This window comes from Phalacrocorax aristotelis, chromosome 5, assembly GCF_949628215.1.
Source record: "Phalacrocorax aristotelis chromosome 5, bGulAri2.1, whole genome shotgun sequence".
NCBI classification, from domain to species: Eukaryota; Metazoa; Chordata; class Aves; order Suliformes; family Phalacrocoracidae; genus Phalacrocorax; species Phalacrocorax aristotelis.
The window spans coordinates 49,691,540-49,835,718 of record NC_134280.1 but is presented as its reverse complement, the minus strand read 5'-3'; the positions used below and the strand labels follow the sequence as shown (position 1 = coordinate 49,835,718).

At 38.2% G+C, this 144,179-nt stretch overlaps 2 protein-coding genes across 3 annotated transcripts; one reads left to right on the top strand and one right to left on the bottom strand.

Annotated features, from left to right (window-relative positions):
• Positions 1-24,717: 24,717 nt before the first annotated feature.
• On the bottom strand, positions 24,718-44,995 carry APIP (APAF1 interacting protein). The gene is made up of 8 exons (XM_075094375.1): positions 44,857-44,995; positions 38,018-38,118; positions 34,929-34,977; positions 33,494-33,611; positions 32,273-32,408; positions 29,521-29,688; positions 28,860-28,982; positions 24,718-27,639 (listed from the first exon to the last, which is right to left on the bottom strand). Exons 1-7 carry the CDS (start codon positions 44,890-44,892, stop codon positions 28,883-28,885), a joined length of 708 nt encoding a protein of 235 aa, XP_074950476.1. The 5' UTR covers positions 44,893-44,995; the 3' UTR covers positions 24,718-27,639; positions 28,860-28,882.
• Positions 44,810-94,319, top strand: PDHX (pyruvate dehydrogenase complex component X). Of its 2 annotated transcripts, none has more exons than XM_075094374.1 (11): positions 44,810-44,893; positions 52,562-52,645; positions 57,022-57,122; positions 60,625-60,830; positions 62,916-63,014; positions 68,072-68,255; positions 69,814-69,961; positions 77,371-77,429; positions 81,933-82,091; positions 85,458-85,522; positions 90,668-94,319. In XM_075094374.1, the coding sequence occupies exons 2-11, from the start codon at positions 52,585-52,587 to the stop codon at positions 90,930-90,932; spliced, it is 1,347 nt and encodes a 448-aa protein (XP_074950475.1). In that variant the 5' UTR covers positions 44,810-44,893; positions 52,562-52,584; the 3' UTR covers positions 90,933-94,319. The 2 variants fall into 2 exon arrangements, with proteins under 2 accessions (XP_074950475.1, XP_074950474.1); XM_075094373.1 differs by lacking the exon at positions 44,810-44,893 and adding an exon at positions 45,234-45,439.
• The last annotated feature ends 49,860 nt before the right edge of the window (positions 94,320-144,179 follow it).

Below are 144,179 nucleotides of genomic sequence, written 5' to 3'. Positions count from 1 at the left end.
AGCAACATGTTAAATTGTTCCAACATAACAAAAGCTGTGTGAAAGATTGGGCTTGGTACAGTGTGAGTTTTATCTCTCAAGCCTTTTTGTTAAAGAATACTCCTCTGTTAGAGTAGGGTTTGCATAAAAGAAAATACACAGTTCTGCTAGTCCTCTTTAAATAAGAAAAGACCATTTTATAACACAAGGACTATATTTTCATACAAACCTCCTTAGTCATACTATGACTGTTTCCTTGCTACAGGAATACTTGAAATTCAGGTTAAAAAATATATTAACTGGATTTACTCCCTGCGCTCACTCAGTGGTCCCTGCTTAAATTTTGGGGTTGTCTTCACAATTTCTTTACTTCTTCCAGCTGAGTTAGGTGGAATTTGGATCAGACATTTTATAGTAGTGTTAGTTATGTAGGCAGTGTCTTCTGAATAGAGAAGATGAGTCATTTGTGAGGAGTGCAGGAATGTTAGATATAAAAGGTTGACAAACACCAGGTTTTCATTCAAAGGAGCTCTGATCCGCTCACCCCCTCCCTTTTCTATGCTTTTCATTAACCTATCCATTCTGCAGAGACGGTGTTGTTTGCTCCCACACTCCTGTGTCTGTGTGCAGCTTTTGTTGTTTTCCCCATAAACAAGTATTAAAATATTTGAAGCACTGCTTCCATTCACTCAGTACCTGTAAAAGAGCCTCTTCTGTGAGATATATCACATGTACACATACTAGTTAACTATCATTCTGGAGTTACAATCAGAGTTTTGCTGTTTGGTACCCCTTCCCTTGGGAAGACAGTTTTGGGTTTTTTTGGTTTTTCTTTTGGGGGTGTGTGCTCTTATTACTGAAAACATGTCAACGCTAAATAAAAATTTCCAGACCACCTCAAGTCCAAAAACTCTAGCAGTTTCCCTGTTTGTTTCACCATGGTTGTTCTTGGCTTTGTTTAGCCTCAGTCTGAGGTGAGGGAGTAGGAGAATGAGGAGGGGAAAATATATTCCCTTGGTGTTTGCCAAAGAAGCCACCACCCTACATCTTCGGTGCTTCTTACTTGTTCCCAGAACACATGAAAATGGCCAAACATATAGTAAACATAAATATTTTACCATATACCAGATCTGCGTCCCCCTTGTTTCCTTCACTCCTTGTGCCTTCAAATACTTAGTCTGCAAGATCTCTAGGTGAGGACTGTCCTCCTGCTCCGTGGGTTATACCCAGCCCAGCATGGCCCTCAGCCCTAGCTGTAGTCTCTAGATCAACACCCTACCAGTAGATGGTGGATGAGTTTGTGAAGGCTGCATGAAAAGCCTACAGGCAAAATGAGGAGCAGGTAGTATTGCAGATGGGAGAGGTGAGAAGAGATGCAAAAGAAGAAGGGGCACACAGGAGAACAGAGGCAATAAATTGAAAAATATAAGGAAAAGAGAGAGATACATTGGGCTTCCAATTCAACTAGGTTCTTTGTATCTCAATACTTCTCCCAAAAGCTGGGAAGCAGAAGCACCATGTTTGCAAGGAGTGAACAGTAAGGAGAGAGATAAAGGAGGAGAGAAACAGAACAAAGAAAAGTGTGTTGGAAATGGGGCAGACAAAAACCTGGTATGTGTCACAAGACACCCGAGCATTTTATCTTTGCTGTCACTTGCCAAATGACCATCTGAAATAGTCAGAGGGTATTAATTAGATTAGCAACAAGAATTCAGTGGGTGGAAAAGTGGGACAATCTGCTTATATTATGCATGTCAGCACGTATGACTTCTGTACTAATTCAAGGCGTCTGTTTTGCCAGTCCTTGGTGTTCCTTCAAGCTGACAGAAAAGTACTCTGGGTGGAAACAGATGTACTTAATTAGGAGCAACACCAATCTTTGTTTTACTACTTACAAATCTTAATTAGAAGAGGGTTAAAAATGTGCTAGACCCTGTACTAATAGGTCCTGTATGAACAGGGCATCATGCCTGCAGAACCTCCCCTCTGGGAGGATGAAGAGTGAAACACAGGGAGGTGTCTCTATTTATTTGGTGTTTCGTGTCCTCAAGTAAGACTGTCAATTATCAAAGTTACTCTTATGCTTTGATCTTTTTTTTTTTTGGTGTAGGGGCTGTCTCTTTGTTATGTACACAAATCCTTTAAAAAACTAAGGCCCTACCTCATTGGTACTACTATAATTCAAATTTTTTTAATAGTAGCTTTTTGTGCACAGGTTACTTTTATATATAGATAATGTTTCTGAAAATGGACTGAGTTCATGCAGTAGTGGAGGAGGAGAAAGCAAGCCTCTGCTGATGAATTTGAATGAGCAGGCCTCTCTAGGACGCATGTTGCACAAGCTTAGAACTGTTTTATAGGGTCTTACTGGCCTTTCTGTCTGCACTTGTGGACATGCCTTCAGCAATTGTTCTTCCCAATTCCCCTCTGTGGAATAGCATTCCTTAAGGATGTGCCTTGCCATCAACAGAGGACGGTTTCAATATATTTGTTGTTTTTCCATACAGTAATTACAGAGGGTACAGGTGCAGGACCCTACACCTCTATGCCCACATGGCATGGGGAAGAAGAAGAGATTTTCTTCTTGTCAGACAGGGTGATGCAGAAGCAGAAGGACTTTCCTAGATATGGGCTAAATATTGGAACAGGCACTGATAACTGTATTGGGGAATGCCTCACTGATATGTCTTTTTGTCCAATGAGGGGAAAAAATATTGAATGAATTGGTAATTGACTTCTATTAGGAACTGTTGAGGGAGGTGTTATTTGTTTAACTTATCCCAGTAAAAGAGTTTACTGTGGACCTGGACAATTTTATTTCTGAGTGCTCACGATCATTCTGTACTGATGTGGTGAGTTTTTTGTTTCTTTGGGGTTTTTTAGTCTCAAGTAGTCATCTCTAAGTATCAAGTCTTTAAAATATCTCAGTGCATGTACTTAGATCACAGCGCTTCAAAGTTCCCTGGTTTTCCTTAGTTTTCTTTGGTTCCTGAATGTTGTGGTTTGATGGATCAAAATCAACCCTCAGGTTTTCTTAAAGGCTATCCTCCACCACCTCAGTTAAATTTTAACCAAATGTGCCGTTCACTGCAGTTCTAGTGATCAGCTAAGAACCACTCCCAGACTTCAGTTAGAAGCTACTGTTCTAAAATATTAAAGAAAAATATTGTTAGAAAATCACAAGATACCAGCAATGTAAACATTATTTTCTTCAGTAGGCATTGAAGCTAAGGAAGATAAATGAAACTTTTGTGAATGAATTAATTTTTTTTAATTTATGCTTTTTCTTCATGCTGTATCTCAAAAACAGAATAGATAAGAGGAGCTTATCAGCTTTCCAAGGGAATCAACACTTGGGAATGGATGGCTCCTACATTTAAGCAAGTTGTTCTTTGCCCATTGTTGATATATCACAGAAAGACTGGAAGGAATAGGTCTGTGCAGGTAGAACTGGGAGCAGAGTTTGGCTGCAAAGCCTTGATGACTGGTGCGGGTACATAGAAGGGCAAGGGCCTGTGTTGTATTTGCATAACTGACAGTTGAAAAAAACAGCACTTTCAATTATAAACTAAAAAGTGCACAAGAAACACTGAGATAGCAATTCCTTTAATCCTACACTTTCAGTCACATGATGGGACAGGACCACACTTTGAGGCAATCTGATTTTCTCCCATAGATTTAGGATTCTGCCGCAATTCCCTAATTGCTGTGGAATGTTGGTAATAACAAGCAAGGCATTATCACTCCATCTGGATTGTAGAGTACTAGAATAGTTTGCATTTCTTTAGTCTCATTTACCATGGGGAATTTAGATGTAACTTGACTGGTGAACCTGCATCGCTAATATTCCCTTTACAGGAGTGCAGAAATTGAGATGAACAGTGCTAGTATTTTTTTTCCTCCATGCTGTACAGACTAGGAAAGCCTGAGTTTGGAACAGGATCTTCAAATCCTTAAAGGGTTAATTGCTTTAACCCCTAAACTGTACGTACAGCTTGCACAAAAACCTTCATTCTCACCTTCAGTGTCTTGGGCATACTCAGAAGAAATTTCTAGTAGAAACTTCTTCAATGGTGTAACACAGAACAAGTTTTCCCCGGCTTTCAAAATATATTACATTTTTAAGAAATAGGTAAGAATTTGTGTGAATACTGAGAACATACATAATGTCTTATTCCTGAGACCTGCTTTGTGGATACTCTTATGGCTAGCATAGTTATCTGAATGGTCAGTTCATAGTTCTACCATACCTTCTAGAGTCTACTTCTGTAACAAAGAGGATTCACATGCTTCTTAGCTGATGGTTTTGACTACACTGTAAGGCAGCAAAAGATTTTAACCAAGCCTTATTTGAACCAAGTCAAACTTCTAATGCTATAAAATCCACACAGATTGTTGCTAAATACCACTTTTTTTTTTTTTTTTGAGCAAAATATAGTAGGATCTTTACCAAAAAATGCAGGATTTCAATTTCTCAGAATTAAGATTTGAAAAGGTGTTGGCCTTTCCACTCCTCTGGCAGGTGGGATTACAATTTAAGTGAAAGTGTGCCATGCTGACTACTTTTAAATACTTTATTATTTATACCTCCTTTTTTTTTCCACTCACAATGCAGAAATATATGTAATACAACAGAGTGGTCTGGATCGTGATTACCAGATAGTGGCAGAGAAAGCACTGAATATACTAAAGACAAGAGGGCCATGTGTGTGGCTTGAACTCTCTCTGTGAAATGGTTTTAACATGTTGAGTGAGGTGCAAGGCATGAGAAATAAAATGACAGTCTCTCCCTTGCATGCAAGTGTGCAAACTACATATCCTGTGTTTAGGAGAAGGAGAAAATGTCAACATTGCATGAGTTTTCTGTTTCTCAGTAGCAGTTACCACTGTTTCCAGTAGCGCATTATACATTATGACACTAAAAGTGTAAAATCAGACTCACAAAGAAGTAGCTGTTTATCTGAGTTAGTGGTGAGAGCTCAGGACTCTGGATGTGCCTATATTTTGTATTCCGCTCTCCCCTCCTTGCTGTTCTGAAGGATGTCTACTGAAATGACCACCTCATTTCCCACAGTCTATTAGCCATCTAATGACTGCTACTGTCCTTGACTGGAATGATTATTTAGCTGTGGGAGATAACGTTAGTCCAAGTTCTTGGTCATACTTCATCAGTTTCCAGGCTAGTGCATGCAGGCATGATGAACCTATCACACCTGTGGTTTAAAGGATATAAACAATTAAGTAATTATAAATCAATGAGCTCTGTAACTCTGGTATTATAATAATTACATTTTAAAAGGCACTACTTAGTTACAACTCAGGGATTATTTACAGTCAATAATTAAGGTCAAACTGACTTCCTCCTGTTACACGAGTATTTGTATGAGCAGCATGTCAAACAATAATTAATTTAAGGCAAACCTAATTGCCTAGTGTACTGAAGTGTGTCATTATCCCAGAGAATATCACTGGTTATATTTTAAAAAGAAAAGATGTCTTTTTTTAAATAAAAATGCAAACTGTCTTAATATGTTACTTCTCATTTAGAATGGTATCATTTCCTTCAGGTTTTTTTTTTACTCAGCCCACAGGAAAGGGAATAAAGTAACAGGAAAAAGAGTATGGCACATTCCATATATGAAGCAATCCTATGAAGAAAGAATAGATGGGAAAAATTAGTGCAATCATTTTAGAGGATTATTCCCCACAGTATATTTCCCAGTGCTTTGTCTGGTCTAGTTTGCAAAGATGCAAATGATGTCATTTTTACTGCTTCCCTTAGGGGAGATTATTCCAGTCTAATAACACAGTCAGGAAATTTTACTGATGTTCAAACTGTTTTTCTTTACCTGACTTTACCCCATTGCTCCCAGTTGTAAACTCCCACAGGCAATTTGGAATAGTTCCTCTCCTTCCTGGGTGTTCTGAGCCAAGCAATACACAAGTATTTCTTCTAAACTTTCATCGAAGTCTATCTAAATGATGGATGTTTGGGCCTTGGAGAGCCTCCAAGTTTGAACACAGCCTCTGATCGCTGCCCTGTGGCCACGTGTATGTCTGTGCATGGACACTCGTGTGCAGAGGCGTGTACTCATGAAATGCTTACACCAGACAATGCCCCCATGCTACCCACTGACCAATGAAGCATTCTTTTGCAAATGGATTTCTTTCCCAGTTAGAAGGAAAAAGTCACCTCCAACTCTGGTAGCCTTGAGGAAAAGTGAATTCATAGGGTCAGGACAGAATCATAAAGGTGGGAAGGGACCCCAGGAGGTCTCTGGTGTGACACCTATTGCAGAGAAGGGTGAACTAGGAAGGCACACCATGTTGTAAAGAGCTTTGCCCAGTGGATCTCAAAAGCCCTCAAGGACACACATTCCCCAACCTTTCTTGGTGAAGTGTTCAAACTCTCAATTTTCTCACGGAAATATTTTTTCCTTTATACCCAGGCAGAGACTAATCTTGGTTTTGGTAGTCTTCTGGAATTCATTTTACATTTGATTTACACTTTTCAGCAGAAACAGCAGCTGTGAAAAGTGGCAGCATGAAAAGTGTCTCATGAGCTTTGAAAGGCAGCAGAGACTTCTCCGGTTTCGAACACTGTCAAGTTACTTCCCTCTCTTGGTTTTGGTTTCCTGTCTATTAATTTGTTTAAATGAAAATCTGAAAACATATCTTTGGAGTAACAGCTTGAGAAGGCATGCTTAAAATGCTAAAGTGTTAAAACACTTTAGAAAGTCATATTATGAGAGCCATTTAATAAAATGTTGAAAAGTTTCTGCAGTTTGATGAAATACCTAACATTACATGACCATTGGTAGTCACACTGTGCAGTCTTCCTGCATTATCCATACGAAAAGTGGAATCTTCCACAGGAAATACCCTTCTTCCTGGTCATGGTGCCTACATCAGATCACCTTCACTTTCAGACCATGGTGGTACACCTAATTCTGTTGCCACGACCCTATGCTTTATTCCTGCTCAGTGCTCCTGTTTCCCCTGCACTTCTACTGCTGAACAAGCACCGAGCCGTCCCCAGCTCCATCTCACTAGTGCACACCTTCTTCTCTTTTTCATCTCCATTGGCACTGGATAATTCAGTCACTTACTGGTGCCCCTCCCTGAAACATATCAATATATCTCACAGTTCTGGCAGAGTTGATTATCACCTTGGAATTGCACTCCTCCCAGCTGGAGGTGTCACTGATAAAAGAGATAATACCTATCCTCCTATCCTTTTTGCAACAGTAAGTGTAATTAACGTTTTTTTTATTTTTAGCTAACAAGCTCTAGTCCTCTAGTCCTTGCAGTCTTTTGAAGACCCCTCTCTCTTGCTTTCCTCTATGCCAATTCCAGATACCACATTTGTTGGAGTGGGATTCCCAGTCCTAGGCTCAGTATTCCAGCTAAAGTCTTACCAACACTGACAACAGATATTTCATGTGTCTATCAGGCTGTGCTCTTCTTTACACATCTGAGGGTAACGTTGGCCTCTCTCACTTTTTTCTTTGTTGTGGCAGCATAATACTTACTTAAGTGCAGCCTGTGCTCAGATAGATCCCCTGCCTCCATGTACTCAAAATTATTTTATGGACAATCATTCCGCATTCTGTTTTTGTACAGTTGAACACACCTGTGTAAGTGTAGCATTTTTCACTTGACCCTATTATTAAATTGTATTCCATTTTTTTCAGTTTCCTGAATTTTCTTATTGATAACTACAACAGTTAGCACTGTTTTCTAAGGCTGTTCTCTGTATTTTATTCAGAAATAAGGTTTTAGTAAAATGTAGTTGCAGTACTCCAACAACCAACAGAAAAATTTGATTCACGTGTCAGATGTAATTCTGTTTGCAAAAGTCACAATATTTGTAGTGGGGAAAATCGGCATTAATTTATGAAGAGATATATGTGAAAAGGAAACAAAATCGAATGTCTGCTTTATAAATAGGTGCAATGGAAAAATGACATGTCCTTATGATATAAAATTTCCGAAAAACAAGGATGAAGTATTTCATACAAAGCTGCTTAGGAGGCCATTCAAAAATTACAAAATGCAAGAGGTATGTTCCAAAGCGACTGCATTTTAATTTCATTTAACAAAAAAAATCGTGTTTGCAATAAGATTATTTTGTAGAGATCTACAGACACATATAGAACCCAAAATAATAACTGAGGGATATTGTAATATCCTTTAGCAGAAATATTTCAAAGGGGACAGGCTTTCCAAAAAGCTTGGCTTCTTTTTAAGAACCAAAACAACTAGCAGCATTCTTAGAGACTTTTAGCACGCATGGCTTTGAGCACTTCTGAAGATTTGCCTATGGAGGTGGATGCTGAGCACCTGAAAAAAATTATCCTTGAGCTCTTTGGAAATTCTGGCTACATTTTAGACAAATGCCTGTTCTATGATCTCTTGCCCTTTGATATACCAAAGCTTCACATCGCTATTTGATGAACTGCTTGTTGACAGATATTTATCAGTTTTTTGCTGGCTTTAAAAAAATAAGGGGGGAGGGGAATCTTGGATTTTGTAGAGGTGTAGGTAAACTTTATATTTAGAGGGAAAGTCAAACAGCCAGCCAAGAAATCAATCAAATTTCTCAGTCCCTTGAGAGGACCTGGAGCATACAGTCCAAGTGCAGGCCCGGACATTCTTTCTCACACACCAGTCCTTAGTTACATCAAGGCTTCGTAGTTTTACTAATGTTACTCAGAAATGTTTGCACATATTTTTCCACCACAAATGGGGAGAAAATACAGCAACCTTTTATGCTGATGCAGGGAATGATTAGCCAGTTTGGAAAGTACGTTACAGGTAAGTACCATAACTAATCCCACTGTAGAACAAATTGTTACTAATAAAAGAAATAGTAAGAGTATGTATACTTGGGTGTATCCAATACATCACAAAGAGCTGATTTTTAAATATCACAGACAATTACTATATTAATCTAAGTTTAGTGTAGCACTCATTTACTAAGGTTTCTGGATTGCATTCGTGTTTTTCAGGTATATATTTTGACACAATACTTCATTCCTATTTTCAGTCCTGCTAGTGCTAATGTTAACCTGGGAGTTCTTTTCCAGCTTCCCGCCCTCTGAAGAGCATCTGAAATGAATATACAGAATACGTGCTCCTGGAAAATTCCTTGTGTATTTAATTGACAGTGAAAATCTTGCTGTGGCTTTCCTGCGTTTCTGAACATATTACAGCCAAAATGCCATCTGATGCAAACCCAGTTTGGATCAGCAAAAATGTCTTGACTGGCTGGAAAGTGTCCTAGGTGAAACTGTAAGGCTACCTATTGACTTATACCCGCAACTGTTATGTGGGTGGTAGCCAATGCCTGACAGACTGCCTGGAAGAACACTGTTGCATCCTTTTTCGTCCATGTACATAAAAATGGCCCTTTTTTTGAACATATGCCTCTCTTGCTGTACTCATGGATGTTAAATTTACAAGAGCAGTAATTATTTACAGCACTAGGTGGTTAACTTGATCTTGTATCAACTACCAGTCCTATCCTGATTAATCAGTATTTAGTGCTGCATTCCACATCTCTATTGACCTTTAAAAATATTTTTTGCTACCTGTCAGATAACTGTATATAGTAGGAATTATTTTAGATCTTATTTGGCTGATTAATTCTTTGTTTTTCATCTTGGTGGGAAGGGTAGACTTCTTCAATGCATTTCTCAAATTTACACGCAAGTAGTTTCTGAGCCACGGAAGTGGCAGAACTGTGTCATAGGTGCAGTAATCTGGGCTTCATGGTAGAAGACTACATTAATGTTTCTTTTTAGAAGTTATTTGTTTACTTATTCCCCATAGATGCTGCTTAGCTATAGCAGCAAGGTAAAGATGTGATTGCATAATAGATATGGTTTAGGATGAGTTTTAATCTTTACTGAATCTTCTTATTAAATAGTGAATGATATGTAGCTGATGGAAGAGATACAGGAGAGAAAGAGCAGCTGGTGTTTTGACTGATTCTATGATACTGTAATTAAGTTTCTAAACCTGTGCCAGGTTCTTTAACAACTCTAGCTAGGTTTTATTTTATGTGGATGTAAATAAATAAAGATTGTGGTTAATTCTTCTGTTTCCTGAAACAAGACTTTATTGGTGTCAGTGAGAACAATGTAATTGAGGCCTAGAAAAAAATATGAGACTTTATTATTGGAACTGTGCAACTGAAGTAATGCAGTGCTTGAGAGGCTGACTGGGTAGCTAGGTGAGGAGGTGATTTAGCAGGCTATTGGTAGTCTATCAAAGGGTCTGTATTGGTCTTTTAATAAGGACATGAAAGTCAGGAAATGACCAAATAAGCCTTCAAATACTTATGGCAGGAACACATGGTGCAGACAATGATTGGAGCTAGCATGGGCTCATATTGTATGGATAAGTCATTCATCAGCTGAAAAATGTGTTGCACACTGATGACAGAAGCTAAGCAGTAGGAAATGCATGGCAAAATGAAAAAGGAACAGATTAGTTGTAAATAAAGGCAGAGGGAGAAGAGATTTGCATACAGATTTTTTGACTCAGCTGCTTGAAAGGCTGACCAGCATCATGCCTCATTATTTACTGTGCTACATCAGTAAAGGGAGCCTGAGCAACAACTCTGGTCTTGATTTAAATATGTGGTTAAAGGTGATTAGGTGAGTGCAAGTTCCTGACTGGTGGAAGAGGGAGGCTTCTTCCAGGGATGTGGGGCTAACAGATGAAGAGTCAAACCTGGAATAGCATCCAGGGACCCCGGAGAGTCAGTGAGAGTGGGGCATGGAGGGGAAGAAAGGATTTGCAGCTGACAATGGCACACATAACAATTTTAGGAGAGCTTAATTATTATATTCTTAAGAGTCTAACTTGATTTAAATGTAGATGTTTATTTTAGTGGAACATAAATCAGAGAACATTAATAATAATAGGGTATTATCAGCTCCCAAATAACTGTATTTAACACGGTCTGCAATTGTCTCCACTGAAAGCATAAAAGTAAGTGGGAAAGGCTTGAGATTTTTGTGAAATGTGGTCATATTTTCTATTTCACAAAATACTTTTTGTCCTGTAAAGCCATATGAGATTATAACAAATCTCATAATTTTCCCTTTAAGTCTCTGTGATGATGGTTATTGTGCAATTTGCATTCAACATAAAGTTATGCTTTCTGGACTCCAGCCCTACTGGAGCACGATCAACTTCAAGATAAACAACAACAAAGAGAGGATATAATTACATGTAGTCACAGGAGATGAAAATTAAAACTGTTTTCCAGGTTAGAGATGTTAAATGGGCTTGAGTCAATTAGAAAAATAATCTTTCACCATAGGTTATAGTAATTAATTTATTAAAGCGAGGGGTGGTCAACTAGTGTAACTTCTTAAGCACTTGTGCTTCTTTCAGTGTTAGGCAGAAGTCTTAAATCTTTTCTCTGCTGCAGCATCAGGCAGTGGAAACTGGTCCTTGCCGAAATTCATAAAGTTGATGCCTTATCCTCCTCTATATCCCTCCTCAAAACCATTTTCTGCTGTGATGCTTGCGAACCACTCCCATCAGTTAGGCAAGTGAGCTGTAGTGAAGTCTGTTTGCTTACAGTTATTCAGTCTTTCCAATCCACACCCACCTTGTGTTTTATCTGTTCCATCCATCACTTTTATCCCAGCCGACAAGAACACTGTTAGATCTCTGATGCAGGAACTCTTTCTTATTATTGTTTGCAAAACACCTAGTTAAATTAAATCCTTTCATTTGGGGTTTCTAGGAGCAACTATAGTATAAATAGTAAATAATAACTTTGTAAGATTAGCATTATCTCTAACCCTAAAACCAAAAGCAAGACTTCAGTGGTAGGTGATTTGCAGTGTGCTGGGAGGAACTAAGCAATGGAGAAGGCACTGGGGTGCCACAACAGAATCTTATCACCAGACAAGTTCCGCCCAGTAATACAGAAGAGTGCTAATAGATTTGGAGAACTCTACATGTGTAAGCCTACACAGCTTGCTCTCAAAACACCATCCAGACTAGGAACTTAGAACAAAAAGAATTTCCATTGTAAGATGTTTTTTAGTACATAGCAAATTAATTTCTCTGTACTTAGGTCTAATTTATTGGTTGTTACTAACCTCTGGTTGACCACCTGCGCAAAAAAACCCTTAGGAATAAAATGTAACCTGGGACTCCTCATGTTTGAACCACAGTAACATATCTTGTCCTGCATTGAAAAGTGTTTCATCACTTAGTTAAACCTTACAGGAGAGGTTACAGGTGAAAGTCCTGGGTCATAACCTCAGTGGGACTTGGCTTTTAGCGTGTCACCTTGGCTGTGATATGGATAATTGGGTCAAAGCCAGCAATAAAAATGAATACACAGTGCATCACTAAGCCAGAAGGAGAACACTATGTCTTTTGAGACCTCTGTGTAACTGGTCATACCTGTTCTAAAATGAGTACATTCTTTGAGAAGTATTAAGAAAACTGCCCTTAACTTAGCGTCTAATCATAATAAATGACAGGCTGGGTTAATTATTACTTGGTAATTCTTTATTTAAACTTTGTACTAAGATTCATTTGCAGTATATTCTTTCATGCAGAACATAAAAGATGTAATTGTGTGCAGAGTGGGTGTGGTGTTTCCCTAGGTCAAGTAAGAAATAATTTGTTTGTATACTTCCCTGAATGAAAAACTTATGCATGCTATACATGAATATCCCAGTTTATAGGACTGCTTCTATTAGTTGGTCGCACAAATTGAGGACAGTCACTTTCTTAATGCTTGGGGGTCACTTTTATTTCTAGCCTGATGTAAGGGAGCAAGATACAGATGTGTTTGCACAGCGCAGCAGTAACTTAATAAAACCTTCCAGACCCAGTCTAGATCTTCATCCTTCCCCACTCCATAGATAAGGATTTCGAAGTTATCTGGCCTGATTACTCCACCTTGTAGTCCTGTAGGACTTGTTAAAAAGTCAGGGCCCAGACTTTGCTTCCAGGCTGTTGATTAGAAAGCCCCAGGGATGAAACAAAGTAATTTGTACTGAATCTTTTTTACTCAGCTGACTGAAGCTGGTGTTCTGCCTTCAACAAATCTGTAATAGACAGTACCTCATTGGATCACTTTTTTGAACCAAAACATATGTGTAGTTTTTGTATATGCTTCATAAATATACTTGTTGCACGAAGGAATTTGGGTGAATTAACAGAGACACTGAATGTGTAGAATAAGACATGGGCAAATAAAAGTAGAAGTCACATTGGAAAATGCCAATGTAATTTTTACAGAATAATGCGGTATCCTGAGAAAGGGGGAATCCTAGCTAATCTTTAAGGGTTTTGCTTATTATTCTGCAAAATAGGATTCTTCTTATTTAATCACCCCCTCCAGGGTTCACAGGCACCTACTCTGCTCTTTGGGATTCTCTGCACTGTGGAGCTCTTCTTACCTCAGGAGGGTCCAGGATGTTTGGCTACGCCACAGAGAAATGCAAGTAATTACAGAGGAAAGAAACTTGTTCTTCCAGAGCAGGGAAAATGGATGGTCTGCCACAAGGTACTCATTGTTTCATGACACAGCCACTTTCTTTTTCTGTTATCAGCCATATTTAGAAAATAAATGTTTTCCTAAGCTCTGCTATTTTTCTGCCCTTTAGATGCTCTTGTTCCAAGTCCTTCATCCTATATTTTTTCTAATGTTTTCTTTTTTTGTGTGTGTGTTAATGTCCCCTTGAAATCTCTAAGTCATTGTCATGTTTGACTTTTTCAATAGGTTTGCTTTTTTCTTTTTCCTTTCCTTTCTTTCCTTTATTCTCTCCTGCATATTCCTCCCCCTCTTCCCCAGTACTATATTTATTTATTAACTACACTTAAGCAGTCTCAATTGAGCATGAGGTCCTGTTATGTTGGTCACAATCTACAAAGCATAGCAGAAAGGAATTTTATCCTGCTTTCATGGATAAGGAAAATGTGTCCCTGGCCAGTCAGTGTCTTGACCTAACGCATGTAAGGAATCCAGATGCTTTCAGGCTTGAGATCATTTAGGATAGAATAGAATAGAATAGAATAGAATAGAATAGAATAGAATAGAATAGAATAGAATAGAATAATTTCAGTTGGAAGGGGCCTACAGTGATCATCTAGTCCAACTTCCTGGCCACTTCAGGGCTCACCAAAAGTTAAAGTATGTTATTTAAGGGCATTGTCTAAATGCCTCTTAAACACTGACAAGCATGGGGGCATTGATCACCTCTCTAGGAAGTCTGTTCCAGTATTGGACCACCCTCTCTGTAAAGAAATGCTTCCTAATGTCAGGTCAGGGTTTATTTCCCCTGACGCAGCTTTGAACCATTCCCACATGACCTATCACTGGATGCTGGGGAGAAGTGATCAGCACCTCCCTCTCCACTTCCCTTCCTCAGGAAGCTGTAGAAAGCAATGAGGTCACCCCTCAGCCTTCTTTTCGCCAAAGTAGACAAAGCTAAAGTCCTTAGCCACTCCTCATACAGCATTCCTTCCAGCCCTTCAACCAGCTTTGTTGCCCTCCTCTAAATGCATTTGAGTACCTTAACATCGTTCTTAAATTGTGGGGCCCAGAACTGCACACAGTACTCAAGGTGAGGCAGCATCAGTGCTAAATACAGCTGGATAATCACCTCTTTTGACTGGCTGGTTATGTGTTTGATGCACCCCAGAATGTGGTTTGCCCTGTTGGCTGCCAGGGCACACTGCTGACTTACACTGAGCCTGCGGTCAACCAGCACCCCCAGATCCCTTTCTGCAGGGCAGCTCTCCAGCCACTCCTCGCTCAGTTTATACCTGTGCCTGGGGCTACTCCATCCTAGGTGCAGAATCTGGCATTTGGACTTATTAAATTTAATGCCTAGCACAGCTGCCCAGCACAGTTTTCACGAGTCCCACTAACACAAAGCTATCAGCCATATCTCCTTTATTTTTTTTTAACCACACTTTTCCCCTCTGTGTGCTCTCTCTTTTCTCTTTTCTTTTGTAATTTTCCAGAGAGAACGGTTTATTCTCTATGGTTACTAACCCTTGGCCACTTTGCTGAGTGGATATCTCTCCACCGAAATCAGTGGCAATGATCTCAGGTTACAGGATGTTTCAGCGACTACAGAACGCCTGTATTGCATAACTCAAGTAAGTTGAACAGTACACCCATCTTGAAATAACACTAGGCACACAAGTTAATTGCATAGTTACTGTGTAAAAAAAACCCAAATTAATTATTTGGTCGTAACTATTCAGTGACTCTATCAGCAATGGCAGTAACTTGCTTGTTTAACTTAACATTTTCAGTGCTTGCTATTTTCCAGTAATCATGTAACTGACTAGTGTGCAAACAAAACGACATTTTGCAAAAATGCTTGCATCTAAAATCCCAAGCTAACACAGCAAAAAAAGGTTACTCCTACTACCTCCATAAACATTACTGACAACAGTTGTAATACTTTATTAAAAAATAAATGCGGAAAAATAGAATAACTGCCTTCATTGAATTCCACCCATGTTCTCCTGCAGGGCAATGGGGAAGCATGCGCAACTGGGAGAGAAGGAGGAAGAAAAGAGATGCTTGACTGACATGTATAAATGAAGGTAAGATAGTCGTTTTGGGTTTGTTGTCCTCCTCTGTGGTGAATGATTTGGGTGAGGGAAGGTTGTTTGAGTTACATGGTGAAACATATGCTTAGCTCTATCTCATTTACAGAGCAAAAGGACTACTGTTCTGTCACTCTGAGTTATTACTACCTCTAACTCTCCAAACCTAAACTGCTGAGAGCAAGATAGAATCAACTTCTGTTAGTGGGAGTGGAAATTAAATAACCAATGCATCTAATACCTAGATTCCAAGGATACTTGCTTGATAAAAGAGAAAACTGACCTTTAGACTTTCTAAAATTTAAAGGAAGAACCATTTGGGGGTTTTTTGGTCAATTTTGTTGAAAGCAGTTTTGAATCAATAGGTTTTCCCAATGGATTTTAGCACCCCTGCTTGCATGTGGACAGAAAGAACCACAGTCAATCTACATAAGGTTCAACATCAAAATAAAGTAGGGCATGAATAAGAGGTTGTTTGTGCAAGTCCTAAAGTGGATACTCCTATTCCAAGATAAAAACTTCTCAGTGTTAATTCACTTCTTTAGACTAGAAGGCTTCACCAGTTACAATGACACTGTTACATGGGTACAAAAAAATTCCTGTGATATGACACACTCAAAGGGGCTTTTTCTGTTTTTATCTCAGCTGAGCTTAACCCCTTTCTAGTCAGAACAATGTAGTATTTAATGCAGTAACATTACCATATTCACAAAGGCATATATATATATGTGTTACTGCATTTTCTTGAAATTACATTTACTCACTTGTATGCATGTCAGCATTTGAATTGGGCCTGTTACTGTTTTTCCTGGGTGTCTGGAAGATTGGGATGCAGTGTCTTTAGTGCTAATGTAATACAGAGTTCTTGCAGAAATAGTATCTACTAGAAGTTCACAGCCGTTGTTGTTCTGTCTGTATTTCATTAAGGTGCTTCATTATTAATGGAAATTCTATGGGAGTTGTTATCCCATACAAAAGCATAACAAGAGATTTCAATCTATTATTGAGTCATAATAGCTACTGGCATGGTGCTTTTTTCAGTGGTAACTGGTTGGAGAGCAACCTTTGGACATGTCCCTGCAGCAACACCCACTCTTCTAGGGAAAAGGATTATCAATGCAAATTACAGCGGTGCGTTTATTAAAGGTTACTAATTTGAAAACTGAAAAATTTGCTGAGATGAATGATTGGTAAAAGCATCTGTCATCCATTTCAGGACCAAAAGACTGTAAGAATCATGGAAAGCAAAAGGCTTTTGTTAAAAGAGACGCCTGGAAGCTGTAATTGCTTATTTCTTTAGAATTGTTCTAAAGTGCTTATTCAAACCTCCATTTCAAGCATCAAGGACTATTCCTAAGCACCTTAAGTATTTCTATGAGAGGTATCTAATCCGTAGGTTTTCCCTTGTCATCTAAAATTCTCCTAGAATTGTGTACAGTAACCAAGCACCTACATCAAACCTAAGCCCTTTCAGGGGTGACTCTTGATACGTCTTTGGTGGGCGTGAGCACAACTGGGTCAGGCTCTGAATAAAATATTTCTCACAACTCAGTGACACAGAAAAGTAGCTTTTTATATCCTATGTTATATAAAGGACACTCATTTAAAAATCTCCAATGCACCTTAATTCCTTCTTCTGCTGGAGGGTTTTCATATCTGCTTCTACCATGATAAAAGCTTTGCTGAGTGACAGTACTTTAACTGCCTTCTCCTGACTCATCTTTCTCTAGTTCAAGCTAAAAATAAGGTGGGACACAGATTCCAGTATCTATCTATAAATTAAACTGAGATTGGAATTCAAGACTCCCCTTCCCTATGTAAATGATCTATTGGTTGCTTGAGGTGCCTGCTGCTGTCTCTTTCTGAGTCAGTGAATTGTTTCACAGAATCTTCAGCAAGAAGGAATGAGAGTAGTCCCTCCAAATTTAGAATAACTGAAGTTTTAGCTCTCTTTATGGAGATGGGAGAAACTTGGTTGCACCTCCTCGTTACAAAAAGGTACTAGGTTTTCATCGTTCTGAATAAGACCATGAACTGCCTGGGTATAATCTGAAGGAGCTGGTACTTCCCTCTCTTCAGGAATAAACTAGTAATCCCTGGTTACATTTTTTCCCGAGGCAGTACTTAGGCATTCGTCTTCTAGGCTGAGATTTCTCAAATCGGAGAGGAGGCTCCTCTATACTGTTTTCAGTCTAACACCCAGATATGGCTTCAGATTAAAGGCCTACTGTTGCTCATGTTGTTTGCTACTGGTTGCTTATTCTACTACACATATAGCTTGTATCTTCTCATACCTTTGAATACAAAGTTTTTATATGAAAGCCCATTACAAGTATCAGAAACCTATCTCCTTTTCTGTGGATAGCACTTTCAAGCTGTAAGTGCTTGAAAGTTGCATAAGGATGCATAATAAAACCTTTACAGAGTTTAGGTGGCTCAAAGATGAGTCAAAGACCTGATATTACTCTCTGGTTAGGAATTGGTTTTTACCCAACTGGCAAATACGACCTTTATCCTCAAAGAACTCAAGCATGGAAGTCATAGTTTGGGGGAGGATGTTGTGATTTTATACTGCTGTTGTGCTCACTTGAAGTTGAAATGACCAAACAAGATATTTTAGATAGTCCCAAAAGACATCTACAAATCCTGAGGAAGTGTTGTACCCTCTGCTCCTGAAATCAGTCTTCTCTCAGCCCCTAATGGAGAGCTTGCAAGAGTTCTGCAAGGAGGGCTTCAGTTGCTTATGTTATTCTCCACCCTGGTAAAATGATCTCTGGCCTGATCTTAGCCTTTTTGGCATTTTAGTCTTTCCACCCAATGTAAAGAGCATAGAAGACAGTGACAATTTCCTCTGTAGACATTAGCAATATTAGTAAGTACAATTTCAGTGCACAGTTGGCAAGGTGTGAAAATACAACTCATGAAAATATCCTGACTTTAACCTCTCTTGGCTAGCAGCATTTCAGTGATGCCTGCTGCACTTCAGCTGTCTGTCTTTTGCTTGTTTGAAAACAAGTTTCTTCTCTTATTTGTGGAATTTGAGCATTGTCATTTCCACTGGAATGATACTTCAGGATGAAGTAGGATGAAAGCTCGCTCTGAAAAAAAACCATACAGAAAAATAAAAATTGATCTATCTCAGTCAACTACAATTCAAAATAGTAGCTTAAGGATTTTAACAAAATACACAAATGAGAAATATCCTGAATCAATTATTTGTATAGTTTTTTAAAGGAGAGGATAAGTACAACTGTAACTAAGCTGATGTTAGTGGGATGAACCATGAAGTTCTTCATCTCTGTATTAGCTTCTGAACACATTAAATTTGCAAGTCTTACAGCTTATTGTGTGATAAACTTAATCCTGAAACGGGAATTCTTCTTTTGACCTAGCTGACATCTGTAGCACAAGGCTAAGTCTGGCCACTTAGGTCCGGCCACTTTAACTTTGTCACCTTCATGACACCTCCTGAGCTCTTCATGGCTGCTTTTCTCTAAAGTGTGTTTTCTCTTTTTTTTCATGTGCAAGACTACTTTTATGTTATGTTCCCTGGTGTATTACTTTGAATTTCTGGGATTTTAACATCCATTCCCTATGGCTTTTAGCTTTCTCCTTCCTGTTCACCTGCACCATATTCCCCCATTCAGGAATGCTGTGCTCCTTCCAGGTGCTCACGATGGAAGTATTTTACTGCATATGAGTATTCTGTATTCCTTCTTTCATCCCGAATAAAGTTGTCAAGTGGGGACACTTCTTCCTTGGAGAAATTTTTGGCAAAATATCCCCTGTGTTGTTAGGATCAATTCTGAAGATGATATGAGGAAAAATAATTAGAGAACTGTAAAGATAGGTAAGGCAGATAGGAATGTTGCAGAGATTTACAGAGCTTTGGAGAATTTCTGGAAGTGAAGCTGTGAATGGCCTATCATTAATAATAAAGGAAGTAAGCAAAGTAGTTTTGGGATTTTTTGTATTTCCCCCAGAGGTTAAGCCTTCTGACAAATTTCTTCATACAGATTTCTGCGTAGATTTCCACATACACAGAAACATAATTAGGGAAAGCTCATGACTTGTGTAATGCTGTTATATGCATAATGTCACAATTTTGGTCCCAGTGTTGCAGCCTGGGAACCTTTATCAAGTTAGAGTTAAACATAGACTATATAATATGGAGAGACATTTAACTTAAATATAGCTGGGATGACTGTCCCCACCCTTTGTCTCCCTACGGGAACAGGTTGCATGTACTGTAGTTTCATTTTATTTAGTAATTAATTTTGTGCAATGTGAGTTCAGGGTTACACTAAGTTATCGAGTGTTGTCTACTGGACTGGCCATTGTTCTCTTCCGGTCTAATTTAAATTACTTCCTCATCTTCAGCATGTGATAGTTTTGTTTTAAGTATATCCAATATTTAGGAGGAACCTATCTTGTATTAACCACTTAAAATGTCTAGATCTCCTCTTTCAAATATAGCAGTCTTCCTTACTGAGGACCAGAAATTTCAAACAGGACAATACCTCTTAACGTATGTCAGTATATGACTTTTTATTAATAATATTGGACTAACTATTCATGCTACTAGGATTGTACTGTTTTCATCATAGTTAAAGTATAGTAAAGCATGGCACTATTTGCTAATACAGTGAAAGTGTTTTATTAGTGCTTCAATTGCAATAGACAGTAGTCATGGCTGTATTCGTTTAACTGTGCTTATCTACTAATGTTGCTACCATTGCTACTAAATGCTTTCTTATTTAGGTGTCTGAGACCTTAATTGTGTTCTCTCTTCTTGCCTTTACTACAATTAAATAATTTGTTATCATAATGTTTGCCCTTCCCTCACTTGAACTATTATTCCCTTCTTATGCTATGACTTGAGGCTTGATAGACTGGGCTGTCACTGAAATGCTATTGAATGGGTTCTCCTCCCTGTATAGCTTTTCAGAAACAGCAGCTGCCCTCTTCCTACCCCAACACATCACTTTGTAGCCCATTCGTTTTAACCATGTCAAGCAAGCATGACAGTAGCCTTGGTTTTGGTGTTGTTTTTTTTTTTTTTTCTGGCAGCTGGACTTTTGGGTTCAAATAACTTACTCATCCAAGTTGAGTAAAAAATAAATAACCTTTCAGACACCTCTATAGCACCCCAGCCATAAGCCTCTAAGCATGTTTACTTATCTGGTGGCAAGTGTGACAAATTCTTTGCTTTGGCAATAGGATTGTCCAAATAAAAATTTAAAGCATGCAACTGGATTTAGAATGGAAGTCATGGACCTCCAGCCCTGACTAAGTATTAATCTGTTCAGAGCATTTAAGTGCCTTGATTTTTAATAGCTAATGTACTTTCTTTTGAGGGCCTGCTGCTAAACTCCTGTGTGGACACTCCTTTATTTATATACAAGTTGAAAAAATTACCTGCATTATGAAATCTCATTGGTTTTGGCTATGTTTTTCGTAGGTGTAGTCCTGAACCCTTGTTTTTGTGGTGCATGCGATATTTCAGAAGTTACCATAACCTGAAGGGGAGGGCATTAAATAAAACTATGACCAAGAAGATGTGGTAGCTTGATTCTGAACATGTGACACAAGTCATAAAAGGAATAATTTTTTAATTGTATGAATTAAGTTGCAGGGACTGTTAAGTTAAACTTAAAATAACCCTTTTCAAAGTTGTTGAGGATAATGAATTAGGCAGGAGGAGTTAGAGCCTGCTGCTGCCAACTAAAGTGCTTGGGGACTTGAGATAGAAGTGAACGATAAGAAGCAGCTTTCATGCATTCAAATAAATTACATGTTGGGCTTGGCTTAATCCTGGCATCAGAATGATCTCTGGGGTTTTCCCTACATTATCTTAGTCTATGATTATGCAAATATCCTTTTAATGTAGCGACTCCTTAACAGGAAATTAGTCTTATACTTGTTCGTATGCTCTTGCAACCAACAGACATTTTCTTGCAAAATCCTAGTGTGTCTGAGGTACAAAACACACATTAACTCTTTAAGTACCAAAATTTTGTGAACATGCAAATTACAGGGCATGCTTGGATATGTCAGGGATGTAGGAGATGAATCAGGAAAGAGTTGAGTTTCCTAAGACAAAAATATTCCTGGGTTTGAAAGTTCAACCAGAATGCAAATTGTATTAAGTTTATATTTGGTTTCAAATCTAGTAAGGAAAACAGGGAAGGGAGAAAAATCTTACAGAAAACAAGGACTAAAACTGAAGAAAACATGGAAATGAGACAAAAGAAATGTAATCATTAGTGTTAAATGCACAGCAGCCTGCTGAGCCCAGGTAGTCTGCCATCATCATTCGCGCATACGGACGTACTGATATTTATTGCAGTGATGTGTTTTTCAGGAATGGGGATTGTGCCGGTAACCTGCTTTGTCTGGAGAACAGGAACTTAAGAATGGGAATCAGATGTTTTATCTGGAAAGACAGATGGCTAGTATCCTTTGGGAGGGGTGGAACTGAACTCACAAAAATTGTGCTACTTGTGGTAGTATCAGTGTACATCTCTGAGTAAGCAGGAAAGCTCATTTCTTGATTTCTTGTTTTTGTAAATCTCTGGTAGGTGAAATTATTTTAGGTAACTTTTTTTTTTCTTAAACTAAGGGTTTCTAGTATAAGAGGTCATCTTTCTTTTTAGGAAAAAAAAATACCAGTTAAGCATTTGATGTCCATCTGGAATACACCAATGGTAAATTGGCAGCTAGTACTCAAGGTGCCCCCACCACCCTTGTCTTTTTTACCCCTCTGATTGAAACATGGACAGCTAAATCCTTGGAGTTAGAGGAGCCTAATGAAATTAAGCACCTAACTTTCCAATGGGATTATAGGGTAGTGTCTGATTCATTCAAGCTCTTTTGAAACTCCCATCAAAGCGAACGGTTCAAGGCATGACCTTAAGGTAACACTTGAATCAGCCACAAAATCTAGACTTCCAGATCTTTGCCTTAAACGCAGTACCTATTTCTTTCTTCTATATCCAGTGTATTCTGTTTGTAATTACCAGAAATTACCATTAGAGAAATTGGAGCTAATCTGAGGCTCATTAGGGAGCGAGAATTTATGCTTAACTATTTAAATAAATACTTGTTGATCTGGTTTCTAGAGATTAAACTCTATAATTTGATCTGTCACAGATGGAAGAAACTTGCTAGTACAATAGCGCAGTATCCTAGAGTAAAAAAACCCAACACACATACATCAGTACAGCGAGAGTGGGTGTTTGCAAATGCTATTCAGGCAATATGAATTTCCGTGCTTCTCCATCATATCCCACCTAGTCAAACACACTTACTCCATTTTTGGTATTGAGCACTAGCCGGTCACTAGTTTCTCCTGACTGCTCTAGCAAAATCATCTAGCAGATGCTAGATTAAGTCTGAAAATACATAGAACAATTAAAAAATGTACTATTTGGAACTGATTTTTTTTCAATAGATTAAAATCCTAAGAATAGCCAACTGTTGTGGTTCCACTAAAAGTTTCATCTCCAAAATAGTTTTGCAATGGTGCACTCAGTATGCTAAACCACTAGCATGCAAATTTAGCAGAAGCAGGTCCCTGTGGTAATGATGTCAACCAAAAAATAGTAAGATTTTATTTACCATCTGATTTATGTAGTGAACCCTTGGGTAGCACTAGGATAAATACCTGAGAGCTCTATTTCAGACTCAGGGACTTAGAAGCTTTCAACATTAAGCGGACTTAAAATTAAGCCAAACATAAAGATTCACTGACTTCCACGAAAGCTTTGATTAGCTGGTAGCAAAGTAGAATCACAGGCACACTTACAAAAGCCTACCTCAGCTCAGAGGGCTGTCCTTGGGCACAACCTGGGTCTGTAAGGCACAACTTCTAGTTCACCTTACACGAAGGGAAAGAAAACAAAGCCTACAAGGGTTCACCTCCCTTTATAACAAAAGGGAACTACAAATCCAAAGTCGCTTCAAAAACAAAGCATTCTCCTAATTTCTTTATTGCTTATGAATCTGCAGAGTACATGACTGATAACTCCCTTTAGTAGGGATACCTTAACTTATATCAGCTCTGAGGTTTTTTAACGATTTTGAAATTAAGAAGCATTAATATTGAACTATATATTTTCTTCTGTTCCTTGATACAGAAGTAAGCCATCTAAAGTGTGCCAGGTTTTTTTTTGCCAATTTGCCATCTTCTGTAAAATGGCAAAAAATTGTTACAGACATATTTGCCAAAAAGCATGGCAAAAAAGGATTTAGAGGAAGGCTACTGATTTCTTTGTATTTTTAGATGTTAATTTTCAAATTTTGATTTCAGAGTTAGAGCAAATAGGGTGCCTGTCGTTCAGGCATTACAGCATTCACTAGATGACATATATTGGCATCATAACTGCTTGCTGCAAGTCAGAGCTCTATCTCTTAATGTTTCCAGATGCTATATTCTGCAGTTTTATTTCCTTCTTGGAAAGCAAGTAGGATGTTTGCTAGGAAATTAGTTTTACTGGGAAATACTGGAACTTAATTAGCATTTTGGATGACCCACTTGACATGGAAATTATGTCATTTTTATATAAGCCTATCTGGTGATACTAAATCTAGATAATCGGCTTCAGTAAAGATCGAGTCTTTGCTGCAAACGTATAAAAATATCTAGCTGGCTTATTAGCCTACAGTTCACATCAGAAAATGATCTAGACATAAAAATGATGGGAGTTTAGAAGCTTAAATCATATGGGAAATTTTCATAATTTTGTTCTACATAATTGGAGCTGAACTCCAAGAGCTTTCTGAACACTTTGGGAAACAGTAATCATTTCACCAGTTTATGAAGCCACCAAAGATGTGAAGTCACTGATTTCTTTGCTGAGAGTTCACACACAAACAGATGTGAGAAGACTATTTAGCTGTTTTCCCTACTACTGAATGGAACTCTGAGCGTCTCAGAATCCTGTATGAAAGAATTTTAGAAATTTGATATTTCTCACAGATTTTAGAAAGGCTAATTCTAGCTGGATGAGGAAGTGAATATTTGTAATTAACATGACCCCAGAGGAATATATTTGGCAAAAAATACGTTTCCTTGTGAGTGCTCTTTTGTAGTTTGTCATTTTATACATGCAGAACAAAACAACACCAAGTGTAAAATCATCTTTATCATCTTTATCCTTACAAAACATCAGCATTATGGAATGATACAATTATGTCCTATTCCGACAGCATCATCAGAATACCACAGGAATTTACATTTTGCAGAAATCTAGCAGTTACATAAAGAGTCAAAGCTCACAATCAATCAGTGGCAACTAGATTTCAAGACTAAGTGGATTGTTACATCAAAAGTATTTTTGTTAGCATGCCCATAGGGAAGAAAAGCTAACAGAAATACAATCTGCTTTCCCTTCATATCAGTCACAACTCTGAAGTCTTGAAAATAGAGCTGTTTTGTGCTTAAGTGGAGCAGAGTAGTATGCAGCCTGTCCAAAGTCACTCTCTGATCTAAAAAGTAACATTTTTCACCCAAGATCTTACTGCAATCCACATACACTCACAGGACGCGGAGCCACTACAAAATATTTGCCACTGGCAAACAAGTGTCTAGCAATGAAAAAAATGTATCAATAAACATACAGTCAACAACCGGCAGTAACTTAGCGATACCCGCTCTTTCACAATAATTAAGGTCACCCTCCCCCCTAAGGTTTAAAGGTTGCACACTGCAGGTACAGCACTACGTACGGCAGGGACATGCCTAACGGTCACAAGACACTGATCTTAGGGAAACCTGCCAGTTTGGCAGCACAGCACCACTACTCTTTCTGAATGTTAAGAATCGGGTAGCACAAGCCTTTGGGAAGGGAGTTCAGAAATAAAGTCAGTGGCATAAACCATAAAACAGTCAGTGGTATTCTTGTGTTCCTAAAATGTGTAAGGAAATCCCAAAAAGAACTAAATGTCATTATTCCTTTAAGAATAGAATGGCAAAGATTTTGTTCACTTAAATTCACTGTAATCGATGCTGGTGAGTCTTGCAGTCCAGTCATCAGGGGAAAAAAGAGGCCTGTCTGAACTATATGGTAATTCCTTTTAACATTTAGTTGATAGCTGACTGACGGGGACATGAAAATTTTAGAGCAAAGCGTAGGTATTTCCTGTTGAGAAAATTTGAAGCTTCCCAGAGAGGTGAGGGTATGCTATCTTGGTAGATGAGTACTCAGCAAGTTTCTGATGGCAGATTGTTCTATAATGAATCATTCCTGTGGAACAGTAACTTCATCAGTCAAGGTCTTGTTGTCATCTTTGACAGTGGCCATTGGTCCCGTAGCAGCAGATGCTGAACACGCTCTCTTGTGCAGCACAGAAAGACTGTAGCTGCTACAAGGATGCAGAGATCAGAGGGATCCGTTTGCTGACAAATTGGCAGCGTGGCAGCAGCAATTCTGCTGGATACACCAAGCTGTCACGGTACAGGTGACCACATCTTACTGCTTAGGAACAGCTGGTACCCAGCAGGCTAGATCAGGTCAGCAGGCACTTGACTTATACCATAACGCCTTACTGCAAATGTTTTGTCGGAGCCCAGTGACAAACCGTCACATGGGGACACATATACCCACCAAGCCAAAGCAGGATTTTTTTTTGTGTAAGTAAGTTCAGCACAATGCAATTACCAGTGACTAAAGTGACCAACAGCATGTGTTGTGCTATAATCAGTAGTCTGTCATACAAAAATACAAGAAGTTTCTTCCTGGCTTCTTCATTTAGCAGAATACTTTCCACATATTTCAGTTCAGTTCTTTCTGAATTCTTCAGAGCATCCACAGCAAACGCCTGTCCAAAAGTAGCTGAGTAAGTCTGAATCATCATCCCCATGGAATGGGGGGAGTGCTGTTTGCCATCCCTGGCTTCAGCCACCTCGCCTTTTGCCCCAGCTCTGCTTCTCTTTGGACCCACCTCTGAGTTGATTCAATATTTTACCAGTAGCTTATTAAGAAACAATATAATAATTTTCTTCCCCCACTCCTGTAGTAGTTTTTTTCTTAGGTTGAAGAGTAAATTAATCTCATGGAAGCTCAAGAAAGTGCCAGAGATGATGCAAGGGGAAGTGTTGGGAATGCATGGCCCCTAGCAGAAAGCAAGGTCAACAGGCACCTACCCTGTCTCAGTTCACTCTTAGGACTACAGTCTCAATACTCAGTCAGAAAGTTGGTCAGTCAAGGCTTAGACTGAGGCCACTGGGGAGCCATTCCAAGAGATTTTAAAATAAGACACTAAGATACATAAATATGTGAGACTATATTTTGATGAGTAGTTTGATTAAATCTACTAAGGTAGATTTAGGCTGGCTAATCATAAGTCATAAAAAGCTGTTTTAAAGTTGTAATAAACAAAATCTTATTGAAAGTGAATGAATTTGAAGAGGTAAAAAACAGGGAAGATCCAGAGCAGTCTCTCAGTAACAACTTCCAAAGGCATGCTATAAAATTATGTGTATCCTACTCATTACAATGATAATTAAGAGAATTAAAAAATATATATGCTACAGGCTTAACTAAAAAAAAAAACCAAACCCTATTAACACACCATGAATGAATCAACAGTTCAAACAATGCTTTAAACTTTATACCTAACTTCTAATTAAGGGGTCATCCTCACTTTTTTACCACAAGAATAAAGGCTACTATAACTTTCAGAAATGGACACACAGAACAAGTTAAATGACGTAGCAGTAGAGCAGGATCAACAAATGCAGGTTTTTGAAATATGAATTTTTAAAGCACACAAACAAAATGTCACATTAGTTCTCCACAGCTTTTGTCAATATCTTTTTTTGCATCTGAATTTTCATTCTTCTTACTGTAACATTTGACAGGTTTCATAAATAGCAATGATTGTTCAACATTTTTATTTTTGTTTCAACTCTCCTTTTCTTCTTGGATGTGTGTAATCACGAAAACTGACTGCTAATGTCTGTCAATCAGCCGAGTATAACAGTACCCCCTACTGGTTTTAACAGCGTGAGGTGAAACCGGGAACTCCCATCATCATGTAAGAAACCTGTACAGGAGGAAAAAGATATAAGTGCAAATATTCTAAAACTAGGTATTTAGTAATAAGAAATAGGCAAAGGAATATTAATGCCACTACATTAGCCCAATGTATTCCATTGCAGGGGCTGAGGAGCAATTTTAGAGTGGTTCTTGCAGGCCATGAGGTAGCTCTGTGCAGGTGTGCTAGCCAGGGCGTCTTCATCACTGTATGCAGTGGCAGCACTCCAAATACCTGTTCACACAGAGACTCACCTGACAGCAAGTCTCCTGTGCCACTGCTTCCTCCTCTAGTGTGGGCATAAAGACTAATGATACAAGCACTTGTCTGTTCTGGGCTCATGCTGCCTGAGCAGCCATTTGTCAACTCTTCTGATGCAAACGTGTTGGGTGGAGGGGATTATCTGATGGGCCAACTCTGTGCAAAAAGTTAGCCTATCCTGTTTAATCAGACCACCACTTTGGCCTAGCAACTCCTTTATAAGCTCAGTATTGGTATCTTTAAACTTGCTTAGACTTTCAGGAAAAGTCTAAATGTTCCGGACTCTGAAACGTTACGCTACCACTGTGTTTGCCATACCGACCTGTGTATTGTTTCAGGGATCATTCATGTAAAGTACTGCCTGATTACATAATGTATGTGCTTTTACTTTAAAGTATTTGTTAAGAAAACTTTCAAAACATTGATCATTGCTACATTAGAAAACAAAAGGTCATGGTGATTTGCTGTATGAGGTAAACAGGTGACACTAATCAATGAAACTTAAATTGCAAACAGCCATCTCTGCTGAAGGAAGAAAACCTTAACCCACCATATAAGTAATATCACTGAGATGGACTGAAATCAAACCTGATCCTGCAAGCTGAAGAACAAATGTGGGTGTTCAGGCATCTCTGTACCAATTAGCTTACTAGGCTGAGGTCTTTTTTCTCCATTAGCTTTTCCTGGTAATGCTTGATACAATTTATTGTTAAAAAGCAATTGCACTCCATGCTGTATCTAGGGCTCAAATACGCACAGAACATATTTAACTATTAATACATATCTTTTTGTTGCACTGTGTGTTAAAGGAGAACTATTTCAGGCATAGATACAATTGCAGTGGTAATGAAGCAGAGGGGGGGAGGTGTGCAATACTGAAGTTTCCTGAGTGGGAAAGCAGACCGAAGTGGTGGTGTCACCCGCAGTCTCTCCCCCCAAACAGATCATCTCTACAGATAAATTCACACCTGAATATAAAAGTTGTTGTCATTTACAAGATCCCGTTTTCTCCTGCTGGATGTTTTGAAGGATCTAGCCCATGCTGCTTCATCTGCACTGCGATATCAAACAAGTAATCATAACACTCACACCTGTAATTCAAAGGGAAAAAAAAAAGTGAAATGTAAAGTAAGGCTCAAGTCTTACCATGTTTATGAAAACTAATAGTTTTCTTCCTTGAGCTTTATATCATCAATGCAACAGTCTGACTGGACGGTTCTATTATCGTCTATTTCCGTTACTGCAGTATGGAAAGTGCCCAGCATTTTTGCTACATGATCCTGATTTGCTGCATTTCCATCAGCAAATGAAGAAGTAAATTCCAAAAATGGGACTAGGGAAGACTATATGAGCAGTATGGGCAGGTGTCATATAACAGCAGAGATTGTCTGCAGGTTTCATATGAGGGACTTGTCCGTATGAAAGTAAATGTTGACAACCCTATCAGCCAGCATTGATACGAAAGGAAAACCAGGCCGTAGAATCACCCGTTCCCAAAAGCTCCCTCTACGTTCAGTGAGGCTAGAACAATGAATCATTTTCCATGAATTCGAAATACCTGTGACGTTAAGGTCATTAAGATTTTGAAGTATAATGGCAAAAGATACCATATGCCTAAATTGTACTCACATTGTTTTGGCTTTTTCCCATGTTTCTCCCCATACATAAACGCCGTGACGTCTGACCAATACAGCACAAGCGTCTGGGTATTTTTCCAACGCATGTGCCATTCTTTCCTTGAGATCCTTCTCTTCTGGTGTATTCTCAATAATGGGAACCACTAGTGTATCATCATATCTAAAAGAAAAATGAATGTTCATGTATTTAAAAAACGTTGTGTTTGGATGTATGAAGCTTTTCCCTAAGAAAGAGATTCTCCTTTGACTGTGTAAAAATGTTAACAAATTCTCAACACTAGTGATTTTACACTGTTCTCTTGTTAGTCATGCTGTAACATAAAAACTCTCAGGAACATCCCTCATTCCCAAACGTATGCTATGCTGGCAATACGCTTGAGGCACAAAAAGGAAATAACGCTTTAATGTATTACGTGTAGCTGTTTGTTCACATATCACTTTGTAGTTGAGTCCCTTTACTACTTTTTCAGACTCTCTTCATCCTGTATTGGCATCACCTACAAGCTTTATCTCAGATTAAATTATTTAAAAGAATCACATCATGAAGAAGGAAATGAAGCTGTTTGCTGGAGAGCAGAAAAAAATTAATTTAGGTAGTCCAAAAAGCCCCTGGAAATAAGATTGTCCTGCTAAGGCATATAAATAGAAAGTAGAGTCAACACATGAAAAATAAATTCTCTGTGATGGAGTCATTGGTGGGCTATATGTGATCTTAAGAGAGCCTGAGAACCCCAGTTCCAAAGACAAGATGATGCATGTTACTCAGTGGAACTTGCCTAAGAGTTTCTTCTGAAGGAGGACTGGGATATTTGGCATTGTTTGAACCTTAATTAACACTGGCAGAAACTTGTTTAAATAGTTTTAATAAGTCCCCAGTTCAGGTTCAGATTTATCATTGAGATCACATAGATATTTCATGAGTGGATGCTAGTAGTACTTATTTTTATAAAACACAGAGAGAAAGCAATGGTAAAAATAATGGAGCTTGTATTTCAGATCAGATGTTTAGAAAATTAAAAAGTCTCATCCCTTACAGTTTTCCAAGCTGATGCTTTCCAAGGAAGTCTACAAATATAGTAAATGAAGAAAATTGGTTTTTGTAGGTTTACTTTCACTCTTACATATTCTGATCATTAAAATTAGATTTGGAGTATTTGCTGCCAGGAAGGCCAAATGAGCTAAGGGATTGCTTTCCTAGGCTCTGCTTTCTACTTGGACGTGAGTTTGGAAGCAGGTATAAATACCATACCTGATTCTTAATTATAACAAAAGCTTTTGATCATAAACTAATATCTACAAAACCCCAAGAAGACTCTGAATGAGATAAATATTTGATGTCTCTTTATTTTTACTTAAATATAAGCAGCCTACATTTAGCCAAACCTTCATATAAAATACCTTGGGACAGTCTGAGACTTCCAAAGCTATTTACTACAGATCTAGTTCTCCTTCTGCTGAAGTGAAAGATAAAACTATTCTGGCATCACTGGATCATATTTAGGCTAACAGATACTTCTGATTACCCTATCTGTAGCATTTTCCTGGATAGCTTCCAGAAAAGGTTTATGTAATTAGAAACAATATATTGTCAATCCCTTTTCTGAAAGACCCCATCGCATAGTATCGAATTTCTTTTGAATTCAGTGGGGATCCTCATGTGAGGCAAGACAGTGGAATCAGTCTAGTATGGACGAATATGTACTTAGGAACCATGTAATCTGGAGTTTTGATTTCTTTAGTTTTTCTGGTAGATTAACAGGATGACAACAGGACAACTTGGAGATATGGAACACAATAAATACAATGTCTCCTGACTAACAATTAGGAATGTTTGAGAATTCAAAATGCATATCCAGAAAATAAAATAGTTGTGGATTTTTTTAAAAGCAGTGTTTTCAGACAATTCAATATAAGGGGTGTCTTTTGCCACATTAAAAATACAAATGCTGATGCTGACAAGAAGGTAAAGCTGGCAAGTCAACCAAAACTCAATAAAATATGCCCGGGCGTAAAATCACACACCAGACATATGGCTTGCTCCCTTGCTAGAGGGCAATAGTTGCAAAAATTAACATTAAAAAGTGGAAAGAATTTAGCATTTCAATTTTTCATCTAATTGTCACATATTATATAAATGTTGTTTGCGGATCCCAGTTCAACACTCTGGGTGGAGTCCTCAAAACAAGCCATCACACATAATTTGGAATAACTCAGCACTTACCTCAGACCTCATCCTTGAAAAGTAATAACATTATCTTTAATGAGCTGTTTATTCTGAATTTTCTTTCAAAGTCTGTCAAGTAAAATCTGAAATCCTCTACTCTCTTAACATGCCCTAAACTAGCACAGGCACTGATATGTGAAGTCCACCCAAATGTAGTTTGTACATTACCAATCCAACCTAATGCTGGTTGGCTCCAGTGTCAGTTTAACATTGTATAGATGTGTTAACATCTCTGTTCTTGAGATATTTGTCAGGACGTAGCTCTTTATTTGGTTTGTTTCTGTAGCTCAACAGACCACAGTAGCCTTGACATTAGAAGACTTTATCTCGGATCTCTTCCATAGGCTTGAGACCTTCTCAGAGAAAGCCAATGATTGATTTATTCCAGAGGTCTTTTTACTTCTTATTCATAACGCTTTAACTACACTTTAACACACATAACTCAGACAACTTGTCATCTTTTATATTGCTGAAAAAATGATCGAATAGCAGGCCTCCTTTCTTAAATACAGAGAAGTACCGGTAATAGCCTCCTGAAGTACACTTCTGGATTCCTTTTATCATCTCCTGATGGGTAATACTGAACTCTTTCCCTGGGTAAAGAAGCGTAGCCATAACAGCAGCCTTGGAATGAGTATGGATCACTGCACCTGCTCCTAAGAACAGAAAAAGAAGAAAAAAATAAATTTTTAGAATGAATTTTAAAATGTGTCTATTAAGAAAATTTTATCCACATGCTTGATCCATTTCCTTTGGCTAGGAATCTTAGCAAATGTTGATCTACTGTATTTGAGGAAAAAACATACAGCAACCTAAATAAAGGTATGAGATAGTTACTCATCTATAAAGGATAATTATGGATTGTCTTAGGACACTAGTTTTAATTTTTAGTTAGTGACAAATTCCAGGATACTACTTGCACAAATGCAAGGAGAAACACTACTTGTACATTTCTTTACATACTGCAATGGCTGAAACACTCTGTTAATTTCATCAGAGTTCTGAGATCCTAAGGTATTCCCAAACTTATTTATGAGATGGAAGCTTAAATTTTACTTTTTATGCTAGTACTCTTCTTCTATTATGCACTGACTGTCTGAAAAATATTTCTTGTTATCTTGTTGTGTCATAATGGAAAGATAGGTAGACAATAATTACAATTTACTTACAAAGTTGCAATGTTGCCAAAAATGTGAAATGAGTTTTCCTCAGGTACACATGTAAGCTTTTTGGGCAGGAAGATCAGAAGACAGTCCCTAAATCCTTTCTAAAGTAACAGATGTAAATCTTACATAACGGCAAAAGCTCTCTATTACTGTCCACCTGCAAAAGAAAAGTTTCATACTTTTTTCACCTATCCATAATTTAGAACCGCTGATCAGAGCCAATGGTTGTAAAAGGATCTAAAACATAGTTGCTGAATAGGCAAAACTACTGGTATAAAACTGCTGTAAATCCCCCAGCTCCTCCCGCAACCTACTAATATACTGCACTAAAAATTAGTGCCAAAAAGATGATCACAGGAGAGCTACGTGAGAAGATTAGAATGTAAATGACACTCACAAGACGTTACCATGGATTATCTTCCATTGTACACATTCCTTTGCAAACCAATTTATTTTATAGTTTCATATTTAACTGTAACCTCCATGTATAAAGAATATGGTATTGAATTTCAATTTTGTGGATGTGTGTATACAGTATTTCAGTCATCGCTGAATAAAAAATGTTCGCTACGCACCTCTCATAATGTAGGCATTCATAAAAAGAGGCGTGCACTGGCTTTTCTTTAGTTTCTTATGCAGTGGAGGACCACTGATGTCCTGTTCGTTAATGTCACAAACAAACATATCTTCTGGCTGTAAGGAAGAATAAATTATTTTGACCTCTGATGACGTGAATAGTTCTGTTTTCCTCATAGGGAGACAAATATATACACCATATATTTAATATAGAATGTGATTTTAACTTTGTAAAAGTGCTGTAACACACCACATTTATTCTAGCTTCTCATCCTATTTACTGACATTGTGTAATGTGAATTAATATTAGGTACTCTTTTTATTACTCTTTTTATTCAGACTGCTGCCAAGCAGGTATTTGTAAAACTAAAATTTTCTCAGAAAGGAGACAGCCTGTACCTAAATAACAGACAATAGATCAAAAGGAAAAGTAGCAACCAATTCAAAAAAGAAATGTAGACATACTTTTCCTTCCCCCCTTAAAGAACCAACAAAGGACATAAATTAAACTTACATATATTTAACTTGTAGAACTATTTTTTTAAACCTTGCTTTTAGTAGCTTTACATAAATGTTACCTTTGCATCAATCAGCTACTCATAATAGTACAAAGAATTGTTCGGGGCAATAATAAAACTTTCTTCTTTAATGTTATTTTAAAAATCAGCAGGAAATAGAGTTGCAAGAGATTTCCTTACTCATTGTGCTCAATCCACTGCCACTACTAGGAAAGAACAGACCAACACACATCTTGCCATGTTATGCTTTGCCTGCCTTACTTGCTAACATGCCCAGCCAGCACTGCTGCGAAACCCCAAGTTTCTATCAGCAAAGGGAATCCGTTCACTTGTTTTCAGATGTATAAAACAACAAATCCTTTACACATATTATTCTATTCTGGGGAGTTCCTGCTGTCATAAAATAGTTATCATTTATTATTTTCCCTTCCACTTATATTTTGGGATTTTTTTGTAAAGGAGACAGATAGACAAGGTCACTTTTCATGGAGAGAGCCCATCTATTTACTAAGAATATCAAGACAAAGCCTTGTAATCACTCAAATGAAAATAAACAGAGATGAGGTGTTAATGCTTAATTACTTATGTGCCACAGTAACTTGAAACTGTAGCCAGACAGCTATAAAGCCATTCAAGTCAGATGAAGAATAAAGCTGGACTTGAGTAATGTTTGAATCTCACAGTCTTCTGTGTTAATTTAAAGCAAAATGATCATCAAGACTATTCTACACTGGCCACTGAAACACATCGGCTTGCTATGCTAATGGAGTACTGGGCAAAATCCTCAGTTGTTTCAGTAAGGCAGTCAATAGTGTAAGAAGTTTCCGATTTTACAGAAGTCAAAATGAAACTCTAAACAAAGGTACTCTCATCCTTCTCAAGATGAGCTCTGAGGTAAAAATACAGTTCAACGTACCTGTATTCTTTCCTTTTGGACTCCTGAAGGTGCAATGTAGATTTCATTCCTAAGAAAAGTTACAGACAGGAAAAATCAATAAACACAAGGTTGTTCAGCTGCAAGGACATTAGAGCTCTCAATCCACTGAAAAGGAATAGCAAATCTAGCCCCTCATAATGTAATAACTTCCTTGCTCCTTCTGTAGATTGACATGTAGGTGGTTTTCAAAACAGAACCGAATCATACAAGGGCATATGAAATCTCTGACTTGCAGGGGTACAAAACTGTGCTCTCAACTTTTGTCAAGAGATCTGAAACACACGTAGGAAGTGCAGACTTATTTTTCAGACAAAGAAAACCCCACAGCCTCCCCTGCAATAATTCCAAACACAAATCCCCAGAATTCAGAATAAAAATGGAACATGAGAAATTGCAAGCAGATACTGAGCTATGACAAAAGAGGTGACAAAACTATTACTCAAAAATCCACAGACTACCTATAAGCAATATTAATTATCTTTAGTATTCTACAATGTAAATAATTTTGGGTTTTGTTATAACTGTGTCGTTTAGGTTTTTAATGCATTTATGTATTTATTTGCATTGATAAAATGATAACACTAATTCAATGCAATTAAATAACTGAAATTCAAGTAGAAGTGCATCACTTCTTGTGAGGCTTACATGAAAAAAGACTATAAAAATTGATTTAAATTGAAATTATTTTAAGATGGTATCTGAAATATTTTCACTAATAGCAAAAAAAATCACATCAATTGTAATCACTATTCCCTTTCAACACTAACATACTAAAGTTAGGAGCACAGAGACATCTAGTGAATAATTAGTCAAGTTACAGATACATTTCCTAAGGACCACAAGATGCTTATATTTCTGTACAAGTGCACTTAGAAGAGCAACAAAGCTGCTGGAGGGTCTGGAGCACAAGTCTTACGAGGAGCAGCTGAGGGAGCTGGGGTTGTTTAGCCTGGAGAAGAGGAGGCTGAGGGGAGACCTTATTGTTCTCTACAGCTACCTGAAAGGAGGTTGTAGTGAGGTGGGTGTTGGTCTTTTCTCCCAAGTAGCAAGTGATAGGACAAGACGAAATGGCCTCAAGTTGCGCCAGGGGAGGTTTTTATTGAGGAAAAATCTCTTCACCAAAAGGGCTGTCAAGCATTGGAACAGGCTGCCCACAGAAGTGGTTGAGTCACCATCCCTGGAGGTATCTAAAAGCCATGTAGGTGTGGTGCTTAGGGTGGACTTGGCAGTGTCAGGTTTATGGTTGGATTTGATAATCTTAAGGGTCTTTTCCAACCTAAATGATTATATGATTCTAACTCTTCCAAATATACAATGCTTAAGACAACGTACTTTTCACAGTGGTAAAACGGCTGTGAAGCGCTTCAAAATGCGGTTTTATCATATTTGTAATTTTTAACATTCATGAATTAACACTGTCAAGATTGCATTAATTTAATCTTAATTCTTTTGCATGAACAAGATGATAGAGAGTGCAACATATCAAGAAATCAAGTGGTAATCTGGTTACTAATGAGACATATTTTTTCTTAAAACAAATTTTTTTTCTTATTTAGAAATTAATCACAAAGGGAAAATCTGATGATGAAATACAGCCTTTGAAATACAGGACACCTGACAAAGAATCCTAGATCCATTTTTAATATGCTATTGCAAGTCTGAATTGGCATTTTTATTCTGAGTAGTCGATAGGAACTGAACAGAGAGTAACGCTGATTAGGATTAACTGGTAAGACCAATTTGTTCGAATTTCAATCGAATTTCAATTGTTCTTTCACTATTTCCTATGTAACAATTCTAAGCTAGCCTGATCTCTGCCTCATAGCTACTAATTTTGAAACATAGCTACTGTTACTGTAGGTATAAAACAGTATGGCCATACAGATTACTATTCCTAGATCACGTACAATACTGATTCCAACTCAAATATGTATTTCAGGGTAGTCTGAGCAACTAAGTTATAGAACTGCTGAGCAAAACTGTACCACTATGTTAACATATTCTCTGTTGACACCATTTGTCTTGCCAGAGCCAACATAAATAGCACTGAAATGACAAAGAAAATAGCCTACATTTAGCTACCCATGAGAAATCAGTGCTAAAAAGATATTTCCATAGATGAAGAACTTTAAAAACAAGAATTAACATATCATTCCTCTCATTATTATTATTGCTGTCGCTTTGCTTGCAAAATCAAGCAGGGAAGTGAAATGACCTGCACAAAGCCATTGGAACAGCACAAATACTAGCATTTAGAGCCTTTACTTCAGATACATATACATCTCATATATTTGAACAGCAATGGCTGTTTGTGTCTGCATGCAAGTGGACGTCAGAAAAATGAGAGGTCAGTCACTTTCAAGTTAAGAGTGTCACAACACCCTGTGTCTAGGGACAGAATTTCAGGCACTGTGCAAGGTGTTTGGCAAAACGAGGACTTCTCTTTTTCCAGTGGCCACTGAGAGGAGCTCTGTCTCCATTAAAAGCTTGGAAAGTATGAATAGGGGAAGATGAGCCAATTAAATAGCAAAGTGGTGCTCCTTAGTAGTGGATACACACCAAAATTTATTTTGCTTTTACCTGTCCTGCTTTAATAATATGTTAAGAATATCTCCTTAGAAATTATCTCAGTAGAACAGTAATTTCCTTCTTAAAGGAAATGTCTTGCCTGCAAAATGTCTAGGGTGGGATTAATCTCATCTACCACAGGCATTTGAAAGCTCTGTGCCTGGTGTAACCTACTCTAAATTCCATAGTCAGTGAAATGAGACGGGGAAATGCATTGTTCCTTAGAGATAATTCATCTACCATAAACAAAGATAGGAAAAGGACAGTAAAAAGCCACCCTCTGAAGCTGGCTTTCTCCATTGAAGGGACTGCAATGATTAATTCAGATTAGCCACCTTCTACACGGTTAAATCTGGTGTACTGTTCATTTCTGCCTCTACCTTCTTGCTCACTCTTGACTTTCAAATATTCTTCATGGAACTGAAATGCCCTCACCAACTGCTAAATACAGCCACCCCCCCCGCCCATCGTCATATTCTTTCTCTTCCATCTTTACTTACCCATGTTTCAAGCTGATTCCTCCACCAGTTCCTGTTACCCAGCCTAAACCATAAAACAGTCTACAAAGCTCTGGGATAAGATTTCTTGGATGTAACTTCTCCTAAAAATAAATTAAAGAAATACATTAAAAACATCAGAAGCATCACAAACCTAGAAATTCAAATTTTGAAACTGAGTTTAAAGGTATAGTGTTTTCATACTGCAGTACGACAGTCTAATTTATGCTTACGAACTTCAGTTACAAAATGATGGCGTGTTTGCACAATGCCCTTCACGCTTTGCAGGGGCCAGTCACACCCTGAAACGAACAAGCAAAACCCCCAAATAAAATGCATGTCTGATTATCCTTCACAGGAAAGGTCTCATCTGAAATTTATTCAAGTGGTCCACAGGTATTATACCAGCAAGATTAAGTACAGACTATTGCCATAAAAAAATAAATGCCTCTAACATTATCAATTTTTAAAAGCTCAACTAATAACTTTTCCCATTGAACCAGTTTTCTGTACGTTTATTTTGCTTGATTTACAAATTTCAGTAGAACAGACTTTGTTAGTTCTGTTATATTTTTGCACAGCAGTTAAAGACATCATAGAAAACATTTCAAAATTATTTGATGAACTTCACATTCCTACGTTTCTACAATGTGAGGTTACCTCACATGCAGTTTAGCCAAAAGGTAAATTGCATTATTTTAATATTTATTTCAGAAGGAAAAGAAAGGTCTTAAAATTTTCCATATTCCATTATTACATCAATAAATATACCTATATCTATCTATTAACCAAAGGTACCTGTAGCGTCAGAGATTCATTCATAGTTAATCTAAACCAGAATGGCTTTAGAGTACAAGCCAAAACTATTTATTGGAAATCCTAAACATTACACTAAACATAAAACTAAGAAAGCTGTACCTAACAGGTAGCCGTCTTTGATAAGAGAGTGCTATATTGGAAAATTAAAGATTTTGAATGTTGGAATAATTTACATGAGAAATATAACCACTATACACAGAGAAAACTGAGAGATGCTACTTCAATTCATACTGTGTGCTTGAATTTATGTATCTGCATATTGTCTTGAGTATTTCTTTTAGCTTACCTGAGAGAATAAAAAGCCAAAGTCTTCCCACATTTACCAGTGCAAAAATAAAATTTACATGTGCTTTCACAAAGATCTTGGTAAAACTGAACCCATCAAGTAAGAAATTAAACAGCAGAGAAACAGAGCAGTAATTCTATTTATGTCAGTTTATCTCCCTGGGATGGGGTGACATTTCCATCTACTCTATCACAGTAATACAGCTGGTGGTGTTTCTTATATGGGTGCATGACAGAAATCAGCCATTAAGCACAACAGAGGTGCTCCTTGCATTGTTTTCAATAGAAAAATGGATTAGTTTTAGGAAGGCTAAACCCTTAGGTCACCAATGCAGCCAACTCTCACTTAATTCTTTTTCTATATGCATTGAGCCTGATCAGTACTTCAAAGTTCAACTTAATAGTGTAGCACCATATTCTTCAATGGCATTTGTTTCTGAAGCGATTATCTTCAGAGAACTGGAATTCAGAGAACTGCTATTCCTGCCTGCTCTGATTTTGTTCCCATTATTTACAGTCTCTTTTAATGTCTTAAAAAATCATGTTTATTCATTTCAAGTAATGGAAACAAGACTCTAACCAGCACTCCTAGAAGCTTATGTAAGAAGTTAAGATTTTTAAAGCACTGTGAACCTTCATCAGTTCACATTACCTGAAACAAATGTAACAGCATATACAAGAGTACATGAAGGAAAAAAAACCCCAGGCCAAATAAGCAAATTCTACATTTACACTAAAAAAAAATATGTAATCTTCCCCATTCACACAGCTGAAAATGAAACCACTCCTTTCCTGCTCTTTGCCACTGAAAACAGTACTATATATCAAGTATACTCTGGCTTAATAAACATTCCTCAAATACTAAATGACATACAAATGACTCTGAAATGTACTGTGAATCTGAAAATATTAATCCATGTGTTGTATGTTTACAAATGCAAAACAAGAGCATAGTATGCGTAAATTACTGGTCCCCATTTTGTCGTTCTGATATGCAGAATTAACAGCTGTACATAATTTTTATCTGTTTTATTCACCTCTCACAAAACTGAGTCCCATAGTATCTTGTTTTGACTCTTATTCAAAATGACATCACTGCCTATTTCTAACCTATTTACTACACCGGTATTTTTCATTTCAAAGAAAAAATATCTCTCTTCTACTTTTGATGGAATAAGCTTATATTAAACAGGTTATTTTGCTATTATTTATTGAATGCATACAGTCATAAAACCCCCTAGATTATAACACTTCCACAGTTGTTTCATATTTTCCCTGTTTGATGAATATAGACATTTACTGCAAAATTCATATTAATGGGAGAATGAGTGCTTTTCACCACTTTAAATCTTTAAAAAGAATTTTTAAAACTCATATTAAGAAGCTACTGATAACATAACAAAATAAATATAACCAAGGAATTATTACTATCTTTCTGAAGAATTCCAAGATTATAAATAAATCCTCAGAGTTTAACAGTATTTTCCAGAATCAGTGAATACTGATTACAACCATAAACTATCTAAACAAAAATGTTACTGTACTTCATGTTTTAAACTACTGATAATAAAAATGACAGTTCCTTCCACAACTAAAAAGGGGTAATTGCTGTAATAAGCCTGGGAGTAAACATGTGTGAAAGCAGTAAGTGATTAAAACAGGATTACTCTTTGCCAAATCTCAAAGCAGTACTTTTAAATTTGACATTTAAGTTGAAGTACAGATGCCATTGGTTATTTCTTCCTGCATAGCTCCAGCTCAGGATATGGCCCACTAGTTTTCTGATACAGCTAACGGACAATATAGCTTCTTTGCTGCTATGCTGTTACCTTCTTAGCTTAAATTTCTACATGCTGCTAGGTATGAAGAAAAACTCCAGATTTCCAATAACTAAAAGAAATTACTCATTTTTCAATCCATTAAATTATTCTTTTGAAGACAAATTTGCTGGTAAATTTCTGAACAAAGACTGACTGAAAGTATTCACTGAAAATTTAGACTGTTTCCAGCAGTCAAATCTTTTCAAAAAATTATTATTGTATTCTGTAAGACTGTGGTTGGTCAAGCGAAATTAGCTTTTTTTCTATTTTATTCCATTACTGTACCTAATATGGTTTAAAAAACAAACAAAACGAACCCACCCTCTCAACCCAGAAACCCAGAAAACAATGTGGATCTAATATAATGGAAGTCAAGGTGGACCCAGGCTACTTATGGAACAAACATATTTGTAAAGGTTTTGGGGATAATTTTTAGAAGTTCTAAAACTGAACTACAATATTGATATTTTAAGATACTATAGCAAATAAACAGTGCCTGAAATATGTATCTAAATATGCTTAGAAATCATATATTTTCCTCAGAAATAAGCACAGACTGCATAGATGAAGTCGTACTGTTGATACTTCATACTGATGGGTATTATGATGAGGTTTCTTTGGATAGCCACATAGTGGTAAGTTTGATGTGGTAAACCAGATCTGTGTTGCACTATATAAATAAGGTGAGAAAAGTACCATTAATAAGCACGTAGATTTCTATTTAAAATCTGTCTTTAGCATAGAAATGGATCAAATAAACCAAAGTAGCAAAAATAATGTCATGATCTTTTAAAAAAAGTCTTTCTCCAACACTTTCAGCACCATACTAGGATTCTATAATGCAAAAGGAAGTTTTTTTAGGTGAGGATAATAAACAATTGTAAGCGAGATATAAGCAAGCAATATGGTAAGGGTTCCTACTTTGCTTAAATGCCTCAGACTGTCAATTCTTATAGCAAGTACAGACCTCCAACTGGAACTAATAATTTATGGTGTGCCTTTTTTATGTTTTGAATTTTTTTTATTGCAGCAATTAGAAGCTTTAATAGTTTTTTTAAAATGACAAGTAATTAGCTGCCCTACTGCTCAGCTTAGTCGTTTATGCCCATGAAAGAACGTATCCAATGTTTAGCAGCAGGAACCCACATTATGGGGGGTATTCTGTCAACACCTACAGAATAGAGAGAACAAAAACAAAAACTAAGTAGCACATACCAAACCCGATAGGCCAGTAGTTATTTACTACCAATACCTTTGCTGAAACGTTAAGAAAAATGTGCTGTCATCACTGTTCTCTCCCCCACCCCAATACCACCAGTGACTCTAAAGTTGAAGATTGAGTGATCCTTGATGGTCTAAAGTAAGCCTGTAAGACTTAAGCAGAAGGGAACACGGATTTTGTGAGCCCCTCGAGATTGTCTCCTGGCCCTTAGAATCACAGCAAGCAGCGGCTTTGTTTAATACAGCCCCTCTGAACAGACAGCCCACTTGCATCTTGTTGCAGTTGCTACAGGGGCTGCACACTACAGAAAAATGCTTCCAGTTGGTGTTGGACTGGCAGAACCAGGCATGAGGTGGGGAGGCAGTGGCAGCAGAAGAGGAGAAAAAGGCATGTGTGCAAGACAGTGGCAGTGGTTCTGAGGCAGGAGGCAGGGAAGGTGAAGTGATGGAGACAGCAGCCTGGGGCACGTTTGACATGGTTTGGAAGCTCCTACTTTAGCCTCATCTTTAAAACCTCCAATGACACTGAGCCACAAACTCCTTAGGCAATCTTTTTAACTGTCCCAGGTTAGAAATATTTTCCTAATGCCTAACCTAAACCCTGCTTGCTGAAACTTAAGCTTGTTATCTCTTACCAAACAGTTATGGACATAAAGAAGATGTTCTTACCTTTCATCTCTGTGACAACATTTTACATATTAACACAACTGCATTTGCTCCTCTTTTTTTTTTTTTTTTTTTTTTGACTAAGCAGATTCCTTCCGTCTTTCCTGATAGGCCACATTATCTGGTCTGCTGCTGATTCTCATCTCCCTATTGTCAGTCCAACTATTCATCATGCTTGGGTTGGTCTCTTGACCAGTTTCACATACAAACAGGACAGGTATTTCAAGCCTCATCCAGGTGATGCTCCCATACACTCTAGCATGATGTTTGCTTCATTTGATGAAGTACAGCACTGCTGACTCACATTCAGGTTGTGATGACTTGAAGTAATGAACAGTTACCAAACTACCAAAAAACCCCAAACAATCAAAGACAGAAAAAAACCCCAAAACAAACCTAAAAAACCCCAGAGGTACCATAAATAAATAAATATGGATACAAGTCGTGCGACTGCAGCCAGACTGTCAGCTGGCAACATTTTGCGAAATTTTGTAACATTTCTATACTCTCTGCTATTTACTGAACATATATACACGCTCCTTTTCTGGGTTAAGTATAGGTGGCCTGTCCACCTTGGTGAAGTCCAGCGGTAATTGTCAACTTTGGCAAAAATGATGGCGCATGATATCAAGCCCACGAGTCCCTACTTTTGCCCTCAGTCTCACAAGCTTTAGTTGCCAACAGCTCAAGGGGGTCAGGCTCTTGTCTTAGATAAACAGAAAGGGTCGGTTTATTTACAAATCATTAGATAACAGGATTACAATAAAACATTAAGATTTTACAACAGTTCTTGTTTTGCTAGCAAACAAATGTACATAGTCCACTAAAGAGAATAAAGCTTGATTTGTTAATTGATGAGCTACCTTTTCCTGTTGGGAACTAGAGAGTCCAAATACCTTTAGTAATTTGTAATTGCCCTGATACCATTTCCCACGTACACCTAGCGGAAATCCTATACTCTCTGCTAATTAGTAACTAGGAAGGTTAATAGCTAAATATTAAGGTTGCAAGAGTATGTGACCTGCAAAGTCCTGCACCTGGTTTGGGGCAACCCCCAATATCAATACAGGCTGGGGGATGAAGCCATTGAGAGGAGCCCTAAGGAGAAGGACTTGAGGGTACTGGTGGACAAAAAGCCAGACATATGAGCCAGCAGCGTGCACTCACAGCCCAGAAAACCAGATGTATCCTGGGCTGCATCAGAAGCAGTGTGGCCAGCAGGTCAACGGAGGTGATTCTGCCCTGGTGAGACCCCACCTGGAGTGCTGCATTCAGCTCTCGGGTCCTCCACACAAAAAAGACATGGATCTGTGGGAGCAGGTCCAGAGGAGGGCCATGAAAATGATGCAAGGGCTGGAGCACCTCTCCTACAAGGACAGGCTGAGAGAGTTGGGGTTGTTCAGCCTGGAGAAGAGAGGGCTCCAGGGAGACCTTATTGCGGCTTTCCAGTACCTAAAGGGGGACTATAGGAAGGGTGGGGGCAACCTCTTCAGCAAGGCCTGTTGTGACAGGACAAGGGGTAATGGTTTTAACCTAAAGGAGGTAGATTTAGACTGGATATAAGAAAATTTTTTTTTACAATGAGGGTGGTGAAGTACTGGAACGGTTGCCCAGAAAGGTAGCAGAAGGCCCATCCCTAGAGGCACTCAAGGTCGGACGGGGCTCTGAGCAACCTGATCTAGTTGAAGATGTCCCTGCTCACTGCAGGGGGGCTGGACTAGATGACCTCTAAAGACCCTTTCCAACCCAAACCATTCTACGATAATAGCCTCAGCAGCTGCAATTGCTAACTGCTATCCCGCAGCACCCGCTGACACTAGGCGGAGGGCAGAGTGGGGGCCGGGTCGGGGCCATCTCGCCGCCCCGCCTGGGACCGTCGGCAGTCCCCCCCCTCCCCGGCAGGCGGGGCGACTCTGGGGTACCCCGTCCCTCCTGCAACCCGCTGAAAGAGGAGGCCGCCGCCTTCCCTTTAAAGCCCGGGCGGCCGCAGGGACCGGCGCCGTGTGCGGGGCGGGGGGCGGTCCTCGTTACCTGCGCCGCGTCGCGGTCGTTGGCGGCAGCCGCCATGGTATCGGCCGGCGAGTGCGGGAGGGGGGTCCTTTCGCGGGGGCTTCTTTCGGGGGCGGCGCGCGCAGGAAAGGGCCTGTGGAGGGAGTAGCTGGAGGGGAGATGCGGGAGCGTCCCGGGGGCGGACAGGCAGGGCTTAGACAGGTTTCGGATACGTCTCTGGTAGTTATTTGCTCGCACCCGGGGGGATAGAGGCAGCCGGGCCCGAGCAGGCGAGGGGCTGAGCGCCAACGGCTGGTGCTGCGGGAGGACCCGCCGCTGTGTCGGGGCGGGTTTGGGCCGTGGGTGAGGCCGTTCCTCAGGCGGCTCGGCGCGGGGTGGGCGACGTGTCGATTTTTTTTGTTTGTTTGTTCAGGCAGTGAGAGGGACAGCCCCGACACCGAGGAGGGCAGGGAAGGGAGGAAACGCAAGATGGCGGCTTCCTTCTGGCTGCGGTGGGGTGGGGAGCGGGTGGCGGGGCTGCTGCTGGGGGGGCGGCCGGCTCTGGGGGCGTCTTTCCTCACTCGAGGAGGCCGAAGGCGTCTGCACGGGACCCGAGAGTTGCTGGGTGAGTGATGGGCTGGATCTTACACCCTTCGTTGTTAGCGGGGTGCCAGGGCTTGCTGTAGGCGTGTGTGGAGGAGCTGGAGTAAGGGATGAGGAGGGGCGGTGCTGGGGGCGAGGAAAGGCCGCGCAAGGCGAGTGCCCGGTGTTACCCGGGGCGTGCGTGGGATGGCGAGTCCGAGCGGGGTCGCCGGTGCACCCAGCAGGAGGGACTGAGCAGCAGTGACCGACTAGGGGGTGGAGGAGAGGCTATGGAGGTGGGTCAGTTGGGCAGGAAGGGTATGGGCTGATGGGAGAGAGTTTGGAGGGAGGTGTGAAGGTTATTAAAGGTCTAGAAAATATGATCACTGAGGAAAAACGCCGAAGGAATTGGAGTCTAGAGAGGAAAACAGGTTGATGTTAGGTTAGACCTTCAAACACGTAAATATTCTGTTGCAGATGAGGAAAAAAGTGCTTACAATTGAAAACAGTTGAGAGTTTTCTAGGTGTAAGTATAGTTAAGTACTGAAAGAGGAAGTTTTGGGTCCGTCCGTTCCCCAGTGTTTGGAGATTCCACCACTTCTGTCACTTTTTTATTCTACAAGTAATGTTTCAGGAAGCTGGAGAAGGGCGTGGAAGCTATATTTTATGTAACTTTTTTTTTTAAGGAGTGGAGTTTGAGTGTATTAATTGCATGTCTAGCATACATTGCTATGTAGAAGTCGACCTATCTGCTTATGGTAACAGCCTTTCAAGATACTCTTTCTTTTCTGAGGAGTGTGTGGCTACAGAATTACCAGGCAGATCTCCTACTTATATTCCATAATTTCCTCTGTCTCTAAGAGATGTGGAAAGTGTTTTGGATGCCCAAAGGAAATGTGTTCTTTTCTTTCCCTACTTGATCTGTTAATTACAAATTGTAAAACACTTAAACAATAATGAGATGTATTGTTACTAGGAACTGGTGTGATACTGAGCATAAGATATCTGAACTCTGGCTTTTTAAGTGCGGTTATGAAGTGAGGTCTTGCTAACCTTGTTTAATAAAACTACGTGCATTTTACAGTAAAACTCAGTAGCAGTTTACAGGCTTGTTAATTGTTGTTTTAGATCTCAGTATACCCTTCTTTCCAGCACCAGTTGTCTTTGCTGCTTTGCAGAAAATCTTTTCCTTTGCAAAACCTCCTGAGTATGATATAGGCAAGGCTATCCCTGTTCTTGAAATAAATGTTATTTTAAAATTCTGTTAGAAAAAATTTGCTTCCTTCATAAAATAATACATTTGTCTTTTTGTCCAGTGCAGGATTAGCTACCTCTACATCAGTCTTATTGTCTAACTTCTTAAAGACTTGTTGTCCACAGTCCTCCCAGGCAACCTATTGGAGTACTTTATATCTTTATGGTGAGAAAGGTTTATTAATATATAGAGTTAAGTTATTAATTTTTGATATGGAAATGAATGAAATTTTTCTTCCTTAGAGCAAGATTTGATGTATTAAGGTAGATATATCACACTTTTTAACTTGTTCGGGCTTTCCTCCTTGACTCGTTTCTTTGAACCCTCTTGGTATTCCTTACTGTTTTTGAAGGTGGTGCATACCTAAGTGACACCATTTTTCTTAAATGTTTATTATAGTGTCTAAAATGACAACAAAGAGAAAAGTCATAACTTCTCAGGTAAAATACAGCTCTCTTGGACACAAAACTCACTTTTGGTTCCTAGTTTGAGGATTTAAAGTTAAGTCAGTTTTATTTTAGTGTTAGTTTTATTTCTCTAATTTTCTGTTTCGGAAAATGCTACCATTTGAAGTATTGGTTCATGTGGATCTAGTTTTGTTTTGTCACTTTATTTTTTTGCTTCTCTGTGGTGGTGGTAGAGGAGGGAGAAAGTTGTTTTGCATAGTCAAAACAACTCAGAATTTAATTCCTAGTGTGTTGGTTACAAGGAAGGCAGAAAAATAGAATGAACCTTTGTTACAGGTCTGCCAATTTTCCTGTGTTTTTAATGTTTCTTAATCTTATCATTGGTGTCAGGTCAGGTTGGAGTAAATCTTTCAATTCTCTACTGACTACAGAGTGTGGCTTAGGAAGTTATGAAATACCTCTTCAGTGGGGCACACTAAAGCATTTGTCTTCAGTTCATTGCGTTTTTTTTGGTTTGACAATGCCCAAGCTGTTTCCATATCAAAGGAGCTTAAAAAAAGGCAATGAACCTGTGTTACGCTGAATAAGTACGAAATTCACTGTCAATGGGATTTTCAAACTGTAGTCAGTAGGATATCATAGAGGTCCACTGGTCTGCTCTTCCCTTACAGCCCTGCTCTTCAATCTGTTTGGTACAGAGCCTAAATACACATTGAGTCCCTTCATGGAGAAGGAAGGAGGCAGAAGCGTTGTGCCCAGAATAAACTTGATTCTTAAAATGTGTCACCAAGGACAAATTCTCTTGGATATGCAGAGGGTTTTCTTTAAAATAGCATCTGCTCTTTATGTGAAGTTTTTTATATTTTCCTCCTTTTTTTATTCTGATAATTGATATGTAATAACACAGTTACTGTTGACAGCAGTAAAAGTAATGGATGATGACTGGGAGTTCAGAATTTTCTATGCTCATGGCTTTAAATTCTATTATGCTGATGAGCTCTGTCTTTGAGATTCTGTGTGAATTGCCAAACTTTTTGCTTACCCATAATAAAAGCGCAACAACATTTAGTTCCTGGAGTGCTTGTAAGGACTGTCTGTACTGTGCAACTAACCTTGTGAATGCAATGACAGCTTTTATTAGCATGTTTTTTTAATTTAATAAGGGAAAATATTATTTGATGAAGGGGGTTGTTCATTGTAAGATTGCCTTTTTTTTTTTCTTTTGAGACACATTTAAGCCTGTCTTGCTGATACGTATGGTCACTAACTGAAAAGTGACTAAAATAGCTTTGAAAGGAGACCATTGCAGCTAGCGTGTATCTGTTGCTGAAAAAGGCTCTTAATTGCAACACTATGGAACTTCACTAAATATAGGAATCTCTATGCATGAGCATTAAATGATTGTACAAGGAATGGATAGGTTGGTGGGCTTGGAGGATGAGAAGGAAGTGGAGAAACTGGAGCTGAAGTGTACCTAATTTTTTTCCTCTCCTTTGCATGTGCACTTGGATTCTAGTTCCACAGTTGCCTTAACTCAAATTATCTCCTAGTTCCCACAGCCTATTTTTGGATGTTGATTTTGTTCATAATGCTGTATGACGAGCCAGATCAGGAAGCTAACATGACTGAAACTGTATTTGTTTTCATGATTACAGTAACTTCCAGCAAAATCCATTCCCCAGTCTGGATAACTGGGCAGCAGCATAAGTATTAGTATTACTGCTAGTTTTTATCTAGTGACAAGTGGGCTTGTTCTGTGTGGTTTGGTTTTGTTTTAGCGTGATTGTTAGTAATAGTCGTCAAGTGCCTGAAAAGACCATTAGCCTACTGTGTTGGCTATTAAAGGCATAGTCATATACATTCTAAGGTCAGTTTGAGTGCTGTTCCTCTTGCAGTGAGACACAATAGTATAGGAAATGGCATTTTGTAATTTTCAGACTTGGCATGTGCCTTGGTTTTTGCATTCTTCCTTCTGCTTTGTATCCAGTTTATTTACACTTTTTTTTTTTTACATAATTCATGTATACTTGCTGCTGGATATTCTCTCCTAACTTGATCAAAGGACCAGAGTGGACTGGATGTTTTGTGGTAGTTGCTCGTAACATGAAAGAGAAAATGTTACAGTGGCATAAATTTGTTGATTTTGTATTTATGCCAAAGTATGGAGCACGTTCTGGGAAATGGACCAAGTGACTCTTAGTGAAGTGAAACATGTGAACTGGCATGTTTAAAAATTAATTTTTCCCTCATTAGAAATGTGGAATGCTTTCACTTTTTCAGCGACACATGTCCGCTAGTTCTAGATAGTCCTAGATACTTGTGGGATATGACTTCAAAAATCATGTTGAAGATGACTTGTCAAGTTAGACAAATGAAATGGAGAATGCCTCTTTGCATCCTGTAATGTATTGTTTTCTACTTGCTGTTATCTGTAAATATTTTTTTTTAGTGAACATAATATAGCATACAGAAAATTGTGAACTCATGCTTTAATTTGTAGTATTTGAAAAATGATAATAGACAAAACATGATTTGGTAAAGGAACACAGATAAGCATTCACAGAATAATACACATTCTTAACATAGTTAATTTTTCTGCATATGGTCTAAGCTGAGAGGCTGCAAGAAGAAACTTTTTAAAGAAAAGTCTTGGAGGTAATTCAGATGGGAATTTCCAGTGTTACAAGGAACACTCTCTGGATACATTTTGAGTAATATTAAACTGACAGAGTTGAGTACCATGGAAAGGCTGAGAAAAATGTGTATTTCCTCATGCAGTCTGCTGAGAACATGAATTATGCATACACTGGGCTCAGTTCCAAAGTTCAAGTGTTTTGGGGAGTGTGATCCTGATTGTGTTGGGGGAATGAATAACTCACCTTCTGCTCTTGTTGTAATTTATAATGTCAAGATCATTGATGGCTGCTGAGGTTATTAGAGGTTTGCTACAATGTTTCCATTTCATGTTTAATAAAAAAAGTAGAATCAGAATGAGCCCAGACATCTTCAACTAGGTCAGGTTGCTCAGAGACCCCTCCAGCCTCTGACCTTCAACGTTTCCAGGGATGGGGCATCTACCACCTTTCTGGGCAACCTGTTCCAGTGTTTCACCACGTTCAGTGTAAAAAATTTCTTCCTTATATCTAGTCCAAATCCACCCTCTCTTAGTTTAAAACCATTGCCCCTTCTCTTATTGCAACAGGTGCTGCTAAAAAGTCTATCCCTATCTTTCTTACAAGCCCCCTTTAAGTACTGGAAGGCCACAATGAGGTCTCCCTGGAGCCCTCTCTTCTCCAGGCTGAACAACCCCAACTCTCTCAGCCTGTCCTTGTAGGAGAGGTGCTCCAGCCCTTGCATCATTTTCATGGCCCTCCTCTGGACCTGCTCCTGCAGATCCATGCCTTTTTTGTGTGGAGGACCCCAGAGCTGAATGCAGCACTCCAGGTGGGGTCTCACTAGAGTAGAGGGGCAGAATCACCTCCGTTGACCTGCTGGCCACGCTTCTTCTGATGCAGCCCAAGACACAGTTGCCTTTCTGGGCTGTGAGTGCACACTGCTGGCTCATATGTCTGGCTTTTTGTCCACCAGTACCCTCAAGTCCTTCTCCTTAGGGCTCCTCTCAATGGCTTCATCCCCCAGCCTGTATTGATATTGGGGGTTGCCCCGACTCAACTACAGGACCTTGCACTTGGTCTTGTTGAACCTCACGAGGTTCACATAGGCCCACTTCTTGAGCTTGTCCAGGTCCCTCTGGATGACATACTGTCCCTCAATCACGTCAACTGCACCACTCAGCTTGGTGTCATCTTGCTGAGGGTGTACTCCATCCCACTGTTCATACCAGTGCTGAAGATATTAAACAGCACTGGTCCCAATACAGACTCCTGAGGGACACCACTCATCACCAATCTCCACCTGGACATGGAATCATTGACCACTACTCTCTGGATGCAACCATCCAACCAATTCCTCATCCACTGAACAGTCTACCCATCAAATGAATATCCCTCCAGTTTAGAGAGAAGGGTGTTGTAGGGGACCATGTCAAAGGCCTTAGAGAAGTCCAGATAGATGACATCAGTGGCTCTTTCCTTGTGCACTGATGTATTCACCCCATCATAGAAGGTCACTAGGTTGGTCAGGCAAGACTTGTCCTTGGTGAAGCCATGCTGGCTGTCTCAAATCACCTTCCTGTGCTCCATGTGCATTAGCATAGCTTCTAGGAGGATCTGTTCCATGATCCTCCCAGGCACAGAGGTGAGGCTTACAGGATGGTAGTTCACAGGGCTCTCCCTTCTACCCTTTTTAAAAATGGGTGCAATGTTTCCCTTTTCCCAGTCCCTGGGGACTTCGCCTGACTGCCATGGCTTTTCACATATTGTGGAGAGTGGCTTGGCAACTACATCAGCCAGTTCCCTCAGGACTCTTGGATGCATCTCGTCAGGTCCCATTGACTTATGTATATTCAGGTTCCTCAGGTAGTCTTGAACCTGATCTTCTCTGAAAGGGGGAGGGACTCTCCTCCCCCAGCCCTGCCTTGAGGTCCATCCACTTGAAAGGTGTGGGAAGAGTGATTAAATAATAATGGAAATAATGGAAAAAGCTATGTAATGTCTAGCTCTACCTAACCTCTGAAATATTTATTGTTGAATACATCTATTCTTTTGCAAGTGTAATGATTTATTCTTTCATAATCCTGTGGCAGTCAGAAAGGCAAGGTCAGATTTACTGGATTTATTAACATTAATGAATTACAGAACATGGATGAACACTTTTAATTTTGTTTAATCATTATCTACTAATTGAAGTTTCACTTCTGTCCTTGTCTTCTCTGAGATCTTAACCATGGTAACTCTTAGGACTTGGAAGTAAGGATGAGAAGTATTCTTACTCTAGATGACACATGCTTTTTCATTCTACGCAGGATATCTTCTGTGTAGTTGGAGCTCTAAGCAATTATAGATTTTTTTTCTGTTTACGTGTCTATTGGACAAAAGTTATATATGTTTCACTGGCATCCACTGTAGGATTGTTCAGTAGGTTAGGCTGAACTGAGGAGTACTTGAAATCCTAGTCTGTATATTTTTAGTAACGCACTAAGACTTGGTCGAGGAGAAGTTTCTATTAAAAATTTGTTGAATCAAAGCTGAAGCAGCGTGACTATCTAAATTTGACTTCATCAGATCCGAAGTTTCTATAGAATATTTTTACTTAAACAAATTAAACTCTGTCTTAATACTTTGTATTATTTATTACTTCATACTCAAGTTGGCCAACGTTCTCTGTGTAACATATAGGTTCTATACTTACTGCCTTGTTTTCCTTAGTGCTCTTGGGTGTGTGTGCTTGTATGTAAGCTTAGAAAAAGAGCATTGTAGTGAATTTTTTGTTCGACTGTCTTTCAGATTCATGAACTTTTAGTTTCATTTGTGTTAAGCAGATAACTGAGAAAATAATCATACTGAAAAGGTACTTAGTCTAGATAATCATGCTTGTTTTACAGGTACGCCTGGTATTAAAGTTCTCATGCCTGCGCTTTCTCCTACAATGGAAGAAGGAAACATTGTGAAGTGGTTAAAAAAGGAAGGTAAAATAGCATTTTATATGGCCATGTTTGTTCTAATTCTTCAGGTATATAAATCTATTCTTGTAAGAATAAACTAATTCTTTCTAGTTGTACCTTAGTATTTTGGAGCAAAATGGTTGGTATATGGACTCTGTCTTCTTAAACAGTACCTGCTTTGAAATTGTTGATTCTTGAAACATTTTTCCTTTAGTTGTCTTCCAAAAGATTGCATTGATCGTATTTTTGAAAAATTTCCTTTAGGCTGTTCCAGGGTGTGAGTGAGTGTGTGTTGTTTTTAATTCCCAGTGTTGTCGTGCTGATCAGTAACTTTGGAAATCTGAGAGCTGTTGATTTTGGGGAGGGTCTCTGTTTCATTGTTCCGCTATGTTACAAAATAACATGAAAGATGTGGTATTTTTATAGTTGCTATAAAACTTTACAGTTACTTTTTAAATATCTAAATTACAGTCTATAATTAAAGCCAATAAAATTTAAATTACTTTCATAACCCAAATTCCAAATGGGGAAATATCTTTAAAAAAAACCCCAACCAACCAAACAAAAAAACCCCCAAAACAAAATAACAACCCACCTCAACTGAAAACCAAACTACTCCTCAAAAAAAAAACCCAAACCCTAACAACCAAACAACCTTGGTTATTTTAGGTTCTCTGTGTTTTGACAACTGAAAGTAATGCACTTCTGTTAAAATACGTTGGAGCAGCTAGATAGTCTGGGTGTATGTTTTGTCTTCACATAGGGTGTATGTAAATGAAAAAGATCTGCAGAAGAATTGGCAGTCCCTGTTGTGTCAGGCGACCTTTCTCCTCCTCATCCTATCCTTTCCTCTCTCCAATTTAATATCAAAACTGGATTTTGACTGTAGCTTTGGATTCCAGGTAGCAGTTCTCCATTGGTATAGTATGCATTGAAGAGTTCTAGATAATAATATGTCTGTCTATGTTTGTAAAAAGCAATTGCACCAATGTCCTTGAAACTTGAAGCTTCAGTTAGTCAAGTATCATGTCCAAGATTCTGTAGAGAGAAAGGAACAATCCAAAGTTATTTTTCTATTCATCAGTTGTCAATAACTGTAAGACATTAAAAATCAACAGTAGTCTTACAAGAAATATAGCATTCAAAATTGCAAGAGAAAGCAAAGTAGAGAGCACGATAGGAGTCAAAGTAGATTCCAGCTTACTCCACAACCTGAAAGAGTCAGTTTTCCTCATAAAAACATCTTATGATGCAACAGCTGTGCAGCGTTTTTTCTCGGACTTTCCACTACACTGCTGCTCCAACACAAAAGGGGAGAAAAAAGCTCCACACCTATTTTAATTAAATAAAAATAAAATCTTAACTGATGGTTGGTTGTTGAGAGAAAACTATTCTAGCATATTTATTTCTCTACTTTCTATTTAGAAACAAGACCAAAACTGAATACTGAGTATAGTGTATTGTCTTATTTGACACATCTGTGACCGTAATTAGTTCCTGTGGATTTTTTTTCCTCTGACAGTCTGGAAGATAAACATGACAGCATTAAAAAAGTGAAGAGATATTTTTAAGAAAAAAAGTTAAGTGATTTAATGCTTATATTCTTTCTGCCTGCAAGGGATGCTCATAACTGCATAAAGTCCTCCAGTGAGATGGCCATCTAAATGTAGTGGCATTACTGAGTATAAATGTTTGATAATCTCATATCCAAGAAAATAAATATTTTAAAGCAATTGACAGAATAAAGCTGATGGTGCAAGATGCATCATGAGGCACAATGCAGATGAAATGTTTTTCCCACTGTATAACCAGCAGGGGTCAGTAGAATACTATTTTGATAATTTTTCTGCTCTGTGTAAATATAAAATGTTTTCATTTTATGGTTTCACAGGATGGACAGCTGATTTCAGTACTGCAGATGGAAAAATGCTGAATTTAATTGCCAACTTTACTGTTTTCTTCTCATTGTTAATGCAGTTTTATATTGATTCCTGTGGGTAATAAAGTAGTTTTCACAAAAATAAAACTGTGTTTCTACAAACTTGTATTTATTATGTATGAATTCAGTGTTGATGGAAGACGATAGATTGTCAGCCCAGCAGACTGAAATCCCCTTGTTATTGTGGGCAGGAAACAGAACAGGCAACAGTACTAGCAGTTTCCTCATGCAGCGTAACTGCTGCCTTCAGAGACATCACCTCCAGGGACTTCAGTCTCTATGCTCGGTCAGCTTTGATTTGATCTGCAAAGAGTACATCAAGGAATGCAGTTTGTATCTTGTGATTTGGATACTTATCTGCCAGTAATTGAACCAAGCATGTAGGCTATTGAATGCCGATTGGATGTGATTTCCTAGAGGGAAACTCAGCTTCAGTAGAGATCCTAATCATTCAGCCTTGCTATAAGAACTTAATAATTTTAAAAAAACCAAACAAACCCCACCCAAGATTTGTCAAGGGCATTATATATATATAATCTGAGAGCTGCCGTTCAGGCAACTTCTGTTGCAAATACCGTGCTCTCATTAGAAAGCGTAAGAGCAAAGATATGCTCTGCAAAAGTGTTCTTTCCAATCCTATCAATTGGAAAAGCTGACTTGTAATTGACATCAAAGTGGGCATTGATTAGGACCTATCACAAATTTTGCAATCTCTAATGAAAATAGCTATGATCCTCTCTATTGCACTTGGGTCCTGAAACACACATGAGATTTTTGAATGCTGCTGTGAAACATTCTTCTTAAAATTGCTTTTAATCAATTGCCTTCTAAACCTATGACTGCTTCTTGGCTGCAGCAGTGAAAGGAAAACAAAAGTAGTAGCGCAAAAGTGGTTTGTCCAGTTCTCTGAAGACTTTTCCTCTTACCTTCCCTGTGAAAGGGAATTCTTAGCTTTCTGTGAACAGCCTCACGTAACCGAGTTAAGAGATACATCTGCTTTGGCTAGCTTGAACTGTTGAGTTACTGCTGCAGGTTGCTTAGTGCAGAGATTTCTTTTTAATGATGCAGAACACTTACAGTCTGAGTGCAGGTTGGGAGAAGACAATAATTAAGATACAGAGTTAAGCTCCTTTCTGCTTGCCTGTCTTAGCTCTGTAGGGTACAGAATTTGCCCAACAATTTGATTTCTTAGCATCTGTGAAGTACTTAACTAATGATCTGATATGTGGGCTACTTGAATTAATGATCCAGTAGAATTAAAACACTGGTATAGAGCCTGGAATTTTGACTTCCTGTTACAAACTGTTTATGCTCTAGTTATTGCAAAGTGCAGTGCAGCAATTAGATTATTAAATTAAAAAGATCAGGTGTCGATTTCTGTAATAGGAACATTTAGGATTTGTAAAGCTATGAAAGTGACTGAGCTTTGAGTGTTTCCATTGTTTACTACTGCAGAGATCACAAGGATCATAGAATTCTTTATTTTCTCCTTCTAATTCAGGTAGTCCTGAAACAAGAAATATTATTTGAAAAAAAACCCCAACACCTGTTTATCTCTTGCTTAATTACAGGTGGTAACCTGCACCAGGTTTATTCTGACACTTAAGTACAACAGAGGGTGATATTAGGAATTGACTTAAATGCTTAGAGAATAATACAGTTGCAGCATTTCTGGTAGTGGGAAATATTACTTCATACAAAAATTGTAGTATGTGTTAAGCTTGTATGTATTGTTCCTGTTTTTCAGTTCTCTGTAAGGAAAAGGTTATCATACTTCGGAGGCCAAAGCATTCAACTACCTCTAAGTTTTTCAATTTAATTTCAATTTTAATGTTAGCCATCTAGTCAGTCTTGATCAGTTGAGAGAATCCAGATCCATAATATCTTTATCATGTGCTAGCAGATATACTCTTCAAAAGCAGAGGAAGAGTATACTTCAAAATTAGTCATAGATTTGTGTGTTCTTGCAAAAGCAATTTCTAACACTTGTGCATATTTTTATTTCACAAAGTAAGTGTGCTTCTCAAAGACAATTCTTAACTACGTAGGAGATTGAGGAAACACGGTTGCAGATGTGCTCTCCAGAGAGATTATAGTTCCTGAGGTTTTTATTTGAATATCTTTAATTGTCTAGATATGATTGAGAACTGTGATAGTTCAAGATGATGTTGCCTGTGACCATTGTCTTAAGCTATTCAAAACTAACTTCTTGCTTTGACTTATAGCTAGCAATGTATATTGAAGGCTCGGGCAGTGTTACTGAGCGATGGTGTTGTGGAAATAAATTACCTTGTGTCTGTACTTCCTCTTGGAAAACCTACCGTAAACATCAGTATTTGGAATACGCTAATGTTCTGCTGCAGCAGTTTGTGTCCCTGAACCTTTTTATTTGGAAATGAAAGATAAGTCTTCCATGGTTAAACTTAGGCAAAGTATTCTTAAGTTCTGTTATATTTTGCAGGTGAAACAGTGAATGCTGGAGATGCATTGTGTGAAATAGAAACAGACAAAGCGGTGGTTACCATGGAATCAAGTGACGATGGCGTATTGGCTAAAATACTGGTAGGGATTCTGCCTTTCTGAGTAGGATGATATAACTTCTCTTCAGACTGTTGTTTAGCATATTGCCTCAAAAACTAGTTTAGATAGCTAAACTTCCTTCTGCTCAGCTTTCCGAATGATGCACTTACTTGCATTCCCAGTGAGAATTAATTACTCTATTTATTTTGTGCATGTACCAGACTACTGGTACATGGTACACGGTACATGATTCTATAGATGTTTAATTGATTTTCAGTTAAGGTGATTGTATTATGTTGTTTTGTATGTTTTGCACCTTATGAATTATGTCCATGCAGTATTGCAGTTTATGACATCTCTTACTCTGATTTACAGAAAAACAAGTTACAATCGGTTAGTTGGACTATGGGATTTTGGATGGTACTTTTACCCAGAGTGTGTGATCTCCCTGCTAGATTATCTTGTGCTGGCTGTTGAAGATGGAACGTTATATACAAGATGGGCTGACCCTGAGGACAATTCTTAGAATTCTTAATTTCCTGTATTCTTAAAGTTAGATTGATTAAGCTTATTATATAGAATGAGAACTGAGGTGAATGTGAAGGTCTGTGAACATTATTTTGAAGTATTTGTGTGTATGTGCATATATAACAGAGATAATACTCAGTTTGGTTGGATTCCTTGTTTATGTTTGGGTTTAAGTCCTGTTATGTACCAAGATGGAAGGAATAACAACTGGACTACAGAGATCAGCAAAGTTAGGATCTTTGTGTCTCTTCTCAGCTATGCGTACACACAGCAGTAGAAGTATTGTGAAGCTACTTATTTCACCTCTTTCTACATCTAAGATTCTAGGGTTCATTTAGTTTTATGCACAGAGGTTTTCTGTTATTGTGAATTATGTAAATGTAGAAGTGACTCAAAAATCTAGGGGATTAATACTTAAGCAAAATAATAACAATTTTTGTCTAGTTCTGAACTGCAAAGGTGTGTTTAAAAACGTTTTTTAAAAAATACTTGCATACACCTTTTAAAAGTATAAATTCTGCAGTCATCTGTGCTGGAAACTTGTATTAGAAAATAAGGAATGCTGGAATTTTCACATAACTCTCTTGGAGTGAGGAACATGAGAAAAACCACAATTGGCTTGCTCTGAAGAGTGAGTTGACAGCATTGATGGCTTTGAGTGCTCATATCATGCTGACTTATGAACAGAGCCTAAGTAGTATAAGTGTTGTGTTAGTTTCTGAAGGCTCAACCATGCCTGTTGGATTTCTGCATGTGTTATAGCACCATTCACTCTGACACCAAAATTATGGTAAGAACCTGACACAACAAGCATGTTGCAGTGCTTCTTCATCTATTCAGTTACAATATGTAGACTGCTTATAAAAATAAGTGTTCTCTGTTGTATGTGCAAGCCTTTGTAAAGCAAAGAGAAGACACGCCAGAAAAATTGGTTTCTTCTGATTTTGAAAAAAAATGTAGCTGCTGCCTATTAATACGTTATGGGGAGTATTTTGAACTTGGGGTTCATATCTGTTTTGCATCATCATTGGTATGGATCAAACATCTGAATATTATGCCGACAAACAGTTTTTCTAAACACCTTGTTCAGTGCTAAGTATGATAATGCTGTACAATTATTAGAGTGACTAATTTCAGTATGTTTTTATGTTTATAGCTTTCTTTTCTTTTGTTTTTCCCAGTTTTTGTGGGTCAGTGGCTAGGTTAGGTAGGTACTGGCTTTAAGCTGCTGTTTTCTTTGATTATGAGTGGTAGTAACATTGCAATTATACATAGTTTTACAACTCTGTTTAGCAGTGGGCCTGTGGTAGGATCTTTCAGCCTTAGACAAATCAGTTCAGGACTTTCGGTTGGCATTCTGTTATCCCCAAGTACTTTAAAGTCATATCAATAAAAATAGAATATGATCAAGTCTGGATGGACTCTTCAGACTTTATTCTCTCAAATTAAGCTTTTCAGAATATTAATGGAGAAGAAGGCATCAAGAGATCAGAACAAGAAACACTGAACTAAGTCTTCAATAATTTTTTCATGTAATAAATACACTTAAAAAAGAAGTATTACACTAGAATTTATCTGGTGTTCATGGGGAGAAAAGTGAACTGACAAAACTGTAATGTGAGATGGTTTAATCAGAACATACTGAGAACAAATTGCCTTTGCTGTTTCTTCTTAGGTCTAGTGTTGGTCCTTCTAGCAAGGGAGCTGGGTAATCCTGTGAAATTTGATACATTCTGTCAGTGGAGTTAAGAGTGTGCAGAGAACATCCGTATCTGAGTAATAATGTTCTAGTATTTCCATCTGCCTAGTACAGTCTTTACAGCATTCTGTTTTATTTATGAGCGTCTAGTGCCTAGAAGACCCAATTAAAGTAGTAGGAACAGTGTTGGGAACCTGATACTATGTATATTTTTATTTAGTGTGTCTGTCTTTAGGCTTTTCAGATTAAAATGATTACATTTTCTTGGGTAAAACATCAGCATTGCAGATATATACCAGCTCCATTTGAGGCAAACGTGTGCAATATGGCTTTATGGTGGAAATACAGTGTCCATTTCCTTTGTTAGGAAATCAACTCTGTTTGGGCTGGTACAGTCTAAATTGGTTTTAAAGGGCTATCTTTACATGTGGCCCAATGCCCTGGAAATGTTACTTGAGAACCTGAAGAGTTGTACTTCTGCAACCATTTCAGATACTGTAGGAGGAGCCCTTCAGGAGGTTGTTAACGACTGCCATGCCTTTCAAAGCAATAGAGGTATTTTATCTGTGATATAGGTAACTTCTTGTTTTAAAAGGAACATCTAGAATAGATTGCTTTATCCAATCTGATTAGATTGTATTTAGATTAGATCATCTTTCTGTAAGATTTCTGTTCAGAGATGTTCTTGGAAACAGTGTTTTACACACCATATAAGTGCTATCACTTTCTTGGTGGGCACACTTGTTATTTTGCACCGATTATGTTAAAATCAACAAACTTGGAGGTGGAAGTTAGTGGAAACCAAATAATATCTTTTTCAAAAAGAAGTAGTGGGGCGCTGTTGTTGTTGTGGGGTGTTGGTGTCTTTGTTCCCTTAGCTTCTGAATTTACAACCTTGTGTTTTAAAAAATAACGCTGCTAGAAACAGGGTAGATACCTCAAAGTACACCTCTGTGTCCAGCAAAGTTTTCAGGCTCTGTTTGCAAAGATTAGCCATCCACATTTGTTTTCAGTCCTTTTTTCTGGGACTTTATTCTTGGAGATACTCAGTAGTCTGTAACTTGCTTACTTTGGTTTCTGAATGCTAACTTCAGATGTATGGGATTTGGGGGCATAAGTTACTTTTCCTCACCCTGTAATAGCAACTGTAATTAATTTCAGTCATGAATCATCTTATTAATAGTAGGAATAAAATGGGATATATATTCTTGATGAAGTGACATTAATATGCCTGAAATTTTCACATCTACTATTTTTAGTCATATTAGTCTAGACAGTGCATTATGTAACTTAACGTTCTAATTACCTTAAATTTAGGTGGAAGAAGGAACCAAAAACGTACGCTTGGGCTCACTAATTGGTTTGATGGTACAGGAAGGACAGGACTGGAAGCAAGTTGAAATTCCAGCTGATGGTAGTGCTCCTTCTTCTCTGGCTCCACCAGCACCTGTGCTTATCTCAACTCCTGTAGGTCCTTCAGTTGCTGTCCCTCCTAAACTAGAACATCAACCTGGAAAATTGCAGTAAGTTCCTATGTTTGTTATGAAATGGAACTCTTATTTAGTTAGATTGGTAGAGTGGAACAAGAAGAATCTTTTGTCCTTTTTTATGCAGTATTAAGCTGTTTAAGAGAGTGTTCCAGTATGTGAGAGGTAATAAAGCTTGCCTGCCCAGAATATTTCTTTGTTTGCAAGCCCAATAAGTCGATTCAATCAACGGAGTTTTATTACACCACCTTCTATGGATGTGCTTTTATTCTGGCATACAATTGCTTTATGAAGGATCTAAGCTTAGATTAGGAAGAAGTTGTGTTTATAGATGACAGACGCTAATGGCTATGCATCAGATGCTCAGTTTACCTATAACTTTGTTTTCTATTTCTTTTTTAGGAGAAAAAAAAACAATCAAATGGCACACTCCAAAACCCTTCCAAGCCTTTGCACTTTTGATATTAGAAAAAATTTCTTCTTATTTTCCTAACAATGGAATGCGAAAATCTCAAAACTGTGGATTTACATGCTCTTTGTTAGTTTTGTTTTGTTTTGCGCTGTAAGGGTACTCTAAGCGCTGCAAACATCTTAGAGGGGGAGTAAATTAACCTGAAAGTGTCAGTCAGGTAACAGTAATATATAAATCTCTGGTTTTTGTCATAGGATGTACCTTATTGGGAAGTATCACTCCTTATTTGGCGTGAATTGTGATAACACAAAAGCTGTAAAATTACAGCCTATTAAAGAAAAGAATAGGAAGCTAATTTTGGTAGCACGTGCAACGCAAACTATTTGGTTTTGGTTGTTTTGGGGTTTTCTTGTTTTCTGTTTTTGTTGTTGTTGCTTGTTGTTTGTTTTGTTTTGCCGTTTCCAAACCTCATTATCTTTTCTGTCTGGTTTGCTATATTTACTTTTGCTGTCAGCATTTAGGCTCTTCTCATGCAAGTGGAAGACAACTAATTGAGGTCATTGCCCAAACGTCTGTAGTAGTAGGATGATCCTTGAGAGGATTAACTCTTGGATTTTAATACAAAAAGAACATCAGAAGTGCATCTGTTTCACTGCAACTGTTAATTAGAGATATATCAGCATCTTTGGAATCGAGTGACCATTTATGATGTGGGGTTTTTTGGCAAGGGTTTATGGACAGTGCTTAAAACATAATGTGGTGCAAATATAGTCTCTGTTAGGAAATAATGAATTGCAGATTTTGTGGAAGGACTTGAAACCAAGATTTATTCCTTTATGAAAATGTTGCTGCTTTTGAATTCTGAGACCTCTTCTCTACATGTTGTCTTTTTTCCTCATTTGGGAAAGCAAATCACGCTAAGGTGCACTGGGTGCTCTGTAGCTATGTATTGTGCTTTGTAGTTGATCACTTGTTTCTGTTTCCAGGCAGAAATGTTACTATTGACCATACCCCATCTAGGTCAAGATGGTAGGTACAGGTTTACTAGTACTAGGGTATACCTTAGGTATATGCTGATTAAAATGTTTGAGTGTGGGAGGGCTTAATATTTAGTCTTTGAAAGCGGATGCTGAATTATGCAACTACATCTTTTGCTTTCCTAAAAAGCAGCTATTTCATTAAATCAATCCTATAAACTAAAATTGAAGCTAGGGCAAAGTTAATGCTGTAATTAGAAATAAGCTGCATTGGTGATGCAGTTACAACTAGCCAAACAAATAACAGAGATGAGCAACCCTCTTGTCTGAGCTCCTAAAACTCATTTTTTAATGTTACTATAACAAGCTGGTCTTAAAAAATATATTTGTTTCTTCACTAGTGACCCTTTTCCAGAAAAATTCACGAGTATATTGCATCGCTGCTGTGAGAAGAAATTTTGGAGATGAGTTTTCCACACTCTATTTTAATCTCTTTATGGTCACTATTTTGTTTTTAAATTCAACCCTGCATTAAAGCTTGGTGGAAAGGGACGCAGTCTGACTTCAGTGTTAGGATCACAGCCTTTCTACAGAACTCTTTTCTTCCCCAGCTGTTGCTTCTGAAATAGAGCATATATTGTGTAGTTTCTCTTGAAGTACATTAAATGAAATAAGTTAAATCTTATTGTTTAAATTGGTGTTTTGGGGTTTTTTTTCTCCTCATTTCTTTAGGGTTCGCTTAAGTCCTGCAGCTCGCAACATTCTGGAGACGCATGGATTAGATCCAAGCAATATTACACCTTCTGGGCCTCGAGGAATCTTCACTAAAGAGTATGTAGATATTTCAGTAAAGCTACAGCCTCATATTCCCTTATTTCTCTCTTTGAACCTAGAGCAATCTCCATGAACTTGAAAAGTCCATTTATTTAAAAAGGCAACTTTTTGTTCCATTTTTTTTTCTATTGGAGGAGGGCTTAATTAAATATGAAAAACCCATTGAGAGGATATGGAGAGTAGGTTAGGAAATACTGTAGAAAGCCTTTAATTAAAAAAATAATATTTTTGTTTTTATATCACATGTGAGCTGCATGGTACTGCTGTCACATTTCCTGCAGCTCAGCCTAATAGTGGCTATCAACTCCTAGGCACCACTGTTAGCTACCATTGTGGATCTCAAGAAATTTGCTCTTCAGAGATGTATTCAGAGCCAAAATAAAATACGAGTGGCCTGTTTTCTTCAACTCCTTTTCTTTGGGGAATTCAGATCTTTTGCTTCTTTCACTGAAGTTTGGTTATGAAGTCTGTCACGATTTAATTTTGTTCCCTTTTTTATTCAACTGGGGACAGCAAGGAATTGTAATGGTAAGAAATTCAGAGTTCTGTTTTTCTCCCATCTTTGTTTTTTCCCCATCTTTGATTTAAATAATGTTTGTTTACAAACCTGTGGTTTGCTATGATCAGGCTTCTAGTAGTTTACTTTTTGAGTATTCTGATCTAATGATTGGCACTCAAGCCTTGGAGTGAGGAACTTGTGTATAAAAGCATGTTGTGGTAGATCCAGAGCCCTTAGTCTTGAAATGATGCATTGCCTTCGCATTAGTGTGTGTTATTGGAGATGAGGATTTCGGCAGTAATACTTATTTTTGTTCTGAGTAAAATATTTCCTTTTGACAAATGCCATCATTCATCTACACAGACCTTGTTAGCTGCTGTAATTTTACTTCTGTTCAAAGACAATCAGGTCAGTGTAACTTGGAAGTGAACCCAGAGAAGCAGACAGCAGAAGTCTACTGGTTTTTAAACTCTTTTTCGTTTGGTCTTTGGCTGAGTTGAGGTAAAATAAGGGGTTGAACAGATATAATATTCTAAGTAACAGCAAATGATCAGAGATAGTTTTTTCTTGATTATGTAAGTGTAATAGTAATTTATGGTGTGTTACTAGGCTACGGCAGGTGGAAACCTTCTAGGACCTTAAGCTACCTAATTAACATTCCCTAGTTGTCATGGAGATGTAGCAAAGATTTCCTTCCATAGCTATGAGGATTATCGAACAAAATCTTTTTTTTTTTTTTTTTTTTTCAAAACTGCTTTCTTCCATACAAAATATTTGACTTTGAAATGTCATTTTAAGATACAGAGCATCTGGGGGTTTTTAACCATTCTTTTGAAATTATGTTAATCTTTCAGATACCTACAGGCCCTGCTACTATGCTCAGTTTGAAATTAAATGTTTGCAGATTTTCGCAGAGAGCTGCTACAGATATTATGGGAAATATTTCTTTTGCTAACTTGAGATTACTGTTAAAATACATGCCATGCTTTACAGCTGAGTGACTCATGGTCTCTTTTCCAAATAGAGTAGTGACTGATTCTTTGAGGGAGTGTTGCAAGTTCACTTCTCACTTTTACACTACAAGTTTCCTTGCTGAACAGGGCTCATGCTCACCAGATTACAAGAAACAAAGAAAGATAGTGAGTTATGTAAGCAAGCAAGATTCTTTACCCCCAACTTTCTATCTTTAAATTCAATTAACTGTAATACTTCTAACACCAGTAGGAGCTTTCACTTAACTTTCTCTGTCATGATCTACTCAGTGGGCTGATACTTCATTTCTCTTAGGTATCTGTGCAAGGCTGAATTACTGATGTCTTCCTGCTTGTTTTTGTTTTAGGGAGTGCCAGCTTGTTTTTTTTATTTTTAAGCAATATCCTCTCCTTTCGGAGAAATATAGTAGACATTTGATGTGTCAGTACAAAGTAATTCACAACTTCCATCAAAGATTGCACCATGTTCCTAGTCATCAGCTCAGACACCGTGTTTGGGAGAGCTATGTTAAAATTAGGGGCTAGTTACCAATAACAACTGTGTTCTTCTGAGGCCGTGTTCCTTCCATCTGTACCTTTCTGAGCCCATGCTCCTCCCATCCGTACCTTCCTACCAGCTGTCACTAGGTTAGTGTCATTTGGGATCTCGGAGCTGCTTGGGCATTTGCATTTTCAGTGTGCAAGTAAGGCACAGCGTGCACATGCAGCGCTGGTTTTCCAGAGAGTCATTTCATGTGTATGTATTGAGTGCAGACTTACAGTGGGATCTATGCTGTGTGCAATTCATCAGCTGCCGTTATGGAGGAATTACTTCCTTCTAGAAAGTTGATAGTACAGTAAGTCTGATACCTAGAAGTATCTGATGTGTAACATTCTTTGTGCAGCTTTTTCCTTCTTCCAGGAAATCTTCTATGAATTGAGTGATTGGATGTTCAAATGAAAGGGGATTGGGACAATTTAGTAAGAGTAACTGCCACCAGAGGAAGGTAGTGTCAATCTGTGCATCTCCTGTTGCACCGTTGGATCCTTAGTGATTTTTAGGTGCGTGTATAACCTCTAACTTGCCCATTTCAAACATAGTGTATTTTGAGCACAAAATATCAGTTTACTTTTTTGGATTTTGGCTAATGTGAAGTGGAAAGACTACACACTTCTGTAGGAGTGGTAGAGAAGTGTAACAGAGTTGCCAGGATCTGCATACTTCTAATAATAACAGTTTGGTAAGGCATATTTTTGTTTAATAAATGTTTACCAAATTCTGGTATCTTTTCTGAGGAGCAGACTGCTCTCTCTCATGTTTGTTACCTGTCTCTCATCTTTCTCCATTACTATCCTGTGTTGGTAGAGGTTTATAGAGTAGTTGGAAATATGTGTCCAACCCTTCCTTTTCCAGTTCTAATAAAATTATCTATTTGCCTGACTTGTACTGAAACCTGTTTGGTTTGATTTGGTGCCTCCTCCAACCTACTTATATGCAGGCTTGCACTCTTGCACCCATGACGGTCATAACATTGCTGTATCCATTTTTCTTAATCAGGTAAATCGTGGAATTGGTGGGGGGGAAATGATTTTTATATGTACATATATGTACGTATAACAAATATTTATATAATATAAAAAAATGTATATATCAAATGTTTTATTTATGTATATTTTATATATATTTATATCTCATGCTCATGCAGGAGCTTCAAAAAATCTTGACTGAATCTTCTGTTCTAAAAATAAGCTCAATTTTGACAATGCATTTTTCAGTTAACATACTAAAAGCCACCAAAATTATTAAAGCATTTTGACTTGGCTGTGGTAGGTAGGACCATCTGGTTTTTGTCATTTGCATAATATATGGAAGTAATTTTAAAGCATTTCCTTATCCTTAAAATATATAAGAAGCTATAAAAGCTTTATTTTATGTATTATGGAATATAATGAGCAGATGGTCTGTCTTATGACTGCCAAGTTAAAACCCTGAAGTAATTTTTGGTAGCTTCTAATATGTTAACTAGGAAAGTTGTATTGTGTCATGCAGTTACTTTCTTTGTCTCAAATTGTAATGCTAGGGGATGATTTTCAATGAAATCTGATTTTTTTTCTGATGTAGTAGTTATGTTAAATAGTAAACACTTATTTTTAAAACAAATTGTGGCTAACGTTAATTTGGGAAAAGAAGTAACAAATAATAACAAACTTACATCCTGAGTTCAGTCATTTTTTTATTTTTAATATCATTTGCTCAAGTATGTATTGAAGCTAAAAATAAATTGAAGCAAGTCAGCAATCAGTAAAAGGCATTATATAGAACACACAGAGCTTTTTAGTTTTTGATTCTTGGTTCTGGAGTGCTTCTTTGTTAGGAAGAACAAAGAATGCATGATGTTCTGAGATTTTGTCCTTTCTACAAAAATTTAATAACACATTAACTATTGACTCTCAAGCAGTAATCTAAGGAAAGCTTTGTTGTTTAGTATTTATGGCTTATGTTTAGAAGCCAAGGTGTGGTAGTTAGCTGTCTGATTTTTACATTTATTTTTAGTTTCCTCTGCCTGTGTATATAATAGAACTTTTTGTACCTGCTGTGGTGATGTCTTCATGAAGTGATGGAGATGTATCTAGGGTATATGATGCAGACTTTTGTTATCAGATCTGGAGCACAGGTCTTCTAAGTGGCTCATATAGGTATAGTTACAACTGCAAAACAGAATTTTTACTATAGCTTGTTTCCCTTGCAGTTGGCAGTGGTGGTGTAAATGCAGTCTTTTCTGATTAGCATCGTAGGTGCTAATCTTTAGCATGTTGCTTCATAAATACAATGCACCTAGGGTAGATGTAGTATTATAGCCTAAAGGTGGGAATTTACTTATGTCAGTCATACTGTGCCCACAAGAGGGAAGTTTTTGTGGTGGTAGCTATATCAGTATAAAGACTCTGGGAGCATGCTTATAGAGTAGATGAGGTTCAACCACACCTGGGACTGCTACATGTTACTCAGTTTTTGGCTTTTATTCTTTAGTGTGGTGCTCCCTTTCAAATTGCTTATGAAGTATGGACTTATATACTTTCTACACCTGTTCGTGCATACTTATGCCAGAAGAGTACAGAGAAATGAATGATAAATATACTAAGTTTTCTGTAAGCACTAATTAATGACATTAAATTTGAATGATTACAAATATAACAGATGAAACAGTTTTTATTTGAGAATTTATAGCCTGAGTAAGTGTACTCTGATATCATATTTAGAAGAATTGTTAGTGCAATTCGCAAATTACCTTGTACACTCACCATTAGTGGTAATGAATATTATGCCTCTCTAATACAAGTTTTTTCTGTTACTTCATATTCAAGCCCTCTTATTCACATATGTTAATGAGAGTTTACTAAAAAGATATCATAAAAGAGACACAAAATTCATATGAGTTAAGACTAATCATCTTAATGTTTGGTTTGACAATAAATTTAAATGCACAGAAGTAGCAAATTATTTAAATGATGGAATAGTAATACTTCAGGAATTTTTGAAATAGTTTCTTTGTTGTCAGTATTTCACTGTGTTTAATCACCAGGGATGCTCTCAAACTTCTGCAAGAGAAGCAGAAGGGCAAACCCAGTGAATTGAAACCTGCAGTTTCTCCAGCTCCTCCCCAGCCTGCTGCAGGGCCTTCTGCTTCACAAGCAACAGCTGTGACCTCTGCTTATCCAAGGCCAGCAGTTCCACCAGTTTCCACACCAGGACAACCTGCTGCACTGGTAACATTTCTGTTAAGTCCTCAACACTGCTACAGCTAAATATTGCTGTGGCTACTTAAGTAGCTATATGAGATTTCCAGAACTGGAAAGAAAAAGGAAACTAAGGCCAACCAGATGCCAAGCCCAGTAATGTGCAGTTTTTAGTATGTTTGTGTGATTCTAAAGAAGCGTAATTCAAACTGCAGAGCTCTCAAAATTATGGTCTGCACACTACTTTGTGTGACTTTTAAATTAAGCCATGAAAAAATTGCACTGCAGGCCTTGGGAAGGGCAAAGTCAGAGAGGTAGCAGTTTTATTTCAGTCCCCATACAAGAAGATATTAGTTTGGAAAGCAACAAGACACCCTTTCCCTCAATCCCTGCAGGATCAGTATATCAATGTATATTTGCAAACTTGGAGAAACTTGAATCCTGATTTATTTTTACTGTACTTCATTAGTTTGCTTTCCTGCAATATATGTATGTGTAAATGTCCATTGATGAGTTATCAAGGAGCAAGGAAGGAGAGGGCTTAGTGGTTGTTTTGAGGAGTAATTTTGCAAACTCTAGCACCTAAATAGAGTTTTTATGTTAATTTGAAATGTTAGAAGTACCAGAAATTATATTTTAAAGGATAAATGTCCATGCTGAAATGCACGTGAGTAGAAATTTAAAAGCTTTTGTGAAAAATGGGGGGGGGGGGAACCTTTCTGGCTCTACAACTGAATTTGAAGTATCTTTACAGGCTGAAGTCAACAATGTAGATACAATTAATAATATTCAGAAAAATGTTGCTTTTTTGTACTATACAAAGAATCAAACAAACACAGAAAGCTCAAACTTTGATAGTTTTCCATTACAGAAAAAAAATATTTCTTTGATTGCACCAGAACATACATACTGCTGTTTGTTGTGCGTTGAGTACCACTCTGTGTGTAGTATACTTGCTATAGATTAGGTATACAAAATAATGTTTTAGAGAATCACTTATTTTCTTGCTTTCTGTAGTCAGTGATATTTCAAGAGATTCCTTGCTTCTGTGAAGAAGTTGGGAAAACTTCTTCACTGAAACTGGAAGGAGAGAGAAGAATAACAAAAAAGATATGCAGTAAAGCCTGTCTTAAGGAAACACTCAGGGAACTGAAAAAGCAATATCTTACTGAGGAAATATTCTATTATAATTTGAATGGAACAAAGCATATTCTGAGCAATATGCGAGGTCTGGCAGACGGAACAGTGCTTATATACTCTGGCTGAGAATTAATGCCTGAATATGTGGGATTTTTTTTTAAGTAATCTGCTAGACTAGTGGGATGAATTCTATACTGTAAAGTGAAACTATCTTTAATCTGTAAAACCTGTTGTGTTGATCCGAGTTAAGTGGAATAGACTAGAACACTCAACAGCCTTAATCATATTAATTTCAGTAGTTGGAATGTATCACTTTTTGATATTAGGGGATATTTGAAGTGAGCAGGAGTCACTCATGATAACGCATCAATGCTGGAGTCCTTTTTCAGCAAAGGGGAAGTATGTTTGCTCTCTTGATATTTAATATGCAGCATATGATTTCTTTCAGGGCACATTCACAGAAATCCCAGCTAGCAACATCCGAAGAGTTATTGCTAAGAGATTAACAGAGTCTAAAACTACTATACCTCACGCGTATGCTGCTGCTGACTGTGACATTGATGCTATTTTGAAATTAAGGAAAGAATTGGCCAAAGGTTAGTGATTAAAGTGATTTACTGTAACACGTGGTACTAATGCACAGTTTGCCTTGTTTACATAGTCTTGCCCAGGCAGTGTAGATTTTTGTATAGGCAGAACACTATGCATTCAAATAACCTTTTGGTATGGTGCACTTAAGCTGTAGTTCCCTGTGATTATTGAATTGGACAACTTATCAAGATATAGGAAGACAGAGATGTTACTTTGCCAACTAACACAACACTGTGGAGAGCTGCCGCTTAACACAAGACTATGCATTGTCCGGTAGGTTTTTGTTCCCTTCCAACCAGATGCAGCAATATTTAGCTTCTTTCTGGTTAAAATCTCAAATTATTCATGTGAAAGATAATAGGGGAAGCTTCAAATTAAAATATACTCATGCTCTGTCCTTCTAGGAACAATGTTAAAATTTAGTTTTGCTGGCCTCTCTGTTGAATTTACTGGAAAAGGAAAGTTAATGCAGCCTCTCAAATTCTGGCTGAGAATGGCTTTATCCATGGCGAGGAAAGAACGTGAGTTTTTAGCACATACCAGCCAATGCATGGTAAATTCCTCCTGAAGGCAAAGTGATGGTATTAATGTGAAAGAGGCAGGGTTAGCTCTTCTGCTGAAATTTATATATATGCGTAAAGCTATGTTAAGCTATTGGAATAGAAATTTGTCCCACAGAAAACTGGATAATTTTAAAATATACATTGAGAATTGGATTAAAAGCTGTAAATCTCTCTCTATATGTGTAAATCCCAGTTGTCATAATGTGTTCACTGTGTCTTATACAGGAATATTTAAGTGTAAGTTTAATAAATTAAATATTCTCTTTTTGTCTCAACTTTTATTCACTGAAGTGACTTTTTATAAAAAAGTTCTTGAAGTTTAAGGTCATAATCAAAGATTGCTTTGTTTTTTGCTAAAACTGTTCTTGTTTTTATTAAAATCAGCTGAGTGTACTGTGAAATAGGATGTTTTAGTAGTTTCAAAATTAACTGTGCATACTAGAATCTTCAAATCTCAGTTCAAGAATTATATATGACATGCATTTAAAAAAGCAAGAGGATTTTTCAATAGAACACTTTCAGGCAGGTACTTAATTTTCATGCAAAATCTCACATAACTGTTGTTTGCTTAGTGTCTTTTTGTTTAAGAGCTTCTACTTAGTTGGATAAAAACCCCTGAATTTTCTTTTATTTAGAAATATTTGGTCAATATACTAATTTTAATGTTGTCTACAGGAAGTAGCTCTGATTTCATAGTTAGTGAAGGTTCTACACCAAAACCTGTGGAAACTGTTTAGGGAAGGCATTGTTTTATATTAGGTCAGTTCTTAAAATTGCCTGCAGTTACTAGTATTTTTCCTTTTTTTTTTTTTTTTTTTTAATTTGCTAGCTGGTTTAATATTCTGTAAAAAGGACACCAACACAGTGCAATCTATTTATGAATACCAGTGTCAGAAATACGGAAACAAATGCTTTCATAAAGCTCTGACCTCTGTAAGTTAATTTGTTCAAGCCAAATTTACAGCTGAGTAGGTTAGACTGGATTAATCCAGGGCATCTTGCCCTTCAGTGACTCACCTTAAGTTAGAGGGTTATCTAAAAATTGTATCTTTTGTCTCAGAGATATTTAAGCCTGAGGAAAAATTTATTTTATAATACAATGTTTCTTTTTTCCATCACACTTATAAGGCTGTTTTCCATTAAATACACATCTTGAACAAGAATTTAAAGAACTGTAATGAAATAAGATCAGAGAGAAAATTGTTGAGCAGTTGCACTGTAAGACTATTTTTCTCAGCCAGATCATATCTCTGACACCAATCTGGTAAACTGTGGAAAGAATTAATGAATGAATTCACTGTCCTTTTTCAGTCACATCTTCCATCTTCACTTGTCTCCTAAGGTACTTGCAGAGGTTATACATTTTGGAGATATTTTTCTTCACAGAAAAGCTGGATTAAAAAGTTGAAAACCAGTGCTGCATGTTTCTGCCTCTGTAGTGCCTTCATTCCCTCTGATGCTAAAACTTGAGTTACTTTAAGCTGTCCCGATCCACTGACACATTTTGGCATCAGACCTGTAAAACAGTTATAGAAGTGCAACTGAAGTGATGTTGCAAAGTAGGAAGCAGTAGCGGAGGGGAAGGGAGACAGGCCTGGGTGGGGGCAATGCTTGCTTTCAATTTCCTGCTTGTCCACGGAGCTGTAACTAATTCCCATACATTGAGAAATTAGGTTTGGCTGCAGCTGTCCAGGAAGAGTAGCCTTCTCAGGAAATCTGTCTGGTTTTAAGGCAGAACTTGATAAATCAGTCAAGATCATGAGTATGATTGACCGCAATATCTGTAAGTGATTCTTCTGGTCTTAAGTTTGTATAAAATGTGGAATATTCTTCACAAAGAGTAATACTTCTGGTCCCTGAGGTTGGCAGTATTGTTTATTGAATTGATAATATCTTATCTCTGCCTAAAATGACATGTCATCTGTTGCATTTTATCTGATGGAAATCAGTTGAGATCAGTTGACGTCTTTATCAGTTGCAGCCAAACTTATTAGACATAGCTTTTAAAATTGATTTTCATTCTTTTAGAGGAGAGATCCGTTTTCAAATCAAATTGGGAAACTATCAATTACTTTTGATAGGTTTAGCTAATTATGCTAGTGAAAGAAGCATTTATTTGTTTACAAAACTTGACTTTTCAATACCTACAAAGGTTGGATACTACTCCAGGCATGCAGATTAATCTCTGTCACTTTATAAATTTAATTTTTGTTCACCATTCATTCCATTTTATGAAATCTTATTTTCCACACTGTTCAAGCTGCATAAGCAAGTAGTGAAGTTCTGTTTGCTGAAGGAGGCATGCACACATACGCCTCATAACCTGGTACTAAGTTTGTTACTTGGGTAAAAAATTCTGAAGGCCCATTATTTTCAAATGAGGAGAAACAGTTTGTGGGGTGTTTTTTCTCCTACTATACTTTTTTTTCCCTTTTTTTTTTTTGACAAAAGTTTGTTTCTAGAGACCAGAGACATTCTTGGGAGAATACAGCTGTCTACACAAGAGGGCGGCACATAAACAATCTCATATGGATTCTTTTTGGTGCTGTTAAATGAGTCCTTTTCTCTGGTACCGTTTAAATAATTTGTTTTCAATAGTTCATCTTTTAGATGTGTATCCTCCTTATTACACCAAGTAGTAGAAATAGAATTAATAATGTATGCTGTTATAGACATTACCACAATAGTGAAAATCAAATATTTATAGGTCTAAGGAAGTGACGTGACACTTAAAGTTTTGTTCTGAAGCTTCATCATTGCTATCATGTTTTGAAAGCTTATAGGTTCAGGTTCAAATGATAGGTGTCTGAGGCCGTGTGAACTCTGCATTCAGTATAGCATAGCAGGATAGTTTTAATTTACATTTTTATTGCTGTACTGATTGAGAAACTGAGTGCTTTCTTCTCCCTTTATTGAAGCATTTAGAGAAGAGCATGAAAAGCTGGGGCCACCTATTGCTGGCATTGCTGTGACTTTGTTTAACCTTTAGCATTTCTCAGAACTGGACCTAATTTGTGCATGTTCTAAGGTTTAACTGAAGTCTGTGAAACCTAGAGACTTTTACTCACAGAATCAGACCACAAATATCTTCACACTAGTACAAGCCAGTTAGGGGTCTGAACACTAGCCAAGAAAACTTGACCCCAAATCACGAGGATGGATAGGCTGTAAAAAGAGAAACAGTTAGTCATCAATTTATTGCACATTCATTCAACTTGAGCCATAACGCTTTATTGAACAATTGTTTTTGGAGGCTGCATGTGACAGTAATACTAAAGAAAAATCTGCCATTTAGAATTCTAAATTACCTTCAGCGTTTATGTCAGTTTTGAGACTTTAGTTATCGTAAGTCGGTTACTACTTTCAAAGCAAAATGTAGTAATGACTTTGAAAAGTCATGAAAGAGCAAAAGGACCTTTCTAAGTTAAAGTTTTCTAGGTAGTAAGTAGGGCTGTGTTTAACAAAACTTTTGGAAGGATGAAGAACCTAATCCAAACTGACAAGGAAGAGAACTTGAAAGATTTACAGGGTAGGAAATAGGAGTTGTTACAATGTATTGCTGTACATCTGAAGGCTGCATTTCTTGAAAATAAGAATGAGGAGGAAATAAGACAAAAGAAAGAAAAGATGTCAGCTCGGAGGGCTTTCAGTGTAAGTAGTTCTGGGGCTGGGAGAATGAATTTGATGGGTCCCCAGTCAGTTTTTGAGGGCTGTTCTAGAAGGTGGTCCCACTGAGGTGTGGTTCTGTCAGATTGCAGTAGCTAAGCAATGTCTTAGAGAAACCTTAAATGACAGCCTGGAAAAAATGTGTATCACATTTAATTTTTTTTTTATGTTAACTATATTCTTTTATACGTAATTGGAAACACAATATTTTAATCTAAAATTATTTGTAAAAATAAAGCTTGCTTTTCATTTGATGCTTTACTGGTAATTGAGATTAATTAAAGCAAATCTGAAAGAAAGCATGTTGGTTTCACAGAAATTGAGTCCAAATAGTGTTTCAGGTAATACTGTAGGGTATCTGCAAATTGAAATCTATTTGAGCATCCTAAAGGTAGAAGATTCAGTTTGGACTAATGTCAGATAGGAGAAGAAAGGGAAAGGGTGTGGGTTTTTTGGTGTGGTTTGTTGGTTTTTTTTTTCCTAGCTAACAGTGAGCAGTAATAAACCAGTTTGTGGTTTTGTGAATAGATATCCTGATGTCACATCCCTTTTCAGTTCTTGAAAGAAAAGAACTGGGTACCGAACTTTGGAAAATGGATGATACTATAGCTTTTCTATGAGGCGTCTCTTCCAGCTTTAATCTTTAATAGGGTTCCCCCACTTGGGTCATCTAGATGCTAGTGCTCAACAATAGAAGGATTTTTGATTTACTGAAAGCTTTGCCTCTGAGGCAGGGTTAAAAACCAGCTTTGTTATCACAGCGCAACATCAGAAAGTATCTTCCAAGGTCCAAGTTAAATTTCTTTATGTGAATGGGATATCATGTGGATGTGTAGAAAAGGGTTTTCAAGGTTAACCTAATGAAGTTAGTCTTGAAAGGGTCTGTGTACAGAGGCGCCAGCTAGGTTTTAGACACAGATAAGTGTTCACGTAGTGATATCCTGTCTGACTAAGAAATCGATACTTGGTATTTCTAGCAATTTAGATGGTTTTGTTTTCCCTGGGGGTATCCCAGTGTAGAGATCTTTTGATGTGGCATTATAGCACAAGACATAAGCCCTCCAGGAGTGTTAGTGTAGTTCAGAGTCATTTGCTGTTCCTGAGGCTTTATCTTGTGAGTGAATTTTCTCTCAGCTTAGTGTCACAGAGCTGTACACCCAGGAGCTAGAATGCTGATGTTCGAGGGCTACTGTTTTGTACTGGTGACTAGCCCATGCTTGTTAATCCATTTGTGAGGTCCTAAATTAAATTAAACTGGTATTTTCAGATTTTCTAGATGATACACAAGCTGCTTCTCCTTTCACTGGAGTTTTGAATGACTACTTTTTAATGCAAGAGTACCCATGTCATTCTTCTACCTGATTTTTTTTAATGATATCTTATTCACAAGTTAATGTGAAAGGCAATTTATGGTGTTGATATTTTCTTTAAACAGCAGCAAGTCATAAGAAGTGAAGTAAAAAATTGTCTTAGGAATGCTCACTTAAAATTTCTCATGCTTCTTCTGCTGCTGTGGTTTCATTATGAATATTTTTTTAAAATCTAGGGGTGGGAAACAACCACGTGTCTTTGCATAAAACTGAATTCCAGAGACAGTCATGGTAAATTTTTTTTCTGATGGAAATGGTGATGGTTTCTACTGTACGATGAGATGTAATGTGGAAGTTTTATGCAGCATTCCTTACTGTAAGCTTCTTTGTTTTGGGGGTAAAATATAGCAATTATCCCTACTGTAAACTTCAATGATTGAGGGTAAAATATTATCAGACATACTTCACTTAGCTGTACCCCTATATTTTCACTGTATTCCTGTCCCCCCGGAGAGTGGGCAGTGACATTTTTGCCAAGCATTAGGAATGTAATATATAAATCAAAATATAAAATACCAAAATATGTTCAATGACGAAGATACAGGTTTGTCTGATGTAGAATTCTGTTAATACAACGTAGTACTTGCAAATTCCATTGTGTTCCATTAGAATTCTGGCTCTTTTATACATAGATTGCTAAGCATGACAAATGTTGCAGGTCAGCTGTGTGGTAAGTGGATACTTGGTTCATTCCTCCAAATCTATGATCACTAAAGAATATTTCACTTAATATAATTACCTATAAATAATTTTTCCTTTGCAAAAGCATTTCTAATGATACGTATGTGTATTACATGCTGTAAACCAGACTCAAAAATGAAGTAGTGTTGCTTTTTGATCTGTTTAGCTGACAGCACTGATGATGGTAGTAACATAGCTTTTTTATTGTGAGAGTGATTCATTTAATGTTATGTAAATATCATGTATCTTCAGGATAATCTTGTAGCAACTGTGGCATATTCTGCACTGTATTGATAGTCTTAGCTTCTGCTGCCAGTCCTGATTTTAGTTAGTACTTTCAGTCTCCTACAACTTGGAAAAAAATAATGCAGAGCAAATATAACCATCGTTTCCATCCGTCCTTTCTGCTGAGCTCTTGGAGAAAGGAAGCAAATGTACTAAGTGTTGCACAGTATTTCTTAGGCTCGCATTGAAAAAATCCAGTCCCCTCAAGGTCATTTTATCTGCCTCTGGCAAATGCTGCCTTTTTTTATGGGTAGCTTTGATTTTAATTTAACAACTTTGTCACTCATATTATTTTGCAACCTGCTTTAGAATGGATTGTTAACCCATTCTAAGGATTGACAGTTGCCCTCACCTTGCTAATTCTTACATTATAAGGCCCCAAAGGTCACTGGAGAATAGCATACTTCTGATCTATAGCTGAAGAAAAGCTGGTCTCTGCAATTATTCCAGTTATGTATCACACCACATAAAGAATAGTAGTCTCCAGTTTTATCTCTGTATATTTATATCTCTATGGTAGATTTCTATACAGGCAGTAAATAGGTGAAGCATAAAACACACATTGGCTGCTACTTATGAGTAGTAATACTCAGTTTGCAGCTTTTTTGACCTTCTGGCAACAGCTAGCAAGAATATCTCTGCTAAGGAGACTTTTCCTTGGTGATACTCCTTTTGTCCCAAGGGGGAGAAAAGTTTTCATGCTTTTATGATTGTAGTTTGAAGATGAGTTACTTTCTGACAATGTTTCAAAGAAGCAAATCTGCTGAGTCACTGGAATTTTGTCATCACACACATACTGATAACAATCATTGCTGATAAGATTTGTTTCTTTTTTTTTTCTTTTTGCAGAGGACATTAAAGTATCTGTAAATGATTTTATTATCAAGGCAACTGCAGTTACTCTGAAGGTAAGGGAATAATTGACTTTAAAAAAAATGTCTTATACTAAACTGCCAAGCAGTCAAAAGAAGTCGTTTGTAAGCCTATATGGAGATATGAATGCGATCATAACAAAGCTTGTAATTCTTTATCGCTTATTGTCAGGTTTTTTTAAGCTCTCTAGGTAAAATTCTCTACACTGTTTATACTGTGAACAGTATAAATGAGAACTTCTCAGTAAAAGTCCACTTATTACAGCTATCATCTGCAGATAATGATAGGTGCTTTGTCAGCAGACTAAATCAATTGACAAGATAAGTCTTCCATTCTTTACTGTTGCATCTTATTTTCTATTAAAGTTATGAACAAATATTTATTCAAGTCTTATACCAATCTTGTGTGTTACCTCAGATGTATTCTTATGGCATATTCAGTGACCTCTGCTTCAAATTAAAAATTCTTCAGGCAATCAATCTTTGCTTATTGTTAAGAATTGTCATTTTTCCCTCGTTCCCAAGTTAAATGATTGCAATATATCGTGAAGTTAAGATCTTAAATTCCATTAGGGCCTGCCTATTCCATAACAAACTACAGAGGCTTCACAGACTCTATAAGCTAATTGCGTGTTCACTGGGTAGAAGTGGATACATTGCCTTCCAGTTTGTGTTGATTTGCTCTGCTTGGAAACAGTCCTGGTGCCACTTAGTTTTTTGACACTGGAAGGTTTCAGAGATCCTTCGTTAGGAGAACTCCCATGCTTTGGGCCTGTCTCCTCTTAGTCCAGAGTGTCTCAAATATAATCACTTGGAAAACACAGTGTGGAATTAATCTTATTTCCAAACTTGTGAAAAGAAAGAACTGTGATGGTTTCACTTAGATGTGGAGTGTTTTTGGTTTAAATTCAGTTTGAGCTTAATTTCAAAATAAGTCATGTGTGGGAGCTCTGACCAGCCTGAAGACCAGTGTTTTTAAGGTTCAGGAGGAAATAGTATCTTCTAGTGATCACTAACAGCTGGAAAAGATCTCTGTCATGTAGAAAGATAATTAAGGGGGACACACGCTTGATACTTAAACTATCCTATGGAGTGTGCCCTCATCATCAAGGCAATGTGCTTATGTGTAACAATGAATGAATGCAGATTTTGAAGCAGTTCGGTATTGCCATGCATTTGTTACCTATACCTTCTTGACTGCACAGTGATCGAACCTTCTATCTGTATGGTAAATGCCTAAAAAACATGAACTTTTCTGATATCATTGCATCATTTGAGCAGCGGGTTCTAAAAGCTACAAACAGACGAGATAAAGCAGAACAAGTATCCAGACTAGTTTCGTTACCTCACAACAGAATAAAGACAGGAGAAAGGGAGTGAGATTTTTCTCATTTGTGAGGAATATTTTAACTATTCAAAAGCTGAAGGAGGAAGTTCTTAAATGGGGAACTATTCCCATGGATGTATGGAATTAAGAGAGAAAACTGCACTGGAATGGACTTGAGAAATTTCTAGACAAGCATCATCTAAGTAGTAATGTATAATTGCAGAGCTATAACTTTAATAGAAAATAGACAGGATTCTAGGCATTTTCATAAGTAAGTGCCTGAGAGAGATTCTGAGCATTGGATAGACTGGAAAAAGCTTCCCAAGTTATTCTATACCAGAAACAGAAGGAGGCGCTAAATATGCTTCCATTGTTAGATGTGCACATAGCAAGAAGCTGCTTTTTTTTTTTTTTTTTTTGTGGCCTAATGAGACCTCATGTGAGGAAGTGGTGACATCCAAAAATTACTGTGAACCACTAGCTGTGAATGTAGGGTAACAGATCTCTGCACCAGAGAACAGGTGAAAGGAACAGGAGACAGAGGGAGAGAGGAATGAAAGATTAGGTCTTGTGTTTTGTGTTTTTTCTCTTCTACACAAAAAAGACCAGTCAAGAAAGATAATGGGATGTAGTCCTAGTTTACAATTTGTCTGTACATGAAAGAATCACTTGAATGCAAGAATTCAATATACTTTTTATTATTTCCGCTTGTATAAAAAAAAAATTTTTGATGTTATTTGTGGGCTTTTTAAATTGCTGCCTGAAACTTAAAAAAAGGGTAGTTTCCTGTCCGTTTAACTATTAGGCTGCTTCACTGTACTTTGAAGGAGCATACATGTGGATTATGCATATTGTTCATTGCCATTGTTTAAAACAAGATTTCTTTATCTGCCATCACAAAATGACCTACCCAATGAATTCCCTAAATATGATTTCTCTTTCTGATATGCAAATAAAAATATTTAGTGTTCTTTTTCCTAGTATTTTTAGCTGACACTTATAATACAGAATTTGAATCTTAAACTTAAGGATTAGATAGTTCCATGCTGCAAACATGAGAAAGTCACCTGTAGCCTGTCATTTTTAACTTTATTAAAGGAAATTCAATAGACAAACCTAGTAAATGATAATGCATACAACTTTGTAAAATCTTTGGTTACAAATGGCTTGGTGTTCCAGGTCTGATTCTGAGAAGCTGGAGGTCTTGTGCATTGGTTAGAAGAAATTGAGGTGTTTTGTTTTCTGGGTTTTTGTTTGTTTGTTTTGTGTTGGATATTAACATTGTGTTTATATGGAAGTAATCATTAAACTATTCTGCCCCATTGCTTTGTTACAAATCTATGCAAGCATTTGTTTGACTATTAAAATAATAAATAAACCTCTGCCCCAGAATTAACTCAGCATACCAGGAAATAAGTTCATGATAAGGCTCATGTCTCAACTACTTTCTATCAGTGTTTCAGGAAAATATGTGGACTACTAGTTTAAAAGATAAAACCCACCTCCACCTGTTCCTCTCCACCCCAAAATTCAGTGGTGTGAATACATTTGCAAGCTTAAATTCAAGGCAGTTTTATTAACTCTTGTCTGGGCACTGTTCAAATAATATTTTGTTAATATTTTCTTTCTGAACAATGCAAGACATGCTTTTCAAGCATGAATGAACTGACAGCAGCTGGTTGGACAGTTTGTGATTGGTTGGCAAACACTTCAAGATACTGCTTGTATTGGTTCTTTAACATGGTAAATTTCTCCTTCGCAGTTCTTAGGATTGCAAGTCCAATTGTGAATTCTACTTTTTGGCATGGTCTCACCATTTGACAGCCAGAGGTTTGTAAATGTGCCAGTGGGCTCACCAGACGATAGCCCATTAAAATAATTCTTTCTGGAACAAGGAGGGAGGAAGGAAAGCAAGCTTCCAGGCTGACATCCCCAAGTGGTTCGGCTTAGTAACAACGGCTGATAGCAGCCATCTAAAAATAAACAGTCTTTCATAGCTGAAGTGATGGTAGAAATTATACTGTCTGGTCTACATCAAAATCAAGACTATTCTAATTATATTGAAGTTGATAGGAGGAACTCTTTGTCCCTCCCATCTCTTTTGGATACCTTATATAGAGAGTCTTGAAGGCATCTTATAACTGTATATACTGTGGGACTTTCCTGAAGTTTAACTTGCGAAGAGGAGGACTAGCATCTCCTTTTTTAAATTTTATTTAAACAAAATATACATTCTGGTGTTGAAGAATAGGAACTGAGAGTACTGTTACACCACTACTTCTAGGAGTGGAGTTAGTTTAGATAGAGATAATGTGTTCCCTCCCATACTTGTTTCTGGAATACCTTCTCCACTACGAAGTCAACTTCCTAATTTCATTACGGTCAATAACTACTAATCCTGGATTCATTGGAAACAGTACTTTCACAGTATCTATGATCAGTTAGCTGAGACTTAAACTATATGTTGGGTTTTTTGTTTCCCCTGAGCTGTTTCAGCTTTATATGGTGAACTCAAAACCTCATTGAAATTATCAGTAAACATTCTCTCAATTTTAATTGATTCCATACAAAAGAAAATATTTGATGCATTTTAGGAAAACCTCATCTGAACAGTGGTGAGCATACCTGCAGCATATTCCATTTGTAGCTTCCTTTGTTGAGAGTCATTCTTGAGACATGAGTGGAAAACACCACATGGGTATAGTAGGATGTCCATTTCCATGCTTTTTAAGTCAATATCCTGTGATTTATTTTGGGGGAGAAATGACACTGCTTTGCAGCTTTACATGCTGGGCATCTACAAGGTGGTATCAGTGACTTCTGAAGGAATTTGTAGGCTTTTGTTAATTTGTTTCAGCAGCACAAACAAACCTGGCTGCCCTGCCGTTTTCAGTTCCCGGAGCATACATTCATGCTTTCTGACAAAATAAGTTTAAATAAAATAAATGCAAGCTCATCATGTACATCCATTCTTAGATCCTCACAGTGATTTTTTTCTTTTCCTTTGTCTTGCTCTTGGGGGTCCTGATGACAGTTGTGACCTGTTCTTTTGCATTCACTTACAGACAGCAGTCTGTGATGCACTCATTAATTTGGCAAATGCCTATATGTAGCTATGTATCTTAAAGGATTTTCCTTTTTCTTCGTAATTGATTGCACCATTGTTCTTTTAACAGCTGTCTTTTACACTCTTTCTCTTCTGCCGCCTGCAGCAAATGCCAGATGTGAATGTAACCTGGGATGGAGAAGCCTGCAGGCAGCTGGAGTCCATTGACATTTCTATTGCTGTGGCAACAGACCGAGGTCTCATTACACCAATCATAAAAGACGTTGCTGCCAAGGGAATAAAGGAAATTGCTGCCTCTGCAAAGGTAGGTCTTAAATGTACAGTAGGCCGAGGAATATAGTAACTATATAGTTTTTTGTAGCAGAAAATGTATCATGACCCAGATACACATCAATAATAACAAAGGCAGTTTCAAAATGGATCTAAAGAAATTTCAGCATTTCTTAGACTTCAAAGTTATAATTAATTTTGCAACCCTGTTCATTTTTAATTAACAGTCACTTAGCCATTATGTTGTTTAGTTGAGTGCTGGGTAGACTATTTAAAAAATAAACCTGTACAGAATTCTGCAATGTAATATAATTGTATTTCTTTAATCCTCATGAGAAAGCTAGATAGTGTTAATTTCTTTAGTATTTCCATTCTCTGGGTTTGAGATTTTGTTTATTTGGGAGGGTTTTTTTCCCCTGTGCTTAGAAATTTGCTTGTAGCTGCTTGTGTTATTCTGTGCAGTTTTATTCTGGTACTTATTTCTGTCTGCATTTTTTCAGTAGGCAGTTCAGTTGGGAATGTCACCTGAAAGGTAACATTCAACTCCTCAGACTAATGAGCAATATTTTGCATAAATCAAGTGCCAGTTAGTGACTTGAATCTGTAGCAGTTGCTGCCAGCCACAGATGTATTTTGTGGCAGGCAAAAATACAATGAATGATGAAATGTCCCAACACAAGCCTTTTTTTGTCATTTAGTGAGTGCCAAAGGCAGACACAAGCTGCATTTTGTAAACTTTTGTCTTACCAAAAATGACAGAAATCATAATAGTCTGTGTTGGTGGAGGGGAACAACAAAAAAAGTTGTAGCAGAAAAAGGCGTTAAGAGTCATGCCACAAAACATTCATAACTGGATGTTTTAAAGATTTTTCCAGTCGATATGCTTACTTCATGTTGAATGTGTTGTGAAAGCAAATCATTTCACTATTATAATAACCAGCCAAGGATCAAGGTCAGCTGAGCTTGTTATATTATTCTGTGATTAGTGATGGAATGACAATAAAAGCATTATAAGCAGTATAGGTTGTGCTTTCATTATTATCCCCAATACCTGTGATACTATGATGCAGTTATTACAAAGCTCTCTTACCATAAATTAGTGTCCTGCAGTTCCCATGGTGGGAATGTACGCTTACATTAAGTTTAATAGGGCTATGATAAAGTAAGCATTTTCCTTTCGTTTCAAATGGAATGTGTGTAACATAGGTCACACTACTCAATATAAAAGTCATTGGATCACATCGATTGCAGGTGTCCACACCAACGTAATTTTGCTCTTCAACTTCTTCACTGAACTATTGAAATAAATATGTACCTGACAGGCAAATGTGGGAGGCACAAATTGAAACTGCAGCTGCTTCTTTACCAGTCTCCCTGTAGTTTGGCAGGTGCTTTCTTCATGCAGATTGCTTATATGTCCCCTTCTGCTGTATGTCAATTTTAACTTCCTTCCAGGTCATGTGCATCCTAACACCATATTTTCATTTTTCAACTAATGCAATTGCATGTATGCATTACACTCAAATTAACCCTATTGTGTGAATGCTGTTCCCATGGCTATTCTCTTCTGGTTCACTAATTATTCAGAGATTAATAAAAGCTTAAAATAAAATTCATTGTGTCCTTTTAACTTTTAATTTCATAATAAGGGCGTCAGTTTTGTAAAACTTGGTGTAGGCTTGAATTATTTAGTGGGTGATTCATTGAATGAGATTCTCTTAAACTTCTTGGTGTTTAGTTCTAAGCTGAAGTCACTGCAGTCGTTAAACTACCGTGACCTTTCAGAACCCTTGCCTGAAAGATGTTTAGAAGTGTATACAGGGAAGGTGGCTGTTTACCATGACCAAGATAAAAGGGGATTAAGGCATGTCACAACTACAACTGCTAATCAACTTATTATCTGTGTGAAGTTTCTTGTAATGACTCTACCTCCACCCATGTGCAAACAAAAAGAAGTCAATTCATAGTTTCCACTTATTGACCATGGCCCTTAAAGGCAGGGGTGAGGTTTCATAGAAATTACCTCCTGGTAGGTTGAATCAAGTGTTTGACATGATATTCATAGAACACATGTAGAAATCTGTGGAAAGCAGAACAGGCAATTCCTGGAAAACAGTCTAGAAATTAAAAAAAAACCTTCTCCAAGAAAGTTTTATGAATGTGATTTATCACTCTTTTCATGTTGTGATAAAGTAGATTTTTGGTTTGGTTTTTTTTTATTCACTTCCACTGAAATTTCCTTAACATAATTAAATGATTGGAAACTATCATTAGTTTTATTGTTTTTACCAGAAGAAGGGAAGTATAAAGAGACTGTTGTTTTTACCAGTCTTCCCAGAAGCAGATCTGAGTCTGCTCCCCTGACTGCTTTTGGAAACAGTTACTTTTGTCTTAAAATGTCATAATGCTGCAATTGTCACAATGTGACATTTTTCTATGTGCTTTTCCACCTGTGGAATAAATATGCTACAAGCCAAAACCACTAAATGTATTCTGCATGAATAGGATAGATCATTTGTCCTGCATATATTCCTGCTTCAGTCTCTGCTGTGAGTTGAAGAGCTTCTTGTTTTGAAAAGGTTGGTGCTAATGGAGAGGTCATCCAACACATTTCCACTGGGTATTTACAGGGTGTTAGGGATGGGTTGGTGGCTGAACAACTGGCTCTTGACCCACCAATGAGTGCCATTTCTCCTGAGGTCCACACAGTCCTTTCTTCCTTATGTGACAACTACTGTAAGAATTATTCATCCTGATTCCCTCTGCTACCATCTAAGGAGACCTCTGAACTAGAAACATCCTAGGTGGGGATAAGGTTCTTTTTCTCTGTGATCTTATCTTAGAACACAGTATGAACTTTTTGGGCTGTATCTTGAACAAAATGTGTGTGAACAGTTTCTTCTGTCATTTAGAAGTAGAAAAGTCTCACAAATGAAACGGACGTCACAGGATGGATGGCCTTCAAGGTAGTTGAATGCTTAACTGGAAGAAACAAATTCAATCTGCTAGAAAGTTCTGAAGTGGTACATGGCAGTTTCTTTGAACAAATATGTTAAGGGCAGTGTGAATTTGTCTCATCAGTGTTTAGCTAGATATTTTTATTGTATAAAAACACTAAGGGAGAATGGAGTTTCCATTGTGAAAACTGCAGCAAGATATATGAGAGAACAGCTTTTACTGAACAGCTAATATCATTGGGAAAATGAAATTTTGTGTCCTAGTCTCTTTGCCAAATCATTGTAGTTACAACAACAATGTTGCTGAGGTGCTTCCCTAAATCCAAAAGCAGATGACTTTTTAATGACTGTATGGTACTTAATGTTTTACTGAAGTAAAAAGAATTAGTCTTTTACAACACTAATTTCTTTCTTCTCTACTTTTCTTCTTTCATTTTCCTTAGGCGCTAGCAAAGAAAGCAAGAGATGGAAAACTGTTACCGGAAGAGTACCAGGGGGGATCTTTTAGGTAAAACTCTCTAGCAGCATTTAATACATGTAGTGTGGGTTCAGAACTTGTTTATCATCAGCTATTCTGCTGTGTGTTAATGCACTGCCTTTATAAATCTTGCACCTTTTAGGATGAAACTCCATGGGATGATTCTGAGGGCCAAACCTAAGCCAAGTGTCCTATATCAGGGGGAAACAATTATCTTGGTACAAGCTTATTTCATCTGATCCTGGTGTGAAATTCATGCTTTTCGTACCAAGACTGATCTGACTTTTATTTTTGCACCTAATTTTTCCCAATTGCAGAAGAATGTTGGGTCTTGTGCTTTGGTTGTTGATGGGTTTTTTTGTTTTGTTTTGTTTTTTTTAAAAATTACATTCTGTAGTTAGGAAAACCCATTGATAATAGTTTTAAAATAAATATTTTAAAAGGAGTTGTTTACCAGAGGTGTGGCAGCAGACAGTGACATCCAGCTTGTCCCCAGTTCAATCTTTGGAGGAATCTCTCTAGAGGAGAAAAAAAGTTACAGCAAAGTTGTGGTGTTAAGTCTGAGAGTTTACTTTTAACTGAAATATTTAAAAACAGTATATCGGTTTTAAATAGTAGCCTATATTTAGTAAATTTTTTTTCTATAAAATGTACTCTGCAAAAAGAGCTAGTGAACTCAGTGACGAGAAGTAAATGGCATGTGTAAAACACTAGCGTAAAAGTAGTGACACAGTTACACAGTTAATTTCTTAGATGATTTTTTACAATCCCCAAGTTTCTAAAACTTAATATATTTTATGACACAGTATCATCAAGCAACATTTTTTGTTATATAAACTTTAGTTTAGCTCACTTTTTGTCAATATTTTTAAAAGCTAATTCTGAATCCTTACGTTAGTCATATCTTCCAGAATAGATAATTTTTTTATGAGAGTCATACTACAGACTTCTGCAGAAATATTGCTTTAATGTATATTAATGTACCCCGGTTGCAACCGTCTGGTGTATGTGGCTCTCATGCTGGAGGAGTGGTCAAACAAAAATCTCTAAGCCTTTCAGCAGAAAAAGCATATGGAAATGCATTAGTGGAGGCTTGGATGTCCTCATCAACACAAATGTCCCGAGTGTGAATAACTGTGGGCATTTAACTGGTAACAGATGGAAGCTGTGTGAGGTGTGACCAGGTGGATGACCTGCTCAGCCTGGTGGCAGAGCTACAGGAGGAAGTAGAAAGGTTAAGGAGCATCAGGGAGTCTGAGAAAGAGTGGAACCGTGCTCTGCCCTCCCTGAGACAGAAACAGGAAGAGCCACCAGGTAATACCCAAGATCAAGGGGATCCTATGTCCTCCCCCTGCTGGGCTGAAGGCTGTAGCCTAAAGGAAAGGAGTGAATGGAGGCAAGTCCACACTTGGGGCAGCAGGCAAACCACTGTCTTGCCTACCTCGCCTTTCCAGCTGCCTCTGTACAACAGGTATGGGGCTCTGGATGTGGAAGGCCAGTCCATAGATGATGTGGATGGATGGTACTTTCTTACTTTCCAATCATCGAATTCATTTTCACTGAAAAAGAATCCTATGACTAGAGTGCAGCTATTGATGGCGACAGGCTGTTCAGAAGGGACAGGCAAGGAAGGAGAGGTGGAAGGGTTGCCCTCTACTTTGAGAAATGGATAGAGTGTGAAGAGCTGTCTCTGAAGAATAGCCATAAGTAGGTGAAAGCTTACGAGTAACAGTCAGAGACGGAGGCAACAAAGGGAACCTTGTGGTTGGTGTCTACTACAGGCCACCTGACCAAGGGGAGCATATTGACAAAGCCTCCTTACTCCAGCTAGAGAAGGCATTGTGCTCGCAGGCTTTCATCCTGCTGGGGCACTTCAGCCACCCCAATATCTGCTGGAAAAGTAGCACAGCAACCTGTAAGCAATCCAGGAGATTCCTGGAATGCACTGAGGATACCTTCTTAAGCCAGGTCACAGACAGCCCTACCAGAGGGGATGCGATACTGGACCTGATGGTCACCAATGCAGGTGAGCTAACTGGTGACGTCAAGACTGGAGGCAGCCTGGGCTGCAGGGAACATGCACTGGTGGAGTTTGCAGCCCTGAGAGATATGGGTCAGATGAAGAGTAAAGTCAGGACCCTGAATGCAAACTTCCAGCAGTTCAAGGAGTAGGTCAATAGGACCCCCTGGGAAACTGCCCTCAGGGTCAAGGGAGGAGAACAGAACAGGTAGATCTTTAAGGATGTTTTCCATAGAGCACAAGAGCTCTTGATCCCCAGGTGTAAGAAGTCAGGAAAGGAAAGCAAGAGACCAACATGGGTAAGTTGACCTGCTGGTCAAACTAAAGGACAAGAAGGAAATGCACAGGCAGTGGAAGCAGGGACAGATATCCTGGGAAGAGTATAGGACGCTGCCCAGTTGTGGAGGGATGGGGTCAAGAAGGCCAGGGTGTGGCTGGAGCTGAACTTGGCAAGGGATGCAAAGAATAATAAGAAGGGCTTCTACAGGTATGTCAGCCAGAAAAGAAATATCAGTGTACCGCACATGATGAGAAAGACTGGCAAACTGATAAAAATGGAAAAGGAGAAGGCTGGGGTGCTCAACAACATTATGGCTCAGTCTTCACTGGCAATCTCTCTTCCCACACCTTTCAAGTAGATGGACCTCAAGGCAGGGCTGGGGGAGGAAAGTCCCTCCCACTTTCAGAGAAGATCAGGTTCAAGACTACCTGAGGAACCTGAATATACATAAGTCAATGGGACCTGACGAGATGCATCCAAGAGTCCTGAGGGAACTGGCTGATGTAGTTGCCAAGCCACTCTCCACAGTATGTGAAAAGCCATGGCAGTCAGGTGAAGTCCCCAGGGACTGGGAAAAGGGAAACATTGCACCCATTTTTAAAAAGGGTAGAAGGGAGAGCCCTGTGAACTACCGTCCTGTCAGCCTCACCTCTGTGCCTGGGAGGATCATGGAACAGATCCTCCTAGAAGCTATGCTAATGCACATGGAGCACAGGGAGGTGATTTGAGACAGCCAACATGGCTTCACCAAGGACAAGTCCTGCCTGACCAACCTAGTGACCTTCTGTGATGGGGTAAATACATCAGTGCACAAGGAAAGAGCCACTGATGTAATCTATCTGGACTTCTCTAAGGCCTTTGATATAGTCCCCTACCACATCACGGAATCACAGAATCACAGAATGGTAGGGGTTGGAAGGGACTTCCAGACATCATCTCATCCAACCCCCCTGCTTGAGCAGGCACACCCAGAGCAGGGGGCACAGTAACGCATCCAGGTGGGTTCTGAATGTCTCCAGGGAAGGAGACTCCACAACCTCCCTGGGCAGCCTGTGCCACTGCCCTGTCACCCTCAGAGTAAAGAAGTATTTTGTCATGTTTAGGTGGAACTTCCTGTGTTCGAACTTGGGCCATTGCCCATTGTCCTATCATTGGGCACTATTGAAAAGAGTCTAGTCCTGACACCCACACTTTAGGTATTTATAGGTATTGATGAAATCTCCCCTCAGTCTTCTCCAGGCTGAACAAACCCAAGTCTCTCAGCCTTTCCTTCTCTCTAAACTGGAGGGATATTCATTTGATGGGTGGACTGTTCAGTGGTGCATCTAGAGAGTAGCGGTCAATGATTCCATGTCCAGGTGGAGACTGGTGATGAGTGGTGTCCCTCAGGAGTCTGTATTGGGACCAGTGCTGTTTAATATCTTCATTAGTGGCATAAACAGTGGGATCAAGTACACCCTCAGCAAGTATGCAGGTGATACCAAGCTGAGTGGTGCAGTTGACGTGATTGAGGGACAGTATGTCATCCAGAGGGACCTGGACAAGCTCAAAGAAGTGGGCCTATGTGAACCTCGTGAGGTTCAACAAGACCAAGTGCAAGGTCCTGCAGTTGGGTCGGGGCAACCCCCAATATCAATACAGGCTGGGGGATGAAGCATTGAGAGGAGCCCTGAGGAGAAGGACTTGAGGGTACTGGTGGACAAAAAGCCAGACATGAGCCAGCAGTGTGCACTTACAGCCCAGAAAAGCAACTGTGTCTTGGGCTGCATCAGAAGAAGCGTGGCCAGCAGGTTGAGGGAGGTGATTCTGCCTCTCTACTCTGCTCTGGTGAGACCCCACCTGGAGTGCTGCATTCAGCTCTGGGGCCCTCAGCACAGGACAGACATGGACCTGTTGGAGCGAGTCCAGAGGAGGGCCATGAAAATGATCTGAGGGCTGGAGCACCTCTCCTACAAGGACAGGCTGAGAGAGTTGGGGTTGTTCAGCCAGGAAAAGGGTCTGAGGAGACCTTATTGCAGCCTTTTAGTACTTAACGGGGGCTTGTAAAGAAAGATGGGGCAGAGTTTTTAGCAGGGCCTGTTGCAATAAGAGAAGGGGGTAATGGTTTTAAACTAAGAGAGGGTGGATTTGGACTAGATATAAGGAAGAAATTTTTTACACTGAGCGTGGTGAAACACTGGAACAGGTTGTCCAAAGAGGTGGTAGATTTGGATAGGGCTCAGAGCAACCTGATCTAGTTGAAGATGTCCCTGCTTATTGCAGGGGGGGATTGGAGTAGATGGCCTTTAAAGGTTGTTTCCAACACAAGCTGTTCTATGAATTTGTGGTTCTGTTTTCCCACTCTTTGCAGTTTGTATAACAAAAAGGAGGAGATGGTGGGCCAGCTTTCACTTTAGACAGTCTGTCACAAAAGAGTCCAAGTCTTTCCCACTTTCCCCTTGGTGACACAGAGAAAAATGTTCAAAGGAGAAAGGTATGATGAGGTTTTCCCATGCCTGAGTATTACCTTGATGCCAAAATTGTATCACTTGATTCTCAGCAGCAGTTGTAGCTTAAAGTTTTGAGATCTGGTTTAAAAGGCATTTGGCTTGGAACAGGGATAGGCAAAGTTTATTTGAAGATATCACTTTCTTGTCCTACTTTCCGCTTTTAGTGTGTGCAGTGCAACGGTATGTTACTGTAAAGGATCAGGACTTTTAAAAAGGTGCATTAAGTTGTAATCACAAAAATCCCAAACCCTCGAGAGTCTGAATTCAGATTAATGGGTTGGGCCCTGGGTTGGAATTAGGTCATAGTAGTCAGTGAATATAGATGATTTCTTCTAGGGGATATATAATTTCTGACATTACTGGTAACTCTTTTCTCTTCCATTTAGCATCTCCAATCTAGGCATGTTTGGTGTCAATGATTTCACTGCAGTTATAAACCCTCCGCAGGCCTGTATCCTGGCCGTGGGCCGAGCAAGACCAGAGCTCAAGATTGTGGAAGATGAAGAAGGAAATGAGAAACTTAAGCAGCATCAACTCATGACAGTGACTCTTTCAAGTGATGGTCGGGTGGTAGATGATGAACTGGCTTCAAAGTTTCTGGAGACCTTGAAAGCCAACATAGAGAATCCAGTGCGGCTTGCCTTGTGTTAAATTCAGTGAAGATTGGTGCTTCTTGTTTTGACAACATAGATAACTGTTAAGTACTTGGGTTCTTTGTATAGAGGAGTAAATAGTTACTGTGAGAAGGACATTTAAGATATTTAATTTATTGAATTAACATGAAAAACTATTAATTTTGATGCTTTTAGTCTTTTGCAGTGACCAGGTTTTATACTGTAGAGCTAAAAGACTTGAAAGTTAACATACTACATTTCTTTCAACACTTAGTACTAATGGCACAGAATGTTTGCGTAGAGAAGTCAATCTCCTTTGTAAAGGAAAAGTCAAGAAAACTTCATGAAATTTAAAAGGGAATCATAGAATGGTTTGGGTTGGAAGGGGTCTTTAGAGGTCATCTAGTCCAACCCCCCTGCAGTGAGCAGGGACATCTTCAACTAGATCAGGTTGCTCAGAGACCCATCCAGCCTCACCTTGAATGTTTCCAGGGATGGGGCATCAACCACCTCTCTGGGCAACCTGTGCCTGTGCTTCACCATCTTCATTGTAAAAAAATTTCTTCCTTATATCTAATCCAAATCTACCCTCCTTTAGTTTAAAATTATTACCCCTTGTCCTGTCACTATAGGCCCTGTTAAATAGTATGTCTTAATCTTATCAGCCCCTTTAAGTACTGACAGGCCATAATAAGGTCTTCCTGGAGCCCTCTCTTCTCCAGGCTGAACAACCCCAACTCTCTCAGCCTGTCCTCGTAGAAGAGGTGCCCCAGCCCTCAGATCATTTTCATGGCCTTCCTCTGGACCTGCTCCAACAGGTCCATGTCTGTCCTGTGCTGAGGGCTCCAGAGCTGGATGCAGCACTCCAGGTGGGGTCTTCCCTGTGCTGAGATGGGTTGTTTTATTTAAGGGCTAAATATTTAGCTTTTAGAGTGAGGAAAGCAAGAGTCATAACTGAGCAATGTGCTGCTATGAGTCCTGGTCAATACTGAGATAACTGAGTAGCTAAATTGTATTTCTGCAGTAGAAAGTTTTTCAGTTTTCAGAGGACTTTTCTGGCATGCTGTGACATCCAAATTAGATTGAAATAAGGTTTATAAGATTTTGAGAGATATTTCAATAGCTTACTATGTAAGAGCACAGACATTAGAAACCAAAAAGTTTTTTCGTTTAATTTCATTTACATCACAGATCTTACTGGTTTTTATCTTCTCCTTTACTGTGTTATACTGAAGGAAACAAGCTGACTGTGGAGATGAGTGGGGAAAAGAAATAACAGGAAATTCTGAGAGACTAAATTAGATCACAGATAAAAAAGCAATTTCTCAAAATACTAAGTAATCTGGTGAAATCCACAGCCTCAGTCTCATTAAAACACATTTAAACTGTAGGTGCATCTATTTTTTTCCAGTATTTTAAGATAACTGCATAATCCAATGCCTTGCAGAGGGATAGAAAGGAGAACAAACTTGTGTGAATAAATGAATTCTCCATGAAGGATGGCATCTCAACATCATTGATTTTTAGGTTTTGATGGAACCGACATTTAGTGATAACAACATTTTGTGTTTAAAAAAAAAAGAAAAAAGGTTTTCTTTGACCTAATTTGGAGATAGTTACATTTTTTACATTTAGAAGTTGCCCCAACTCAGATATCTTCTTCAGCACCACAAAATATACAAAAATTTTTTTTTCAGGTGCTCTGTGATATATTGTGGTTAACCTAAAACCCAAGTTAATTGAGCCAGCAGTATTGTGATGAAAAACTAGCTTTGATCTCTCAATCTCGTAGAGGTTCCAGTATGAAAGGTCAAATTTTGCACACAGAATATTTGCTGATTAATGCTGTTCTTTGCGTGAATAGAATAAAGAAGTAGAAAGTGTTTCTGCGTCAGTGTATATTGACTTGTAACTCGAAGGCATAAGTGCAGTCGCGTGAAGTTTAAAGTAACAGAAGTAGAATGTGGTTTTTTTCTTGTGTATAAATATGGAACCACACTGTATGTGTTTGAAATGAAGTAGGTGGATTTACAGGGCCTGATGAGAATATAAATTGTTAGAATTTGGGCTTGTCAGAATTCTGGGAGTTTGTCTTATTCTAGTTTCTGTAAGTGCTTCTTTTAAAGACTGCAAGGACTTGTTTGTTGAGCTGCTGCCATAACTAAAATGCTAATTGCAAGACAAAACCTTTAGTTAATACTGAGTTGAGAGTTTTTGCTAAATGAGTTTGCTTCTTTGACTTGTTCTGATATAATAAATTTCATAAGCTGTTTATTTAACAGTAGGGAGAGATTTTGTTTACCAAATCTAGTTTACTATGCAATAATGGGCATATCCATTCTGTATTTCCAGTTTCTCACTGATAAATTATATTCAAGATTGGGTGCTGAGGATTAATTTGGAATTTTAAATGGTTAACCATGAATTTTTCCAAAGTTTTTTGTCAATCCCATATTACTTCTCGGGGAAAAACCCACCAATTTATATAGTGTCCTTAATAATCTACAAGAAGTTCTCATCGTTTGCATAGCTAAATCTTGCTCTGCCCAAGAGAATTTGCAGACTTATTTAAAATCTGATATACTGTTCTCTATTTTTTTTTACTTGGTGCTCCACAGTGTTGTTCTGTGTTGCCCAGCATTTGTATATGCTACTCTTTAGCTGGCCACAGTTAAAGGCTACATGTCTGAGGCACACAACTACAGTTTTGCATGTATGTGTGTTCATGTAGTTCGTCGATATGTTTTGCTTTTGGAGCCACTGGAAGGTGCTATTGTATGTAAGTATAGAATGTTTATCATTTCTCGTTTGTGTGGGTACTAATATGTCCATTATACTTCTGTTCAACACAAACAAGCTAAGACTATGCAACTTTTTCTCCATGTTAAATAAACCTTTACAACTTCTGAACTAGGCAAATCTCAGTAAGGCTAATACAAGCTCTAATTCCAGTTTTTTTACATCTGCCTGCTTGCCAGCATTGTCAGTTGACATAAAGATGGATGTGATTTGTCAGTCATCAGCCTGTGAAGGAAATCTCTGGAATTCAGACACAAGAGCAGTTACATCTATCTCCTTAATTCAGAGTAATTGTACCATTTGGCAACATCTACCACTTTAGCAGAAGTGAGACAACAAACGGTTGCCTGTACACATTAAATAAAACACTGACTATCTTCCTGAAGAATTTAGGGATTTGGGGATGGGAGCAATAGATAAAATGGCCCAGAAAATGAACCATGTGAAACAGTTATGCTTACAGTTGAAGCAAATTTGCTTTGAAGTAAAAATTTCACAGATTAAAAATATAACTTTCTATGTTTTATTCTTTTCAATGTCTTCTTTTGACATCTTTTTTTATATACCATGAATATGTCTACCTTCTTGAAGAACTAAAAATCCAAAAATAAAAATTAAAGTAGTATGCTAATGTCTGCTGGAAATGTCTGCCTGTAGGATATGCTTGGTGAAAATTACTTTCTTCGTATCCTTTTCCTTTGCAAGAGGCATAGTTAGAAAAAAAAAAAAGGGTGGATATTTTGGACTTTGTGATTGCTGGTAAGTATTGAACTGTGTGTCACACATAAACCTATAATTATGCTGTGAGGATATTTGACTTTTTTGGATCTTTTCCTGCAATGTATTCCTTATGAAATAAATTTTTTGTAATGAATCTTCCTGCATGTAATCCCTGAAAGAACCTCACTCCTGTAAAGTGAGTGCTCAGTGCTATTTTCACCTAATCATTTTGTCCACATGCTCATGCCCATCCATACAAAGTACAGTAGACACTCTTATTTCAATTAATTATTCCCATTGGATACAATAGAATTAGAAAGTTAACAATTATAAATATGACAAATAATCCAAGAAACAAAGTCTGAACGCATGCTTCTATGGGCTGTGTGATACAGAAAGTTGCATATTGATTGCATTAAAGTATATGCAATTGCAGAGTGAGTTAGGGGGAAACTAATTCAGAATTATTGGAACTAAGTGTCATGCTTGATGTGTTTTTTCCATGTGGGAATATGGGCAATAAGGTGACGGAAAATAAAGCAAAAGGTGCCGTTAGGATTGGTCATGTCATAGTCTTGTGGTGGTGACATGTAGGTTTGAAACTGATTTTACTTTTTTATTTTTTGCTTTCTTGGCTGTTCTTACATGACTTCTCAATTTTCCATTGAGTTTTTGTCCTGGATTACTTTTTCCATGCTAAAATCCACTGAAAATGTTGTGCATTATTTTAGTTTCTGTGAAAGTGGTGGAAATAAAGCATATAGTAAATGACGGTGGCACAATGACCAATTGCAGCTGGTCAGATGAGTTGGTCTCTTTCTGTCAGGAGTACTCATTGCAAGCCCCTTCGCTACCACCCAGTTTATCCTGGCAGTTTTAGACAACGGGTTAATTGAAGTAAGGTTAATCTACCTGTATGTTAGCTGAAACTGGGCAAGACCAGGAACAGCCACTGGGAAGCTTAATTTCTATAATCCTTTCTATAAGACTTTTATGGAGAATTTAGTGCTCTCAGCTAGACAATCCAGTATCTTTCACAAGCACTCTGCTTCAAGGGTATGAAAACCTGTATCATAGAATTAAAAACTTTGCATAGGAATAGGCACAGCTGAGATGTAGAAGACATGACAGGATACACATTTACCAGCTTTGGTGACCGAAGAGCTGAAAAGTATCCCAGTGTTGCCTTTTGGCAGAAGAGAGCCGTGTTACAAGGAGTCCTCCTGCCAAGCAGGCAATCAGGTAAAGTGACACTAAAAGATCTATAGGTTACTGAACTGGTAGGTCATATTATGATTTGTTTTTTATTTAACTGGTTTTGTCTTTGTTTTTAACTAGGTCTTTTAGGCCTCCATTGTTGGTAATGATATTTTTCCCCTCCTTTCCTAAAATGTAGAAGTACTGTCTTAAGTATTCGCAAGAATGCACATCATTGACTTGCTTATCAAAGAATGTAATGTCTACGTGGTCAAAATCCTCTTTGATGTGTTTCCAGACCTCTTGCAGTCCATAGAGCTACAGAAGCTAGAAAAGAATGCAGGAGATTAATTGTCATGAGAGACAGGCTCTATTCTGGCATTTAACCAAGCTGCACTTTTCAGTAACACACAAAACTGTTTATTGTGGTAGATCAAGAGCAAATATTCTTTAAATCATGTAGTAGTGTTGGTGGTGTTATTTGCGTGGCCCTCTGCCTCACACAATTGGATGATCCTATATAACTTGAATGCAGGATTGTAAGTTGACATTGAATGTTACTGCAGGTTAGGTGCTCTTTATTCTAAAAAGGTATTCTGACTCTGACCGTGGGGGGAATTTGAATGGAACTGCTGTGACTGCGTCAGAGTGATTTCCAAGATCATAGCATAGCAAGAGACCATCCTTTACAGGGTTAGGACACTTGTCATCTACCTTCTCTATAAATTGGAGAGGTATGGGTTTGATGGATGGACTATTTGATGGATAAGGAATTGGTTGGATGGTCGCATCCCAGAGAGTAGTGGTCAATGGCTCAATGTCCAGATGGAGACCAGTGATGAGTGGTGTCCCTCAGGGGTCTGTACTGGGACAAGTGCTATTTGATATCTTCATCAGTGGCAGAGACAGTGGGATTGAGCACACCTGCTCTTAATATTCTGTGTTTTCCAGATTAGGAAAGATTCTTACCTAGTACTAAAATGCATCATGGATCAGAAATAGATAACTATTATTTCCTTTACCCTGAAGATTGCTAATAAGCATTCAGGCATTATCAATTTGCAAAGTGTCCTAGACCTATGGTTTCCTGTTCCCCAATACCTGTTTGTAGGCTGCGGTTTCCATGTCTATTTTTTTTGTTTAAAGAGGTATTGAATTACACGTGAATAGTCACATAGTACTCTGTAAGTAAGAAAAATGGAAAAATGGTTGTTCAGTGTATGTTCTTGTTTGTATGCTTATGATGATGATGGTTTTTCATTTTCCTTAAAGTTTCCAAGTATTAGCAAAGTAACAGTCCAATAAAATGACATTAATATGGTTTTGATAACCCTTCCAAAGTAATTCAAACATTCTGATCCTTCCCTTTTTGTGTACTACGTTAAGTTTAAGAAACTTCTCATTTTTTCAAATAACAGAGCTTAGTAGAGATGTCTGTGTTGGTTTTAAGAGGCAAGGCCAAACCCTTTGAGAATATGTCATTTAAAATAAAGTCCTAGTAATAATTTTTTAAAATATGCCACTATATACTGTTCTTGCAGAAAGAGTGTATCTAAGATGAGCATGACATTGATCTCAAGGTGCAAGGAAGATGAGCATGTCTGCAGTAGCTTTAAGGTATGTTTGCACAATAGAGAAGTATCTTTAGTGTTTCTCCTCTCAGTTTCCTTCCTGACTATAGTAATGTAGCATGAAAAAGGAAACATTGCTCTACAGGGAAGTGCATGAAGTGTGCTTTTTTCTTTTGCTGTATTTTGTAAATTACTAGAAATGAATGCATATTTATCCAAAATTTGTTTCCAAGAAAGTGTATTCATTGGCCTATTAATCTCTGCACATAGAGCTAGTCACTGAATCATTCTTCAGAAATGAGAATCAAGGTACTGATGTATTCCTCACCAGCCGATTTGCTTGGTATAAGCCTTGATGGTGCCACTGTTTTCAATCGTTTCTGTCAATGAAAGACTTGTTTTAAAGGGAAAACTGAAATACAGAGAGGCCAGCAGAGGGCAGACTGAGCAGCTTAGTTTTCTGACTTTCTGTATCTAAGTGTAAATATAGTCACTGAACTATTTTAGTATGTAGATACTCTTGACTTTAAACTATAGCCTGATGGTTTGGTGTTTGGTTTTGAAGTGTTTCAGAAAGCACCTGACATGAATAAAGAAGGAATAGTAAACACTAACTTGCCTTGATCTATTGGCATTAGGATCAGATGGAAACTTTGGTCATTATATGGCACTTCCTGCAGAACTGGAACATAGAATGATAGAATATGTCAAGTTGGAATGGACCCATAAGGATCACTGAGTCCAACTCCCTGCTTCTCACAGGACTAACTAAAAACAAATCATATGATTGACAGCTTCATCCAGATGCTCCTTGAATTCTGACAGGCTTGGTGCTTCCCTGGGGAGCCTGTTCCAGCATCTCACCGCCCTCTCTATGAAGAACCTTTTCCTAATGTCCAGTCTGAACTTCCCATAATGCAGCTTCACTCCATTTCCTCATGTCCCATTGCTGGTTACCAGAGACAGGAGATCAGCACCTCCCCCTCCACTGTCCCCATTGAGGACGTTGTAGGCTGTGATGAGGTCCCCACTCAGCCTTCACTAAGCTGAACAAACCTAGTGACCTCAGCTGCTTTTGCAGCAGAGGTCTTGCCCTTGAGATCTTTCACCATCCTGGCCACCCTCTAGACATAGTCTCATAGTTTGATGTCCCTCTACTGAGGCGCCCAAACCTGCAGTACTTGTGGTGAGGCTGCACCAGTGCAGTGTGGAGTGGGACAGTCACCTCCCTCGACTGGCTAGCTGTGCTGTGCTTGATGCACCCCAGGACACAGTTGGCCCTTTTGACTGCCAGGGCCCACTGCAGACTCATATTCAATGAGGTATTCCATTTGTCACTAAAATCTTGAAGGCATAGAGAGCAGATTCCTCTAAGTAAGTAGGGCAATTACTCTATAATAGATTAAGCAGAGAAAAAACTTATCAGTTGAAAGTACCTTTCAGTGTGTTCCTAGTTAAGCATATGTTTTAAACTTATAACCTCTTGTGTTTTCTTTCTTTGTAATCAAGCTTGAGTAAAGCAAGAGGACATTCACAGTAGCCTGCAGAGATTTTTAGAATCATGCTGACAGGTAAATGTTCCAAAAGGCACAGAAACTTTGGGTGAAGACCCATGTGTTGATTAAACTTTGGGTGCAAATCATTTACTGGAAGCTTGACTGACTTCTTTGCATGGTTACTTTACAAAATCTGCTTAACCTGTATCAGTGAAAAGCCATCACTGTTTGCTTGAATCCAGTTTGCACTCCCTTCCTTTGACATCAGTTTTGCTTTGACTTGTAAGTGTCACAGTGGATAAATATTTAGATACAATAACCATATTGTTCTTCCCACTCTCCACAATAATTGTCATACCTGGCAAGTTAAATATTTGTGTCATTATGAGAAATAACTAGCTGGAAAATGACAGACTTTTCTGTTTGTTCCTGTACTAAGGAAAATAATTCATGCTATGTTAATGAATACCACTGTTTATCTCCTTAAAGATTAGAGATCAAGAGAAGATTCTCTTTTATGCTTTACAAGTGCTTCTCATGTGGCCTAGACCTAGATAGGAAGAAAGGGCAGCTGTGAAACTTTTTATTTCTGCTCAGTGTTTATTTCTGTTCACCACTGTATGAAGAATTGTTAGTGTAGCACATCATCTCTCTCCTACAATTCCATGATTTTTTGCATTGTCTATGTAACATTCATTACAGCGTATTGTTCACTTCACTTTGCAGGGACTCAAGCAGGCAAACCTTGGAGGGTACTCTTTGTTGACTTAGTCATCAACCAATTCCTGTTTCAGCTGCCTATCTTAAGAAAATATGTGTAATTATTTTTCACTTGCAACTTTGGTGCACTTTTAATTTCTTCACTGCCAAATAACTTATAAGCTTAAATAGCCATGGAAGCTGTTTACTTGTGCAGATGCTTATACTTGCTGTGTCATGTCCCAGTCTCCAAAAGCAGCATGCACTGAGTTTCTCTAGGTTTTAGCAGACAGCATCATGCTGTTTCCTCTTCCTTGCGTGGAAAATCAGAACTATAATGTATCCCTTGGTTGATCAAGAAAGAAACTCTCGCATTTCAGAAGAGTGTAAGAATACTTCTGGCTTATAGTGTAAATTTCAACCAAATGTTCTGAGTGCAATATGTTGCTTACTCGCCTGCTCCTTTTGGAAAGTATTCTAGAGCACCTTTAGTATTCACTTTATAGTACAAGCAATATACAGATTCAAATGAAAATAATATTCACACTACCCCTCCCCCCAAGAGTAGTTAGAGAGACCAGTTATGTACAGGATTATTTTTGAGTCAATTCACAAATGAAATGGTTGTGCCTACAGAAATTTATCAGATGTTATAACATCTGTATTTCCCAGTTGACAAGAATAAGAGTTACATTTTTTCAGGCAGATTAGGTGTCCTTCCTCTATCAATTCCTATTCTGAACCTTATCGAGCTATCGTAGTCTTCAAAGCAGGTGATGTCTTATTCAAATTCATTCATTCATGGGCTAATGATTCTGAGAGACTCCCAGCCTGGAGCAGAAGAGACATTTTGAGATGTGCTGAAAGGCCTAAATGTGCCTAAAGGCACCTTCTTGGCTGCTTTTCCTATATATTTGTATGCTATCTGACAGGTTTGAACCACTCTGACAGCTGCAGGGGAGGGCCACAAACAGAGGGTCTAGGCCCTCTTATTGAAATGGGTAATACTAATAAAGGAGAAGAAATGTGATTATTCACTTCTTTTCACAGATTTTTAATAGTTCCATTCCAATGCCTTTAGCCACAGTGCAGCTAGTTTCATTGAAAGTCGAAAGAAAGGGTGCAGTTTTACCACAACAGAACTACTGTTGTGTTGATACTTCTGTTTTCAAACAAGAGAGCTTTTCCTTGCTGTGTGTTGACATGACTGTTAATCATTAATCTGTGACACCCTTAGCCTGGGTAGTTACAGGGAAGAACGTTGCTTACGAAGGTCAAAACTCACTGTTTACCTGGGGATTAGCAATTGCATTTTTACCGGTAGCGGCGGCGCTGCTACAAACTTATGCAACTAAATTGACCTATCAGCAGTGTCTTAAATATTATTCACATAGCTTAAATATTAAGTGAGATCTGAGCCGAGAGAGTGCATTTTGGCCAAAGACTACATTTCAGCAATTGCAGGAAGACATCATTATTTTGGTAGACAATCCCTATTGTGCAGGGTAGAAAGAAAGTCAAAAGAAAGTAGTGTTTTTCACCTATACTTGAACATCTTTCTTTGTATAGCATTATGTCTATTCTATTGATTATCAAGCAATGCCTTGAGTTGTTATTTTTTTTAAGCCGTAAGGTATAAGCAGATGATCTCTGTCCATGTAACTGTCTTAAGCAAACTCTGAAGGAGATAATACTTCAAAACTTTAATATTCCATAACACATTTAAGAAAAGGAATTTTACTTCTTAGACATCCTTTTAAAACGTGTAAGCATACTTTGCAAGTGTGCCTGTGCACATGTATATCTCTGCATGTGTTGAGATGGACTGGTAAAGAGGGCCAGCTGCTATGTCAACCACGTTTGTTAAAGCCTTTCATATTTGGGCTACAGGATGAACAGAGACAGGCTTCTCAATTCCCCAGCTGAGACTTCAACATTTCTGCTTTAATGTATGTGTGTCAGCGTATATGTGTATAGGTACAACATTGGGGGAGGCCTATGAGAAACTTGCCCTGACTACGTTTGAAGAAAGTAATTGCAACATTGCATCTGTTGCTCAAACACAAGTGATGAGACAGTTGAAATGATAGCTAGGAGCAAATACTCTTGGCTAAGAGAGATACCCTGGAGAATCTATGAAGCAATCTTTGTGTGAGAAGGCAGCTTTTACTTATACGTACTCCATCACAGTATTTTGGGGGGGGATGTGGTGGCACAAAGAGTTGTCTTGTGTGAGAATCATGTGTCTAGTGCTCTTGGAGAGGTTTTAAACATTTATTTTTGTTAAAAAAAAAAGGCAATGAACTAATCAAGCAAAACCGGCAACTGTTGCAGGGTACTTTATTAAGTTTGTTGATAGATCTATGAATCCAGAAAGGGATATTCGAAAAATCACATGGTATTAGGACTGATTTAGGCATAGGCTAAGCCATTATTTTCTTTGCACTTTTCTAAAGATGAGTCCTATTTAATTTTTAAGCTGTTTAATGTGGTGTTATCTGCTTGTGGATGTTCACTACATCCAACTCAGTAGTGTGTGTGTGTATACCGTTCATATCAAAGTAACTAGTTGTGGATGGTAATTACTAATTTACTTTTAATTTCAGAATTAACTAGGCAGGCATCAATGCCACAGGAAATGCCATCTTTAAAAAAAAACAAACAAACTGCTGAATAGGCATATTAGTGGGTAGTGCTTGCACCACTGAGATAAGTTTGCTTAAATAGTGACAGAAAGCAGGAGAGATTAGGACAGGAAAACAGTAACTCTGTAGAGAATTCAGTGGAAAAAGACCTCTGGATTCTTGCATACCTAAAGACTGGGGAGTGGGGGGGTTGTTTTGTTGTTTGAGCTGGGTTTTTTTTTCAGTTTTCAGGTTAATTAAACACAGAAAAATTTAGCTTTGTCTTGTTAAGTGGCAGTTCTTTGCCATACCAACCACAAGTTCTAATTACAAACTCTAGAATATGTTTTTCTGACTGGAAGGTTTATGGGTTTCTTCTGAAGTTTTTGTGATATTAAAAATAAATGTTTTCATGTGGTTTGTTATTATTCTTGTGGTTATTTTGAATGCTTGACTGGAGTTTCATGTGCGAACTGCAGATTAAACAATTAGATTGTGATTTTTTTTTTGCTTAAGTTATACAACTGCTAGGTAAATTTTCTGAAGGAGATCCCCATGTCACCAATGGTAGGAAATGTAAAGATGGCCTTTTTCTAGGCTCTCAACCAGATGAGAACAATATCTAATCTTCTTTTACTCTTTTTTTTTCTTTTTCATTTAAAATTAGTTTAATGTACAGAAAGAATTAGTGGCCTAGTTTACAAAAAACATATATAAATACGATGTTTTCACAAAACTGTGGATGCATATAGTTACATATACCTGTATATAGTCTATCTATATAGTCTATAGTTAAAAAACCTTTTCATTAGAGATGCTCATTTAAATTAACATTTAAAATATGTTAATTTGCAGAAGTTTTTATTTAGATGTATATAAACAACAAAATGTATGCAAAAAGGTTATTTTAGTACTGACCACCACTTTTTAAAATAAGAAGTCACTTATGTGTCAGTTGTTGTTTAAATCCTTTGAAGAATTTCTTATCTGGCAATGCTTAATCAGTTTTTCCAAGAATCCCGGAAAGTCTTGGCTCACCTCACCATGAATAGCTAAGAATTTATGTTATCTCTGAAATCCTTATACAAAAAGACCTTTTTAAGTTTCCTGTAAGTTTGAATAAAATAATTTTAAAACTGTTTTTGATTACAATGAAAGCATATTTGGACTTGAAAGATAAGTTCAACTTTTTTGAAGACTGTGAGGACTAAACTTAATCAGAAAGTTAAATTTTTTAAGAGTTTCTGACTATCCTTTCCTTAGTAACTGTTTTCTTGCTTATATGTAAATAGAATCCAGAGTTGTGAAATGAAAATACTACCTGGACTGTCCACAGAGGTGCCGAGAGACTGAAAAGATTAGGTTGCAGCTCCAACTACATATTAAAAAGCTGCCTTTGGCTTCCAGTGATACTGTGAAATATCAGTGAGGAAGCATATGCCCTTTGTGTTCACACGTCTCCGGTCTTCTGGTACTCAGTCTCATCCTTTCAAGCAATCAAACTGTGAGAAGACAAAGGAAACAACTGACCATACAGCAGAAAGACGAAGCATCGTTCAGTCATTTATCAGCAGTCGTGGCTAACCGGTGGTGTCCCAGTTGGCTGGAGGTTAGCAAATGTGATGCTCATCTACAAGAAAGGCTGGAAAGAGGATCCAGGGAGCTACAGGCCTGCCAGTCCGACCTCAGTCCTGGTGAAAGTTGTGGAGCAACCTTCCTGTATGGCACATACAGGACAACCAGGTGATCAAGCCCAGTTGGTATGGGTTTATGAAAGGCAGGTCCTGCTTGACTAACCTGATCTCCTTCTATAACAAGGTGACCCACTTAGTGGTTTGGATGGATGTACTCTTCACTGGCTAAAAAAGAAAAAAACCAAACTAGCTGGATGGCCAGGCCCAAAGAGTTGTGGTGAATGGAGTTCAATCTAGTGGGTGGCTGGTCACAAGTGGTGTTCCCCAGGGCTCAGTACTGGGGCCCGTTCTGTTTAATATCTTTATCAATGATCTGGATGAGGGGATTGAGTGCACCCGCAGTAAGTTTGCAGACAACACCAAATTGGGTGGGAGTGTCAAAACTGCTGGAGGGTAGGAAGGCTCTGCAGAGGGACCTGAGCAGGCTGTGGATTGATGGGCCGAGGCCAATTGTACAAGGTTCAACAAGGCCAAGTGCCGGGTCCTGCACTTGGGTCACAACAACCTCATGCAATGCTACAGGCTTGGGGAGTGGCTGGAAAGCTGCCCGGCAGAAAAAGACCTGGGGTGTTGGTCAATAGCTGCCTGAACGCAAGGCAGCAGCGTGTCCAGGTGGCCAAGAAGGCCAACAGCAACCTGGCTTGTATCAGGAATAGTGTGGCCAGCAGGAGCAGGGAAGTGATTGTGCCCCTGTACTCGGCACTGGTGAGGCCGCACATCAAATATTCTGTTCCTTTTTAGGCCCCTCGGTACATGAGGGACATTGAGTTGCTGGAGCATATCCAGGGAAGGGCAACAAAGCTGGTGAAGGGTCTGAAAAACAAGTCTTATGAAGAGCAGCTGAGGGACTGGGGTTGTCTAGTCTGGAGAAGAGGAGGCTGAGGGGAGGCCTTATCACTCTCCACAGCGACCTGAATGGAGGTTGTAGTGAGGTCGGGGCCAGTCTCTTCTTTGAAGTAGCAAGTGATAGACGAGAGGAAATGGCCTCAAGTTGTGTCAGGGGAGGTTTAGATTGGATATTAGGTAAAATCTCTTCACCAAAAGGGTTGTCAAGCATTGGAATAAGCTGCCCAGGGAAGTGGTTGAGTCGCCATCCCTGGAGGTATTTAAAAGATATTTAAGCATGTCACTTAGGGACATAGTTTATTGGTGAACTTGGCAGTATTAGGTTTATTGTTGGACATGATCATCTTAAGGGTCTTTTCCAACCTAAATAATTCTATGATGCTATGATCTAGTTTAGCTACTTGGGGACGTTATAAATATTCCAGAGATTAAAGGTGGGAGGAATTCTACCAGAGAATTAGATTTATATTTTTTCTTGTGATGATTTCAACAGTGTCCCTGTACATTTAATTTGTAACTTGTGTTGTAACAGTTTCTCCACCACCGCAAATGTGAAGACTCAGTATTCCTGGTATGGAGCTTATTCGGACTGTGGTAGGGATGTTCTAGAGGCACTTTGTTCTTGTTTGTTAGAAGTAAGTCTTGAAATCTCAGCCAGTTTGTGAATCATATGCTTAAGGCAAAAAAAACACAGACCTGCTCCCTCCTTTTTTGTAAGCTTGAGTTGCCATTCTTTCTGAGTTGTTAGCTCATCTTCCCACTGGCTTTGAATAATCCGTTAGCACTGCTTCTCCTTGAACCTGTCTTCTATGCTTACCAGACCCACGTCAGGCACTGGTTGATATTTATCTTCACAGATTCTGCAAAAGGAGAAAAGCAGAGGCTTTAAGTAAAAATTTGTGACTGTTTACATATATATATGTGTGCATGTGTATATATATGTGAATGTTGTATTCATTTGCCTATCCAGAAAACTCTTTGAGTGGTTTCCTTTGAGCTAACTACTGAAAGCCTGTGAAGCAAGAGAGCAAGAGGAAGCATTTAATTAAGATTACTTTATTTCCTCCTTTGTAAACTGTTCACTACCCACTGTAATCCAGCAGGATTTGCCACGCTTTCAAAAGAACTCCTTTGTCCATCTGTAAACGGTTTTAATTCTTCAAGATTCACTAAAGCAGTAGTCATTAATGTAAAGCACATACTGTTTTACAGTTCAGAGCAGGGTACCTGTAACGTTGCCAAATCATTTTTATAGAAGCTGTTTACTGACAGATAACATAAGATACACCATTGTTGAAGCTAGCATGGTTTATAATTTCCTTTTACTGTTTTAATTTTTTTTTACCACCCAAGTTGCATGTTGGGATTGTGGTGGACCTTTACGCCTGGTTTAAAAAACACAAACCTGAACCATTAGGGGACAACAGCTGCTTTTCAGGAATGGCAGCTAGAGACCAGGTGGGATATCCAAAGGTGTCTAAAATAACACTTAGGCTTGTGTGTAAACAACGAACTCTCATCAATGACTTACATCACTGAGTAAGCATGAAGAGAAACCACTGTTAGGTTTTGACTTGCTGTTTCTTGTTTCCCAGGAGGATGAACTTGAATGATTTTTCTTTTAATTGAATGACTCTTTTTTGACAGGACCTTTTGTACTTTCACTGCAATGTATGATACAAAAAGAATTAATTTTGCTTGGACTTGGAGACATGTTTCTAACAACATCAGTAGCTGTGCATGTTCTGAAGATAAAGATACACATGCTGTGTTCTGCATTCCTGATAGAGAGCTGCCTCATACACAAGTAAGAAATCAGCTTGCACGCTACTCTCAAAATTAGAAACAAAGGACTTGATTTGATTATCTTTCTGATAGATTTCAGATCATTTATAGCAGTGAACCAAAGGTCAATGAAATAGAAACAGCAGGAAGGAGACACTTTAATTTTTACTTTTGATTAAATCTGATCCAATCTTCAGCATCAACTACTGTTATCTAAAATTAGGAGATTTGGGTCATGAATCAAAGAGGAGGAAAGTTATCTCTAGTAAGTCCTGGCACAAAGCTAAATACTTGCAGATGACTGTTGAGTTTTAAGTGTAGGTGCCCAGCAATCTCCAAACTGCAAAAAGTCTCACCCCAGATTTTCAAGGACTGCCTGCTTACCAGGTGCTTACCAAGTGATTTACTGAGGCATATTAAAGAAAATACATGTAACTGCTGCTAAAACTGGGTAAGATGTGTGCAAACAATAAATTAGAAGTGTGCTCTGATTTTGTATCTAACATATCCAGCCAAGAAGACAACTGGACTCCTTTACTGAATATTTAGGGTGGAAATAAAATTTAAATACTGCTCCCCAGGATAACTGCATTACATAGTAAATTAATATGAAATATATTCAATTCCTCTGTATGTATTTTTTGATTTTTTTAAAATGAAAAAGCCCTCAAACTAGACATAAAGAATAAAAACCTACATACACATCTTTCCAAAACCTAAGAAAAATTAGGTAGGCATCTTCTAAATACTTTGCATGTACACAGTAGAATATTTATTTAGTGTATAGTAGGCTGGGAAAAAGGCAAGAGGTGCCACTACATGTTGATGCTGATTACAACACACTAGGTTTGTTGTCTTAAACCAAGAGCATGACATCATCAAGCCAATGCCTTTGATCTCAAACACCAAGGCAAATTAATTGCTATAAAAGGCCATACACTGGATTTTTCCCAGTACTGTTCCAACTGATTATTTGAAATACAAATTAACAATTAATTAACATGATTGTAATTAAGTCCATAATTAGGCCTGATTTTTGGAACAGATGAGCATGTGATTCCTATTATATTCCAAGGAAGATGAATTGTCTGGAGGGGGAGTACTTGCCAGCAGGTGAGATAGAAGGTTACAGAAAGTGGCCATGCTGAAGAGGTCATAGAGTTTCCAAAAAGAGGAACCTATGCCAGAGACTAGAGATGGGTATCAAAAATGGAGATGCATGTCACTGGCTGGCACTGTAGGAAGCAGAGCAAGTCTGGTGAATGGAGGAAGAAGTGAGTTGTCTAGTGACTCACAGCCAACCTTTTCTCTCTGTTTCAGGAACTGTTCAGTGAGCTCCAGAACAGAGCAGTTATCATCCATGTCTCTTCTGCATCATGGGATTTTATCCACAATAAAAGTTAACATTTGTACAGCTGCCTTCACTCCAGCAGTTGTGAGTATATAATGCAACAAGTCTTTGAGATTTCTTATGTGGACTTTATTGAGTTCATATGTGATCAGCAGGATAGAGATGGAGTTATTCAGTGGCTTGTCTGGCCTAGTTCAAGTATCCAGCAAGGACAATTTGTGCCTGGGATGCCAGCCAGGTGCTTTTTCAGTTCATGCTGATGGAAAACAATGCCTCCTTGACTACAAGGTACTTCCTAAAAATAAAACCATTTCAGTTTCAAAGAAAATAGCACTGATTCTGCACCTCTTTTTTGCTCCATAAAGTTGTGTCGCTGTGTGAGTGTTGTAGCCCTCTGTTGTCACATTATAGAGCATTATGAGAGATTACTTTGATGTGGCTCAGAGGAAGATGGTAAGTTATTAAGTGCAGATACCCGATCTAGACTGAATGGTTTGTTATTTTGCAGTTCTTCTTTTTTCACTGCTGATATACTTGAATTCTTTTGGTGCCTTGTGTGTAACACATTAGGCTTAAGTATTGTGTAAAAGGTAACTGCCTTCAGAAATCAGTGGAGAACTTCCTGAGGTGCCTTGTCCTCTGAACACTACCGTGAACATATGGTATTCATTCGAGGTGTTACGGGCCTGTTTCTGTGGGGAACTGAACAGGAAAATATTTCTGAGCATTTTATTAAAATCCCAGAAGAATCAGGCTACATCTTTATGCCTCAGACATATTCAAGAAATACAAGCACTTTTCTTTGCCTGCATCATTTAGATAAGATGTTTTAGAAATATATAAGCAATAAGGGTCTATTAAGCCTTTGTACATGTGTGATGTGGTAAGCAAGGTACAAGAAGCTTCTTCAGTTTCTGTCAGTCTAAAGAAGCATAGGTTTTGCCTTCCAAACCACAATGAGATGTCTGTAGTATGGGACATCGCCCCACCACGTGGAGGACAAACCTGCAAAAACATTGTGCATAGTTTAAGAAGCAAAGATTCTCCCAACTGAGCATTTCTTTCAGTCCTTTTAAACAGGCTATAGACAACAAAACCATGGTTTATTTTCATTGTTCCCTTTCAGTTTTTAAGAGCTACTGAACCTAAATGTGTTTCTGCTCATAGGATCACATGTTGATGCCAATGCTAAATGCTAGCAACCTATCTAAGCTGGCTCTCCTTTAACAGAAAAGATGCCTGCCTCTGGTCTTGATCAAAAGTTGTTTGCTATAGAGTAGTTTGCTCTGTGCTTGTATATTCTTGTGTACTTCAATTATTCTCTTCTTTTACCTTCTCCAGTGATTTTATTTAATTCTGACGTTTCAGAGAGTCAAATCTGTTATCCGGACATCAAACCCCTGTATGGCAGATTCTTTTACAAAATTGCTATTGCTCTTTAGCTGGAGGAAAACAAAATAATCTAGATTTTACACAGAAGACAATCTTTTCAGGATTATTAATATTAGGGTGGGTACTTGAGAAGGAAAGGTTTTCTTTATAATAACTAAATACATGTTATTGTGCGTCATCCCTAAGGTAACATGATTAAACACCAGTGGGGTATCAGTCATTCTTTTTTGAGCTTTGGAAGCAGTTGTAACTTTCCAGGTTGTATTTCCACAGTGTATTAGTTTATAATTAATCTCTCAGAATTTTAAGTAGGCATACCCTTGCATTCTGATGTTAAAATATTCTATAGCACCTGCTTCACCGAGCAAGTTCAGTTCAATTTACAGTAAAGTAAGCAGAAGGAAGACAATTGCTGACACCAAAGACTTATTTAAAAAATCCACATGTTAACTTACTGTGTTATAAGGTAACAGCTGGAGTGATGCAGAAAAGGATGGTTGGAAAATGAGAGCCATTTGCAACTAAGTAGGGGCATAGGTACTAGACACATCACTCATAAGTTTTCAAGTTCCGATATGGGGAGAAGGAAACAAGAATCAAAGCCTGTAATACAACTGTTCCCTAGATTTGGAAGAAACTTGTTTCTTATTGTGACCTGAATTTTCCACAGGCCTTTTTTAATCTCCAGCACATAACAGAATAAAACACTTACTATGCTTAAACTTCAGGAAAGTCAGGATTTCCATCCTTGGCATTTAGATCCACTGCCAAATCACAAAAGTAAGTGTTATCTTTAAAGCAGCATATTCATCTCTATGGCAGTGAATAAGCTAAAGAAAAAACAGCAGTGTATTAGAGAGAGAGTAAACACTGCTATTTCTTCTTGAGAACAGTTCCATTGTGCTTCATCACTAATAGGCCTCCTCTCTACTACAGTGTCACTGCATCTCACTGAATCATTAATTTCAGTTTATTTTTAAGAAAGGAAAGAGCTGTCATTGCTCTTGTCTCAGCAGCAGAATTGTTACAATATGCCAATGTGTTTGGTGGCATGCTAGCAATTTCCAGTGTCTAAGAACGAAAATGCACTATGACCTACAAACACCAGGCTCTTCTGTGTAGTTCTCGTAGACTCCAGAAAGAACAGAAGTTTGTTTTGCTGTGCCTGCCAGGAAACATATAGTGATACCACAGTATCGTGACTGTTAGCTCTTGCCTTGTTTTAGTTGCAGTTATCAACTCAATCTTCTACTCAGGGGTCATTGAGTTTAGGGGTAGAAAGACAGAACAGGGGGCACGTTTCTGCTGAAAGCAACCAGAGACTGGTCCTTTGGTGGTTTGTTTTTTATTTGTATGGAACTAGCCATAAGGCCTCTGTCTGCAGATTGCTTTACAGAATCTACCTGTCATACCTGTTGCTGGCCTTTGCAGTATCAGCAATCCTTGTGTACCCAGTGTTTTATTTTTATTTTCCAGACTGCCTGGTCTTCTTTTCTCATATCTCTTTCCTGCTATTGCAGTAGTTTCATTTTTACCTTACCCTGTTTCCTTGAGGCGGTTTTCTTCTTTTCCTCTGCTCTGGCATCTATAAGCACTTTTCTGGCTGGGTCTTATGCTTATATGATGACACAGTACCTCCGAAGGAGCCATGGTAAATCATAAATGCAGTATTGCTGAAGACCTTAATGAACACTATCAGAAGATATTATCCTTATAAATCTGTCCAGGAAAGAACTCTTAAGGAAAACCACCCTTTTCAGAGTGCTTAAATGAGATTTCCGATGTGTGTTCTTCCTTGGAACAGCCTCAGGTTGACCAAAAAGTCAGTATAGAGAGAAGATGCAGAAAATAATCCCATTGGGCATGTTACTTTGAGCAAAGTCCTTACCTGGAAAAAGAGCTCCAGAACTACGCATCTTAAATAACATGAGAAGCCTCATGAGAAGCTTCTTCGTGAAGAAGCTTCTTAGACTGCAGAAAGTAATTTGTTAAGAAAAGTGAATTACAGATATCAGACCTTGGCTGTAGGCAGCTTGTCTGCTGGAACAGATCCTTTGAATATACATTATAGCCCTGTTTCTGGCCTTCTCTTCTGCTCCTGACTAGACTCCCTGGATGGACTCTACCTTGTTCATCACTTGCCTTGCCTAGGAGTGTCAAAGAACTCTTATTAGCAGCATCTGGCTCTGCCCACTGCTTCCAGTCCCTGTGGGATGGCTCTGGTCCTCGCTGCTCCCAGGAATGTGTCACTTTTTGGTGCAGCTTTTGAGGATCTCAATGCACTATGACTTCCGCGAGCAACCTCCCTTGCTGCAACTTTACCAAGGTGAAAATATGTTCTCAATTCCAGATCAGATGTGTTTAGTTCCAGTTTTCTCTTAATCTCAGTTATCTTTGTTTATTCAAGTTTATCTCAACTTTTATTGAAGATTAATCTTTGTATTTTCATAAATATATTTTCCTAGCAGAATGTCAGCCTTCCAGCTCATCTTTTACAAAGACTTTTTTTGCCTTTCAGAATTACTGTTGTATTCATTTCTTATATGTTGCTTTAATAGATGGGAAGTGTAGTCTCAGAGATCCATTTATAATGTACCCATCTTTTCACATAACAGTTGAGTTTTCATTTCTACCCTAATTACCTGTATATACTTAGTGTACTAAACTCAGTTTAATTTTTTTTCTCAGCATTAGGCTTCTGTTGTAAAAGCCAAAGGTATAGCAAACTCAGGATACTGTTACTTTCTGCCTTGCTAGGCTTTAGATACAAAAAACATCTGAGAACTATTAAGCCTCATAGAACTGGCCTAATAAAGAAGAAATATGCTGAGTTGCCAAGTGCACTATGCCTGGAAAAGGGCAAAATAAATCCAAATTCATTTTTAGGGCATTATAGCAGGAGTTCATCCTTATACTGGACAGCTATTATTTCTTCAAGAACAAGGATACAAGTATGGGATGGGTTGTGATGCAACAAGATCTTCCTCAAGTTTTATCCATAACTGCTGAGTATCAGCCTTAAAAGTTGCCATTGTAAGCTGTTTTAGAAGCTACATAATGAATGGGAACACAAGAGGGCTCTCAAAAATTTGTAGCCCTCAATCTCAGTAGCCTCGTGGATGATGAGCTATCCTGAAAAGGTTTATTGGTTGAGTCAAAAGAATACCTTTGGAGCAAAATGAAATGTTACAGATCTTCATTGTGTTTCTATGTTTTGACATGATTAGGGCAGCCTCTGGAAATTTAACTTTGAAGAGCTTTTTATTTCATAAAGCCATTACTAAATAGGTACCGATTTATAGTGTTAGTCAGTGCTAAAGTGAGGGTAACCCTTGAGAGAGGGTGTGCTATGTAGCCACGTATATTCATACATTGTATACAGTATTCTCCAGTCAACAATATACAGTATATAAAGTATTTACAATAATTTTGTTGGTAGAATTCACAGCTTGACTGTTGTAGAGGTTTGTGTGTTTTATGGTGACAACAGTATTACAATGGCAGATTCACTTGGTAGTCAGCCAGCTAAGTAATTAAGCCAGGGAAAAAATATGTAGAAGATTTAGTAGAAGTGCCGTGTTACTGCATGCTGTTGAGCAGCTGATGAGATCCATCTTGGAGGCTGCTGCATTTAAAAAAAACAAACCAAAGGATGCCCCCCCCCCCCAACCAGGTACTTGCTTGCATGCTGATTATCAGCATGAAAATATAGTCAAGCGGTGGGTGTAGACTGCAACATAAAAACTATGCATTTTGAAAACACCCATTATATTACAACCAGATAGTAGTATCCAGCCACTGCTGTGATCTCATTACAGAGGAAACATATTCTGATCTCTGTTTTGCACTCATTATTTTTATTTTTTTTAGACTTGTTCAAGGAAATAATAGTTTATCTACACTAAGTTAAGAGGCACTCCTTGAGCTCTTGTGCATAACTCCGTTTTTACAGTCTGGCAAAGTGTTCATCCTCCATTAGTCTCAGCCTGCACAGCTCTATTGACTTTATCTAGGAGCTTTCAGACTAAATTTTTGTTCTAATTACATATTCAGCAATATGTAGTAAAAAGACCCTGTTGAACAATCAAAGCACCTTTTCTATTAGCTAGCAGGTTCAGGCAGGTTTTGCCCGAGCCATGTTTTCTAGAATGCTCTAAGTAAAAAAAGACTTTTAGCTCATCACGACATACAAAAATAGTACTATAAAAAGGGAAATCTTTTTAGCTACTTTGCATTTTTTATGCATCAGCTGGTCCATCACAAGTCTGTCTGGTTTGTCACCTCTAGATACAGTTTCTAGCTGCATTATTTCTTTTCATAATAGTCTTTGGGCTTTGTGGTTAATTTTTGAAAGGAAGCAACATGTTATGTACTTTGTGTCTTTGAATCATTGAAGTTCAAGGCATTAGGAAAGAGGTTGTCCCTAACAACTTTTGCTTGATGACTCAATGGCAGCTGCTATTTAAAAAAGTACTGTGTTTCCCCAGGCAGGATGTTCCTTTACTGGACTCCTCTGTACTGCTTGAAAGTCTGAGCTGTTTCGTGAAGAACCATCAGTGGCTGAATTTACTTTTCTAGAACTCACAAAGTCTGTTAATCCTGGGGATGTTCTTTAGATGCTGGTATAGAGAAGCATAGGGAACATGCTTGTTGCAATGTAAATCTATTATAGCTGTATGGTTTACCAGATATTTAATGTAATATTGATTTAAATAACAGAAATAAGACCATCATGTCAAGGATGCTTACTTTTGCCATTTAAGTTTTCTTAGAAAGTAAATTATATTAGTAATCAAATCAGATAAAAATAAAGGGAGCGTATCTTTGGCTCTGAGTTTCTCAGCTATCAAGCTGTACAATTTCCTGCCTGGTTTTTTTTCCCCCCCTTCTCTGTTTCAACCAAAACACTTTTGCAAAGTTATTAATGCTGAAAGATTTTTTTTTTGTTACAGAACAGGTGAGAATTGCTCATATTATTCTTTTCTCCCTTTTTATGGACAGATACCATGGTTGACATTTTTTTTCAGAAATCTGCTGGTATTTATGTGAAACCACAAGTGTGCTTTGGAAACAGTAGTTCTAGTAGTGCATGTGCTTTACAGTCCTTATTGATTCTTTTTGCACTATTTATTTGTCAGGGTGGATTTAGTCTGGAGTAGGATGTCTTTTTTTTTAATGCGTTATTATCCAGCACTACAAGTCAGAGAAGGCTCATTGATTTTCTGCTATTAAGGCATATTTTTATAAAGCCAAATGTTTCAAGGTTTCTTTTTAATTATGGATTTTCAAATACAAATGTGATAATGGCAAAGTCTCAAAGTTCGGGCCTATGTTCTCTTTCACTTCAGCTTATTAGCAGGTGCAAGATGAACAAGTTTTTTCAGCTTGCTGTGGATGCAGCTGCCTTGAAGTTAGCCACAGTAACCCTACAGCATCTTCAGGTGTTTCCCTATCTAGTCAATCAAGCAAGTCTGTGGTTATTGTTTTGTGCTCTCTCCACTACCTTCTTTCCTGATGTCTGTCTTTGGTTCCTGAACAACTGGGTCTGTTTCCAGAACTGCAAAGCAGTTCTCATTCAAAGCACTGTTTTCTTAATTCTGATCCACAGGAAATGGTTAGCAGCCTTCCACTGTCTTGCAACACACCCGCGGTCTGATGCAACGATCTGCGTGCTGGTCAAAAACTGTGGGTGCCCTTCACCTACATGACACTAGACCAGTATTCTGTCTAGTTTCTCCTGTGGCTCCCAGCCTTCAAGCATAAAACATAAAGACTTTGCAGAGTCTTTTCAGAGTATAAAAATATTTAGACACAGAGAGCTTAAGTTCACTTGGACAGGAGCTCTGTCTCTTCTTCACAGTCTAACAATTTAACCTGGGAGATAACAATTAACCTCTGCATCCTGTTTTCAGTAATGTCGTATAAGAGATGAGCTAAAGTAAAACAAGAATAAGACACATGATGAATCTATTCAAAGCTATACACAGAAGTGATGGGGAGAGGGCTGGAATTTTCCAGTGATTACACCCTGGCCCACAAGACTTAATTATCCAAAACAGTCTGATAACTAATGAAATTTGTTTGCATAGCTAACTCCCCTGATTATTTCTGGGGAGGTGTGTGGCTTTGTTTCTACTTCAGGGAGTTTCTTGTATAATTTTCTTCCAAAGGTGACTAACATCACTCAGGGCAGCTGGCTCTGAGAATCAGACTCTGTTCAGCAACCAAGTGTTCAGTCTCAGATGATTTTTGATGGTTGCATCTGCTACAGGAGTTTCTTTCTCCTTTTCAATACCTACCTTGTACAAGTTGCTGGTTTCCACTTCAGCCTATGCCATAGTATTTTTAAAGTACACCCTTTTCAGAGTAAACCCATTCAGATGCGACATCTCGTTCCACATTTTATCTATGTGTTGCTGTACGCTTCTACGGGAGAACTTACCTTGGGCCGCATATCTCCGGGACACAGGGCTCTACCCACCCTGGGGACAGTGATGCACAGACATCAATATGATGGATACAAAATGTCCGTTTATTTGGCTGCGTCTCACGCTTATATAGCTCTTGCGCTTCCTGTTCCTGCCACTCCTATGGGGAGGAGTCTATCTTTCCGTCACATCCCGTGATCTTCCGGTCGCCGATCCCTGTCTATTCCCCTACATCTATGTAAATCTCTGGCAGTGTATAAGAAACAGAATTATCTCAACCACCCATTTAAATGGTGAAAACTCTTTTGAACACGTGTGCCCTTTTTGTCCAGAAATTATTTGGATTGTCACCTGAATTGTTTTTGGTTTTTAATGGATCAGCAAAATAAAGTGTTTGTGCATGGTGATCTAGCCTGTAAGCTGTTCTGTACACAGAACAGGCCGTCAGTTGAGAACACCAAACTCTACAGGTCAGTTAGTGTGAGGTCTCTTTGGTAAAGTAATTTTCAGGACCTTCTTTTTGGTGTTTGTTTTGATCACCTGGATACATTTCTAAAGACTTAATGGAAGATATATTTTGGTTTTTTGAAAGCTAAGGCCTCAACCTGGCATGGCATGAACATTAGGTAGGAAGGGAAGCTGAGTGAAACCAATACATTTTTCTATAAGCAAAGAAAGTATAACATTAATAGTGCCTCTTTAACCATGTTACAACTCCTTTGAAAGTAGCTACTTGAAATGCTGACTGCATCTCAGTATTAACAAGGGCACAGAAATAGCGATGAGTTAATACTTCCACTGGCTTAATGTCATGCTGGACTAGCTGCATTTAAACAAGCAGAACTCTTACATTTCCAGGATGAGATAAGCTGCTTCAGTTCACCTACTATTTAGCCATGGACAGTAATACAACATTTGCTGATGTCAGTCTGCATGTATATCGTGCTTTCTGCTGCCGTAATAGATCTATCAGCTCATAATTAGGAGATCATACTCTAGTGTTGTTATCTGATTTCTCACCTGAAGCTGCTGGTAAATGTGGATATGAACCCAAGAGGAAATAGAAGCTGACAAAGCTCAGGAACTGTTGTGTTTGTTTTTGTTTTGTTTTGTTTTGTTTTTTTTCTCTCAAAGAAATAAAGAGGAAGAACCTAGTCCTCATGAGGAGAACAGGATGTGAGGTTTCCCAGACTCTGTGATCAGAGGTGCATGCAAGCAGGTTCTCATTACAGTGAAATCTTGTGGATTAAATGTTAGCTACACATGATGGAAGAATACAGGTTTTCATCAGGTTCTTACTGTGATTGTAATGGTCTTGCCCAGTGAACTTCGAATTCAGAAGTAATTTTTTCTTGGCAGCCAGCATCTGAACATTATGAAGAGGCAAATGAGGCATCTCAGTTGTTGAATTGCAACACTCTGCCTTACGGATTTTGGCAGAATATGTGATTCAAAACAGGGCAATCCAATTTTTTGTTTCTTTCGGAGGGAAGAGAGAGACTGAGAGACTTTGGTGCATGTTTTTATGAGAGATTTTCCCATACATATTTTGCACACAGCTGTCCCACTACCATCATTTGTATTCCTAATCCATGCCCTGGGATTTCTGAGTCCTTTAGGGCTGTCAAAATTACTGAAAAGCTTGGAAGCTAATGACAGAGGTATCAGATGAAAAAAGGAACTTATGGATGTTAAGCATCTTGCAATGCATGGAAAATAGGGCTAGCAGCCAGCCTGGCTGTTTAAGGCACACTGATAGAGGTCAGTGGAGAAGTAATTCTTAAATCTGGCCTTTTACCTGAGCTTGGAATTCTTCTTTAGTCATGACTGGAGGTATACGAAAACCTGAAATTCCCAATAAGAAACACTCTTCTAGAGTTCAGAGGCCAATTTGTCCTTTAAGTCAGGATGCTGGCTCAGTGGTGGTGGGGTTTTTAGCGTGCATTCCTCTGAAAGGAACTCTGACTTACTCAGAAAGTAGAATACCCTGGTTCAGTGGTTTCCTCTGACAAGGGTTTACCCTTCCAGGAAAAAAGCCATAGATAGACCAGAGGGTAAACTGGCACCTGCTTATCTCTACCTGTACCACGAGAGTGAGCCACTATGTAGCCAAGAGCACAACATTCAAAGGCAAGGACAGTCAGCCACAGAGGCTAATGTGGAATGGTGTCCTGGAGTCATGGTTCTCAGGAGTAAGTCTATGCCTTGTTAATTATTACTTCCCGTAAATAAAGATTATCTTACTGTTCAGTGTTAGGTGAAGAGTAATCAATATTTCCCATCAATGATAAGAAGTCTGAACACCCTTTTTAGCTCTTGTGATCTTGGTGAATTCTGCATTTGAGCTTTCTGAGCATACTCAGTAGCAGAAATCAAAATCATTTTACTGACACAAACCATAGGTCTACATGGATTCAAAACATTGAGATAAGATTGTTGATGAACACAGCCTTGAGCTGAGACCCCCTGAATCATTCCTGGTTTGTCCTTGAGGTATGTAAGAGTCTATGTTTTGGCCTGGTTCTTTGTAGGCATCATTTCTTGGTTTTGCTGCCTCACAAAGAATCAGTTCTCTGCCTTTTCAAGTCTCGGAGAAAGGAAGGACCAAACATTTATCAGTGAAAGTAGACAAAACCCTCCTGCCTGCAGCATGTTTTGCAGAGGGAAGTGATGTTCATTCCTGCAAATGAAGGAAGGGTATAAATATCTTATGTTCTTCCTTTCAGGTACAACACTTGGTTGGAGAAGGCAAAAGCGCTGTCTTCTAAATGATGCCACTTTCTGCAGGTGTTCCCTTTCTAAGTGTAGCATTAGAGAATTTAACATTTGAAAGTGCCAAGAGAATTGCAGTACACTGTGGCTTCACTGTCTGTCTTTCTGGGTGGAATAATCATGGCCAGAGATGCGATATGTGCCAGTGAAGGAATCTGTCATATACTGTGTGTGAGGGTTCACAGCAAGTGAAACCAAGGGAAGTCTTGAATTGCGTAGAGCTAGACTGAAATAATAGCAAAGCCTGTACGTGTAAGTTACACAAGCATGATTATCTCCTTGTCACAGAGTTTTCCATGGTTATACTGGCACAGCCACAATGCATGCAAACGTCCTGCTATAGCAACATGACTCATTTGTTCTTTTAAAGACTTTTCTATTATACCGGAGGGATCATTTTTGGAAATCTGATCATTTTCACTGAGTCAGTTAACTCTCTTTTCTTTTCCAATTGTGCCTGGTTATCTTCTGAGTAAGCTTGGAGAATGTGAGGCTGAATGACTATTAGTGGGGTCTGTCTACAGGCAGAAAATACCCTGAATGAATACGTGGCTTGTATGTCATACTAAGAAAGAGAGCAACTTCACAAAACAGTAAATATTTTTTCTGATAGTAAATTAAAGAATGCACACAAAGGAAGATAACTCCTCTTTCTCAGAGGACTTTCCTGGTTGTTTGGGATTGCAAAAATAATTCTTAAATTGGTACAGAATAACTCCATAAACAAAGCCCAAATACTTGTGTTATACAAACTACACTTTATAAAAAAGCAACTTCGTATCAGAATTAATGAATCATAAGTAGTAAGATTTTAGAGGACTTAAATGTTGATATAATAAAAATATGAGGTTGTCTATCGTCATGTTGACTATTTCAAAATAATTTTTGTTTAGACTATATAGTCCAAGGTATTTTCACTGAATTTCTGGTAACTTCTTAAGTAGAGATTTTTACCTGAAGTGATCCGAAAAAATCAGGATTATATCTCCTTCTATTTATATATAATTTTATTGGAAAAGTTTACAATAGAAAGGCATGTCCATGTGAGAGAGCATGTCGATGTGTGTGCTACTTAACAGAAGAGAAAGAATTTCTTGTTTATGAAACATTAAGTCTGCAGTAGTCATTTGATATATTATCCAGAAGAAAAAAAAAACCCTGCTGCATAAGTTGAAAAAAATCCTGCCTGTATACTGTCGATACAATTAGTATGTAAATGGACAATGATATACCCTTGTCACTTCAAAATATGAAAAGTAGAGTAAGGCAGAGCTAGGTTTATAAAAAATTAAGGCTTCTCTTAAAATGGCCATACGGAGAACATGGGCATTATTTTTTAAACACTATTGTGGCTTTGTTGTTTCACAGATGTAACTATTCTACAAAAAAAAAAAATAAATCTGTCTGTTTACTATTGTCATGGTGTGCTCAAGAGAGGTACAGGCAGTGCTTGTTCTAGCTCTCAATTTTAGGTAAATCTCAGCCTAAGTGCTTGTGAAATGGCTCTTGACTGTCTTGAAGCTAGTGAGAGTTACTGGACAGAAACTGAACAGCAGGGATTTCCCAGGCTTGGTGCTTGTTAACTTAGGAACACTGAATTCCTTCATTTAAATTGCTTAAAAATGTCTCTCCCATCTCTGGAAAACCGAGTTATGCAAGCTTGAAGGCTAGCAGACCACTGCAGTCTTTACGTGTAGTCTGCTCTGCTGCCAGTCCTGTAAACATTCCTGTGACATGAGTGGAGAGTAGGAGGTATGCTCAGCGTCACAGCAGGCAGAGGCAGCTGAATTAATAACTTCTTGGTTAATAATTCTATGCTTACGGGATCACCATAACCAACTTGCAAGAAATAACAAGCCTCAGCTCGCTGGGTTGCCTTTAGTTTTACTTTCCTCCTTGCAAAAGTGGCTCTCACTGCAGCCAACAGGAGCATTCTGGGGTTTGGGTTAATCATAAAGTACTTATAAATGTTGTAATGAAATTATTCAGGAGACATCAACAGAGAGACTTTCAGTCTTTAAAGCTCTTACTGTATTCTAGGACACTTTCATATTAACACCATTCTCTGTTTGCTTTTAGGCAAAATGAGATGAACCAAACACCTGTGCAAACTAGAACAGAAATTGCAACAGCACACAGTTATATGATATATACTTGGCATTACACTGCAGGTATGTCAAGATTAAAAATACCAACATAGAGGACCTAATTAATACATGCACACTGTTTTGGCAACCAGCAGCTTTTGAAATATGAATTCACTGGGACAAACTCTCTCAAGTCTTGTTTCCTCAGTACTCCAACTGTATCTGAAAGACACATCTCCAATTTGTTTTCTGCATTTATCCACTTTGTTTTAACATGCATCATGTCTATTCTGTCCAGAGAAGTTTGCATGCAAATCATCATTTAAGATTCTTTTTTCCTAGGCACTGATTGATTACTTTTGGCTGGTGTTTGGATATAGAGTGATTGAAATTGCAAAGCAAGAGATACATCACCCTGGGTTTTGTTCTGAGGAGGGTACCACATGCTCTAACCCTGTGGACGCAAGCCAAAAAATTATATACAAGCCTACAAGAGGACACAGAAACAGCCTGGAATAAAATAGCGTAGAGACTGCAGGTACCAAAATGTCTATGCATGTATCTTGGGGGTGGTTCTGCATTTCTGCAAAGCAAACTTCATTTTAAAATATTCTGGAGCAGGAGATGACTAGTTAGGATCTTTAACACTTGAGGAAAAAATTACTTGTTTCCTACATAGTTTCTCTTTTTTTTTCCCCTCAATGCATCATAAACTTGTTTTGGAAAATTTTTTTAGCTGGAAAATTGTTACAGGAACAGCCAGAAACACGCAATAATTATAGTAATGCATTACAAAATAAGGTACTGTTGGAACCAAAAAAGCAGCAAAGCAACTTGCTTGTGGCTTATTTCCTGGATGTGAGAAAAAGCTCGGGGTGTGACTGGGAAGAGGTTTATGCCATGGAAATGTAGTAATCACCACCCATGAATAAGGAGCTGTTGACTAATGGGCAGTGAAATTTTGGGGTGCAGATGACTAACAGGGGACCTAGTTTCATTCTCTGCATCCTGCCCATGGCTCTGAGAAGGGCTGTCCAATTTTTTTTGCCCATCTGGCTGTGCATCTGGCTTTAGTCAGGATTAAATCAACTGGATACAGAGTACCTTGCTCTACCTATGCCTGTGAATGTTCCTTTGCATTTAAGGACAGGACCCAGAATTCTGGTTGGATTCCAAGTCACTGTGTTCTTCCTCCTTAATTTCTTACCTATACTCATGTGAAATAAAAATTTGTCAAAACAATATGCTTTCAGTCAATTGCTGTATTGCAGTGACAGACAAATTTATGCTTAAATGTAGCCTGCAGTTAGAGTCAATTGATGATGGTGGGCTGCTAAATAAATAGCAATTGTTGCCCATTAGAAGTACGCATATAATAAACATTGTCTAGATATTGCTGTGTAGAATTGGCGGATGGAGAATATGAAATTGATGTGTTTTGTATTTTACTTGATAGTATTAAAGTTGAGATGTAAATTGTACAGTATATCTGATACAAAAGACAAACAGCATCATAAGATCATTTGTTTCATGCCAGTCAAAAGGCAACAGCAAAATCATGTGAATCATTAGCTATTAGATATCTAGATATAGCTATTTAGATAACTAAAATAAAGTTCATGTCTCTTAAAGAGGCAAAATTGGCAGTGCTTGGAACATAATGATCAGGAAATATAAAATAAAATGTTGCTAGAATGGAAAGTAAACCTAACAAAAAAAGTGATCTTCACTATTAGAGGCTACTATGTTAGTTTTCTGTTGAATAATGCTGGATTGGTGGCTTGGAATATCAAGGCATTTTTAATTAAGAAAAAAAATTCACAGTCACTTGAAAAGTACTTTAGAAATGGCATTAGTTGAGTTGTCTTGAGTTCTTTAAGTAGAACAGATAAATAGCTTGATTCCTGGTATATGAAAGAGTACGTGTCACCAGGCTTTCCTCTCTTTTCTGTTAGTGTTACATCTTGCACACTCAAGGACAAGATGTTACACTGTATGGTCCTCTGGCCTAATTCCTTAATTCCTTTAAAACTTCCAGGTTTTATAGCCCCTTCAGGATTTTATTTGAAAGACCACATATGTCTGAATCACAGGAATCTTTACTCGTTCACATTTTGGGTGGGTTGTTACCAATATGCAACATGATTGCTCTTCCTTTAGTGGATGCTAATTAAGGGGAAAAACATTTAAAACACCTGCACAAGCTAAGATTTTCCCAGTTTGGTGTAATTTCCCATTCTCAGCTTTAGAGAATGCTGGTTACAATCTCGTGTAGTGTAGTATTGGCGAAATTTTTCTGTTATTAACAGTCTACAGAACCTTCCTTAGTTTCTCTCTCTTTCTCTCTTACCCCATGTGATCTGCTGTTTCAGTCTCCTCGTGACTCCCTAAGATTAAGCTTCCTGTTAATTGTATCAGGGCATTCCCCAGTTGACGTGGGAGGCTGGAACTAGAAAATGTCCTTTGTGGAACAGGGGTGGAAAATCTCCCACAGTGAACTCCAGTAGTTTTAAAGCACAGGGTTTTTTCCTTTGGCAAGTATTTTCTCATACTGAGCAGTATAGGAGGAATATTTTTACTGGATCTACATTTTAAAGAGCCCAGAAATTGTCTAAAAAAAGCTGCAGCTGAGATATTAAACTTGCATTTTAATTTGAAAGGGTCTCTGCTGCTCTGGCCAGTAGTGGTTCCTCAGAATGAAATTGGTCTTTGGAGGAGAAAATTACAGCAGAGTTTTCTAAGCTTGCTTAGACACAGTTGAGTGCAGGCAGAGGACTTTTTAGCCCTTTAAAAGAGGCCATACTATACTCAAGAGGGGGGAGATAAGAGGTTTGTTGGTGAGAGAAGCTCCAAAGGATGAAAGTGGTGTCCATTCATATCTTGGCAGCACTGAGGTTCTAGAGGATGCAGCCAGTTTGGCTGGCATACGTTGTTTTGCTCAAATGTGAACTTGGTAAATAATCAGGAAATTCCAGGGAAAATGGGTGGGTTTGGGGATTTTTTTTTCCCCCCTCTCTCTTCTTACCCAAGGTCATCTGTGAATATGCTCATCTCAATAGCTTAACACTCAATGCTCGCTCTCCTTTGCTTATTTGCTGGCTTCCTCACAGAGCCACTGTCTTTAATCTGGCAACAGATCTCCCTAGGTGCCCCACTAAGTGTCGTAAGAAAAAATTAGATCAAACCATTTGAAATTAACTAGGAAAGGAAATAAACTGATAATTACATAGACATACAGTTTGAAGAGAACAGTGTGACAGTCCCAAAGTCAAACAGTCAAAAAGTAGAAAATAGAAGAAGCAGGTTTGTCTGCACTTCTGTAATTTTGTGGGTTTTATATATCTGATTACAATGCTTTCTTGAATGCATAATCACATGCTTCCTCCTCTCCTCACCCTCCCAGGACCACAGACTTACTTAGTGTATGACAGACAATGCCCACTTAATGAGCATCTTTTCAGTGTTTTGTTTATGTCTCATTGTTCTTTGGCATTTAGGGACTGTGTCTGATGACCAAGACAGGTGCTTTTCTGTAGTGCCTGAATGCTTCAAAAGTAGTAGTTTGTCTTTACAGAAGCTCCTGAGACAAGCAAATCTTATCACCTCCTTGAGGTTTTACAATTAAAAGAAAAAATTAGCTTGTTTAGCAACAATGCAGTTCTATTTGTTAACACTATGTGCAGTTCTGACAAAAGTGAGACATGCAGTAAATCATGTTTGGGAATATGTAGGAGTAAACTGAAGTTCATACTTTCAAAGTATAGCTTTCTCTAACTTCACTTGCAGCTGTGAACCAATGAGATTTCTTTTACTGGAGCTGAAGCTTCAGTTCAGACACCCAGGAGTTAACATGTAGCCTTCACTTGTTTAAAAACATAAAATTTTAGTTCAAGAGGACTTCTCCAGTTTCAGGTAGAAAATATGTGGCAGAGAGAGGACTTTCACCTGAACCCTGACCACACTTTTTCCTCCTGCAGTCCCTTATTCTAACTGCTATACACCTCCCAGATTCTACGAGGATTATGAGTGCTACCAACAATAATCACTTTTACTTCAGAGCTTTCCTGCTTTCCCAGAGTGCTTTGTAGTCTGCATGCTGAACAAGGTATTGTGAAGGAGGAAAATATATGATTGTGAAATTGTGAAGGTGGTTTCCTTATGCATGCAATGGGACAGAATTATGATTATACACCGATGAATGCTGATATTTCCTCATTTTGGAACTTTAACCTTGCAACCAAAAAAAAGAGAGGTGTTCTATGCAACCTGCTTGGTGTTCAAAAGGCAAAATGAAAAAAGGCCTCCAGAAGTGCTGCCTTGTAGACAAGTGTCTTGAGTTCCTATCACAGTCTTTGCATCAGTTAACAGTGCAGTTACTCTTAGAATTTTAGCAGCACTCACAGGATTGGAATATGGCATGCTCCTGATGCAACAACCACTCCCATGTAAAACTGTAAACTATGTGGGTGTTAGAAGAATTGAAAGGAAAAAGGTGTCAGAAGTATGGATATTTTAATAAAATAATATATTATTAATTTTACATTTGAAAAGACCAAACTATTCCTCTTGAAATTCTCTAAAAACTAAATTTACCTTAACCCAGCAGACATCCAGAAAACTTTTGTTTCAAAACTTGGCAGAACTTTAAAATATGATTTTTAAACAGATATCGTTATATGGCTCTAATAAGTGGACCAACCAATAGTAGCTACTAAGCCACCAGCAAATGGAAATATGTTTCTCTCTACATAAGACTGACCTGGAACCCAAGCAACTAAAGCATCTAAAATTATAGGACTGTTATGTTTCCAAACTCAGAGCCTTAAAACCTATTTATTTAAGGATTTTCTTTCCTCACTAGAAGGTATTTACCTACATAGCCAGTCTCTCCCTCCTTTCTTCCCCTTTCCGTGCATAAAAGAAAATGTTTTTCTTGATCTATGATATTGAAATTGAGCCCTGTCTGGCATCCTTTCAAAAAGACAGAGATGTAATGAGGATATTTGAGCTATTAGCTAAACCTTGTATATAAAATTTTCCATTCTTCTTTAATAATAATTTGGCATTTTCGTAGTGCTTTTTATTCTTCATAAAAATATGACCTAAAACTACTTCATGAAAAACTGAGCTAGATCCTCGAATGGAGGAAGAAAAAGGAAAGATTCTTGCAGGGCTCTGGAACATACAGGCAGGCCAAGTGAGCCAGATTTCACTCTCCTTCAGTAGATCTTGTTTCCAAATGACTGGCAAAGACAAAAAAAAAATCTTGGAACTTCTCCAGATTTCTTAGGATTTCTGTGAGCAGCCAATGTTTCCTTTGAACTGCCTGAAGTAATTTCAAGGGGGAGCTGTATACTCTTACAACAAAAAAAGTCCAATATACACTAGTGCCCATGGTGCTAGTGCTCTGGTATCTGTTGCATAGTTATTTGTACATACGTGTGCTCCAGTATCGGGACCCACTGGAAAGATTTTATACTCTACTCTTTCTACCCTTCATGTTTTTTCCCCTTCTCCTCTTCTCATGCATTTCTCCTTTTTAATTTTCTCTCTCTCTTCCACAACTCTTTGCTTCCTCTCTACAACTCATTTTTATTACTCACATCGAACCATAGATAGGTTGCTGAGTCTCTATGCCATTATTTGCAAGCCAAAAGACTGCCTCTTTGTTAAAAAGAAAAATAAAAAAAAGACAGGGAAGCCCCCACCCCCAACTCTTTACCCTGTAAAGGTTTCATGTAGAGCTCTTGAAGGATGTTTCCTCATCCCCAAAAGGTGTACTACACAATAAGAGACAAAGCATGACTAAAACTGGGAGAAAAAAATCAAGTAGTGGTTAAGTTGTCAGCATGATGAGTATTATAATTCTATGACTTCATTCAGTAATGAGGTTGTAAATCATAGATATGACAGTGGAAAAAATGTCAGTGTTATTTTTAGACAATGTGTGTTCACTAAGGCAGGATGAATATTCTGTGTAAGTTGAGGGCTCATAAAAAGATGTTGAAAAACTGCAAAAACTCTAGAGCAAGGCATGGCAGCAGAATGATTATGGTCTGGAAAAATTGACTTGGGAGGAAAATGTGAAATGATAACTCAGAGGGAATCATGATAACAGTCTGCAAAAGCTGAAGCATGTGAGTGCCAAAGGAGGAGAGGAATTTACTGTGATGCAAAGGAAGTACTAGAAGAATTAATGAGCTGAAAAATTTGGAGGAAGCATAACTATGAGACTGCAAAATGCTTTAAAGTAGACTGCAAAAATAACACTGGACAAATATCTAAAAAATGTAGTGCAGGAACCAGCCTGAACTGGGTAATCTACTGTTATATTCAAGCCTTATAGACTTCCCCCTGCCACAACGTTTTTTCTGCCGGTAGCCCCAACACTCGTGTGGAGCCACTATGCTGCATTTCTGACTGCTGTATTAGTGATTACGAACTGTGCTATGAGAGGTGTGTAAAAAAGGTAAAGACCTAATTGGTGACCTACTTCAAATCATCTTCTATCCAATTACCTGGATAAATCTCTGCACTGATAAATTTTAAACTAAGGAACACTGGAAGAAGGTGGGGAGAGACTTGTGTGATTTTGAGGCTTAGTATTTGCTCAACCAAGAACATAAATCAGATAAATATGTATACAACAAAACACAAAGGAATAAGCTCAGTAGAGAGAAAGACAGCAAAGGGAATCGTGCAGATGAAAATAGGAAGCAGTATAGGTGCTGAAGAAAGTACACCTCATCTCAGAGACTGGGTGTGGTCAGTAAGAAACCAAATATTTATATACTAATACCACAGCCTGGTAACACAACAGAGGAAGCTGAGATGATAGTGGAAATGAAACTAGACAGGGTGGGGATAAGAGGAACATGGAGGAATGAGAATCATGACTGGACTGTAGGTACTGAGAGGTATGCCATATACAAAACCACTATGTATACATTTAGCTGCTGTTAAGGCAGGTGGGTAATGCAACACACTCAGAATATGATCAGACATAAACAAACAAACAAACAAAAACCAAACAAAAAAGAGGTAACGTGGCTTAAGGAGAACAGGTTTGGATCAAAAGGAAATCTAGCTAAGAACAGTAAAATAAGTTATCGTAGGACAATACTGAAACCTGTATAGATGTTTTCAGACTTCCAATGGTGTTAGGAAATAATTCTGAGAATTACACGACGGTGAGATTTTCAGCTTTCCTGATAAGAGTTAGAAAAAAAATGCCACTTACAGTGATGAGCCTTAGACATTCCCAGATTTGACAGTTAACATATTTCTTCATGGATTGTTCCCTGAATTAGAAAGGGGTGATGTTATTTAGCTTGGTTTGGGTGTGTCATAAAAATTGCTACAAAGATGATATAAAAGAGTTGGCCACAGAAAATGCTTGTGACTTAAATGATGGAAGCTTGATACACTATAAATTAAGAGGCAGATAACCAAAAGCAGATCTGTGAATAAGGCCTTCAGTTTTGAGAGAGAAAACCAGATAATTTTCCACACATCTTAAACCAAAGAATACAAAATCAAACAGATAGAGGTTCTGTGACTTTATGGAGTCTGAAAATGAGAGCAAGAAGGCTCTAGAGGAGCCCTCCATTAGAAATAGTCCATAGTATTCATGGGACTTCTAAGACAGAGATTGGAATAACATGAAAAGTCACTTTTGTGACTAAGTGACTGCTTGAACAGGGAATTGCTTTGGGTGAGCTTGGAAAATCTTTCCAAGCTTACAGTCTAAATGTATATTCAACCTTTGTGAACAGTTAGTCCCTAGTTCGTCTCTCCAGTTCCCTTAATCTAGAGTGTAGGAACTAGTTCGATCTTCCATATAAACCTATTTCTCTGTGAATGTTTCCCAAGAATCATCTTCTGAACACAGCAGTGAACTTAATCACAAGTTGAGTGGGTTAAGTAGCATTTCCAGTAGTAGCCAAGAAGACAAAAACCTGCTCTTTTTTTTACCTCTATCACTTCTCTGTAAGAGCCTGCAAGTTTAAAAATCTTTTCATTTTACTTTATTTAGGAGGTAAGATTAAAAGGTTAAAATGGCCTGTCATCATTTTAGATGGTGTAAACCACCAAAATGCTGGCTTCTCAGAGAACTGCTGTCCTGCTGTGTCTGAAGAACTGCACAGGTAAAAGTCTGAGAAAGGGGAAGTGACAGAAAAATGTCACCCTGCTGAGCTTATTTAAATTGCAATAAAAACCTATCTGTCAGACATCAACTAGGTATTTAATTTTATACTACTTTACTGTTGCTCACTTCCTTCTCCCCCCATCTACCAACTGGAAATATTGTTCTACAACAGGTCACTATGTGGCACAAGATGTCACCATGTGGCACCCACGCATAAATTGCACAGATGTTGAAATGGCTCACTTTTCTACAGCAACGTAGCTGTTCTGAGTGGTGGAAGAATGCAGAAATTCTACTGTAAGCACTTCCTTCCACAGGCCAGACTCTCTGTCACCTCTTTGATGTACTTTATCTAGTCTACTGTAGGCATGTACGTTATCACTTCAAGACAGCTTGCCAGTCTTTGCATCTGGATTAATGGCCTATCTGGAGTAGCTAAGTCTGCCAGGAATTTTGATGTGTAAATAGCATATGTAAAGATGCATCATATAGAAAATATTAAAATACGTACACTGTTGGTCTAAGAAAGTAACTTCATTATTGCCTTGCAGTTCACTTAGAAAAAAACTTGCAGACGATTCCAGATTATCAGTGCATTACATTGTCAAAAAGGGAAAATGCATTATTAGCCACAGTTGAGTTTTGCTGTGGGGGCTGCTGAATAGGGGAGAGAACTGTGTGTGACATAAAATGAGAAAATGGTAAAATTGCGTGGTATTATCTAGTCCCTTCAGTATAGGAAAATATAAACAAAGGGAACCAATCAAAGATGGTTGTGAGGAGGCCTGAAATAAGCAGGATAGATTAAACAGGAGGGAGTGTAGAACACTGTACTCAGGCTCACCTGCTCTGATATTTCACATAATGGATCCTAGTATGGGGAGAGGTGGTTCCAATTCACCACTGACGTCTTCAGCTCAGTGTTCAAACTCCAGGTTAGTAAAAAAAAAAAAAGAGGAAGCAGCTTCACTATCACAAGGCATTGTACTTCTGCAAAAGTAACAACAGAATATATATTGCAAAAAGGTTTGCAGTCTCACTTTTTGATCGTTTCATAAAGATTATGAATTGCAACAAAACTTGCTTTTTGTCTGTGAAAGTGAAAACCCTGAGACTCCTCAGGTTTCAGTGTAATAAATTTCATACAGGAAGAGTGATTTAATTTATATTTTTGAAAAGATAAAATCTGTGTCAAAAATTCTTTAGTATTTCCTGTAGCTACTGAAAATTTTCTGGAAAATGCTGGAGACTATTCACAAAATGTGACCATTTTAGAAGTTTTGAATGATAAATCTAAGCCATCAACTCTCTGCCCATGGGGAGCTTTCCCATAGGAAGCATGCATAATATCAGCTAAAATGATATAATGCTTGTCTGGAAGGGACATATCCAGGTCAACATGTAAAGCCCAGAAAGTACTTTTTTTTACATACTGCTTTGCTTTAGTAGATACAAAGTCCTATGTGAGGGTATTCCTAGGGGACCGGTGACGAATGAATTTGAGTGGAAGAAGTAAAAGTAGTAGTTCAGGCAGTGACAAAAAACAGCATTTCCATTTTTTTTGTCTCTGATTACCATTCTAGTAAGTGGTCTAGTGGTAGGACCAGATGGTGATTCTATAGAGGTATGGCAACAAATTGAGGAATGGAAAATGAAGTGATTGCAGATGTATGCATCTGATTCTCTCAGACTCTTCTAAGTGGGGAAGATTTGATGCAGTAAGAAAAATTTCCAGTCTGTTCATTTTATATTACTCTTCATTAAAAATTTCAGTTCCTTTTCTGGAAAACCTCCTCAGCTCAGTTGCTTTTGATACTTATGCAAGTTGGTTTCATTGAGGGCAAGCAGTTGGACTGTATTGAGTGAGAGCGATGCAAAAATTAATTAAATGTTCTTCTTGTGAACATACAAGTTGCTACAATGGGAATTTCAGTGGTTTTATATTTATAAATAGTGCCTACATTCTTTGCATGAATCTGCATAGCAGGAGGATTTGATCATACTTACAGCTGCTTCATTCAGACAAGAAAATATTTGTTGGTTTTGTTTTAGAAGCAATTGCTTTAGTACTCTGTAGTACAAGTAAAAGGTTGTGGTTTAAAATTGACTTTCAGCCACTTCCTTAGGTCCAGGAGAAGAGTTGATAGGATTATTTATTACATATGTTCTGATAGAATTTACCCATATGATTTCTGGCCTATTTATGTCACATGAACCTGTTTCTAAATCTGGGTTTAAACTTGCCTTGGTTAAATGCTATCCGATCACTAATTACGTCTGTGTACCTTTGGACTGCTCCATGGACAGCACCTGTTCTTCAGGTCATTCAACTGAGGGAAATCAGGCACAAACCACATTTGGGCTTGTCTCTTACTTGGTACCCTACAAGCCTTTGCACTTTCAGTCCTTTTAGAAACCTGGTTGAGGTTGGAAGAGTCCTCTTGAGATTATCGAGTCCAACCCTCTGGCTCAAGCAGGGTCAGCTAGAGCAGGTTGTCCAGCTGGGTTTTGAAGACCTCTCCCTCTGACCTACTGTTGAGCCTGAGGCATTTTAACGTTTTTAAAGATACTTCAAGTAACCATTAATATTTCTTTACAAGGAACCAAAGATTACTATAGGGCCACTTTGTTGCCTACCTTATCTTTGCTCTCCTAACATGTCTTTGATAGTGCATATTTGCATACAGAGAGTTAGGCACCAGGTTTGATGTATTAACAGTTGAGAAGACAGCCAGTGAGAGGGAGCAAGGCATGTCTTGATCTTAACTTGTATTGCCTGTTGGAACAGAGGTGTCTATTGGGCAGAAACCTAACTGTCCTCCTTTGAAAGACATCCCAGAAGTGATGGAGCATAACTGCAATGTGGAACACAAAGGCAGAAGAATCCTTGAAAGAAACTGACAATGTAGATATCCCCAAAATACAATAGAAGAAATTGAGTAAAACATAAAAGCAGGTGCTACCTCCTGCTGCTTACCAGTCTGAGATTGGCCTGGAATAACTCAAAAGATTCAGCAATGGATTTGAGCCAGAAGTGAGAGTGGTTTCTAGTTTCCAGACTATGTTCCTGCATAGTTGTTAAAGGGGAGCTCTTAGACAACTTCTAGCCTTGATCTGTACCCAATTTTTAATTTAATTTATTTGTAGCTTTGCACGCTAACTTTGCTTTTTGGTAATTGCAATACTTTTTTAAAGAACATTTGGGATACTATTGAATGCTATTTGGAATACTATTAATTTGAATCCAAAGCATATCTGAATTTTGGACATTTCCCCGCTAGTCTAACAGAATTGGTAAACAATTATACATGCTAACAATTCAGCACTTAACCCTGTGTTGTTTCTGGGTGGACTTTTGGACAGAGGGGAAAAATTTTGGGGTTTAATATGACTGTGGCAAAGACCTTCTGATCTGTTGCCAGAACATTACAGTGTGTTCATCTTTGGGATAGTCATTCTTTAAGTTATACAGCTTATTAAAATTTTGGATAAACAATTTGTAGTTGCAGAAGTGCACAAGCATAGCCATTAAAATCTGGCTAATACAGGGCAATTTAAGTGTGAAGTTAAAACAGCTTGTGGTTACAGAAGATAACATAGATTGTACTGTCCAAATGAAAGTGCAGCATAAAGCTTTATTTTGCCTTTGTCAGCTTTTTTGTAATCTAATCCCATTTAATCAGACCTGGTAGACACAGTAACACTTTTCACTAGTTATTTGTAACTAGGAACAACTTCTGCAGTATTTCTTTGTTCCTGGACTAAACAGGAAAATAGTTTGGAGATTTAGTGTTTTCTAGGTAACACATGGGAGGCAAGCGATGTGGTGAAGGGGAGATTTAGCGTAAGTGTTATGGTCCCAAGCCACTGAAGGTCAAAAACATATATTACTTTCTTGCTTGGCACAGAACGCAATGAATAGATCTTTTGTGAATTTGTGGTGTGAAAACAGAAAGTCTACTGAGAGAATGCTGGAGTGTTCCCTGTCTTCATTTGGATCATTGTCTGCCATTATTTCTCAGTTGCATCTTTGTAGCCCTGCTAGTGCTCCATGGAAAAGGGACTTAGCTCTCAGACTGCAGTTATATAATTCTGACCGCAACATATCTACTGTGTTTCTACATGGAAATCTGGCAGAAAGTAATTGTCATTCAGGTGTGTCAGTATTGGTCTGCCTGCTGTAAGCATTTTTAAGTTGCTGCTAAACATTTGAATCAAATAGAAATATGAATTCTAGAGCTGCTTTCATGTAGAGGCATGAGAGGAAACTAAACCCCAGATTTTCAAGAACCAGGGATTATTGACCTTTTCATCTGTTAGCTCTAAAAAGCCTTTGGTTGCTATGGCAAGGTAGATTCTTCAAAGAAAACCTCATGGGGTTTTTTCCTCCCTAGCTTGGTTTTTTTTATAGTGGAAGCAAATAGCCTTTACATAATTTAAGTTCCTTTTGCTTGCTTCTTTCTGTCCAGTCTCACAAACCTCGGAAGTCTTCAGCTGAACAAATGGGAAGTCCAAAATCTGAAAGTTCTTTGTGCAAGATAAGAGAGTTCTTTGTGAGGTCATATTAAACATAGATACACAGTGTAAAACAAACCATCTGAATTATCTCCTCAAATGCATAACATATTAAGTTTGACATTTCTTGCAAGAAATTTTAAGTGGATGGAACAATTAAGGAGGAAAAATAAGAAAAAGGGGAAGGAAAGGGAAGGGAACTGAAACATAAAAATCAGTCAAAGAGGCAAAGTTTTAGTTAAATAATCTTTGTTGCAGTTGAATAGGTTAATTATATGAATGAAGTGGCTTGCTTTAATAGCTGGCGGAAAAAAGTTAATCTGCGTTACTTTCCCCTAAGCAATATTTAAAGACAATTTAATTGAGAACTTGCTGAAGGCCTGGAAGCATAAAAAAAGTCAAAAATAGTTTGAAAATATTTTTAATCTAAAATATCACAGTGTCTTAATAAAATGCCAGTGTTGGTTTTCAAACTGATTTCTCAATCCCTTTGAGAAACTTTGAATACAGTCTTTGCTAACCTTTTCCATTGGCTTTTAGAGTGAAAGAACGTGCTATGTCTTCCATGGATATGAGCTGAGTTTTCTGGGAAAGAGCTGGGTCTGTCCAGCTCTTCTTATATTAGCAGCTGGTAATGAGTCTTGACAATAACAGGAACAGCATAAAAGTGTATAGAGTTGAGAATGTGTAGGAGTCACTTCAGCAACAGTTGGGAACACAAAAGAGAAAATGAACAGAAGAGATTTCACACTTAGATGCAGCACATGCATGTTTATTGTATGCATGGGTATTCTAACTGAAATCCTACATGTTCAGTCAGTGTTACACCAGAAAATGAAACAAAATCTGACAAATTGAGAGATCAGAAAAAAAAAGTAGCTGTAAAAAGGGAATCATGAGTGCCTGGAAAAGTTTCTGGAGGAGTCTCTGTTTTCTTGGCTCACTTGTTATTTAATATCTTCCTCTTCAATGAGTAGGAGAATATAAAGTGATTTCCAATAAGTTCATGTAAAACATGATGCAGTAAAAAAACGGTCAGATCAGTTATTCACAGCAATCTAGTTCACATGGTTGGCCTGTACCTTGTATTTTAGTACAGCTGCGTGTAATATTTCACAACTGTGAGCAGAGAGGAGGAAACTGAATCCCACAAAAAGCAAACAGCAATGTGCATTTCTTTTTTTATGATTGATAACTAACTGGAAATGAGATTCTGGTACACACACTGTATTATTTATGTCTTAGACCACACCTATGCCTGAACTATTCTCTTTTCTGTTTTTTTGCTCCTATTCGTTTGATAATAGGATCTTCTAAATCAAAAATTTACACAGTGACATTTGTGTTCTGTTTCTTCCTCCCAAATGTAGATATTCTCAGGTTTTTTTCCACACCCTATTACAACCCATACATTGTTCCAGACTGATTCAGCTGTTTCATTTTGCTCAATGTCTTGCTCAGTTAAGTATTATCTTTGCTTCCAGGGCAAAATTAGCACTTTGTTAGAAGTGGGTCCATAACTTTTCAGTATTAGGGCTAAACCATTAAAATTGTTTTTTCCTGATGGCCTGCATAGAAGCAAGACCAAAATCTTGGTAGCTTTTAAAGATGATCTACTACTAATTGTTGTAGGTGCTTGATGCACTGTTTGGCAGTCCAGGTGGGATTAAGCTGACCTTTGTACCATGTAATATTTTCTCTAGTAATTACAACAGAAAAGAAAAACTGAAAATGCTGAGTGGACTAGGTCAATGAGAGGATCCCTCTATCCTAACTTCAAAATAGGAAAAATGTTATTATTTCCCAATACATATTCAGGGCTAAATTCAAGGTCCTGGCAAATGGCTTGAAATATCCGTTTGCAAGTTGTTTTGTCTACTAGAAGGCATTGTAAATCTTACACTCACCAGCTGCTGCACTCAATATTATAACTAGTAGTGAAATATGATCTAGTTGAGTACATCAGACACTGAGTTAGACATTCTGAACCTCCAGTGCAAGGAGTCTATGTCTATTAATTGCTGGAGTTACCAGCTGTTTTCTTCCAAAACTTGTGCAATAAATATGGAAAAGCCCATGATTATGCTACTATTAAAAAAATGGCTAAAAAGGCTGTGTAGATATTCCAAAGTTAGATGTAAAAATATAAAATTCATATACTGGGGGCCACCCAGCTGGAAAGCAGCTTGGCAGAAAAGGACCTGGGGGGACTGGTGGACACCAGGTTGAATATGAGCCAGTAATGTGCCCTTGCTGCAAAGAAGGATAAAGGCATCCTGGGCTGTGTCAGGCGAAGTATTGCTAGCAGGTTGAGGGAGGTGATCCTTCCCCTCTGCTCAGCCCTGGTGAGGCCACACCTGGAGTGCTGTGTCCAGTTCTGGGCTCCCCAGTATGTGAGACACAGACACTGGAGAGACATATACTGGAGAGAGTACAATGAAGGGCCACTAAGATAATGAAGGGACTGGAGCATCTCTCCTATGAGAAAAGGCTGAGAAAGCTGGGACTGCTTAACCTGGAGAAGTATTTAAATACCTGAAGGGAAGGAGTAATGAAGAGAGCGCCATGCTTTTTTCAGTGGTGCCCAGTGATGAGACCAGAAGCAATGGGCACAAACTGAAACAGAGGATGTTCCTTCTGAATGTCAGGAGACACATTTTTACTGTGAGGGTGACCAAGCACTGGCATGGGTTGCCCACGGAGGTTGTGGAGTCTCCATCCTCAGGGATATTTAAAAGTTGTCTGTACATGATTCTGCACAGCTGGCTTTAGATGGCCCTGCTTGAGCAGGGCATTTGGACCAGATAGGTCCAGAGGTCCCTTTGAACCTCAGCCATTCTGTGATTCTGTGATTTAGTTTGGTGACTGATGGGAATTTAGTCGTGACAGTATAGATTGAAAGAAATGGCTAAAAAATCTTACCTGAACCTTCACCCAGCCTCCTGGCATTACTGCCACGGCCAAGTTATTTTAATAGGCATAGGACTATCGAACCCTGGGGCTCATGTACATAGATCCTAATAAGGCTTATATAGGTGGACATCTTACAATGTATCTTTATTTCTTTGTTCCTCTCTTTTCTTCTTCAGGTCTAGTGGTCTTCAACAAACTCTTCTTTTCTCTGCTTTTGATTTCCCTCCTTATTAATTCTAGCTGGTTAAACAGAGGCCTCGATTTGAGTTTATTTCCTCATGTAACTTGCTGAAACTAACTAGTAGTGTTGATGTGTGCTTTTTTCATCTTGTTCTCCCAGAACCAAAGGACTGATACTGCGTTCTTCAATCAAACTGACTGATCTTGCAGTAAGGCTCAGAAATATACAATAATCTCCCAGCACTTGTTATTTTCAATGGTTTTCCTCCTCAGACTCATTTGAGAGGCCACAATGCCTGGCTTTCTTCCATCTTCACTGCTGTTGCTGGTGATATCATCAGTACATATTTCAATTAAGTTCACAATAAATGTCATACTTGGTGTGTGTATAAAATATGTATCACATTATTAATGGAACCTGTCACCAAAAATGGAAGATTTCTGACCAATTTGTATGTAAAATGAAGAATCTTAAACTATGATAGATAACAACTTCTAAGTATTGGACTGCGAGAAAAAAAAAACCAACAACTTTTCACAGTTGCTTCTGCTTATTTGCTTTTTGCATTTTACTTAGTGAAGAATGACTCATAGAATCATAGAATGGGTGAGTTGGAAGGGACCTTTAGAGGTCATCTAGTCCAACCCTCCTGCAGTGAGCAGGGACATCTTCAACTAGATCAGGTTGCTCAGAGCCCTGTCCAACCTGACCTGGAATGTTTCCAGGGATGGGGCATCAACCACCTCTCTGGGCATCCTCTTCCAGTGTTTCACCACAGTGATTGTAAAATATTTCTTCCATATATCCAGTCTAAATCTACCGTCCTTTAGTTTAAAACCATTACCCCTTGTCCTGTCACTACAGGCCTTGCTAAAGAGATTGACCCCATCTTTCCGGTAGTCCCCCTTTAAGTACTGGAAGGCCGCAATAATGTCTCCCTGGAGCCCTCTCTTCTCCAGGCTGAACAACCCCAACTCTCTCAGCCTGTCCTTGTAGAAGAGGTGCCCCAGCCCTCAGATCATTTTCATGGCCCTCCTCTGGACCTGCTGCAACAGGTCCATGTCTGTCCTGTGCTGAGGGCCCCAGAGCTGGATGCAGCACTCCAGGTGGGGTCTGACAAAAGTGGAGTAGAGTGGCAGAATCACCTCCCTCGACCTGCTGGCCACGCTGCTTCTGATGCAGCCCAGGATGTGGTTGGCTGTCTGGGCTGCAAGCACACATTGCTTGCTCATGTCCAGCTTTTCATTCACCAGCATCCCCAAGTCCTTCTCCTCAGGTCTGCTCTCAATGGCTTCATCCCCCAGCCTGTATTGATATTGGGGGTTGCCCCGACCCAACTGCAGGACCCTGCACTTGGCCTTGTTGAACCTCGTGAAGTTCACATAGGTCCACTTCTCCAGCTTGTCCAGGTCCCTCTGAATGGCATCCCGTCCCTCTGAATGGCATCCTGTCCCTCAGTCATGTCAACTGCACCACTCAGCTTGGTGTCATCTGAGGTGCCTTGCTGAGGGTGCACTTGATCCCACTGTTTATGCCACTAATGAAGATATTAAACAGTAATTGTCCCAGTACAGACCCTTGAGGGATGCCACTTGTTAACAGTACCCTGGATTCATTTTTGCATTTACTGTATTTAAGCCAATTTCATTTTTAGTCAGTTCTATAATGTTTTCTTTGTAAATATCAGAAGAGGCTGCTTAATTGCTTTTACAAAATGTTTTCTTCCTGTCATGTGAAGCTGCTGTTAATGGTCTTGGTTTTAGAAGTTGTTCCCTTCCCCCAATATTTAACTCAGTGGCAATTAAAGCTGAACAAATTTTGTAAGCTAGTATAACATATTTTCCCATACCAACAGATATAATTAATGATTGACAGAAAATCATCATCTATATATCAAGACCGAGAAGCAATACATTATCCATGCAGTTTGCAGCAGGTGATGTGAAAATAAATAAGGTAGCATAAATTAATCTGGAGAAGAAATATAGAAACCCTGAAAATAAGCATGTAAGAAGAGATTATTTTCATCCATGTTATTTTTAAGTTTAAACAGATATATCCTAATAGTCCTTTGAGATCTGCTGCTAGAATGACTAAATAAAACCTTATGCGTTATCTCTTGTTTTATTATTCCTGATATTGTAAAAATTACTTCAGTTCACCTTACTGAAAACAAAGATGATGCAATTACTGCAATTGATTAAACTTGTAACTTTAATAGTTCTCAGGGAAAATTAATGTGTCAGTATCATGCACAAGTATTATTTAGCCAAATACAAGAGTGCTAAACAAAAATAATAGAAAAGCATGAATATAGCCATATAGACTATGAGAGTTACTTTGAGGCAGTAATTCTGCTGCTCCTGCGCTTCTGGGTAACTTCGGTATCTTGTGACTAAAACCATATGAAACTTTGATTCTGGGATTCAAGAGCCAAGATAGATGTATTTATTAAAAAGGAGTTGTTCTGGATGGAAGCCACTTTACTTCTGAGATCGCAAAAGTACGATGGAAGTGGTGCAAGCATCAGATTTTCCTGTGAAACCTGCTTATTCTGGACTTAAGCAATTTTTTTGTGAACAACTTTGTTGTTCTTCGTGAAATGAATATAAGAAAGGTTATTAAGGGGATCTAATGGAAAACATACTGAATTTTTGAATCATTACTGACTCCCATTGTTGAGAAAAAATACTAGCTAACTCCAAGGACATCTTACTGTGTAAGTACCAGGTTTCTTCCTGAGACTTTTTGCTAGATAATGGCTACATTCTTGGTCACTGAAATAATTTAGTTTTACTTAATGTAGGCTGGCAGGAAAAATGCATGAAGATTGTCAAAGTGGTCTATTTATGTAGATCGTATTTTCTGTTTATAACACCCTGATCTTCTCTGTCCCTGTACAAATATTTTTCTTTATTACCATGGAGGTAATGCACAAACCACACAAATTCCTATGAGCACTCCAGTGCATCTTCAAATCCTCTCAGAAAAGTAGTGTATCTATTTAAGCTCAATTTTCAATTGTACACATCTGCATATGTCCAAAGCAAAGTGGCTTAAACATACGAATCGGTATTTAGTCCCGGCAGAGAAGAGTATTTTCAATATTCTGTGTTTACCCACTGCTTTGTTGGGCTCTATTATTATTGTCATTCCCTTTGGGAGTGATTGTATAGGAAAACAAGCCTCATAATAAGAAATTTTTTCTCACATCCTCTAAAATTCTGATTACTACGTGCACTCCTTCTCAAGACAGTGGGACCACACACATCAGTATAGAGCACAAAATCATTTATTTGCTCCTCTTTAAAAGTGCTGTTGTAAGAGAGAACTGTAAAGGATTTTTGCAACACTGACCTGCAGTAGAATATAAATTACTTTCTCTGGCCAACATAGTAAGGGAGAACTGATGAATAAGTATTTTAACTTTATCATTTCAAATGAGACAATCCCTTTTGGAGGAATTGTTTTGTTTGCATTGCACAGACGAATATCCAGTCTGACCCTTTGAAGGAGGAACTATTAGGCTCAACACATAAACATTTCTGCTCTGATTAGCATTGCTTCACTTTCTTGCTTAACATAATTTATTCCATTAAGTTATGGATATGCATAAATGAGAACATAAATGTAAACACATTTTCTTATAAACATGCAATTGATTCCATTTCTAAGTTAGAGTTGCAAAGTTCTTTAAAATACAGAATTCTAACCTGAGAGTTGGGTGGGATGATAACCACTTTGCTTAAAGTGCTGAGGGAAATAGATAGTTTATGCTCAGGTTTTGTGTTTTAGGCCAGAAGGATTGGGGAAGAAATCAAATAAGAAAAACGGAAGAATCTTATATGCAATGGAAGAGGAAATTCTTTAATTCTAGTTGTGATCTCATTGTTGGTGGAAAAACTGACAGTCCTTGCTGCTTTGGGAGCACTCATCTTGCTAAGATGTGTCTGTCTGCTAAGCGTGCGGGGTAAAAATGTCACCAGCATCAGTAACTCGCTCTCTGTATTCTACACAGATAAAGTAAATGTGTATGCTCTGAAGTGCGGTGAGAAAGCGTAGTGGGGAAAAAATTGCCTTTCTAAAAACTTATTTTGAACATGGTGATAAAGTAGGGATCCAATCTCATATCATACTATGCAATGATATTTGCAGGAGTCAGGAGTCATAAAGATATACTCTAACGTATATCATTAAAGAAAAGGAAGGGCATGTAGGAAGAACATTCTTCATTTTAATTTTTATTTAATCAAGAAAATAAAAGGGCAACAGACTGGGCAGAAAGTTTCTCTGAACTAACATGCTAATTTAAGTTCTTTTTTGTTCTCTTTTGATATAGTTCTCATTAGTCCAATTAGTAAAACAGGATAAAAAGAAAGTGTTCCTTTGTTGAATGAGAAACACTTGTACTAGGTAAAAGATAGTAAAAAGAGTTGTGTTTCAGAGACTCTTTAACAGGTAAACAGTTTTCTTTCTCTTTGGGAATTTCTTTTTATCTTGAGCACTTTTATTTGAACAAAATATGCAGCCATCAATAGTTTCTAAGTAGCGGTTAGGAATAACTGAAGGTGCCTGGAGTATGAAATAGGCACTGGATGAGCCAGTATCATGAGCCATTGATGACTGTGCAGTGACACAGGAACTTGCATTCAAGAGGCAATGCGATACAACATGTCTCTTTCCAGTACCTTCAACCATGTGCTGTCAGTCATTACAGATATCCTGAGAATTACCACATGGTGAAGCTAGGCTGCTTACTGTGTGAAAACACCAGAGAATATGGGTAGCTCACTGTCAAACAGACCTCCTATTTAAAATTTTAAAGGATCTTTCAAAGGGAACTTATATGGACTCAATTTTTTATCTAACATCCTGACAGAGAAAAATTGCATTAACAAGAGTTTTACAAAACCTAATTAAAGACGGAAAAACTGTGAAATACCTGCTTCTCAGATTTAGGTAAGAATGTTGGGTACTTTTTGTGATGGAAGAGGTGAAATTACTCGTAACAGGGGGAAACAGGGCCTTTTGGGGACTGTAGAAAGGGGAAGTACAAATATTAAAATAATGAGATGTCAGATTTTTCTTCAGTGAGCTGTTAAGAAGAGATACTGCACAAGGATGCAGGTTTTAGAACTTGCACAAAAAGAGAAAAATAACCCAAACAGTTAGTATCGTTACTGTGATATTATAGATTCTAGTGAGACAGAGACAAGACCTTGACATACCTGAATCCCTTTCACAAATTCAACTCTCTTAGTTCCTAATAGGCTGGCAGGTAAATCTATCTTTTGAAATGTTCACCTGAAATCACATTTTAAGTTGACTTCCCTTATTTACAATTCCTTTTCCTGTTTCATTTAATTGTCAGTTTACTTTGTTCCCTTCCAGCTCAGCTCCCCATCTCTTCATTGCTACAGTCTATCTGATATTTCCTAAGCAAAACAAAGTGTTCTCCATGCCTGCCACAGTGCTAAACACTCAGTTTCTGACTGTAGGAAAATGCAATAATGTGGTCTTATAGAGGAAAACTCATTTTACTCTATTCTGAGTCACTGGCAGAAATAAACACTTTATTGTTACAACTACTTGACTATACTTTTCAGCTATACAGATCTGAAATGAGCTGAAAGAATGCACTTTTCATTCCATTTATGGGATGTCAGGAATCAAAGAATATTTTAATGATTTGGTCAAATAACTCTACATTTCAAAACATACTGCAGGTCCCCTAAGGATAATTTAGGATTATATAAAGCATTTGCAATACACATTAAGTATGATAAAAGCTTTCATTTTTTTCATGTCTTAAACATGTAGGATTGATGTTTCTTTGCTTGGTGTTCCCTGTAATAAACATTCCTGTCTTTCCTAGATCTGTTTGGAAAAAAATGGAAGACAATCCCACAAAACATCAAAGAAATCTCAGTTTTATTTATCATTTCCTATCTTACATATCAGTCTTCCATATCTTATTAGTTAAAAGTGTGATTTGCCTGGGCAGAATTTAGATTACAGAGTTCAGGGAAAAACACAAAAAACTTGTTTTGCCATTGCCTTGCATCCTAAGTAGCCAATTTGGGGGATATAAAGCAGTGTACAGTGATAAGCAAATATAATGGCAGCAGTTCAAATTAATTTTGCCTGGTTACTTATAACAGAAACGGAAGAAAGCTGGTGTATAGAAATGTATCTGTGATAATCAGTGATCAGTTAGCAACACGAGATTTCTCATTCAGCAAAATACCTAAACTCACACATTTAAGCCCAAGAATAGTCCCATTAAAACCAGTCAGAATCACTCTCATAATTTCTGAGGAATGTACTTTTTTAGATCAGATCCGGTAAAGTACTTGAATACCTAATAATTAGGTGTGTCAGCCCTATGGCTCCCCAAATAGAAGCCAGAACCTTACCCAAAGTTCCCTATAGAGTGGACAAGCCAAGTCAAGTATCTCTAAATGGGATTTATAAAGGGCATTTCCTATAGCTATGGCAGGAAATGTTGAGAGGAATAGGTCTGTTTATGAAATCTCACATTCCTCTGAGGTTTAGGTAGATTTCTCAGTTTTCTAAGGAAATACTTCCATTCACACAACATCACAGCTCTGAACAACTGCTTCAGTGTAGGTATTTAGCATCAAAAGTATATAGGTAGCTACCTATGTAAAGCAGTATCTGAAAGAATAAATTCCTACTCTCCCACACCAGAGAGAGAGCAAACCGGGTTGTTCTCTTTTAAGATATGTAAGTAGTAGCAGTAGTGACTTTGCACTGGATTTTGCCTTATCTTTAAAGAGCTGACCAGTTTTAGTACCTCCTTTATTTAAACCTGATCAGGATTAAGAATCTGAAGCAAATCACATAGATCAGAAGCAAGTTATTGCAGAGAGATACTGAGAAGTGGTTCCTTGATTTAGGTTAACGCCACAGCTAAATTCTACTGAAGTCCTTCAGGAATCCCCTTTTCATGTGTTCTTGTAGTTTTGCGCTTTAAGTATGTGATGGGTAATTCATAAAGTTTCTTGTTTTACACACACACACACACAAGCATGCACTATTATATATATACACACATGTCTTTGGATGACTACATGCTCCGTATGTAGGCTTCAGCCTTCATTTGCATGTCAAAATGAAAATAGATACAAAGAACCTGATGTCACAACTATATTTTTTTTCTTCTTTTTAAAAGCATGCTTAAGAGAACCTAATGTGAGGGACATTTACAACCAAATCAGAAATTATATTTCTGCTACAGTTCCTCTCCTTTAAAAAAAAATTCTCTACAAAAGCTAACACCATTAATAGTTGCATGGGAGCCCAAATAGCAGAGCACCTATGCAGAAATACAGAGGAATATTTAAACCAAGAAATCCCTGAATATCAGTTTGGTAGTTTCTATAATCTACTTGCATAGCTGAGACCTTTATTTCCCACAAGAGCATGTCGAGGATTTCTGCAAGTATAAAATAAATTGTAACTAAAAAAAAAAACACCACCAAACAACCAAACAAAAAAACACCCCAGTGTAACAAAGTGTGTAACTGTGTTTCCTTTTAATTAAGTTCTGCAGCTTCTCATCTGATGTGCAATTTCTTGACTATAATAGAGAGAGTTTGTTGCCAAATACTTGGCATGGTTATTTATGTTTTTCCTTTACTCGTCATGTAGCCACATGCAGAGGGAAGAAATGATTGGACTAAGGTGGATGTTGAGAAAAATGTGTTTGTTCATTTGGAAACTGGAGTTTATTTATAAACCCCACAGATGGCTTCTGATTCAATTTCAAAAGCTTTTGAAAATAATTAAAGAAATGTGTTTGATGCTGAATTAAAAAATAAGTTTAAGAAGTGAATTTCTGTTTATCCAGAATGAATGTGAGTAGGTGGTGATTACATGCAAATGATTACTGATTGAGACAACATGGTCGTAATTGTTGGGTGGAAATGAGTTCTCTGTCCATATCATGGCTCATGTGTCCTTTCTCAAGCTTGTATCTGACTTGAGATTATGGCTTAAAGCAGGTTTCTGAATTTTCTCCAGGATCACTTTTTCTCTTCTG

Coding starts and splice junctions, on each gene's coding strand:
- APIP (XM_075094375.1), bottom strand. CDS start 44,892: ATGGCGGCTGCCGCCAACGACCGCGACGCGGCGCAG. Junction 38,119..44,856: donor ACGACCGCGACGCGGCGCAG/GTAACGAGGACC, acceptor ATTTATTTTTAG/GAGAAGTTACATCCAAGAAA. Junction 32,409..33,493: donor GAATGCCTACATTATGAGAG/GTGCGTAGCGAA, acceptor TTCTGTTCTTAG/GAGCAGGTGCAGTGATCCAT.
- PDHX (XM_075094373.1), top strand. CDS start 45,304: ATGGCGGCTTCCTTCTGGCTGCGGTGGGGTGGGGAGCGGGTGGCGGGG. Junction 45,440..52,561: donor CGGGACCCGAGAGTTGCTGG/GTGAGTGATGGG, acceptor CTTGTTTTACAG/GTACGCCTGGTATTAAAGTT. Junction 57,123..60,624: donor GCGTATTGGCTAAAATACTG/GTAGGGATTCTG, acceptor CCTTAAATTTAG/GTGGAAGAAGGAACCAAAAA.